Source organism: Acinonyx jubatus, chromosome D2 (assembly GCF_027475565.1).
Source record: "Acinonyx jubatus isolate Ajub_Pintada_27869175 chromosome D2, VMU_Ajub_asm_v1.0, whole genome shotgun sequence".
Classification (NCBI taxonomy): domain Eukaryota; kingdom Metazoa; phylum Chordata; class Mammalia; order Carnivora; family Felidae; genus Acinonyx; species Acinonyx jubatus.
This window is the reverse complement of record NC_069393.1, coordinates 50,653,603-50,775,498: the sequence shown is the minus strand read 5'-3', so window position 1 is coordinate 50,775,498 and position 121,896 is coordinate 50,653,603. Positions and strand designations below refer to the sequence as shown.

Here is a 121,896-nt window from a genome sequence, read left to right as displayed (position 1 = left end):
GGAAAGACTCCATACAGCTTGCCAAGGGCGCTTACAAGGTCGAGGAACACAGAGGGAGGGGAATCTGAAAAGATGTATCAGCTTTGGCTCTGGGCTCTAGTTCCCTTATCTGAAAGATAATCTGTGTGGGATTATCTGGCTCGTGGGGTAAGGATTTAATACATGGTAACTGGGATTACTGCTATTACGTTCCTGGTGGTGAACTTTAAAAATAATTATTGATATTATATTATTGCTACAGTGAATTGGATACATAATTATGACAATTGATATTATCATTATTGCTGGAAGTGGATTTGATAAATAACCATGTTGTTACAATTGTTACTACTGGCAATGCCACTGTTAGCTATATGATGGTAAGTAGACTTTAAAAGAATCGAGTGAAGAACATACGAGACCACTCATTAACCACATGTTTATTGTCTGTGTCAGTCACTGTTCTAGGCATTGGGCTACATCACTGCAATCCATCCTTGTGAAGCTTCTCTTTCAGTGGGGGAGATGGGCAATAAATATAATAAATACACTATGTTGAATTTATAGACTGTTTAATTGGAAAAACAGAGCAGGGTAAGGAGGATTGGAGCGAGTTGGGGAAGAGGGAGGTTGCAATACATTTAAAATAAGGTGGTTGCGGAAGGCTTCCCTGAGAAGGTGACATTTGAACAATAAGGAAGGAAGCAGGGGAGTGAGTCACGGGGAATGCTGGGCATTCTGGGCAGCAGAAATAGCACCTGCAAAGGCCAGGGCTGGGGGAAGCATGTTCAGAGAGAGAAGCATGTCAGCCTGTTCAGAGGCTGACATGGCCAGGGGGTAGAGTGGGACATGGTGACACAGGGGTGGCAGAGGCAGGTCATATATGTCAAGCTGTGCATTTAAAGGACTTCACCCCCCTCCCTTTTTTTTAAGATTTATTTTTAAGTAATCTCTACACCCAATGTGTGGCTTGAACTCACAGCCTCAAGAGTCACATGCTCCACTGACTGAGCCAGACAGGTGCCCCAGGACATCATCTTTTTAAGTGATGTGGGGCGTCACTGCAGAATTTAGAACAAGAGGCATGACATGGTTTGACTTATGCTTCAACAGGATTACTCTGGTTCCTGAGTTGAAAATAGACTAGAGTTTAATAAAAAGAAAGAAAGGAAGAAGGGAAGAAGAAAAAGAGAGAAAAAAAGAAAGAATAAAGAAAAAGAAAGAAAAGAGAAAGAAATAAAGGAAGAAAGAAAGAAAAAGAAAGAAAGAAAGAGAGAAAGAGAGAAAAAGAAAGGAAGAAAACAGACTATGGGATGTGCAACGGGGGTGGTGGACAAGGGTGAAAGCAGGGAATCTAAATGGGATGACTCGGGCTGTGAGGGAAACATGAAGACCCAGGGTTCCTGTTTTGAACAACGGGAAGAATGGAGGCTATGAACCAGGAAGAGGCAGATGGCAGATGAAGCAGGTTTGGGCGACTTCTCAGTTCGTCTTGGTCACACTTTAACATACTTGGAGCTTAAAAGAACCCTTCGATATTACCTAACTTAAGCCTCATCTTTAAACAAATACTACCTATATCTTTATTTTTATGATATTATTTTTAAGTAATCTCTACATCCAACATGGGGCTTGAGCTCAGAACGCCAAGATCAAGAGTCTCATGCTCTACCGACTGAGCCAGTCAGGCGGCCCTAAACAAATTATGTTTAAATGAGCCCCTGTAGTACAAAATTCTAAGTCCAACGAATACAGCATGGAAAATTAGCTTTCATTTCCGTCTGTAGGTACCCTGCCACCCAGATCTCTCAGATTACTGTTACCATGTATTTGCCATTTATTCCCCCCAACTCCTGAGAGAGAGCCTGTGGACAAACAAGTCTGCATGTTGATATTTCTCCTCTATTTTTTTTTTACAATGGTAAGTTACCATGCACACTGCTCTGAATCTTGCTTCCCTCCCCACTCCCTTCCTCAATAATTTGCCTTCATCAGTACACACAGGACTGACCCATTCTTTTCATGACTGCAGACTTTCTGGTGTATGCATGCACTGTAATTTACTTAACCAGTTCCCTACTGATACATGTGTTACTTACGACTCTGTCATTTCAAATAAGGCTGCGATGTATTTCCTTACCATGGGTCCTCTCACGGAAGGGTATGTCCATTTACAATTTGGGCAAACACTGTTTTCTGAGGTTGTTTCTCAACAATGCAAGAGAGGTACTCTCCACCAGGTCTGATAGGTAGCTGTGCTGCACCAGTGGGGTTGTACTGGTTAGGTGCCATCATACTTCCATACCCACTGGCAACAAGCTCTGTCCCAAGCCCCCTAAACGATCCGTTCTCTCGGGTAGCTCGGCAGCTCCCTTCCCCCTGCTCCCTCCCACAAGCCACCATCTAAAGGACTGGCGCCAGGCAGAAGAGGGAGTCTTGAATCTGTCCTGATTGACAAGTGTTCAGGGTGTTTATTAATTTGAGTATCACTCCTTGATCTTTGCTAATAGGGGTGGTGTTGTAGTGTATGAGTAAGCTGAATTTCTCTCCCTTAAATGGCATTATCCTTGCCTTTTCTGTATATTCGTTTTCTGTTGGGTTATTGGTTTGCTTCTTGATTTTCAGGAGCTTTTTATGTAAAAGAGAACCGATTCCTTGTCTACTGTGCACACTGCAAATATTTGTCAGTTTGGCATTTATCTTTTTGTTTGCAGACGTAACATTTTTCTGAAGCTGGATTTATCAATCCTCTCGTTCATAGCTTCTGGGTTTTGTGTTACATCAGAAAGATCTTCCCTACACCTAGATTAGCAATATTGTGTTTCTCTTGTAACTCTGCAGTTTCATTTCTACCATCCCACATTTGACTCACCTGAAATATTCTGACGTAAGTAAGGCTTGGGTCCAACTTTGTTTTTTCCAGATGGCTCCTCAGTTGTTGCAAGACCATTACCTTTCCCACAATTTCATAATACACTACCTTCATCACATACAGTGGATTTGAGCCTTCTGGGCTCTCTTCCATTCCACTGTGATTATCCTATGTGTCAGGATTACTGTTTTAATAATAGTTTAAGAACATTCTTAAGATGTGATACGGCTAGTAGCCCTTCACTCTTTCCTTAAATATTTAGTAAGAATCCTTGTACATTCATTTTTCCATGGGAGCTTTAGAATCAATTTGTATGGGTTTCTACTCCTTCCCTCAATAAGGTTGACCTGTAGACAGAGACAAAAACCAGATGATTTCACTTATATGTGAAATCTACAAAGCAAGTGAATAAACAAACCAGAAGCAGAAACAGACCATTCATTAATAGAGGACAAACTGGTGGTTGCGGGAGGAGGTGGGGGATGGGCGAAATGGGTGAAGGAGGGTGGGAGACACAGGCTTCCAGTTACGGAATGAGTAAGTCAGCAGGATTAAAGGTCCACCATGCAGTTGTACCGTATGGTGACACATGGCGGCCACGCTGGTGGCGCACACGGCGAAGCAGACTTGTGGAATCGCTGTGCCGTACACCTGAAACTGTCAGTTTATTTCATTAAAAAAGAAAAGGTTTGATATGTTATTAGGTCATGGGAAACTTACATGTTAATTAAGGGAGAAACGAAATCTTTGGAATAGTGAATCTTTCCGTCCGAGAACAGCATATGGTACTCTATTTGTGCCAACGTATTTTGTCTCTAAGTAGCATTAAATATGTTTTACATATATATATATATAATAAATGGGATCGTCCTTCCATTTCATCTTAAAACTGCTTTTTGTGTATAAATAGGAAGGCCTCTACTTACTGCTTATTAATTTTGTACCTACTCTTATTGAATTTTCTTATTCTAGCAGTTTTTCAGGTGATCTTGAGTTTTTCAGTGTATCAACTGTAAGTAAAAAGAGCTTGACTGTCCCCTTTATCATTTTCCAGAAGAGTGCTAAATAGCGATGATGGACAGCCCTCATCTGATTCTTGACTTTTGTTTCTCTCATAAGCAGGAGGCTGGCTTTTGGCTTATATAGAAAATTGATTTAAATATATATTGATTTATATATGCAGTTTTTAATACAGTCTGAGTTTCACTGCCCTTTACATGTGCTGCACATATTTTCTCCCACTTTGTGACTTGCCTTTTTACTTTCTTCACAGAGGTTATTAAATGAACAGATGTTCTTAATTTTAATATGATTTTATCAATCTTTTCTTTTAGGGCTAGCATTCATTAAAGCTCAGTTAAAAGTTCTCTTTTGTCTCCAAATCAGAAAGTCTTCCAGAGTTTCTTCTCAACATTTAACATACTTTACTTTTCCTACAGAAGCCCTATAGAAAATACATTTAGAATTTTTGTTTATGCATCCAAATACATGTGTTTTTTCATATGGTTGTCCGTAACAATTTGTTGAAAAGGCCCTTCTTTCTGCATTATAATGCTGTCATGCTATCTCTGGTATGTATAAAAATCCTATATATACTCCATTCAATTGGTCAAATGAGCCTATCCCTGCACCAATATCACACTTAGTTGCTAGAGCATTAATTCTATTTTCCATCTCTGGCCCTCTCCCCCAACCCCCTTCAGGCATGTCTAGCCTATTCTTAGCCCTTTATAGGTATTTCCTACCGATCCTGGATTCTTTTACACCTCTGGGGACAAAAAGGACATGCGTTGCCTGTTATTTCCATTTCTACTGGAGTATTCAATTTTTTCTACCCTTTTTTCACCTTTACAATTCTATTTCCACTCTGATTATCCTTAAAAATGTAATATGCACACTGAAGTTCATCAACATTTTAAGGTTTCTCTTATCTTCCTATATCATTGTCAAGTAGTACTTTAAATTCCACCTTGTTTTTGTTTTTTAGTGTTTATTTATTTTTGAGAGAGACAGAGACAGAGCGTGAGGGGGCGAGGGGCAGAGAGAGGGAGACACTGAATCTGGAACAGGCTCCAGGCTCTGAGCTGGCAGCACAGAGCCCGACGCAGGGCTCAAACTTATGGACCGTGAGATCATGGTGTGAGCTGAAGTTTGACGCCGAACCGACTGAGCCACCCAAATGCCCCTAATTCCTTGTTTTTAAAACCTCGAATCTATTCTTTACTTCTGTAGTATTTTTATAGACAACACTTATTTTAAACAGATATATAGTGAAGTCTTTAACACCTTTGGTGTCCTCCCAAATTTATGTGTATCCTGGAGGCATTTTACGCATAAAGAATCAAATGTATACTGTATTTTTTCCTTTTATAGAAATAGCAGTAAAAAACAGGAAATCATACATACTGGTCAACCTCTTTTGTTTTTCATTTGTTATTTCTTGAAGATTATTTTCTATCAGTTAATAAAACAGTCTGTTTTTACATGAGTATTTCAGTCTGTTTACCAATTTTTTCCCCCAATGTTTATTTTTTAAATGTCTATTTTTGAGAGATAGAGCAGTGGGGGGACACAGAGAGATACGGAATCCAAAGCAGGCTCCAGGCTCTGAGCTGTCAGCACAGAGCTGGACGTGGGGCTCAAACCCAAACTGTGAGATCATGACCTGAGCTGAAGTCAGAGGCTCAACCAACTGAACCACCCAGGCGGCCCTACCAATTTCTTTGTTCACTCTGCTTCTCGCATTTAACTCCTTCCTTCTGGACTCAATTGCCTTTTTCCCTAAAAAACGAACCTATGAGTTCTTTCAGCAAAACCTGAAAATGTGTTTTTATCCTCCCTGCCCCCCCCCCTTTAAATGTCTACTCTTCCTCCTGCAGCTCATTTTAATTTCTTTTTTAATGTTTATTTTTTAGAGGAAGAGAGTGTGTGTGTGTGGGGGGGGGCACAGAGAGAGGGAGACACAGAATCTGAAACAGGCTCCAGGCTCTGAGCTGCCAGCACAGAGCCTGATGCAGGGCTTGAACCCATGAACTGTGAGATCATGACCTGAGCTGAAGTCGGACGCCCAACCAACTTGAGCCACCCAGGCGCCCCTGTTAGTTTTTTAGAAGTTTTTATTTAATTTTGAGAGAAACAGAGATGGCACACATGGGGGAGGGATCGGATCCCAAGCAGGCTCCATGCTGTCAGCACAGAGCCCTATGAGGGGCTTGATCTCACGAAACCATGAGATCATGATCTGAGCCAAAACCAAGAGTCTTAACTGACTGAGCCACCCAGGCGCCCCATATCCTCCCTTTTAAATACTCCTTTATGTGTAGAATTCATAGCTAACACATTTTTTCCCCCTCAGCGCTTATTTTATTGTCCCCTGGCCTATATTGCTGTCACTGAAAAGCCTGCTGTTGATGTCATTATTCCTTTGCAGGTAATGTCTTTTCTCTTTGGTTGCTTTTATATTTCTCTTTTTTTTTAAACATTAAAAAATTTTTTTTTATGTTTATTTTTGAGAGAGAGAAGAGAGAGACAGAATCCAAAGCAGGCTCCAGGCTGAGCTGTCAGCACAGAGCCCGATGTGGGGCTTGAACCCATGAACTGTGAGATCGTGACTTGAGCTGAAGTCGGACACCCAACCCACCGAGCCACCCAGGTGTCCCTGACTTTTCTCGCCTTTCGTGATTCCACTACATGTCTAGAAGTAGATTTGTTTTCATGTGCTCTCCTGGTATGTCATGCTTCAACTTTATGTCTTTAATAAACTGCACAAAAATCTTCAAATCTCTTCCCTCCTATATTCTTTTAAGTTGGATCTTCTCTACTCCATCTCTCTCGGCCCTCTTCTATTTCTCATCTCTTTCTTTTATGTGGGTATTTTCCTGATTTATCTTGTAGTTCTCTCCACTTCTCTGTGGCACTGCTCTACCGGCAGACCATGTGGGGGGCTCTGTGCCTCTGTGTGACGGGGAGGGCAACTGTGGGTGGATGATGAACTAGGAAGACAGTTCTGACAGTGGTGGCTGGTGAGGAGCAAGAACCACCGAAAAGGGGTTAATTAAGTATTTTAGGTCACTGTCTGCCTAAGCTAGTAAGCATGAAAAGGAGGGGCGGGGAGGAGATTGAGCAGACAGTGAAAAGGCCACATTATAGTCTAACTTTATGAGAATATGACAGGTCTCCTGCCCTCCAAAGGAAGAAGGGGAGGCAGAGGATGGGTGGGGAGCTCGAGTACAAGCAACCTGGGTCTCTGAGACACCTCCACTCTGCACCCGAAGCCAGGATGCCTCCAGTGCACGGTTTTAGAAGTTTGATAATCCATAAAGCAAGTCAAATATTAAAAACTAAACCGAACTGGGGAAAGAAAAAAAGAGTCTGACCGTTCTCCTGGTGAAGAATCAGTATTCCTACTTGCTTTCTTCGTCACTTTTGTTCTCTAACAGAGAGAACAAAAGGTAAAGGGCCAGTCAGGAATACTAATTACAAAAGCTTATGGGAATTTATTTACATGTTTTCTTTCCTCACCACCATGAAAAGAACTGGATCGTATCATACAGTAGGATACTTAGGAACTAGCAAGCAAACATATTGTCCTAACTAAAGGTGTAAGACTAAGCTGCTGAAAAATCTTCCAAAGCCAAATGACTCATAGGTTATTTGCACCATTATTCTATTATTATGGAAAGCAAAGAATTGATCACACACACACACGTGAACACTTATACTGTAATCTAAAATACATACATTACTATAATTTTTTTAAATGTTTTAATATTTTTGAGAGAGAGAGAAAGAGAGTGCGTGTGCAGGCAGGGAAAGGGCAGAGAGAGAGGGAGACAGAGGATCCAAAGCAGGCTCTATGCTGGCGGCAGAGAGCCTGATGTGGGGCTCGAACTCATGAACCATGAAATCATGACCTGAGCTGAGGTCAGACGCTTAATGGACTGAACCACCCAGATGTCCCTATACTTTAAGAGTAATAAATACCACTAACTTTAAGATTTTAAAACTTATAAAAATTGTTTTTAGGGGCACCTGGCTGGCTCTGTGAGCACAGCATGCAACTCTTGATCTTAGGGTTGTGAGTACAACCCCCACGTTGGGCCTACAGTAGCTTACTTAAAAAAAAAAAAATGTAGATATATATTCCTCTTTAGAAGAAGATAGATTTCCTGGGAATGACCTTTAAGGTTTGTTGAAAGTTGTATTGGATGGAGTATATGTCTAAAAGCATCACATATCAAAGCATCTGAGAGATTATGGTCACAAAACTCAATATTTCAAATTTTAAACTGCATTCTATCACTGTTAGACTCAGAATTGCATTGTTTTCCTGCAATTGTGGTTTATTGCGATCTTAATCCATTTTCTCAAGACCATTCAAAACATTTATACTATTCCAGTAATTACCATGCTACCCAGAAAAACAAATGAACACTTTATTAAGAATTAAATGAAGGTATGGAATGTGATACAGTACAAATAAGACACCCAAGATGGATATAATAGTACTACCCACACAAAAAGTTAATTCTCACTCCCCCCCAAAAAAATCACAAGACAAAAGAAAAAGCAATTCCATCATTATAAAGTAAGATATTTCATGCAAAAACTCCAAAAAAAAAATCCCCCCAACCACCCCCCAAAATCCCTCAAACTGTCAACAAACCAAAAGCTATTTGAAAATATTGCCATGCTAACATATTAACCACAATATAATCATTCATAGAAAAATAACACACTAATTAAGCAATGGATTAGATGAAACAATACAGGCTGCAATATCATAAACTCATAGATCTCGATGATTTTCCATGAAAAGTAATTCCAGATTCACCTACAGGGTGAGTAACGGGCTCAATGCTGAGAGATAAGGTAGGTAAATATAAATTCCATTAACTCATCTCATTAGCTTCTAATTATAAAATCTGGAAGCTTCCAGAATCTGAAAAATTATATAAAATTTGGCATACTCCATTTGTGTTCCAAGAAATTATTTTAGGATCATAACTGCAATTATTAGAGAGCTGCCAGGAACTGACCTCTTAAATAATGATCACAATTTACATCATAGAAACAACTCCAGATATGCATTTACTCTGATTAACTCTCACTTAGGACAAGAAACATGATTTTCTAGCACTTTATGTACAAGTTAATGCAAAGGGCCAGATAATTTAGAGACGGAATAAAATGTAAAACAAAAGTGAACTGGCACAGAGACTGAAGAGGAACATTCCCACTTACAGAGACGTAAGTCGGTAAAAATCTTGCCTTGCTTTCTGAGGGTGCTAGAGTCAACGACTAGACTGACAAGCTATAATTCATGTCTCTGTACCAAGATGCTTTCGCCTATTTCATGGAAAAGACAGTTTTACATTAGAAAACAGGAATGGCATTTTATGGGATAGCATTCCCCTCCACAGCTGCCAAACAAGCCTGGTCACCATGTGGTGCACACACAAAGTGTATTTCCAACTGACTGTTAGTGTCATGATGAGGCAACCGAGGACCAGGAAGCAATGGCTCACAGCACCTGCCCATTCAGGCGACCTGGAGAGAACTGGGACACCTATATTTCATGGTTCTGGGTTCAGTTTACCTATGGTGTAAAGATCGGCTCTAACAGTAAGGCCAAGGAGAAAAAACAAGAAAAAGTTACTTAGGATAAAAAACGACCCACTCTCATTCGCTTCCCCTTCCATCCCCCCACTTTAGATTTCGGGTAATTAGAATACATTGGAAAATTAGTCAGAATTACCGTTCCTACCTCTGAAATGTAACTTCCTATTTACACTCCATGAAAAGAACACCATAATTTTCACTGGCAGGATTTAGCCTCTAAAACACAGAAGCACTTGCTCTAATTTTTACAAAATGAAATGACAGAATTTTCCAATGTGAAACCTAGGAGTTTGAAGCCAGTAAAGAAGTGTCTTTAATTATCAGGACGTTCATAATTAGAGCTCTTTGGAATGTGTCTTATACATACAAAGGTACCAGAAATTAAATCCCCAGAGTATTTATGAAGTAAGTTTTAAAATGGGAAAGATTTCTAATGAGAGATAAATGCTTCCATCAGCAAATTAAATCTGATATATCAATCTTTCCTAACTGACAAAGTCTTTGCTAATAATAGTTCAACATAGCCTCTGGAATCAAATGTAAAGATCACTCAATCATGATGATGCACGATGAAGTACAGATGGGCAGTACATATGAAAAACAATTTGTAAACCGCTGCAGTTCTAAAACAGATTTATATTACAAAGCAATGTAAATAAATATTGGGCTAGTACAAAAGCTCTTATTTACAGTTTTACAAATGAAATTGTATTCAGTGTAAATGCTGTGTTTTAAAGAACACAGTACTGTATTAGTAAAATGAGTTCTGTTGAGGGGATTACACTTTCTGTTAGAATCAATGCATAACATATAAAAGATTCAAGTTAACTTTGTTTATAATTTAGTACAGACAAACCCAGTTTAACCTGGAATGGCATCTGTTAAAGTGCTGAAAAACAGGAAATACTTAGAAAACACTGTACATTATTAAAGCTTTATCAAGTCAGAATGTTAAACTTCTTTCACATTTTTTTATCCTTTGGCCACAGGCTTGTGGACAAGATGATACTTCTCAGCAAAGGAGTAAAACTTAATAGGCCACCAGCTGCTTAGATGACTTTAGGTTCAGCGGATTTAGTTTCCTAAAACAACTATTTATCCATCAACCATACCTTCGGGCCTCACAATCTGGTAAGTAATTAAATATTCAGGATAAGCCTGGAAGAGAAAGATCAATTTAAACACTGGTAAACAAACTGTTTTAAACATTTTACTATAAGGATTTCCAAACTTTAGAAAAGAGGTTCTAAATTAGTACTGTGGAGCAGAATCATCTAAGGACATTTTCTCAAAACATCCTTACCTTGATTCCAATCACTTAGGTTCTGAATCAGAAGGTCTAGGATGAATACTAAGTATGTGTTTGTTTTTAATAACTGAGGTGATTCTGCTACATTTCCTCAGTTAAGAACACTGCTCTAGAACACAAGCATCTAGAGATGCTTTTGACTGGATCTGTGTCACTAAGAGCAAGAGGGAATTGTTTGCTTCTTTGCCACAGATAGGTTAACTACTAAATACAGGATTCTGATTAACTATATTTTACAGAAGGTAAGAAACAGAAAAAAGATCCACTGTAGTTGGCAAAATCTGAATAAAGTCTGTAAGTTAGATAGAATATTGTAACAATGGTATTTTCCCGATTTTGATAATTTTAAGACAATGTCCTTGTTTTGGGGAAATACACACTAAAGTACGTAAGGGTAAAGCAACAAGCCTACAACTTCCCCTCAAGCAGTTCAGGAAAAACAAAACTGTATTCACACACACGCGGGAGAGAAAGATAAAATGTTGACAATGGGAAAATAAGGGACTTCTTGATTATTTTTGCAACTCTTCTGTAAATGAGAAATTATTTCCAAATAAAAGTTAAAAAAAAAACAACAACAACCCAGTTCTCAGGGCAATATGCCGTGTCAGTTTAAGAGATTAGTAAGAAAAGGTTAAAGTATGGCTCTAAATACTTTCTGAAGATGAGCAAATAAAACTGAATTTACCTGTTCTCCTCTGTAAATAACATATTCAGCTAAAGCTAGTCCATTTACACTGGGTCGACCAGTGACTGAGTGATGTCCTGGAGGAGAATGTGCCATTTTCATTGCACTGAACTGCAGGAAAGACTTTCCCAGGGTTACCCGGCAAAAGAGCAGCTGCCTATAACATGGAAGGGAAAAGATCTCTCTGAAGACAAGGCAGTAGAAGACATTGTCTGTGTAGACTGCATAAGCTTTTTAATGTATTTACACATAAACACAAGTTGTTTTGTCATTTCACCCTTAAAAGAACTTTGTGAGAATGTCTTCTACTCTCATTAATGAATCTGTCACTTTAATTAATCCTTATTTTAACTATAACAACTGAGAATGGAATGACCTTATAGAGACGGAGACTCCACTTGTTTGTATCCTAGCAAAAGCACAAACCACAGCCCAAGTGAGAAGGAGAAGCAAACTTAAGGAACCCCCATGAAGTAGCTTGCAAAGCTGGACATTTATCCAACTAAGTCTAGTTGATTCCACCTTCAAATTATATCTGAAACTCTTTCTCTTAATTCTATGGCTACCATTAAATTCAAATCACCAGAATTTTCAGTTGGATTGGGAACAATGGCCTCTGAACTACTCTATTTCTACTCTAATTCCTAAACTATTTTCCATCCAAGCAACAAGTTATTTAGGGAAAAAAAAAAAATCCAACACATAAAACATTAATCAAATCACATCACTTTTCTGCTTAAAACCTTGTAGAGGTTACTCAGTATCCTTGGAAGAAAATCCAAATTCCTTACAACGGCTCCAAATTCTCTAATCTTACCTTGTGTTGTGTACCAGGAGCATTAATTTTCTTTCTTCACACAAACCAACTCTCTTACCTACTGACCATCATACACAGTTTCCTTTACTATAGAGAATGGTATCTATTCTACCACTCTTCAAACTGGCTAACACTTGTTTTTTTTAGGTTTCGGCTGCAATGTTAGTTCCTCAAATAGGTCTTCGCTTACCAGAAGTTTAAGTGGATTACTCTCCCAATCCCCAGGCATATATATGATTGACTTGCCTTATTTCCAATAAGCCTTTTTTATTACTTCATGGCTTTTCTTCTCTTCCAAGGACAGAAAGAGATTTTGGTGAATGAGTTAATTCTATTCTCCAAAGAGAGGCTATCTATACTTTTTATTCTAAATAAGCCTGTTGGAAACTTTAGCATTGCTAATCAATTTGTATTATAGTCCCAATCAGCCCTGTGATAATCCAAAGACAAAGGTCTTTTTAATGTTTATCTATTTTTGAGAGAGAGTGAGCATGAGCAGGAGAGGGGCAGAGAGAGGGAGACACAGAATCCAAAGCAGGCTCCAGGCTCTGAGCTGTCAGCACAGAGCCCGACACGGGGCTCGAACCCATGAACCATGAGATCATGACCTGAGCCAAAGTCGGACACCCAACCAACTGAGCCACCCAGGCACCCCCCAAATTTTTTCTTTAATGTTTATTTATTTTTGAGAGGGGGGGGGAGGGAGGGAGGGAGACACACAGACTCTGAAGCAGGCTCCAGGCTCTGAGCTGTCAGCAGAGCCTGATGTGGGGCTCAAACCCACGAACTGTGAGATAATGACTTGAGCTGAAGTCGGATGCTTAACTGACTGAGCCACCCAGGTGCCCCTAAAAATTTTAATAAACTTATTTCCAGACAGCCAACCACTCTGTTCTAAAAAGTAATGAGAGGTGGTACTAGAACATTATTATAATCTGAACTATTTTACCTCCAGATAATATGACAGCAGAGTTGAATTTACAGAATCTCAAGAGATTACAAGCTTTCTAAACTGTCCAATTTATGATCTAAAACAGAAGTGGATGGGAGTTCATATCCAAAAGGGCTGACTTCAGGCACCTACACAAGTCTAAACTTAGGGGGAAAACAAGAGTAATACAAAAACAAATCTTGTTTCTCCCCAGGACCAGAGTTCTTTACCTCGGCAACCTTTCAAAATCAGCTGGGAAGCCTTTACAAATCCTAATGCCAGACCAATTATATGAGAACCTCTGAGGGTGGGACACATGCATCAGTTTTTAAAGCTGCCCAGGTGATTCCAATGTGTCACCAAGGCTGAGAGCTACTGCTCTAGGGTTTTCTTCCAAGATCAGTGATCAGAAACATTAGCATCACCTGACAACTTGGTAGAAATTCATATTCTAGGGCCTCCTCTCAGGCCTACTAAGTCAGCAACTCAGCAGGTAGGGCTCAGGAATCTGTGTTTTAGCGAGCTCTTTACGTGATTCTCCTGCTTGCTAGTATCTGATGAAGATTGCTTCAGATCTGTATAAGCAGTACCCTAACTGTTGAGTGAATTTCAGTAATTAACCTTACTCAATTTTTCAAATGACAAAAGATAATTTATATTTACCTATGAGGATTAATTAGGGGCAAGTTATTTGAATGATTTTAACAACTGAGTTAGGCCAGAGTAAAACAGGGGGGAAAAAGTGCAAAGTAGTTATTTGATAATAATGTGCTTTTTAAAAGGAATGTGTTTCATAATAAGTTTTTCAAGTAGTAATATCACAAATTCAGGATTAGGATCATATCACAGTGGAAGAGAGACTCCTACAGGCATTCCTATGAAATACTAGACTTGGCAAAGGAATGCCATTTTAGCATTTGAATACACATTTTTAAAGAATCCACAGTCCTATAATATTTAAGGGCCACAATAATATCTCTCATGCCCAATGATATTTTCTGCTTCATATTGTTTAAAGCACTAGGTGTTCTAATGATTAAATGAGTTAAATAGGTCAAGTGGTTTGAACTGTGCTTGGCTCACACAGATCATTTAATAAACACTGGCTCCTGTTACAACTGGTGAGAGAGCCAAAAGCAACCTGAAAAATCCCTATCTTGGAGTCCTAAAGTTGTCCAAGCTGATGCCTTGCTCCCCTAATTTCTCAAATATGAAACTAGTTCTTATTAAATTCTTATCAAACTAAATGAGAACAAGTGATCTCTTACCTGTGGCAAATGTAACAAGATCTGTCTTTGTGAACTGGACACCCAGTACCTCCTCCAATTCCATATACATACTGATTGCTTTTGGAAGAGTTTTCAGCAAAATAAATCCCAGCTCCAAACATGCCACCTATGTAGGCATGCCTTTCATCAAAGCCTTTATGGATAATCGCATTCACAAAGGGAGATCCTAAAACAGATGTAGATGGATAAGAATTTAAAATTATCTTAGAAGAATAAAATGAAATCTTCATTGAAGTTAAATTCCTAAACATACATACTGACCACCGATATAAAGAATATTAAAAAAACAAGGATAACAAGTTACCTGTCACCTAGTTTATTCCTTTAGAATAACTACATTATTTTATTTTTTAAAATTTTTTAACATTTATTCATTTTTGAGAGAGAGAGAGACAGAGCGTGAGTCGGGGAGGAGCCGAGAGAGAGGGAGACACAGAATCTGAAGCAGGCTGCAGGCTCCGAGCTGTCAGCACAGAGCCCAACATGGGGCTTGAACTCACAAATTGTGAGATCATGTCCTGAGCCGAAGTCGGACACTTAACCCACTGAGCCACCCAGGCGCCCCAATAATTAACTACTTTAAAAGAAATGCTAACGTTGATTGACGTTTCTAACAAGGGGGTGGATCAAATGCCAAAAAATACGACACATAAAGATTCAACTAGAAAAAAAGATCACTTAAAATATAAATGCTAAAGTTACCAAATTCCAGACCTCAAATCCAGAACCAAGAGTCTCATAATTCATCTCCTATAGCAAGGCTGTATGCAATTAAGCCTTACAGTGACATCCCATGTCTGTGTGCTTTTTCTAGATATCAAGTGGCCAAAGTGGTCTTTTCATGTTTATTCTCTTCTTTATACTTCCTTCTCATCTCTCCACTTCGCTGCCTTTCATCCTGTCACACCAGATTCTATCTGCAAATGTGTGTTCCTTCACTCTCTGCATACTGACTATTCTCACCCCCTTCCGTGCATGGGTGCCAAGGAGAGCTTAGCCAAAGGAAAGGAGGTAGTCATGGGAACCAGGCCAGAGAGTAGGGTGAGGGGTGGGCGTTAGGAAAAGCCAATGTAACAGTTAACTGATTCATTAAGATTAGTGTTCCTGTTCATAAAGGAATAGGAAAATACACTGAATTCCAATATAGAACTACAGAAAACCAGAATCACTTATTTCAATTAATTTGGAAAAACCAAAATCATTTATTATAAAACAGAAAAATCATTCATTATAACCATCAAGTCAGTACCTAAATGAATATTACACTCTTTGACAAGAGAGCATCATGATGATTTTTAGGGTTTTAGAATGAGAAATACCATTTAGATATTATCCACCAATTCAGTCTGCTATAGCCATTCTTCCAGGGGACTGTAAAATTTAAATGTTGTGTTTCATAGAACTTTACAGGTCTCTAAAAATTTTCTGCAATCAAGGCCAAATGAAGAAAATACCGGAGTTACTATGTGCTTGAAGACTTGATAAACACTACATTAACATTTACATTCATCTTTGCTATAAATCTCAAAGACCAATCAACACCTGTCAATTTGCAGCATAAAAGAAAACAGGAAATTTCAAGACAAATAGTGCTTTCAATCCAACAGAAGTTCTTAGAAAATTCCCTAAGTTCAATGACAACAGCTCTTTAAAGATTTCATTTAAAAAATTTTTTAAGTAATCTCCACCCTCAAATTGGGGCTTGAATTCATGACGCTGAGATCAAGGGTCACATGCTCTACCTACTGAGCCTGCCAGCGCTGCCCCCTGCCCTGAGGAATCTTACCATGAAATAACATTCTTTCATTTGCATGGTTGTGGTTTTCTTCAGAAACTTCTTTTCTTCTGTGGGTGTATCTTTCCCATAGTTTCTTGTTACAAACTTTCTGAATCTATAAAAAAGAAACCAGAGGAATCAAAATCTTTACGTCATAATTACTTACCTACTTTACTTGTTCATCTTAACCTAAATAGGCCACATAGTCAGAAGAGAGGCAAAACTTCTCTAAAATATAAACTATGTTTTATTTTAGTCAGCTAAAAATACTTGGTCTCAAACATAAAGATAGAAATATAGCTACATTTTGGAAATGAAAAACTTCAAAGGGAAAAAAGCTATATATGGACTTATGGGAAGGTCAAGAATACCATAAACTAAAATACTTCCATTCTCATTAATTTAGAATTATTACTAAAACAGCTCCAAATCAGGTATACTGAATTCTGTATGTAAGTATTAAGAGAACAGTTATCTTTCACCTCATCCTATTTTATTTGGCTCAAAGTATCATCTGTATCTGCTTTTAATGAAAAATATTTGAAATAACCCCCAGCAAAAAACATTCTTAAAACACACACACACACAGACACGCCTCTACTACTCTCTCTACCCTTCCCTATCCCTCCAATTCCTAAAATTTTTGTCTTGAGAGGAGTTAAAGATGGATGGTCTCACTGGGAGTATTTCTAGGATCAAAATTCACAACCCTAGAGCTGTTTCTTGGCTGTGCTTAAAGGTGTTACAGCCCCCTGCTGGTCCTAGAGCACATCTGGGAGCTGGTGGATTTAGTCTTGGCTTAAAAAAACTCAAATATGGCTACAGATGTAATCAAGGAACACAACTGACACAGCGATCTCACTTATATTAAGAAAATAAAAGGCATGATTATTTGCCTTATTAAAAATATTACATATGTTCATGAATGGAAATATCAAGATGTCACTCTTGTCACACTATGATATAAATTAATAAATAGGAGCTCCCAGGATTTCTTTACCTTAAATCATCTAATAGGATGAACAAAGCAATCTCCTATAGTTTTAGTATTCACTAACTCTAAAATACGACATCGAATATAACACTTATAATAGTATATATATGACAATAATATAAAACAGCTGAAATATTTGATACTGTTCACTTTTGAGTTTAAAATTTAGGTATTAAAAAGATACTTGACACATTTTGTCTTATTTCATAATTATTAAGAATATATCAATGTAGTTAATAAAAAGATTTATTCATCTCAAGTAGAGCGTGCATTTTTGTTTGCTGTAGTTCAAGAAAAACACAGCAAAGTTGGAAAAGGCCCTGAGAAGAGTACCTGGTATCAAGAAAAGACAGGACTCTCCTTTGAATGACTTAAAACCTCAGACTATTTTTGGAAAAGATGAAGGTACAGAGGGAGTACTATTAAAATTATAAAAAAGTTGTATAGATGGGGGACTCATGGACACACGGAGTAGTCACAGGACAAATAAGTATAAAGATGGAGTCCTTTCTTGAGCCACAAAGAAAATTCAGCTTTGCTACAAAAGAGTACTTGAATAATTTATATATTTAAGGTCCTAAACCTAATGGATTTATCATGATCTCAAGATAATTCAACAAATGCTGAATTATTTGTTACGAAAACAGCCCAAAAAAAGGAAGAAAGAAAGAAAGAAAGAAAAAATGAAAAACAGTACAGGGATTTTGAGAATCTTAACCTTTAAGGATCTACCCTTTCCCCAAATATCCCTTGATGCTATGTCAAAGACTTACTAGGCTAGACAGATTATATTCTTATGAAAGTTAATTACTGTTTCAGGCTTTGAAAACTACGGTCTCAGAAAACTTTATTTTCACTAACTTATTACCTTGAGAATATTGTATCTGTTGAAGATTCCACCTGCATGACCTCCATCTCTGTGCTCTCGGACTGTACTCTGCATCTGATGGAAAAATATGTCAAATATATGTGTATTAACTTTTGTTTTTCCTTCAAAAATTTGTTTTAATGTTTATTTTTGAGAGAGAGCAAACAGGGGAGTGGCAGAGAAAGACACACAGAATCTGATGCAGGCTCCAGGCTCTGAGCTGTCCGCACAGAGCCCCATATGGGGCTCAAACTCAGGAACTCAGGAACTGTGAGATCATGACCTGAACCGAAGTCGGATGCTCCACTGACTGAGCCACCCAGGCACCCCCTACTTTTGCTTTTTTTGATTTGGGGAAAATGGTTCTTGACGCCTATGATTCTGTTTTTGAGAATACAAAATGAGATTTTAATATTTTTCTTGTTTATATGAGAGTTCTTCTATAACTTCACAAGTACTACTTTCTAGAGATAGCTGTTAGCTAGTCAATCTGGAAACAATACTTTTAGGCGAAAATTATATAATGCAAACTAAAGGAAGAAAAAGGAGCAGATGCATGGGTGAGTTAAACATACAAAGCTAACCACCTCACATGCTAAAAAATAAAACAATCTGGGAGTGCAAGCTGGTGCAGCCATTCTGGAAAACAGTATGGAGGTTCCTCAAAAAACTAAAAATAGAACTATCCTACAACCCAGCAATTGCACTACTAGGTATTTATCCAAGGGATACAGGTGTGCTGTTTCAAAGGGACACATGAACCCCAATGTTTATAGCAGCACTATCAATAATAGCCAAAGTATGGAAGGAGCCCAAATGTCCATTGATTGGATGAAGGGATAAAGATGTGGTATATATACACAATGGAGTATTACTCGGCAATAAAAAAGAATGAATTCTTGCCATTTGCAACTACATGGATGGAACTAGAGGGTATTATGTTAAGTGAAATGAGTCAGTCAGAGAAAGACAAATATCATATGACTTCATTCATATGAGGACTTTAAGAGACAAAACAGATGAACATAAGGGAAGGGAAACAAAAATCATATAAAAACAGGGAGGGGGACAAAACAGAGAAGACTCATAAATATGGAGAACAAACGGAAGGTTACTGGAGGGGTTGTAGGAGGGGGGATGGGCTAAATGGGTAAGGGGCACTAAGGAATCTACTCCTGAAATCATTGTTGCACTACATGCTAACTAATTTGGATGTAAATTAAAAAAAAAAAAAAAAAAATTCAAAGAAAAGAAAAAAATAAAAAAATAAAACAATCATTTATTTGCTCCCATTCATTTTGCCCTAGTAAAGCACAATATGTACTCCATTGAGAGCTGGATTTTCTGGAGTATTAGAACTCAGTTTCATTCAAGTTTCTATCCCTGTGTTCCTCACACATACAGGATACGTGTTCTTCAAACTGTAAAGCACTAGTCAAAGATTTCAGTGGATCCAAGAGTTCCGTGAAAAGAAAGCTGGAAGAAAAACTTCCTGGAAAAGTAGCATCCACATATTCTGGGTCTTGTATGAGATACTGGGGTTTGCAATTGCCTTCATGAAGGGAGGGAATATTTGCATCTCCCCCGCCCCACCCCCCCAAATGACAGTAAACTCTTCTCCAACAGAATTCTGTGTCAGTATTAATTGTAGTATTGAACCAAGTTACTGGATTCAAGGTTTATTGAGGGAGTGTACCTTGAACTCTGATTTTGAACATTCATCCAGGTGGTAAAGAGTTAGGGACAATTAAAATCCTATTACATTTTCAAGATCTGGAAACCTCTAGGAAGTTCAGCTATTGAACCAACATTTATTTAAGGTATATGAACATACCTCTTCCTCCACAGACTGAAACTCTTTATCATCAGGAGATAGATCTATGAGAATTGTTCCACTTCCAGAGGTGTTCAGAGTTAAGTACGGGTTAAGACCTAGTAAATAAAATGTGAAGGTAAAAAAAAAATTACGCCAAGTCCCCATCCCCTCCAATTAACATCAACCCGAAATGGCCACCTGAGTTATCTGATGCTTACTACTTTTTTTTCTTGCTTACTACCTATTTTTAAAAACTTTTAATTTTGGACTAATTTACATTTTCAGAAAGACTGACATCACGTAGAGAGTCCCTGTGTACCTTTTACTCAACTTCCTAATGTCACCATTAGGAATATTCATGCTCCTCCAATGTTCCCATTCTATATAGCCACAGTACAACACTGGTCACACTTGTTAAGTAAATTACAGAATTTATTTGGATTTCATTAGATTTTCCCATTAATGTTCTTTTTCTGTTTTAGGATCCAAACCAGAACACCACACTGCATTTAGGTTGCTAATTTTGACACAACAAGTTGTAAGGGTTTTGTGGGAATAATTCAGAAAAACCTTTCTATTCTTTACCCGTTATCCTTAAGGAGGTTGTCACAAAATTTCTTCTTCAGATTATTTCCTTTACTAACTACTCAGCACTTTCAGCATTTAGTCTCTTTAATTTCTGTAAATATGAGGAAGAATTATGACAGAAATTTATACAGCTTCAGGTAATTTTAAATGATCCTAAAATGAGACTCCATAGTTTACCGACTACTGAATGCTTAGTCTGTTTTTCATTTTTCATTTTTTCAATTTATTTATTTACTTAGAAGTTTGTGTGAGAGAGAATGTGTGCACGCTCAAGAGGGGGGTGGGAGGGAGAGAGAGAGAGAATCCTGAGCAGGCTCTGCACTGTCAGCACAGAACCCAATGCGAGGCCTGAACCCACAAACCAGGAGATCATGACCTGAGCCAAAGCCAAGAGTTGGACGCTTAACCAACTGAACCACCCAGGCGTTCCCTGAATGCTTATTCTAACCCCTCACAGTCTCTAATTCAGCAATGAATGCTGTGTTTTCTGAATGTCAATGGTCAAGACAACTATGTATTTTGTACCTTTACTCTCACAAAAACTTTTCAAGTAGAATTTTAAACAGAATTTTCTAATTTCTTCCATGTATTTGTAACAAACCTTTCCTTCAGTCTCTACAAGATCTCTAAAGCTCTGCTGTTTTTCCAGGTAGGGCTCAAATCCATTACTGCTGGGTCAATGCATGGCAGTGTGAGTGTAGAGACTAAGAGCACTATTCTAGTTCTGGGTCTGGTCTGAATAACAAGACCACCACCAGATGCTAAACTCTGATAAAGACTTATCAGGTATGTAGTGTGAATTACATTGTCTGAAGTACATTATCTACAGGAAGTATGGAGACTTTACAAAGAAGAATATTTCAGAGACTAAAGACTTACCAGAATAAAGACCATGACACACGCCTGACCAAACCATCTCTGGACCACCCCAAGATGTCTTATAAACACTAAAAGATCAGGACAAGTAATGTATTGACTTGATGCACTGAATGAGAGCTAAGGCTAAGCCAGCAAAATGAGAGACTGTCAGAAGACTGCCACGGGTTCCACTTTGCAAATGAGGTAGAATGTAGGTATAGAATCCTCGCTTCAAATGAAGACAAGGAAGGTGATAACTTTATGTAGGCAAGAGACCCTGACGTGCTAGAGCAGACACAGTCATTCTGCGTCGTGACATTTCTCCTCCACGTGGGAGTGAATGATCCTCTGCGATTGCAGCTGTATGTATCAGAATGACCACAGACCAGAAGTGGCATAGAGTTACACACCTCTGCCACTTGGAGGCGGTGTGCCTGTTTCTGTCATTGTTTCCTGAGCCTTTCAATGCAGTCTTAATAACTGTGTCCCAGACACTATATGTTTAATGAACAAACACTGTCCGATTTCCTTTTTAACCTGCCTCTTTCATAAGTGACACTTGTTATTCCAGTACTCCACCGTAATTTCTACCCTACCGGATTGGTATTATTCTAGTAGTCATGATGGCTGTCTACAACTGCAGGTTCTAGTTTCTCTTCATTTTTGATACTTTTTATATTGTATACTAACATTCCAGGGAGTCACGGGTTTTCTGTCTTCTTTATCTCATACAATTTTGTCATCTATACTAGACATATCCCAGACTACCTCATATTTTAAACATTTTGCCCTAGTCCCTACCAGGAAGTAAAGTGCATCCACTTTCAATCGATTCTATTCCAGAATTCCAGTGTAAAGTATTGCTTAGCTTCAGTCACCTACTTTTTAGAGGTAGTTTTTCCTTTTCAAGAGATGGCCCCTACCCTGCCTACCATACATCCTTCCCTGAAAAGCTCTTCATTTTTGCTAGTCTGGGTTTTTCTTCAACTCCAGTTGTACAGCCAGGACTTCAATGACAGGATGTGTCTGACCGCAGACAGGGTAAATCACACCCTTAGTTTAACAATTAAGTTAAAAATGCGGCCTTGATATTTAGAACAATTCACCGTTTCATACCTGGGACTTGGTACATGGGAAATGTTAACATCTGTTGAACAAATGCAATTTGCATTTTCTTTAAGTAATGTTCAGAAGAAATAAAGATATTATTCAATGCTGTTCTGTCAAGTGTTCTCAGTTACAACACTGTTTCCCAGTACTTTCACAGCAAGTGCTAAAGAATTTAGCCATTTACATACAACAAAAAAAGAGATTTACAACATTATTTTATGGGCAGACCTCAATGCCTAGGCATTGCCTATTATATTATCATAAGACAGAAAGATATTCAAGTTTCTGATCTTTTAGACTCATAATTTTAGGGCTAGAATAACTTCAGAAGTAACTGAATACTTAAGAGAAATACTTCAGAGCTAAAGCAATTCCCGAACTTCTGAATAGCCCAGAAAGTTTACTTAAGTTCACCTACTAACAGCAGAAGCTCAGTAAACAGTAGCAGCATTAAGACCTGATACCAGGTTTCACAAATTCTAATCACTGCTCTTCCTATTAAATGGACTCTCTCTCTCTCTCTCTCTCTCTCTCGTAGATTTTAAATTATCATTTAGTAAATTGAGGGCTGCCTTTATACCAACCATTAAATTGTTAGCACTGATTTAAAATGAAATACCTTGTTGTCCAGAGAGAAGTCTTTCAACTCCTTTGATTAGTTTGTGTCTATGTCCATAAGCATTGATTCCAATCTCCTTCAGCTCCTTGTGCCCCATCTCAACTAACACATCCAAGGTGATCTTACAAAAGAGGATGAAACTGTTTAGAAGACTTCTATTTGGTAGACATTCACATACTGGTGTTCTCACAATGTATTAGATTCAAACATTTACTTTAGATTTTTTTGAACAGCTTAGAAATGAAAGCAAACCAGTTGTTAAACAGAAACCGAAAAGTTGCAGCTAACTGAAGTTCAGTCATGCACTACCAAAAAATAGCGTTATTTTCATTTAACATAAGAACCTGAACCGAATTAACCTGCGAAACAAAAATGTACTTTCAAGTTAATCACATTCAGGTATTCTATTTTGTCTTTTCCACTATCACTCCACAACCCACCCATTTATACAAGGCCTTCACTGGTTCCTCCAGACTCCAGACTATGCTAACTGGTACTTGTGCCTCAGGGTTCAAACTATTTCTTTACCCTGTAATATTTTATTTCCACTTTGTGAAACTGAAGACATTCTAAAGATCCTGTTTTATTTATACGTCTCCCATGAAACTTTTCCTGAGTAGTCCAGCTTGCAATAACCTTTTTTTTCCCTTTGAATTTCTAAAATCTATGCCCAAAACTTATTTCTTCATGTTGTTAGAGCTCCATAAGTAGATCAAAAGTTCCTTAGGAGTACAAGTCTATACTAACTATATTTTCTGAACCAAAAAAAAAGAAAAAAAGGAAAAGAAAAAACACCAGTATTCTGATGGCATAAATTGGGACTACTCTGGAAAAGCCCAGATACATACTTAGCATATCTATATACCTTCCCATAGTGGCTAGCGAAGTGTCAGACTCAGAGCAGGCGATGAGTGACACAACTGAACTAAACAAACCAAGCTCAAGGATAACTTATTTTAAGGGCTAAATAAGCTAAGCTTTCCATTTGGGAAAGCTATTTTACTATTACTACACCACAGTCCATTTTTCCATATATTTTTAAATTTCTTCTTTGATTTCCTGGTTGACCCATTCATTGTTTAATACATGTTGTTTAATCTCCATGTATTTATGGTCTTTCCAAAAATTTTCTTATGGTTGACCTGGTTTCAAAGCGCTGTGGTCAGAAAATACGCATGGTATGATTTCAATCTTTTTGCATTTGTTGAGGCCTGATGTTGTGACTTAATATGTGACCTATTCTGGCGCATGTCCCATGTGCACTTAAAAGAATGTGTATTTTCATTTGTTTCCATGTACTTCTTATTTCATGAGAGTCCATTTTTATGTGCTAATAAACTAAGCAGAAATTCCAAGATCAAGCCCAATTAGAAGAGTTAACTGATTTCCAGTCCCTTAAAAAAACATTCTCCTCTCCCCACAAACAGTTGAATGGTTTAAGGCACTTCAAGGATGTCCTAATTTTTTCTTGAGGTCTCACAGAACACCAAACCAAGCAAATCAATTCATTTACTCACCTGTTCTCTCTCAAATATATCCATCAGGTGCTCAAGCCCAAGATTCCTTACAAATTGAGTTATGCTAAAATCTACTGCTGGAACTGGAAAATAAAAAATCCAGAACAAACAAACAGAGTAAGGTATATCAACATTTTAGCAACAAGGTTATGTGGTATTACTATACACATCAAGAATGCAAAGACGAAGCAAAACATTGCATCAAAAATTGCAAAAAGAGAAAGCTACAAAATCTCAACATCATAGAAAAAACAGCCAATGGGGCACTTTCAGGTTAAAAAAAACATTTCATTTAAAAAAATTTATTTTTAACTGTATCTTTAAAATAAGTGCCCATACTGAAACTAGTGTGTCAATTATATTTCCACTCAAAAAGTTTCCTTATCTTTGAGGATATAAGCTACTTCACAAAAAAGTTTATGAAAACAAGTTCCACAATGTTACATAAGGTGAGATGAATTTTGACAGGTAAAAGGTAAAGAGAACAGCTTTATAGAGACCGCAAGTATGCTGTCTTTTTCTTTCCTTTAAAAAAAAAAGATCTTCACAACTGGGTATTCTGATATGGAGTAAAGACATTTCCTAACTCTGTAATAATATACTGGACTAGGTAAAGGCATAATTACTCAAGCACCAGCCATCTAAACCTTTCGAAAGCATAATGTAAGGAAAACAATGAAAGACTAAAATGTTAAGGATATGCTAATTAATCTGATACTAACAGTTGTATTTAAAACATGACTTGTTTGCATTCTAAATGACAACTAGGCGGCTACAATACAAGTTAGAAAGTTATTCTCACCCTCCTTTTTCTCCAAGCTAGAGGCACCCTCTGTTCCACTTGAACTAACTACTGAAGACAGTTCAGAAAAACTCCCAGATAAGTTGTCAAGACTGCTGGCTGCAGAAAGACTTGATGGGCTGGATGGACCTGAAGACAGAGCATCTCCGGTAGCTCCTGGGCTTCTCACACCATTAAGCACTTGAGGTTTATAACATGAAGGCAGAGCAGAAGGGGGCATGGCTGCTGTCAGGAGAGCGCTAACATCATCTGCCTAGTGTGTGTGTCAGAGAGAGATTAAATCTGTGATAAGCAAGTTTTAAAATTCTCCTGTACCCAACAGAATACATTAAAAAAAATGACAAAAACTCAGATTTGCACTAGAACTGCATATAACATAAAAATGATTATTTTAAAAAGCAAATAAGTGACATCCAGCTAAGCTGTTATTAAATATAAAACATAATTCAGAACATCTCTTCCAAGACACAGAGAATAAGAACAAACCTGTTAAATGTGGCTAAGCATAAAAAACCCTAACTTTCATACTATGATTTTCTGCAAAGCACTGAAATGAATTATAGTAACAGCAATTTTAATTTTTTTTAACGTTTATTTATTTTTGAGACAGAGACAGAGTGTGAACAGGGAAGGGGCAGAGAGAGAGGGAGACATAGAATCTGAGCTGTCAGCAGAGCCCGACGTGGGGCTCTTAGAACCCATGAACCATGAGATCGTTACCTGAGCCGAAGTCACACACTTAACCAACTGAACCACCCAGGCGCCCCTATAGTAATAGCAATTTTAAAAGGTAAGAATTTTTTAACACTATCGCAATTACTCTGAAAGAAGCAGTAAAACCCTGGATTGTGAGTAACTTGTTCTGTGAGTGTTCCTCAAGATGAGCAGTACGTGACGCTGAACATCACATGATCAAAACGGAGCCAACGGTTCTTGAAATCCGCCTTAATATACAAGTGCTCTGGATTATAAGCATGTTTCTGGAATGAATTATGCTCCCAAACCAAGGTTTTACTCTTATTTAATCTACATGGAACTTGAATCTACATGGTGTGTTTATATTTCCTGGAAAATATTCAGTGATACATCCTTAAAATTGAGTTATTTTTGGGGGGGAGAAAACAAAGATAACCATTTTAATCAAATCTACTAGTACGGGAAAAAATCCTCAAATTTACTAGTTTTAATTTGCTTAATTAGTGACATATATTATTTTTTTTCACAATGCTCAAGACACTAATAGCAAGAAGTAAATCAGTACTTGTTTTCATGGTTAGTCACATTTATATTGCCTATTTTAATCCTTATCTTTTTTCTTCCCAAGTCTGAGGACTTCCACGGCACCCACATTTTAAAATAATATTAGCATCATCTATGGGGTGCTTTTTATGTGTCTGCTATCATGCCTGGGACTTTAAGTACATTACCTTAATTCTCATATTAACCAGACACAGACACACACACACACACACACACACACACACTCTCTCTCTCTCTCTCTCTCTCTGTCTCTCTTTTTAAAATTTTATTTTTAAGTAATCGCTACACCCAATGTGGGGCTCGAACTCACAACCTTCAGATTAAGAGCTGCATGCTCTTCTGACTGAGCTGGCCAGGCACCCCTTAACCAGACATTTCACCCCCATTATAGATGACATGACTGAGGCTTAGAGATTAGGCAAGGTGAAAGACCGTACAACTACAAGTGGTAGCCAGAATTCTAAGGCAAGTCTGTTAGGCTCTAAAGCCCACACCTGTTCTCTAGAGCACTTTGTTTCATGTCAATTATGTCTGGTGGACTAACAGATGGGTGGAATGAATTAGAAAAGTGCGTTCCCAAGGTAGTTTGGGATTGGAAAGACACTTCCCTGAAGAAATGTTGCAAATATGGTTGGGCTGTCAGCCTGCTGAGAAAAATCTACTTAACCCCCAATGAAGCTGAACTGAATCAGCTTCTCAGTGTAACTTGTGACAGTGAAATCTCTCTCAGTAGAAAGCAATCTAAGGGACTGCTTTTCCTTTGTATCTCAACAAGAATCTCTTCTCTCTTTCCCTCCAGTGCCCTGGCCAATTTCCTCAGTGGTAGAGGTGAGAGAGGAGCCTGTGTCACACTGGCCAAAGAGGAAGTGGAGGCTACAACAGAGACTCCTACATGAGTTCCCCTGGGGGGGGGGGGGGGGGTGGGGGGTGGGGAGAACCACAACCCCAAAAACTTAAGGAACAAGCTTGTTTTATGAACACTTTTGGGGAGGTAAGCACGGAACTGGAACTCTGGGAACAGGCAGTGTGGGAGGAACTGGAATCCTGACAAGAAGCAGGCTTTGTGGCTGCAGCACCCTGAGGGCAATGAGGGGAAATTCATCAAGACCAGTGTCCTATGTGACCTTGCACAGTATGCCCCTTAACAGCCTTCACTGAGGGCCTGTATTTGGAAATTTTATTTCCAAATTAACGTAAGCAGCTATACCTCATACTTCTTTTTCCTATTTCCAAAAGCACTCAGGATACAATAGCTCATTGATAGTCCTATTATTTACATATTACATTTTAACACCAAAGAAATCCTATATTTAAACTGAGCTAAAAAAAGATTTTGCCACATTCACCATAAAGATATTTTATATGTACCAAGCAAACATTAAAAAGTTAAGAAAAGCACTGAGATTATTCAAAGAGTCCATCACTTACTGAAACTAAATCTAAAGGCGTTTGTCCTTCCTGATTTTTAAGAGTAGGGTCGGCTCCGTGGGCCAACAACAAAGCACAAAGCTGTGTTCGTCCCTTTTGGGCTGCTTCATGCAAAGGTGTGAAAGCCCACTTGTCCGTAGCATTGACACACGCATTATACTTTATTAGTAAAGCTGCTACATCTACATGCTGTAAAAGAAAATACTCCTGTTACAGTCTGAAATGTTATCACATTTTAGTTCCTAAGAAGAAACTAGCTACATACTTATTTTTCCATATTTTCAAACCTACTCTGGAAATGAAAAAAAAAAATCGTGTTTCTCCCCAACATCATAATTTATGGGTAGTTGATTAAAAATTACAGTAGACATTTTAATAACTTGAGAAATCAGAAAACATTTAAGAATTCTACACAGGACAGGAACTAAATAAATGAATGCGACTTAAACAACTTCTCATTTATCCAAGTGTTGTAACTGCTGAACATCAGTTTAGAAACCAGCAACCTTCCCCAATTATTCAAACTACACCTACTGAAAATGGTCAATACTAATTGTAATATTTAGGGCTGTTATAAACTCAGAACAATGCACCTGAATCTCTATGGACTCTTAGGAGTCCCAGTGGTTTTCCTGGTACCAACAAATAAACAAAATCATTAACATCTCACTGAAAATAAGAGGTGCTAAGGAAGATAATAAAATGAATGACAAATGTGCTGCATGTCACAGAGCAAGCTTACAACAGATTCAGAATTGAAACCTGGACATTATTTAATCTCTTTAGCCCTCATATTTATTTCTCTATAAAATGAAAAAGTCAAACTAAATGCCCTTTGAGAACTGCAATACTGATATTCCACTTTGAAAATTTTAGAGATTAAAAAAAAATTTTTTTAACATTTATTTTTGAGAGACAGAGTGTGAGTGGGGGAGGGGCAGAGAGAGAGAGAGAGAGAGAGAGAGAGAGAGAGAGAGGGAAAGAGAGAGAGAATCCAAAGCAGGCTCCAGGCTCTGAGCTGTCAGCACAGAGCCCAACTTGGGCTTGAATCCATGAACTGTGAGATCATGATCTGAGCCGAAGTCAGTCGCCTGACTGAGCCATTCACGCGCCCTGAAAATTTTAGAGATTTTTTAAAGGTAATATAAAAGAACTTACCCCATAAGATGCTGCATTATGTAAAGGAATAAGTCCTCCTTTGTCTTGGGCATTCACATCGGCTCCATGTTGCAACAAATACTCTGCAACTTCTAAATTATTATAACCAGCTAATTTAGAAAAGAATTAAAATTACTTCCACTTGTTAATATAAAAAATTAAATCTACGTGTCTGTATATATCTATATAAAAAGCATAGACATGCTTTGAAAAATAAAGCAAGTTTACAGAAATCTAAAATTCTCCACTAGAATATATTAAAACTTTATCTTATGAAAAAAACTGCCCACTGGTCTCAAGTTGGAAACTTTCAGTGATATGCATTCCACAGCCTCTCAAAAGTTATACTGACTGATTTGCTAATATCTTTCCTTTTAAAACCTTCTACCTAAGTCCCTGCCTTTATGGTTGTTATATACAACTTCCTGTACTCAGGTACATGGTCTCAAGGGCTACAAATAAAAGGCATTTAAGCATATAAAAGCCAAGTTAGAAACACAAGTGGCCAGCAGAATAGGAGACAGCACACCAGCATGGGTCTCAAGACTCCATTTTCCCGGAAGGCTGCAAAGACATGCTTTTTGTAGAGTGAGATCTTAGGGATATACACCTGTGCGCGTCTGATAGTAGAACCTAATGTTGCTAAAGCCATGAAGTGAAACTTAGTATTTTATAAATATACCATAACTTCTTAGCTGTCATACTGGGAACTGTTAGTTATCTTAGTACATAGTCTTATGGTAAAGTATATCTTATTTGACACACAATCATAGATTGAAAGCAAATTGGGAACTTTGCCAACATAAAACCAGGTATCACTTGAAACTTTAAAATAGTTCAAAATATCTTATTCACATTTATTTTTTTGTAGCTTTTATTCTTTTGCTAAAGGATTTAAAGCCAAAACATTTAAGATCAAGAAGGGAGAAACAAAAACACAGAACTACCATAAACTAAGTATTACAATGAATCCAAAAGTTCTTTCAGGTCTCAAGTTATAAAACTGCACAAGGAGGCAGAAATGTTTTGCATATACAACTTATTTACCACTTACAAAGACAACACAGATTTAAATAGTTATTGTTAAATGGTCTAGATAAGCTACCATAAAGATACAGAAGAGCTAATATAAATAAATATACACAGCATAATTCAAATCGGATGTCACATCACATTCTGTCTTGTATGGATGAAAAACTCCTGATTACCAGTGGAAGTATAAAAGCTTTCTGTCATCATGTTAGCACTTGTGGTTATCACTACCAAAATTCTCTAAAGACATAGAGTAATTCTTTTCCTTGGACAGTGGGGTCCCAACTTACAGGTGGTGAAAGTTTAAAGGTAAAAATCACGTATCACATGAGGGGAGGGGCACAGAGAGAGGGAATCACAGAATCTGAAGCAAGCTCCAGGTTGTCAGCACAGAGCCCAACGTGGGGCTCAAACTCATGAACCACGAGATCATGACCGGAGCCGTAAGCTGGATGCTTAACCCAGTCGGAGCCACCCAGGCATCCCCCAAATTGTCTTTTAAATACCAAGAGCACACTCAGTTATTCACATTATGAGACTAACATAAACTGAGAGAGAGAGAGGAAAAAAAATAAGAGTAGACATCCATCTCCCATTTTACACAAAGTGGCAGAAACACCTGCATTACTTTTTTCAATGATTTATTTTTCTTTCTAAACTCTGTATATTTAGATAAACTTGTATGAGTCAAATTATGCCTTTAATGTGACACCAATGAAGCAACAGCTGTAAGTTCAGGGATTTTAACGGCCCGTTCCCTAGCATCTTCCACGCAGCTAAAGAAACCAGGCTGTACACCTGCACTAAAAAGCAATTGCACTGTGCCAATTTGATGCGTGAAAACTTGTAAAAATGTTATATGCTCAACTGTCTCCCAAATTCCTAAGTTGGAGCTCTAACCATCAATACCTTAGAATGGGACTGTATTTGGAGATGAGGTCTTGAAAGAGGTAGTTATGTTAAAATGAGGCTGGTAGGGAAGGTCCTAATCCAACCTGGCTGGTCTCCTTATAAGAGGAGATTAGGACATACTGTGAGAGACACCAGGCATGGGCACACAATACAGAAAAGGCCATGTGACGACACAGTAAGAAGGTGGCCATCTGCAGCCCAAGGAGAGACTAATCCTGCCAACACCTTGATCTCCAGACTGTGAGAAAAAGTTTGTTGTTGAAGCCTCCAGGACCTTCCTATGGCAGGACTAACAAATACAACAAATTACTTTGGCAATAGGCTTACGTAACTTTTTAGTCTTAAGACTTTTTTCTGCTTGTGCTTAATAGCTACCCCAAGGGTGGAGAGCTTTAGCACGAGGAGGAAAGCTGGCTCAAGCAGGCTAATTTTTCAAGTTTATATGGCCAAAACTCAATCACCAAAGAGGATTTAAAAATTATAGTGACCGGCAGAGCCTCTTTCAATTGTTCTTACCGAATGAAACACACTAGCACTAAAGTGAACATGAAATACAGTTGCCCTGTACAAATATACTCAGGTATAACAGTGGTAAAAGACGACATCTGAGTTGCATCTTTTAAATTTACTTGCAGGAAATATTTTACTCCGATAAAATGAATCTTAGATGTCACCAGCTTAAAGGTATGCAACTTCATTCACTTACCTGCTAAATGTAAAGGTGTTGAATGTCGGCCTTGGGTATCACGGCAATTTACGTTATCAGGAGAAGACAACTTCTTTACTCTGGCTAAACAACCCTTCTTGGCAGCATCTAACAAAGCTGCGTCTCCCCGAAGCAGATCTTGGATGTCTGTATCTCCATCTTTAACAAGATCCAAAGGAGTATTTCCATCCCTGTTTTTCTTTGTAGGGTCCGCACCATGCTGGGCATGTGAAAAATAGACAAAGGGGTACTAGCTTAAGTTTGCCCTTAGTCAAGAAGAAAATAGTCAATGTAACTATACCAAAAAAAACCTATCCTATTTTATATGGAGAGACTCTACCTTAAAGATGAACATGGTTGTTATATTTGATTTAGTACACAGAAAATTATAATAAAAAGAATACAGAGGCAGTTAAATATTATTGGGCTTTAATAATGCAATTAAATTATTACTATTATTATTTTATTTTTTAAGTAGGCTCCACATCCAACTTGGGGCTTGAACTCACAACCCTGGGATCAAGAGTCGCATGCTCTACCAACTGAGCCACCCAGGGACCCCTATAATGCAATTTAATAAAAATTTTACATTACGTTCAAAATAAGGTAGTATTTCATTAACAACTGACTTTCATGTATGCTATTTTTAATTTTCACGAACAGTGACATAAAGTATAGATTTAATTTAGTCATATGCTCTACTGACTGAGCCAGCCAAGTGCTCTAACTTTTGTTTTTAGTGTAAAATATCTACACTGGTACCTGTATTAAACCAGTACTATCACTTTTATTAGTGCCAAATAAATCTGGCTTATAAATTACACAATCCGTCAAATGTCTTGAGGCTAAAGTACTATATAGGAAAAATTAAGACAATCATCAGAGAACTGTTACATGAAGATAGCTGACTTTATATAATAAACCTGTGTGTGGTAAACATCCTAGCAGATTAAGATATACAAGTGTTCATGACATTTATTCTGAAACTGAGGTAGAGAATTAGCTGTTTCATACTCCTTTACAAGTTTAAGTTTATATTAAAAGTTATTAGAGATATAAACATATTCTACATAATTAAACCCAGTCCATAGTAAGTAAATATACCTGGAGTAGGAGTTTGCAAATTTCATACTTTCCTTTTGCTGCAGCTTCATGTAAAGGTGTAAATTTCCATAAATCAGCTACATTAACTACTGCTCCATGCTTAACAAGAAGTTCTGCAACTTCATAATGTCCATAAGAACATGCATTGTGCAAAGGTACAAGGCCTCTGAAATGAAAAATTACATAAGGAATGCAACACAAAGATATATATATATATATATTTAATTTTTATTAAAAAAATCTTTTAAAAAGCTTATTTATTTTAATATGAAGTTTATTGTCAAGTTGGTTTCCATACAACACCCAGTGCTCATCCCAACAGGTGCCCTCCTCAATGCCCATCGCCCACTTTCCCCTCCCTTCCACCCCCCATCAACCCTCAGTTTATTCTCAGTTTTGAAGAGTCTCTTATGGTTTGCCTTAAATGCTTATTTTTGAGAGAGTGAGCAAGAGGGAAAGCGAGCGCATGCACAAGCAGGGGAGGAGCAGAGAGAGAGGGAGACACAGAATCCAAAGCAGGCTCCGGGCTCCGAGCTGTCAGCACAGAGCCTGACACAGGGTTCGAACTTGTGAACCACGAGATTATGACGTGAGCTAAAAGCAGACGCTCAACTGACTGAGCCACTCAGGCACTCCTATTTATTTATCTTTCGATATTTATTTATTTTGAGAGAGAGAGAGAGCGCAAGCAGGGGAGGGACAGAGAATCTGAAGCAGGCTCCTTGCTGTTGGCACAAAGCCTATGCGGGGCTCAAGCCCACGAATATTGAGATCATGACCTGAGCTGAAGTCGGACACTCAACCAATGGCACCACCCAGGCGCCCCCACAAAGACAGATTTAACTTAGAATTACATATAACTGATATATTTCTTTTTATTATTTTTAAAATTTTTTTAACTTTTTTTTTTTTGAGAGCGTGCGCGCGCGCATGAGTGGGGGAGGAGCAGAGAGAGAGGAGACACAGAATCCAAAGCAGGCTCCAGGCTCTGAGCTGTCAGCACAGAGCCCAACGCGGGGCTCGAACTCACAGACCGTGAGATCATGACCTGAGCCGAAGTCAGACGCTCAACTGATTGAGTCACCCAGGCACCCCTGACATATTTCTTGAACTGCATAAGAGATTACACTGCTTATTATTATTTTATAGAACCTAAATATTTTGAAAACAGAAATGGAATTATTTTTGGAGGGTCTGGGAGGAAATTTAAAAAATTTTTTAAATTGCAGAGAATATAACAAACACCTGTAGACTACCTAGAATTGAGAACTGTATACTTCTGAAGAAAAATACACAGGAAGAATTCAAATATCCTCAATGCATACTGAAAAATTCACTATATTAAAAATCAAACACACTCATCTCCTTAGTCATTGTAAGATTACAAAGCATTATACAGATAAGGCTTTATATAAATGCTAACCATTATAAAATCTATTTACTTACTTATTTTTAGAGAGAGAGAGAAGAGTGTGCGAGCAGGGGAGGGGCAGAGGGAGAGAGAATCTGGACATGGGGCTTGATGCCAGAATCCTAGGACCATGACCCGAGCCCAAATCAAGAGACAGACGCTCAACCGACAGAACCACCCAGGCGCCCCAGATCCCTCGTAAAATCTTAACTGAAATTAAGAAGCTACATTTAAGCCAGTGTTAGGTAACAGACTTCTCTGAAAATAAAAGCGCTACCAACCCAACTATCCGAAAAAGATTTTCAAAAAAAATTTTTTTCACACTTTCCTAGAAAGGTCAGATAAAGGAAAAGAGGCCACAGCAATTCTTGGTACTTGCCCTTTATCTTTAGCATGCACATCAGCTCCGTGTTGCAGCAGATACTCCACCACAGACACCCTATTGTAGCCAGCTGCAAAATGGAGTGGTGTAGACTGACGCCCTTCAATGTCTCTGCAGTTGACACTCTGAACAGTGCACAATTTCTGTAGGATGGAACACAGTACACACATGATGCTGACTATCCTGACTTCTTGTTTTCATTAGTTTAGTAGAAATTTCAAATGTCTGATTTATTTTCTTGTCCCATTAAATCAGTATTCTCAGAAACTACTTATTTTCTTTTTTTAAATTTACTTACTTATTTTGAGAGAGAGCTGGGGAGGGGCAGTTAGAAAGGCAGAGAGAGAATCCCAAGCTCTGCACTGTCAGCGCAGAGCCCCACACAGGGCTCAATCTCACGACCCTGGGATCATAGCCTGAGATATTAAGAGTTGGACACCCAACTGACTGAGCCACCCATACGCCCCATTATTTTACCTTGTCATTTACAGGGAATTATATTCTTATTTTACCTTGTCATTTATAGGGAATCCATCCCTCTGGTCCTCTCATCTATGCCTAAAGATGAGGCTAAAGCTAGTGGGTAAATTTTATCATTATCACTACTACTATTTACACAAAGGTAATCTAAAGTACCAATTATCAGCAATCGTTCATGGCAAATATACGTAGAGGTAGACCGGGTCACAGAAGTATTGGCATCACCTGGGGTTTGTTACAAATGCAGAATCTCAGACCCTCATCTATGGAGCCAGAGCCTGCATTTTAACAAAATCCCGAGATGATCTGTAAGCACACTACAGTCTGAAGTGCTACAAGTTCTAGAAGTACTGCTCTAGACAGGGGTTCTCAAATTTTCATGCGTACTGGATCCTATCTCCAGATTTTCTAATTCAGTGTGTCTGGGGTGAGGCCTGAGAACCTGCATTTCTAACAAGTTCCCAGGTGATGCTTGTAGTCAAGGAACTACACTTATAATCCTCGGGAAAATTAAGAAAAGAGTCAAATAATTTTTTTGCGTTCTTTGCTTTAGATGAGGAAGCCTAAATGAGAAAAGCTGTAAGAGTAACATTTTTATTCATGCTTGTATGAAAAGTACAAATGTTTGGGGGAAAAAAGAAACATAATAAATTGTGGTGCTTAAAAAAAGTCCAAAGAATATCAATATTAGTAAAAACTCTTACTTTTTTACTATCCTACCTTAAAAGCAGGGATAACTTAAGCCTAATAAACCAAAGTAGGTAGCTATCCATGGGTTTAACTTCAGGGGGTTTAATCAGAGGACTGATAAAGCTTTTTTACACTTTCAAGCAGAGGTTGACAGATCTACAGATTCAGTGTTGCATTTGAGACAGTATTTCATGGCTTTGAAAAATGAATATTTTTAATACATGTGCCATGTGCTGCTAGTTTGGGTAGTTATCACCAGCCACTTTACTTCCTACCTCTCGGTTTAGTTTTGTATACTCTGAGACAAGTTTTCTAACACCTAGGAAGAAATATCTAGCCTGATGTATTTAAACAAACACAACTGAACACATAATTGAATGTTCATTGGGTAATATGCACATGTCACTGTCCCAGTGATTCACACCAAGTCCCCTGTCTACGGACAGATAAGGACTAGGAAGGCTGTGGAAATAAATTACCATCAGGTGATTTTAAAAGCAGAGATTAAGTGAAGATGGCCTAATGCTTATTCCCAGAGAAGGAGAAAGGAAGGGCTCTCCTCAATCCAATGGCATTATTTTGTTCTCTAAGTCCAATTCCTGCTCCCATCTCTTCTCTTTATCTCTTTCTTGCTCTGGACTCCTTTTATCTTTACAAAAACAAAGTCTAGTCTCCACTATTATATATACTGGATATAGCTTTATGCTCTTGAATATATGTAAGTGAATGAATGATTAACCATTTTTTTAATGTTTATTTTTGAGAGAGAGAGAGAGAGAGAATGCGTGAACGAGCATGAGTGGGCGAGGGGCAGAGAGAGGGATACACAGAATGCAAAGCAGGCTCCGGGCTCCAAGCTGTCAGCACAGAGCCCAACGTGGGGCTTGAACTCACAAACTGTGAGATCATGACCTGAGCTGAAGATGGACACTTAACTGACTGAATCACCCAGGCGCCCCAAGTGTTTAAAATTAACCCAGCACCCTCACCCCCACTCAAATCAGCTGGTAGCCCTTTAACTAGTTGACTTTAATTTTTTTTAAAGTTTATTTATTTATTCTGAGAGAATGAGTGAGCAAGAGCACATGCACAGGGGAGGGGCAGAGAGAGAGAGAGGAGACAGAGAATCCCGAACAGGCTCCATGCTGTCAGAGCAGAGCCTGACTCAGGGCTTGATCCCACAAACCTGTGAGATCATGACCTGAGCCAAAATCAAGAGTCAATGCTTAACTGACTGAGCCATGCAGGAGCCCCGCCTTTAATTTTTTTTAAGTGTTTATTTATTTTGAGACAGAGAGAGAGAGAGAACACGCGAGAGCCAGTGCGAGCAGAAGGGCAGAGAGGGGGAGAGAGAGAGAATCCCAAGTCGGCTCTGCGCCACCAGTGCAGAGCCTGGTGTGGGGCAGGGCTTATACTCACGAACTGTGAGATTGTGACCTGAGCTGAAACCAAGAGCTGGATGCTTAACTGACTAATCACCCAGGCACCTTGCTTTTACTTTTTTAATCACTTTTCCAGAAAAAAAAAGAACCAGCTCACTACTTTTAACTCAAGTGACTTGTTTTTCTGTAAGTCAGCAGTATTCAGTAATAGAAACCAAATCCTCCTTTCAGTATCTTATTTAACCTCCTACTTAAATGAATGAGAATGTAAATATAAAACATACCAAACAATAAGACTGCATTATAGTGTTTTTTTCTTTGAAAAATGTAATTATTTAAAAAATAAAATCTAAAGTTACTTGGGATGATTATACTACTATCTACCCACATAAAGCAGCAGGAAAAGATTACATGCACATTTAAATCAACTTTCAGAGGTCTCTTTTATATTTAAAAGGACAGTGAATAAGTTTCCTTAGAGCTCAAGTTCAGATGACACCAACATATTTCATTCTCAGGAAATCTTTGTGTGGTGAGTCTGTTCAGGATTGAGGACACAAAAGAAATACAGTGAAATTGTTTTATTTGGCTACTTCTGTCACACATCAACAAATTTAGTTTATAAAACTTATTACCTATCACTGTTCCCTCAAATAGGACCAGCACTGTTTTTGAAAAAGTCTGAGGGCAACAGTGAAAAAATAACACTCATTGCATTACTGAAGAATTATTTAATTCATAAAACATGTTAATTTTAACCTATATTAGGTGAATTGAAAAACAGTCTTGCTCTTTCAGAATGTTAGGCTCTGAGTTATTTACTGGGATATACAATTTCTGTAGGTAACAGAAATATCTGGTACAGGCATTCAACTACTACCTATGACTCTATGGTAAAAAGTAAAGCAAAATGTGAAGAAGGGTAATTCAACAGAGGATAACCACAGGAGATGGGCCGCGTACGAACTGAAGCTGGCTAGATGAACTGAAGATTATTAGGAGACCGTGGATCCGAAAAGTGACAACACAGTGGTAGAAAAGGGCAAAGAAATGAAACCAGAAGAAATACGTAGACACAGTGACACACTGTTTAGTTCTTTTTCCCATTCCTGTTTTATGTGTCATGTAAACAATGGACAATAATTTGGTATCTTATTCTTTTAAAGGGACGAATAGGTGCTTTAAACAAAATGTACTTCCATAAACATGCAGTTTACCTAAGTTTGTGATTGTGAGGTATTTACTGAGATGCATGTGAAACTAAAGTTTTTCATTGCACAATGATCCTTACTTGGAGAGAAGAACTAGATTATCATTATTTACCTTTTTTTTTTTAAAGGGTTTTGTCTTTTTTAATTTGAGAGAGACTGTGAGTGGGGGAGGAGCAGAGAGAGATGGAGAGTGGGAATCTCTGTGCTGTCAGCTCAATTTCGTGAACTGTGAGATCATGACCTGAGCTGGAATCAAGAGCTTAACCGAATGAGCCACCCAGGCGTCCCTCATTATTTACCTTTTAAAACAAGGCACATATACATAACTAGGCTCTTCATTACAACAGTACAGATACATTAAACACCATGAAAATAAAACCCAAAAGTTAACAAAAACACAAGATCATATCTTACTTTTACAGTTTCTACATCGCCAGCCTTTGCAGCTTCCAGCAATTGTCTGTCTGCCTCTGAATTGCCTAATGGGATGCCCTCTAAAAACAGAGAAGGAAAGAGTGATTAGCTCTTATTTAGAAGGTAGGACCAAGCTTTAAGGGAGGCATCTTATCTCAAAGTAAAGTTCTTTTTGCAGTTTGGTAGATTACATAATAAATCTCCAAGGTAGTAGGGGAAAACCATTAAGACACTGTTAAAAACTTTCTCGAGACAAAAAAAGAATTTTGGGAAACATTAAACATATAAACAGGCAAAATGTTTATATACATATAAACAGGCAAAAATGTATGTAAATGTGAATAACAACTATAAACTGTGATTTAAACAATATAACGGAATGTAAAATAGATGAAAGATGGCATATTCTACAACCAAGGCCACTGGATGGTGGAAAAGCTTTACATTAGGAGAGCAATGGCCAGAGATCTAACCACGGTTCTGCCCTTAACTAGCTATATGAACTGGGGTGAAGGGCCTCAGATTTTTTCAGTTCTAAAAAGAGAAAAGATCGACTAGAAGATAACTAAAGTCATCTTCAGGTCTGAAATTTTGTTTTATAGCTCACTTAAAATCTCATAGAAAAGAAAGAAAACATGTACTTTGTATCTTAGAACAAAAATTCCAATGGATTGAAGACTGAAGGATAAAAAATTAAACCTTAAAAATACTCAAAGACAATCTAAGTGAATATTTTTATACCTGGAGTAAAAAAGCATCTTAGAGTAGTACACCAAGGCAGGACCCAAATCAATTAGGAAAAATGTCAGGCAATAACATAACATTAAAATTATGAAGGCAAGGGGCGCCTGGGTGGCTCAGTCGGTTAGGCGGCCGACTTCGGCTCAGGTCACGATCTCGTGGTCTGTGAGTTCGAGCCCCGCGTCAGGCTCTGTGCTGACAGCTCATAGCCTGGAGCCTGTTTCAGATTCTGTGTCTCCCTCTCTCTGACCCTCCCCTGTTCATGCTCTGTCTCAAAAATAAATAAACGTTAAAAAAAAAATAAAAATAAAAATAAAAAAATAAAATTATGAAGGCAAATAAAAAAAAAAAGGAAAAAATACTGCAACCTGTATCTTAGAAATGCAAATTAAAATACTGCGATACTAGATTTTTCTTTTTTATCCATTAGTGGGCAGGGTGGAAATGGGGGAGGCTACCCTGACAATATTTCTATATTTTGCATTAAAAAAAAGCATCTATTACTTCTGAAATTCACACACATTCACCCAACGAAAAGATTAAGAATCATACTAGCGCTGAGAAACAGGTCTTGTCATACACTGTCAGTAGGAGTATAAAATGGTACTTAAAAACCTTTCTAGAAGATGATTCAACAATTACATGTTATCCTTTGACCTGGAAATTCTACTTTGATAATTTAAGAAACTCGCTGGAAAAGTAAGAAATCGCTTAGCACAAAACTAGCAAGATTATAAAGGTCCATCACTATGCAAGTGAATAGGACCAGTGTTATAACCCCAAACCTGACACCAGAACAAACATATCATATACGGGGAACTAAAGAGAATCTTCAAAGAGTCTTGTAGTTAGTTCAGCTTTGGCAGTTTCCAGGTTTTACCAACCTGCCTTCATCTATTCAGTGTTTTTCTCAAAAGCTGGTTTCTAAGACCACAGGCATAAGGATCATCAAAAGTGACTGTTAAAGATATAAGAGGCTTGACCTCTTAGATTTCTTCTCATTTGAGCCCTGAGATGTCAAAGTCACTTTCAAATTTATTGGACCAGATTTCTAGGCTGAAACGTATAACCTAGGCAAAATGTAGATATTTGATCTAAATATTTAAAAATGTAATGAATATGCAAGTATTCAATAAATGTTTAGTAAGTCAAATAGTTGGTTACCTGGTACAAATTCTACATGCCTCATATATGAAGGAGATAATAAAACAGCGAAGAGGTAGGGCCAGTCTTTAGAGTATTATTTATCATTATGGATCAACTAAGAGACACATACCTTTTTATGTTTTCCTTTCTTTAAAGAAATAGCAACTATTATAGCTCACTCTTAAACATTTTCTAGATAAAAACTTAAGAGAAACTGGGCAGAAAACACTACTGGAAAATCATAACTAAGACTTCATGACATCTGGAGCACTGAGTAGAAAAAGTTATGAAATAACAGCCAAATAGTCTACATTTTCTTTTTACTACCAACTCCCATGTAATATATGAAAAAATTTAAAGGATAATTTTATTTTTATTATTATTTTTTAACATGTATTTATTTTTGAGACAGAGAGAGACAGAGCATGAACGGGGGACGGTCAGAGAGAAAGGGAGACACAGAATCCGAAGCAGGCTCCACGCTCTGAGCTGTCAAGCACAGAGCCTGACACAGGGCTCGAACTCACGAACCGTGAGATCATGACCTGAGCCGAAGTCGGACGCTCAACCGACTGAGCCACCCAGGCGCCCCTAAAGGATAATTTTATTTATTTATTTAAAAAAAAAATTTTTTTTTTTCCAACGTTTATTTATTTTTGGGACAGAGAGAGACAGAGCATGAACGGGGGAGGGGCAGAGAGAGAGGGAGACACAGAATCGGAAACAGGCTCCAGGCTCTGAGCCATCAGCCCAGAGCCCGACGCGGGGCTCGAACTCACGGACCGCGAGATCGTGACCTGGCTGAAGTCGGACGCTTAACCGACTGCGCCACCCAGGCGCCCCCCTAAAGGATAATTTTAAAAAGTTGATTTCATGAAAGCATTTAATACCTTGAAGAAGTTGCTGCACGTTTTCATTTCCCATCTGTAAGGCAGTAAAGCCCTGAAGGGATATGATGTTAGGATCACACCCATAGCTCAGGAGTAGGCGGCAGGTTTGCAGATGACCACAATGTGCGGCTCTGTGCAGAGAAGTCTGACCAAGATTATCCAGAGCATTAACCTTAACAATGCAGAAAAAGCCAAAATTAGCCTGCAACACAAAACTTAAAAGCATCCAATTATGAATTTAACACTTGCTACTGATTTAAAAATCCTAATTATTCTCTTATGAAGCCTCTTATCTGGTGCCAAAACAAGTGTTTTTGCTCAAATCTAGAGCATAAATTCACTAATTCATGAAGGCCGATACCAGAAAAGACCTTTTTTTGGGTTAAAAGCAGGAAATGTTGAATAACAGTTGTGTTTGACATTAAAGTATTAGTAAATTTACTGCATTTTGAGGTAGACACTGCCTAAAAAAGTTTAACTCGTGTGTTCTTAAAGATCTCTGAGGTCCAGAAACGCAGAGACTAACCCTCAAGATACACGACAGTAACAAAGCCAGAGACTAAGTTAGCATTGAAAACATTTATTCCTATCGGCTTAATCTTCTACCTTTTTAAATCATCCAAATATAATCTGTATAGATACACAAACACATTACATACATTTACACAACAGAATACTTCTAAGCAATAAAAAGGAACAAGCTATTGGTACATGGATCAATCTCCAAAATATACTGAAAAGAAAGCCTTACACTGAGTATGTATTGTATGATTCCATAGACATGAAGGCCTAGAACAGGCAAATCTAATCTATATAGGAAATCATCAAAATGGTTGTTGCCTTATGGGTGGAGATTGCCTTGGATGGGGCCCTGCTTCTGCCATGAAATAACATTTTATATCTTGGTAAGTTTTGGTTACACAGGTGTATGCGTTAGTCAAAACTCAGCAAACGTACATTTAAGATTTGTGCATTTCAGTGCACGTAAGTTTTAAATCCCACCAAAAACCTGTAAACAAATACTAACCTCTAGATAATGCCTATATGGAAATATTTAGGGAGAAGTGTATAGCAATTTGCAAATTATTCTGAAATATGTAATATGTATATATACACTTATGGACAGAGGGAGAAACTGATGGGTATGTAATAAAACAACATAGTAAAATGTTAATTCCCTCATCTCATCTCTACCTGCAACCCTCCCTACCAGGGAAGTAATTCTTTAAACATAAGTGAGAAATTAAGTTCCTCAGTAATCAATCCTGTGGCCACTAGTGTGATTTGAGACACATCCAATTCATATTCATAGAATTGGAGAATATTTGAACAGGAATATATTAAGACTTTCTCAATGAATCTCAAACTAGATTATAGAGAGCTAGTCTCCATGCTTTTGGAAACTGAAAACTGATTTAAAATGCTCAGGACAATTAATCTATTTATTCCCAAAACAAAACTCACTGAAATGTGAAATACATCCCACTTGACAAATGAAATGTGAAATACATCCCACTTGACAACTTTATTTGGGTACCACTTTGTGTGAAGATCAGGGTGACAAACTTGTCCTGGTTTGCCTGGGATTTCTCTGGTTTTAGCACCGAAAATCCTGTTTCTGGAAATCCCACAGTTCCTGAACAAACCTGGATAGTTTGTCACCCTCATCAAGATTGCTTCGTTGAGTTTCACAACTCAAATTTAGTATATATCCAGATATTCTTCTAGTAATGCACCACATGTATGAAAAAAGCAATCTATGAAAAGTTATAGAACAGACGAGATATGCCAAGCAGTCAAGCAGAAATAAACTTTATTTTATTCAGTAATTTACAATAGGAAAGACTGAGATTATACATTATCAAGAATTCCCCCAAATCAAAGAGAAATTAGAACAGTGAAAGGAAACACAAACAAGAAATTGTAGAAAGAATTCTGAGTGGTTCCTTGAGTGGGATCCCACAGAAGGACAGATCAGAAAACTATTCTGGCAAAGCACATTTAGGGAAGAGCCTTGGGGCCACCCAAGGGCTAAAGGGTCTCTACTCCTTTCTTTTCTTTTCCTTTCATTCAGAGCAGCTCCATTCTTTGTTACATAATGAGTTTCTACTCAAGATTCTGTTTGGAAAAGGAAAGGTTTTGTGGCTAAAAACTGTGAGAGCTGAATTAGATGACTGTCATCTCTTCCAATCTGGGATGTCATGTGTATCTTTTACTGAGTGGTATTTTTTAAAGTTCCTGGGTAACAAGTGATGATCTCTAGCCTGATGAAAACATAAGTATTCTAAGAATAAAATGCTTTGTATACAAATGTCAACTAAAGAATACTGACTTCCCAATATGGGGAGCTATGAATGGGGAGTCGAATTTTTTAAATAATTTACTTCCTTCTGTTCCAAGTCCTTTGGCTTAGTCACAGAAATAACAGAGAGTAAGAAAGACTGTGGCTGGGGATAACAAGAGTATCATGGTAACCAAGGAACAGAAGACATGAGTGAGAGAAGACTGGAGATGATGGGTCAGAATCAGTGTGTCTCCAGCTGAGGATGTTCTCAAGAGTATTGTTAAAAAAAGACCTCAAAGGTAAACTTGACCAGTGGGGTGTGGGTAACGGGAATGGAGAAGGAAGCATGTACTTTTGAATAAATCCTTAGGTTTCCTAGCAAAAAATCAGATAAAGAAAAGTACCTGCTAGTCTATTTTTAAGTATAGATTAAGACGAAAGAAATAGCACTTGTGAGAGAGAATACAGTTTAGGAAGCCAGGTATTTCATCTGCTAAACAGGAAATAACTCACTGGATTACCAAAGATTACCAAAAAGGAAGTATACCTTTGCTTCATGTTTCACGACTACTTCGACAACATCATTATGAGCTTTCTCAGATGCCACGTGTAGAGGAGTCAAGAATCTTAAAAAGAAAAAGTCAGCCAGACAGTGAATATATTATCCCAAAAATAAAAGGTCAATAATTTTTAATTACTAAATGTATACTTACTCTTTAGTCTTTTCATTGATGTTTGCTCCTTTTCTTAGCAAGAGTTCACATATTTGCTTTCTTTTGGGGTACGGAGATGCAGCAGCACAATGCTAGATAATTTAAATTGCAGCATTAATCAAGGACTATACATGACTGATTTTTATTTAAGAACATTTGTGTTTCCAATCAAGAAAAACCAAGAAGTTATTTAATTTCTTTGTTTTATTTTTGACCTAACTTTGCTACTCAAAGACTTTCTATTGGATAAAATGTACAACAGTTACCAAATTCTTGCAGGGCCTGCAAATCCTATTTACCAGAGGGTATCTGTTACTAAATATTCTGGTTGAGTTTTACAGTTGTCCTACATCTTTGAAAAAGTCAATAGTGATGTGATGAAAATTCAAATTACTGTGACCAATGCTCCTTTTAAAACTATTCCCACATAACATGGTATTTATGTTATTTTTAAAGGTTAATTAATGAAGCACCCCAAAGGTTGGAGTTTCTTTACATGAAGAAATAAAAGACACTCATCAGCTCTGGAGGCTGCTTGGTAACAGCACAGATCAAATAGCTGCCAAGATTAGTATTTACTTCTTTCTCAACTAGTTGCTTCAACAGAATAAGGAGCTTGGATTAGCTTGGATTTGTCAAAATCAATGGGAGAAGATGAAATGCTCTACAATGAAGGCTGTAGCATCTATATCTATGATACGTCAAAGAGGAAAGGAGTCAGGAAGTGGGGATTTGCCAGTTATAAACCTAGTATGTATCTCATGGTCATGTCCCAAAATCTTTGCATCTCTAATATCCAGGATAATACTCCTATACAATAGGTTCAACAAATGTCTGAATGTGTGAATGACGAGATCAATGTAAAGATACTAAGTTCAATTGAAGCCTGAGAATTCATGGGATAAAAGTTCTGGATAACTGTTAAGCTAAGTTGTTCTATATATCTAAATTCAAAGTACATATGAAATTTGTTCTCTTACTTTAACCTATTAATTATAAAGCTTATCTGATCTTCATGACTGCTTCAGATTCATTCTGTGTTGCTGCTGTCACCAAAATCATTCCTTTGCCCTCAATAAAAACCATTTCTAACTGGTAAACACAGCTCCTTTGGTATGTCGGGAGTTACCATCCCAGGACATCTATCTATCAGGGTAGCACACAAAACAGAAATAGTTTATTTCCAAGAATTCTTGATCACATCCATCTCAAAACTGCACTCCTACTCCTCAGCCCCATCCTGGGGCAGCACCTGTAATTTCTGGAAGCCTGGAAAATACTGCCCCTCCCTGCACCACAACTATCCACCAATACTTAACTCCTAGTAGGTTTTAACGTTAGTAACAGAAATAAGTTGTTTAATAGCAGACTACTTACAGGGAAAATAATATATAGTATTAGCTTTTCAGACCAGAAAATTTTCCTGTCAGTCTTTTCAGATTTCTCTGCACCATCTTGATAATTTGCACTAGCATTTCTTATTAGTCTGCAGCTTTACTCTTTTTTTTGCTTAGATATTTTTTACAACTAGAGTGGCAAAAAGGCCTAAAATGTGTTATAGATAGGTTCCTACATGACCTTCACATAGTTTACATCATGGCATAAGGAAGGAAATTAACCAATAACCAAGAAAATGAATTATCTACAAGATACTAGGTAAGCAGGACTATGAGTTAAATTTGCCCCTAACCATATTTGTTTATTTAGGGTCGTCTTCCCTCACTCAAAGCACATTCTGCAATTCATACAGCAGCACTGACTTTGTTCCTTTTAAACCGTTAGTTCTAAGACAGTCTGATTACACCATTCTCTTCCTATCTGCCATCACTTTATCCCTACTGGATCCCATTCTTTTCTGCTTTTCCACAGACTGCCCAATTCTCATCTACTTTGTTACAGCTCCACAAAAGTGTTACTACCTTTATCTGAGAAGCAGCCTCTACTCACATAGACACATTATTCACACAGTATAGAGGGGATATATACAGACCTTAGACTGATTCTGAAAAAAATTATAATACTGGAAGGAAAAGCAAGTGGTTTTTATATGGATGGCAGAATTATTTTTTTTTCATTACCCTGACTGGGTTCAAAATTCTCAATCACAAGCATTTACAATTTATATAACAAAAAAGGAAATGATATGTACTATTATGATAGTAAAAAGGCTACCTATAATATATGTCAGTATATGAATAGTTTTTTTTTTCTGGAAGGATACTTAAATGAATAATACTATTGCCTTTAGAGGGGTGAGGTTGTCTATTTTTCTGTACTGTTTGAAATTTTTTCTTTATACATGTTCAGGTACTAATTTAAAAAAAAACAAATCTTTAAAACAATTCTATTAGTAAAAGTAGGACATTATGTTATTCTGTGTCATCAAAAGAAGTATGATGTTATGATTAGTTTAGCATGTTTTTGGTTATTGCATCTTAAAAAGTTTAACCTGAAACATTACCAATGCTGTTTCATGTGTTTGAGGATGCTTGAAATTCACCATTTCCAGAGAGAGATGTTTTTTGATTCGTGTAACATCAGCTTCCCGTGCAGCCTGCAGCAACGAGTGGCCTTTAAATTCATCTAGATGAAGAAAAAGCATGTAAATTATTGAGGTTCTGAAGATATTCTCCAAATATAACCCCCCAAAAGGGAGACAGTGCTATACCAGCTTTTCTCAGTTATGACTCAATTCATCCCCAAATGTATACACAGATTTAGCCCATGGCTGACTCAGGGTCTATTTTGGTCTGTAGGGACCCAGAGTACTGCAATGTATTCCCAGACCTGAGAGTTCTAAGAATTTTCCAAAGCAGAGAATTTTTCTCAGTAAACAAATAAAACAAAAAGTGATCATGGTCCCTACACTAGCATGGCAGCAGCAGGTAATTTTGCTCACACATCAGAGAACTGGTGACCAGAAAATCAAATATTTTTAAGAGCCACCTACTGATGAACAAATGAAAGAATATTTTCTCAACATTCCTTTCATGCATCAGATTTGTGACACCACCCATTAGCCTTTATTGTTCCAGAAGAATACAAATGTTAACACCAGTTTCCTACTTCTATGTAGTAATACTGTATCTGAACCAGGTGGCTGTTTCTCACTACATCTGTATCAGTTATAGACCGAAAACCATAGAACTGCCTACATACTAAAGCATATTAGATGGTAAAATCTGGGGACTATGTTTACAAGACAGCAATCCTACAAATAACACTGTAACTTCATGGCAGATTAATCAGAAACTCACACCAAAGATAGGAACAAAACCCAAATTCTTTCTTTTCAAACCCATACCAACTATCTAGACTAACACATATAAAAAGCATTGAACTTGACTTGAAAAAACAAATACAAATATATTTTCTTTTCACGGCATCTTAAGACTAGAAGTTCTCGAGTAGAAACCTCCAAGTGACTAAATATGCTAGCACGAACAACAGTAGATACCCATGGCTAAGGGTATCATAGCCTATTATTTAAAAATTTCTAAAAACAGTGAGAAAGAACAAATTTTTGGTTTATTGGTATCTTAATGTTCGAGGTTGAACATTCATCATTTTATACTCACATGCTAATCTTTCTTTTAACTGTGGTGTGGGAGCCAAGTCTATAGCACTTTTATTATGACAATTCAGCAGTGTTGGATCTGCACCGTAACTTAGGAGAAGAGAACACACTTCAACCCTGTTCTTTGAAGCTGCCTCATGAAGAGGAGTGAATTGCCACAAGTCCATTGCATTTACACAGGCACCATGCTGAGGGATTGGGAGGCGGGTAGAGCATATATTTAGTGTTCAATTTGTAAGAGAGTTTAGAATTATTAGTACTGTATAATTTAACATCATGCATGCTTAAACAAGTTATGTTCTCAAAGTTCACTTTTCAAACTAATTATTTCAGAAATACATTTCTCCCCCCACGGAAAACCAGCAGCTTGTTGCTAGGCCTATGCACAAGGGCCTTATTTAACTCTTTTATTGTTAAAAACACAGTTAAGAATGAAGCTTTAACTTGCATCTTTTCCAATTTCTAATTTTTTTTCTTTTTTTTGTGGTATAATTTACATATGGTAAAACACAGTTCTTCAGTGAATAATCTGAAAGTTTTGACAAATATATACAGCCATGATAACATCACCCAACTCAAGATATAGGATACTTTCATTACCCCAGAATGTTCCCTCACGCTTTTATAGATAATTCCTGGCCCCATTCTGTTAGCACCATGTTAGATTTACCTGTTCTTGAACTTCATAAAAATAGAATAACACAGTATGTACTTTTGTGTCTAGCTTCTTTCACATACAGTGTTTCTGAGATTCATTCATGTTGTATCAACAGTTCATTTTTATTGCTGAATAGCATTCCATTGTACAGACACACCATAATTTACTTATCCATTACTCTGTTGATGGGCATTTGGACTATTTCTAGTTTTTGACTATTATGAATAAACTGTTATGAACATTCATGTACGAGTCCCTTTATGGACACATGCTATGTCCCTAGGAATGGAATTGCTGGATGATACGGTAAGTATAGGTTTACTTTTATTAGAAACTGCCAAATAGTCTTCTAAAGTGGCTGTATTACTTTTGCATTGCCATCAGCAATGTTTGAGTTCTAGTGCTCCCCCATCCTTGTCAGTCTTTTTAATTTCAGCCATTTCAAGTAATGGAGTTGGACAGAGCACAGAAGTCATTCCAGTTCAATCTCATCTCTCACAATCCCTTCCACAGTATTCCTGCACAAGACAAATGAATTCCTTACCCTTTTTGGTATTCTCAATAATGGGAAACTAATTCTTAACTAACATGATTTTTCATAATTACCAGGTAAATCTTATTACAAGTTATCTTCTATCTTAAGTTAAACATGTATTTTAAACTTTGATCTACTGATATTCGGAGCAAATGAGATCAACATTCTTTGCAGTATTTGAAAGCAACTCTTACGTTTTTCTTTTTGAGTCTAAACACCTTCAGCTCCTTCACTCATCTTTCTTATCAGATGGTTTCTAGGCTTCCTTTCACCCTAGCTGCCCTCAGCTAAATATATTTCAGTTTAAGAACTTCATTAAAAGGAGCTCCTGGCTGGCTCAGTTGGAAGACAATGTGACCCTTCATCTTAGGGTTGTGAGTTTGAGGCCCATGTGGAATGGAGCGATTACTTAAATAGCATACATACATAGATACGTACATACAAATACTTCATTAAAAAAAGTACTGAGAGCCGGGGTGCCTAGGTGGCTCAGTTGGTTAAGCCTCTGGCTCTTGACTTCAGCTTAGGTCATGATCTCACAGTTCGGGAGTTCGAGCCCTGTGTTGGGTTCTGTGCTAACAGCTGGGAGCCTGAAGCCAGCTTTGGATTCTGTGTCTCCCTCTCTCTCTGTCCCTCCCCTCCCTGCACCCCTCCCCTGCTTGCGCTCTGTCTCTCTCTCAAATATAAACAAACATTAAAAAAATTTTTTGGAAAAAATAAAATAAAACCATATGGTACCTCATAAACCTCAAAGTGGTCAAATGCTGACCTATAAATCATCTATGTAAGGATTATACATATTCCTTCTATACCCACCAAGCACTGAAAACACATAGTGAACAGGTATACGATGTATTTCAAATTGGTTTTATAATTCTAAGAAAAACAGAAGAGAACTAACCTTGACCAGAAGTTCAGTTACTTCATAATGACCATAAGAACAGGCATTGTGTAAGGGCACCAGATCACTACAGTATGGGGTGAGGGTGAAAAGAAGTCTGTGTTATTACAGATCTCCTAGGCGTAATTGTAATTAACTTAAATTTACGCTTAGATTTAAATAGCAAATGGCTTTTGTGACCTTCAAACAGAAATGAACAGAATTTAACACCCATTTAAGCACTAAGTTCTAACAATCCTAACTCCCAAGTCGCTTCCAAATCCATCTTTTTTTTCCTGCACGGCTAACACCACGGCCTTTATTATTTCTTCTTATACTACTGAAACAGCCTCCACTTCAATTTACCCTCCAAACTGTAGCCAGATTTTTCTAAAAGGTAAATCTGACGTAGTTACTCCTTGTTTTAATGCCCTTCACTGGTTCTTCCTTGCTTTTGAAAGCTGGTTCCAACTGCTTACCCTGGCATGCAATGGTCTGGCCTTCTGGAACCTTACCCTTCAATGATGGTACACTCAAGCACTTGCAGTTCCCTTGATGCCTCTGCACATACTATCCCCTTGGTGTAGAACAGACTTCCCTCCCTCCTGGCTTCTACAATCTTTTCCAGACTCCGAGCTCAAAAACTGGCTCTTCTTTGAGACTTTTTTTTTCAGATTCTGTAGGGTAAATTACTTAATAAACTAAAACCCAATTCCTTCATGATGGCAACGGAGAAAGAACTTTCTGTATAGGAAGGTACGGCGGAACCTTAAAATCCTGACTTGTACCTTTAAGCTGCTCTTCCTTGGGGATCACTCATTCATTAATTACCACAGACACGATCGTGATGGCTGCTGGTGAGGAAGAGCCACTCACAGTTTAGCCTTTAATTTTACCTGTCCTCTCTTTAAAGGCTCGTGGCTTTCCTCACCATTTTTCATTGTAGGATTTCTTTCCCGAGCACCGATTTCATTCCCAACTATCTACTGGCTCTCTCTACCTGAGCCCTCATCATCATCTCATAAAACCGAGAGTTCTAAAAGTGAACTCAGGGGTGCCTGGGTGGCTCAGTCGGTTAAGTGCCCAGACTCTTGATTTTGGCTCAGGTCATGATCTCACGGTTCTTGAGTTCGAGCCCCGCACTGGCCTCTGCCCTGACTACATGGAGCCTGCTTGGGATTCTCTACCTGTCTCTCTGCACCCCCCTCCATCGCCCATTCGTGCATGCTCACTGTCTCTCTCTCAAAAATAAATAAACATAAAAAAAAAAAAGGGAACTCAACGTTTTCTTCCAAGATTTCCCTCCTGGATTTTAGCATGTGTATCACTGGGTCTCAGTCATTCAGCTTCAGAATTTGAAATGTAGTTATCTTTTTATTCCTTTCTCATTCATCATATTCAGTCAACAAATCTTGGCCGTACTTACCTTGTAATATATCTCCTGCACCTATGTCTTCATTTCCATTCCTCTGCAACATTATTATAGATTCTCATCGTGCTTGAACCCCTACAATGATTACTCTAACTGCTCTTTTCCTTCTGGCTCTGTGTCTCCAAACTACTCTACACATTCCTGCCAGAGTGTGTCCCCTAAAACCCCTCTTTTAGAAAAAATTTTCCCCTTACTTAAGATCCTTCAATGGCTCACAGCTCACAGCTTGAATTCTTTAGGCTAGAATACCAAGTCTTCTAAAACTTGCTTCTTACCTACTTCTGCAACCCTAAACTTCATTTCTCCCTCCTGCATAAATCATCTGCTTCAGCCATACTGGTTTAGTCATTGTTTCTTAAAGATGTTGTAATATATGCTTCAGCACCTCCTCTCACACAGATTGTCTTGCACAAAGATGTTTCCTAAGCTCTCTGCTCTCTTGAACTGAGTCCAGGTCAAGTATCACCTCCTCCTGAAGGATTTTCCAGCCACTACAGCCATCACTGAGAGTTCCCTCCTGGGAACTCCTAAAGTACTATCTCTATTATACCTCACCCTCGGTAGAGATCTTATATTGTTAGCTATCTTTCCATTCTCCCTAAATGCAGTGTAAGCCCTATGACTGGGAGCTTTACGATTTTATAATTCTCAGATTCCTGAGAGCAATCTGCATATTGTAAAAACTCAATAATGTTTATGCTGTTTAGCAAACAGTAAGATTTTTATAAGATTACAGAGATTATTACAAGGACAGAAACATCTGAGAAATCCTCATCTGTTTCAAATGCTTACTTACCCTTTATCTTTAGCATGGACATCGGCTCCATGTTGCAGTAACAGCTGTACAATTTTTACTCTGTTGTATCCTGCTGCCAAATGCAATGGAGTTGACTGAAATATTAATCAAATTAATGAAATTAAAATAATAGCTACAGAAATGTGTGAAAAGGTAAAAATCCAAATACCAAAAATCCAGAAAAAAACTTGATAAAGGTATTAATTTGGTTTTATAGAATCCAACATATGTACTGAAGGCATAAGTTTGTAAGTTCGTTATTAAATAAGAAGCAAACAACTATATATTTATTATCAATAAAGTATTACTAAATTTAAGAATCCAAACTATTACTTAAAAGAAATATTAGCATTTGCATCAAACGTTTTCTTTTTTTTAAGTTTATTTCTTTTGAAAGCGAGAGAGAGAAAGAGAGCGCACGGTGGGGGGTGCAGATAGAGAGGGAGAGAGAATCCCAAGCAAGCTCTGCACTGTCAGAACAGAGCCTGATGCAGGGTTTGATCTCACAAACCATGAGATCATGAGCTGGGCCACAATCAAGAGTCGAAAGCTTAACTGACTGAGCCCCCCAGGTGCCCCTTCATCAAATGTTTTAATTTTTAGTGACACAAATGCATTTTCATGTTACCAGGAGGATGAACACAAGTTTAGTTGCAAAACGAAGTACCTTTCTGCCATCACTTGCATGGCAGTTGACATTTAATGGTGTAAGAAGAGCCATCATTTTTTCTTCATTGCCACTCCTAGCACACAAAAAAATGTATTAGTAATTTGTATTCTTTACCAGAGCCTATATGGAGGCATATATATGACTATTAAAAAAATCATTCTCTTTTAAAGTTTGCTTGTTGTTAAAAAAAAAAAATTAACGATGAAGTTATTCATGGTACGTATTTATTACACCAGTACATACCTGGCACTTTCCAAAAGTTCATCTTTCTTATATTCACCTGTGAATTAGGGGAAAAAAGGAGATTAAAGAAAATTGAGTCACAAAAGTAGTAACAGTTTTATGCATAAAGATCCTCATGAACTATATTTAAAGTAGATAAACGAAATTTCCAAAAAATGGAAAATGGTTAATTAACAGAATATTGTACAGTTTAAAAATAATTATATAAAGAACATGGAATAATTTTTATAAAAGTAAAAAAAAAAAAATCCAATATTACATAATGAAGCTTTATGAAAACAATATTCACCAAAAAAGGAAAGCCAAGAAGAAAATAAACCAAACTTTCAAAAGTTTGTTCTAGGTGGTAGGTTATTGGTGAGCTTTTCCTTTTTTTTTGTAAAGGAAAGAATTTTCCAAATTTCCTAAAACCAATTATGTTATTTGTTCAACAGACAAAATGCACCCACAACTTCACTCAAAGGTAAAACAAAACAAAATTCAATATACCAACACTATAGAGATAACAAAAGATAATCTATGGCATTATCAACTGAACATATTGTTAACATTTTTATGGATCCAGAAGATTTTTCAACACTAAAATTATATTTATTATAATGCTACTTAAATATATGCAAATAAAAATTGGATCAAATATAAACTCTTTATGCCTATAGCTTTCATATTTACAAACGAATACAAACAAAATTTTAAAATGAATATAACTTAAATAAACCTAATGGATAGTGCTTACTGATTTGCTGAAATAAAATCCAAACTGCTGCCCACAGTGCAAATTATATATTGATTACTAGTGCAAGGCTTCTTTCAGCCCCAAGGTGTTTAAAAAGAAAAAAGCAGGGAATAGCATGGAATAGGGAAGGGGGAAGTAAACACTGGATTTATAGTTATAGCAGTTCACTTTTCTAGAACCCCTTTGAGGGACTAGTCTAAATTTTCTCAGTAGTACCAGAAGAAATATCACAAATTCCAAGCACAAGAGCTCATAGCACAAGCCCTCAGGCTCTTGAGTATTGGACTGGACATGATTCTAATGGTGATCACACAGTGAAGAAGAATCCAGAAAATAATATGGCAGAGAGCTGCTTAAAAGGAAACAGTCTGATGAAGGAGAAACATTTGAAGTGGATACTACCACTTGAAAAGGCTTGACAGTCTAAGTAAACCTAGAAACTAAGCCTTACACATCCTAAGAGGTTCCAAAGACATGAATATGTTATGCGAGAACAATAATTGACACTCTTCATGGTAATGAAATTGGTATGGCCAGAATCCTCTGTCTAGAAAAGGGAATGGTTAGAGCTCTTAGAGCTTTCTGAAAGGGTTTCATAAAAAAAGAGAGAAAAAGAAAAAGATTAAAATACATTAAAAAAAAATAGTATACTAGGGGTGCCTAGGTGCCTAGTTGGTTAAGTGTCCGACATTGGCTCAGGTCATGATCTCATGGTTTGTGGGTTTGAGCCTCATGTCAGGCTCAGAGCCTGGAGCCTGCTTGGATTCTATGTCTCTCTCTCTCTCTGCCCCTCCCCCACTCGTGCTCCACCTGTCTCTCTGTCTTTCTCTAAATAAACATTAAAAAAAAAAAGCTTAAAAAATAGTATATTAAAAGGGTAAACATGTTATCTTGAAAAATCAGGACATTTATTTTTTTAACTTCTTATAAACTGACAGCCTATACAGAACCTTGTAAAACCATATATATCACAAAAAAATTTTAGCAGAACAACTGCATGCCTGGAAAAGTAGCATTTTTAGGCAGCTTAGCTTGGAAATAGAAATTCTCTGATCTCAAAATGAGATGTTTCCTTATTCACTGGCTAATAAAAATTTCTGAGATTTCACTTATTTTAAGCTACTCTTTTTTTGTTGTTGTTGAAGCTTTTAATTACCTGATACTCCTCACAACAAGTGCACTCCTTAATCCTCATCACCTATTTAACCTGTCCCCCCGCCAACCTCCCCTCTGGTAACCATCAGCTTGTTCCGTATAGTTAAGCGTCTGTTTCTTGGTTTCTTGCTCTTTTTGTCCCCTTTGCCCCCCACCCCTTTTTGTTTAAGTTCCTCATATGAGTCAAACCATATGATATTTGTTTTTCTCTGACTTATTCTGCTTAGCATTATACTCTCTAGCTCCATCTATGTTGTTGTCAATGGCAAGATTTCATTCTGTTTTATGGCTCAGTAATATTGCATTGTGTGTGTTTATGTATCTATGTATGTATGTTATACGTGTGTGCGCGTGCACGCACACCACATTTTCTTTATCTGTTTATCTATTGATGGACATTTGGCCTGCTTCTGTATCTTGCCTATTGTAAATAATGCTGCTATAAACATCGAGGTGCACCTATCCCTTTGAATTAGTGTTTTTGTATTCTTTGGGTAAATACCCAGTAGTGTGATTACTGTATTGTAGGGTAGTTCTATTTTTAACTTTTTGAGTTAAATCTCCATACTGTTTTCCACAGTGGCAACGCCAGTTTGCATTCCCACAAACGGTGCACGAGGGTTCCTTCTTCTCTACATCCTCACCAATACCTGCTGCTTCTTGTGTTGTTGATTTTAGCCATTCTGTAAGGTGTGAGGTGGTACCTCATTGTAGTTTTGATTTGCATTTCCCTGGCAATCAGTAATGCTGAGCATCATTTCACGTGTCTGTTGGTCATCAGGTATGTCTTCTTTGAAGAAATTGTCTGTTCGTGCCTTCTGCTCATGTTTTAATTGGATTATTTGTTTTTTTGGGTGTTGGATTTTGTGAGTTCTTCATATATTTTGGATACTAACCCTTTATCAGATATGTCATTTGCAAATATCTGCTCTTGTTCCCTAGGGTGCCTTTTAGTTTGATTGTTTCCTTCTCTGTGCAGAAGCTTTTTATTTTGATGTTGTTCCAATTGTTTATTTTTGCTTGGAAAAATCAGGGACATTTAAAAATCCTGAATACGTGATAGTAACACACAACTATCTAACACCCCTGACCCAAAATAAGGCAGAAATCACATATTTAAAGACCAATTTAAAAAGAAAAAAGAAAAGCTTTACTTTTCTTACACAAAAATCAAATATCAACTGTCCAGATGTAGAAAAGAGTTAACAACTGAACTGACAGCATTTTCAAAATCTAGTTGACATCATTAACAGCAGGAAGCAGACTGTCTACCTAGCGAGCTCAATTCTTTATATTCTTCCTGGAATACCCAAAGAGAGGACATCGGCTTACCAGTCAGCACTGCTTTGGCAGACGGGTCTGCTAAATCCAACGCTGTCCTTCCATCTGTATTTCGGATGGTTGGCTCAGCTCCGTGCTGTAAGAGCACTGCAACACAGAAACACTACCTTTCAAAATGGTAACCATGACAATATTCTTTTAGTAAATCATTTTCTCAAAACTCTGGTCCAGAAGTCTTAGAATTATTTAAAGACCTTTCATATCCTGACAGTATGGTAAATGTTATATTTTAAAGATAAGAATATAGAAAATATTGCATTATTTAATGTATAAGACACCTTAAATAAATGTCCCCTAAGATTAATGTCGGGTTTCCTTTGCTCTGTGACTGAACAGATCAGAGTATATAAAGAAATAAAAGACTAGTTTACTTAAAAGCTTGTTTTGTCATTCCAAAGGAACACTGCCTATGTTACAAAGAATGTCCTACCATAACAAAAATAGAAGTTCCAAAGCTATGAAAGCCCGGGAACAGGGATCTGTGGAATTAAAAAAGGAGGGAAAAAAAAAAAAATCACACAGGTAAATTCTTTGAAAAAGAAAAGAAAAATACTCTGTAGGGTTAACAAACCCCAAATCAAAACTGCCATGTTACATCCTAGAGCACATGAAAAGAACAGATTTGAGCTATATTCTCTACTGTTACTTGTTATATAAAGATATTCTAGGGGTGCCTGGGTGGCTCAGTTGGTTCAGCTGATGCTTGATTTCGTGAGATCCAGCCCTGCATTGGGCTCTGTGCTGTCTCTTGAAATAAATACATACATAAACATGGAAGAAAATTTTTAAAAAAAATTCTAGCATACTCTTTAAGTAAGTGCTGGTGAAAGACAGGCAAATACATGCAGAGCAGGAAGCCTACCTCCTGTTCTTTGACAGGGTTATTATACTCATTCCACTCTACCACTACCTGTAATAGTGCTGTCCGACAGAAATAAAATGTGAGCACATATATAATTTAAAATTTACTAGTAGCCACATTAAAAACAGGATAAGTTATTTTCAATATTTTATTTAATCCAATACACCCAAAATACCATCATTTCAACATTTATATTTACATTGTGATCAATATAAAATTGAGATTTTTGCATTCCTTTCTTTCATGGTTTTTGAAATATGGTATGTTAAAAGTATATCTCCATTCAGACTAGCTGCATCACACGTGCTCAGTTACCATACTGGACAGTGCAGATCTATAACCGTATTTGGAAAATGCTACATTATTAAAGCTGATGATTTATAGGTCTATGACTCAGGAACTAGAAAAGGGCTGTGAGCAGAGGGCAGCAGCAATTTCAGATAACACACAGGAAAGCAGAACAGGGCAGAGGCTACTAGGTAAAGTGTTTTGTATCTTGATTATAAATGACCTAACTTGAGCTAGGCTGGGACTGGTATAAATAGTTATAAATAGGGTTATGGGGTTTTGGGGTGAGGAGAGAGTGACTTTTTTTTTTTAATGTTTATTTATTTTTGAGATAGCGCAAGCGGGGGAGGGGCAGCGACAGCAGGAGACAGAATCCAAAGTAAGCTGCAGGCTCGGAGCTGTCTGCACACAGAGCCAGCCCAATGTGGGGCTGGAACTCACAAACAGTGAGATCATGACCTGAGCCGGAGTCGGATGCTTAACCGACTGAGACACCCAGGTGCCCCAAGAGAGCAACTTTTAAATCCAGCATAGAGCACTTGGACTTTTCCTAGTGCACCGAACTGGTTTTCTAGCTGTCTCAAGGATTTTAGCTGTCCTTGTTTTGAATCAGGAAATAGAGCTAAGGTAAGCAGTCTGAAACCCTTGACTGTTAGGCTCAGAAAAGTCAATACCAGGTTAATGAAAACTCTCAAATAATCTTTTCAATTATAATTTTCTGTCAGTGACCAACCAACCTATCAGGCCAATCCTGTATCATTTGTTAACTGATCATATGTCCTTCAAATGCTTCTTATCCTGCCATTTCTATTCTACAACCCTCCTTGATGCCCTCATTTCTCATCGGGATTATTTTACAGCTTCCAAGCTAGTCTCTCTGATGCCATCCATTCAACTCAGCACTGTACCAGATCGTTCTTTCAAAAATATACTACTCTTACCAGACTGTCTCCTCCAAAGTCTTCAATGATTTCACACTACCTACATAACAGTATCAAGCTCCTTAATCTGCAATTCAAAGCTTTTTACAAAGAAGTCTACCTACCTTTTCAATCCTTCTCCCACAACTTCCTGGAAAGACTCCAGGAAGGAGAAACCTGACTCCAACCCAGTCATGGTACTCAGTATCCTTTAACACTCTCTGTTCACTTCTATCATGACTTTACCTGCTTCTTCATGTGTCTTATCTAAATTTCTACAGAATGGGAATTTTGTGCTCTCTTCTTTAAGGAACTTAAGCTCAGTAACATACAAAAACAGACACTCAGTAAATAATGGTTAGATTAAATCACAAAGTATTCTCTAGTATTTAAATAAAGTCTGGCAGAATTTGATCATATTAACAAATGAATTTAACTTAGATTCAGAATAGTTACTTCAAGAATATTCTGGAAAGTAAACAGACTTACCAATGCAAACATCAATCTTTCCTTTAATTGCAGCTTCATGGAGGGGAGTATAATTCCAATTATCACGAGCATTTGGGTCCGCACCATGTCGCAAAAGGAGACCGACTACTTCAGCATGACCAAAAGAACATGCATTATGAAGAGGAATAAGCCCTCCATCATCACGTGCTTGGACATTTGCACCATTCTGAAGCAAATATTCAACCACATCTTTACGCCCAAAACCTAAAAGAAAACAAATTATCCACATTTAAGTTTGCCAAAGAGAATACATCAATTAGTGTCAATAAATACTAGCCACACTAAAATGTCTTTGGATGAAGAATAACAAAAGATACAACAATTAAAAAAATAATTGATGAAAAGAGGGTCTGAAATATATCACTTACTAATCTTAATAAGAAAGCAGAGGGACTCTCCAATGCTTTAGGTAGTATAGCTGACTCTTGAACAACATTGGTTTGAATTGCATGGGTCCACTTATAAGCAGATTTTTTTACAGTACTATAAATGTATTTTATTTTCTCTTTGTTATTACTCTAAGAATACAGTATATAATACAGATGACATATGAAATATTATTACTTGACTGTTTATGTTATCAGTAAGGTTGCTGTGGGCAACAGTAGGCTATTAGTAGTTAAGTTTTTGGGGAGTTAAAAGTTATATGTGGATTTCTGACTGCACAGAGATCAACACCCCAACCCCCACGTTGTTCAAGGGTCAAGTGTACTACTAACTTCAGAGAAAGGTTATGAAGTAAGTGACTGAAAGCCCAGAGTTCAAATGTTTCCCACTCTCTAATGGCATTTCTAATTGCAAATATGGAGTTCTGCATATTTAGTGTGCATACATTTTCAGATATTCAAAGTATATAACTCTTGCTAGAATCTTTTTCCCACATCTATCTCAAAAAATGATTCCACTAAATTAGGGACTATAAGATAGCAACACAAAAAATATCTGCTTACAGTTAGTCTATGCAATGAAATTAGAAGCGATCTTGGGCAACAGTGTGACATCAGGTGTCTTCAAAGGAGCCCCTACGTTGTCACGTGCACAACACAAGCAACCTCTTTCTAGGTAGGAGACCTCCTTCAGAAAACCATGTTCCACAGTTCTGCTGTAACTGGCCCCATATCAAACAAAAGAAAAAAGTCTGACAACTCATTTATACTGGTTTACAGAATCAGTACTAATGAATTTCAATCTCTTACCATTCTCACATAACAACACTTAAAACCTTTTTTACAGCTAAAACAAAATGAAACGGGAAGAATTTCAGGCATATGTTAAAGCAGATGGGGAGGTTATACCTGAGTGCTAGGAGAGACAGAAGCCCCTTCTCACTCATCTAAAGTTTTACCCCAATATTCTTTTTGGCTAAAAAAAATTTTTGAAATTATTTTTGGGGAAGTGCAAGTAGGAGAGGGGCAGAGAGAGGGGGACAGAGGATCCAAAGCAGGCTCAACGCTGAAAGGCTGACAGCAACAAGCCCAACACGGGGCTTGAACTAATGAACCACGAGATCATGACCTGAGCTGAAGTAAGATGCTCAACTGACTGAGCCACCCAGATGACCCTTACCCGAATATTCTCAAAACCACCAATCCTGAATACAGTTTTTCTAAAACCAGAGTGGGAGCTGAATGAGAAAGCAGCAGTAGTGGGGTGCCTGGGTGTCTCAGTTGGTTAAGTGTCCAACTCCTGATTTCAGCTCAGGTCATGGTTTCAGGGTTTGAGGAGTTCGAGCCCTGTATGGGCTGAGGTGACAGTGTGGATCCTGTTTGAGATTCTCCTTATTTCTCTGCCTCTCCCCTGCTTGCACTCTCTTTCAAAATAAATAAACTTAAAAAAAAAAAAAGCAGCAGAATCTTTTTAAGGTGTATGCCTGGGGCTGGCCTAGTTGCAGCTGACGTAAGAATTAGATGGTTGGAAAGATTAACTGGATTCTTTGTTTTAATATTGCTAGGCTCCATGTCACAAAGATAAGTATCTTCCTATCTCTGATTCTCCCTATTCTCAAAGAGCTCACAATTTAAGATGTGGAAAAACAAAAAAAGGCCATCATTTCAATACAACTGCCATAACAGAGGTATACCAAAAATGTTACTAAAGTCCAAAGAAAGGAATACCTAAATTGGGGGAAAAGCAGAGAATAGGAAGGACTACCCAAGGAGATTCCAGTGAAATCTGAATTGAAGACTTACAGAAAAATCAAGGGATCATGAAGAAAATGAGGAGAGGAGAGGTGGGTGGGAAGGATCTGAGCAAGGGTAGAACACTGCAGTCCAAGCAGAAGAGACAAAATGTACACAGACACGGAAGCATGAAAAAGCAAATCATTCACGATAAGACAGAGAATGCCAATTACGCAGATAACCAGATGAGGAAAAATCTTTTATGTCATGCTAAGGTGGCATCTGGACTTTGTCTTATGGAATACTGTTTTTATAACTGTTTTCAGGCAGGTTTTAGTGGAATCTTTTGCCTTTAAAAAAAGAAATTGAGACACAACTCACAAATAATGTACTAGTTTCAAGTGTACAACATAGTAATCCAGCATTTTTATATACTGTCAAATGAACAGCACATTAAGTCTAGTTAGCATCCATCAGCACACATAAATTACAAATTTCCTTTTCTTGTGATGAGAACTTTTAAGATCTACTCTCTTAACAACTTTCAAATATACAGTGATTAAAATAGTCAGCATACTGTACATTACATCCCCAGGACTTATTATGTAACTGGAAGCTTTTATCTTTGGACCACCTTCACTGATTCACCCACCCCTTCACCTCCCACTTCTGACAACTACCAATCTGTTCTAGGAGGGTTTTTTTTTGGGGGGGGGGTAAACTTTCATACATAAGTGAGATCACACAGTATTTCTTTTACTTAGCATAATGCCCTCAAGGTCAATCCATGTTACAAATGGCAAGATTTCATTCTTATGGGTGAATAATATTCCATTAAATATACATACACCACATTTCCTTCATCCATCAATTGACACTTAGGTTGCTTTAGGTCTTGACTATTGTAAATAATGCCGCAATGAACAGGGAGGAGAGAAGGGTGTATGTATCTCTGTGAGCTTACAATTCCTAATGAAATCTTATAAAATTCATGATCACTGCAAAAATACCCAACACCTGGTACATAACTGGCACTCACAGAGTTGCAAATTAACTGAATTCAATTTAATAATACAATTCAGGTTGAATCCTCCTTGAAAAGCCCTCACAAAGACCCAAAGGAAATTATTCCTATATTACTAAGCCTCCTCTTAGAAACAGCATAAAAATACTGCTACAACATAAAAGTGGTTACTGAAGAACAAGCAAATACCTACTAGTATTTAAAAACAGCAAAAAGAGTTTCGCATCCTCCTTTAAAAACTCTAATAATATCCCAGAAATCAACCCCTATCATTACCTAATTTATCTGTTGGAAGTACCATAATTTAACTACAAATCTTCCTCAACTTATAATGGGGTTATATCCTGATAAACCCATTTAGTTGAAAATACTGTATGTCCAAAATGCACTAAATACACCTAACCCACTGAACATCAATCACAACCTAGCCTAGCCCACCTTAAACATGCTTAGAATACTTATGTATTAGCTTAAAGTTGGGCAAAATGTAACAGAAAGCCTATTTTATAATAAAGTGTTGGGTATCTCATATAATTTACTGAACACTATACTGAAAGTGAGTAACAGAATGGTTTTAAGTGCATCGGTTGTTTACCCTTGTCATTACAGGATCACAGGCTGACTGGGAGCTGCAGCTCAATGCCTCTGCCCAGCATCACCAACATGTATTGCACGGTGCCAGCCCAACACGAGGTCAAAATTCAAAATTCGAAGTATGGATTCTACTGAACACATACCGCTTTTGCACCATTGTAAAATAGTACAATCATAAGTCAAACCATCAACAGCTGGAGACCTGTAGGTCCTTTCTCAGGGATAAATTGGTTCCAATTTTTTCTACTGTACACAGGAATAACTAAAGAGACAAGAAAGCACCTGGTAACTTCTTTACTCTGGGGAAAGAGGAGAAGGAAGGGGTGACCGTCAGATCTTTGAGAAACAAACAGGTTTCATGGGATAAGATCATTTGGATTTGGAAATGCTTAGTTTGAGGTGCCTGTGGAACGAATGCCAAGTAGAAAGCTCCACAGATCTTGAACTCAGGAAACTGGTATGAGCTGGAGCTGTGACCGTCAAAATTGCATCTGAAGCTAGTTTTCTGTTGTGTTGAAGTGTACTTTCTATCAAAGATCAATCCCTTTTCATCTTGTACTTTAGTCCCTTCTCAAAGTCTTTGTTCTCTCCCCACTCCCAACAATACCTCCCTCTCTACTAGATCATTCCTGACAGTATGTAAACATGTTCTGTATCTTCCATTTTATACAAAATATTCTCCCTAAATTCAAATTTCCGTTTTTCTGCTCCACTTCATAATCAAATCTCTAGAGGCTGCCACCAATTCTTTCTCTTATTCACTCCTCTTCCAAATCCAATCTGGCTTCTGCTGCTTCTTTACAACTGCTTTCATCAAGGTTACTTAAAATCTCCATGTTACCAAATCCAAGGGATATATGTCTGTTTTCATTTGACTAGACCTCTCAACATTTGGCAACTGACTACTCCCTTCCTTCCTGAAATAGTGTCTCCAAAACTTCCATTTCATCACACACTACTGGTTTTCCTCCTGTCTCATCCATTCATTCAACAAATGATTAGGGAATATCTACTATATGAGAGACACTTTTTTTGGTGCCTGGGACATGCTAGTGAATGAGAGACCATATCCCTGCCTGTGAGGAACTTCTATTCTGTGGAGGTGGGAGAGATGAGCAATAAATGCAAAAAATAATTATGTTAGAAGGTAATTAGAAAAAGAGCAGAATAAGAAGTGATCAGGGTGTGTGTAAGGAGATGGGTTGTAAAGTTGAACAAGGAGGTCATCATAGGTAGTGTTGTTCTTGGTTTATTTCTTTAAAAATTTTTTCTTAACATTTTTGAGAGAGTGCGCGCGCATGAGTAAGCAAGCGGGGGAGGGGCACACAGAGGGGGACAGAGCATCTGAAGCAGACTCTAAGCTTGGATGGAGCTGTCAGCACAGAGCTGAATGCAGGGTTTGAACTCGTGAACTGTGAGATCATAACCTGAACTGAAGTCAGACCCTTAACCAACTGAGCCACCCAGGCGCCCCTTTGCTGTTGTAATTAAAATCCAAGTTAGTTAACATATAGTGCAATGATGATTTCAGGAATAAAATTTAGTGATGCATCACTTACATAGAACACTTAGTGCTCATTCCAACAAGTGCCCTCCTTTTACTTAAAAAATTTTTTAATGTTTATTTTTGAAAGAGAGAGAGAGAGAGGGAGAGAGAGCGCGCGCGCATGAGCACACAGGGGAGGGGGCAGAGAGAGAGGGAGACACAGAATCTGAAGCAAGCTCCAACCTACCAGCATACAGCTGGACACAGGGCTCAAATTCACAAACAGTGAGATCATAACCTGAGCCAAAGTCAGACACTTAACCAAATGAGTGATCCAGGTGCCAACAAATGCCCTCCTTAATGCCCATCACCCATTTAGCCCATCCCTCCACCCAACACCCCTCCACCAACTCTCAGCTTGTTCTATGGTTTGTCTCCCTGTTTTTATCTTGTTTTGCTTTCCTTTCCCTATGTTCATCTGTTTTACTTCTTAAATTCCACGAGTGAAATCATTTATTTGTCTCTGACTTATTTTGCTTAGCATAATACACTCTAGTTTCACCCACATTGTTACAAATGGCAAGATTTCATTCTTTTTGATTGCTGAGTAATATTTCACACACTACATCTTCTTTATCCATTCGTCAGTTGATGGACTTTTAGGCTCTTTTCATAATTGGCCTGTTATCAAAAGCGCTGCTATAACCATAGGTATTGCTGTGATGGTAACATTTGATCAAAGACTTGAAAGAACAGCCAACAGTAAGGCCAGAGTGACTGGAGCTGAGTGAGAAAGCAGTAGCAAAGTAGGAGATGAGGTCAGAATTAATGAGGGCCAGAAAGACAGGCTTGAGGACCACTCTAAGAATCTGGTGGCAATTGTGAGAGTAATTAGGGCATATTCTGGGTACTCTGAAGGTAGAAGCAGTATAGTTTCTTCATGGATTGGATGTGGGGTGAGGGTAGGGGTAAAAAGGTGAGAGAGAGAGGAGTCGTGGATGATGTTAAGGTTTTTGAACTGAGAAACAGAGGGGTGGAGCTGGCATTAACTCAGATGAGGAAGGCTACAGACAAAACAGGTCTCTGGCAGAAGAGGAGTTCAAGTCTTGGACAGTCCTATCTAGCTGAGGCCTTCTTGCTTCCTCCACCCAATTTCTAAATGTCAGCATTCCTCAAGATTCAGTTCTCTATCCTCTTTTCCCTTCCTAGGTGATCTCATCTACTCCTACAGCATTAAGTACCAACTACATACATAACCTCCAAATTTAAATCTCCAGTGTAGCTAGACTTTTCACTTGAATTACAGACAATTTACTGGACATATCTCTACCTGGATATTTCAAAGGCATCTCAAACTTAACATGTTCCAGAACTTCTCTTCATTTCCAATCACCCTGCCCCGACCCAATCACTATTGTCTCCAGCCTGTATTATTACAACAGTCTCCTAATTGGGCCCCTCACTCTACTTCTGTCCCAAGGGAGCTTTTGAAAACAATCATCATCGGAGCACCTGGGTGGTTCAGCTGGTTGACTTCAGCTCAGGTCATGATCTCATGGTTTGTGGCTTCGAGCCCTGCACCGGGCTCTGGGCTGACAGCTCAGAGCCTAGAGCCTAGAGCCTGGAGCCCGGTTCAGGTTCTGTCTGTCTTTCTCCCTCTCCCTCTGTGCCCCTTCCCCACTTGTGCTCTCTCTCTTTCCCAAAAATAAACTTAAAAAACAAAATAAAATCATCATTAGTAAGTTACTTAAATTTACCTAAATTATTTAAATATGTACCAACATTACATTATATCATCAGTGATATGATACTTTAAAATAGTTCACTGGCTAAATGTACTACATTTAAATTCTTGATTACTTCTGTTCCTGAAATGTAATAAAAGTTTGAGTAATTGGGGAAAAAAAAAAAGCTCACTGGCTTCCCACTGATGCTCACAGAATAAAATTTAATCACTGTGCTGTGTCCTGCAAGGCCTGTTGCATGAAAACTGGCTCTTACCTACTTCTCTTAAGTACATTTCATACCACTCTATGCTTTCTGAGCTATGATCCAGCTTTTTTTCTGTTTCAAGTGTGCCAACATTACTTCAGGGACTTGGTACATGCTGCCCTTCTGCTTGGACTGCTCCTCCCTTGTTCTCTGCATTTCTCACTACGCACGGTAGCCGTCACTCACTATTCATTCCTCCTAGTGTCTATTCTGTTCAAATATCACCACGTTAAGGAGGCCATCCCTGACCATCCTATCTAAAGCAGTCCATTCTACCCACCAGTGTTACTTTCTATCTTAACATTCTTTATTTGGTCTCCCCCTTTTCTCTAGTAGAACGCAACCTGCGGAGAAATGGAGATTTTTTTTTTCTTGGTTGTTCATGGCAATAACCTCTGGCACTTACTAAAATCTGGATTTACCATTTACTCATCTTCTGGACTCTTAAGTTCCATAAAAGGCAGGAGCCATGTCTTTTAGTTTATTATTACTTTCCCAGTGTCCTTCACACTGTGTGGCACACAGCAATTTGTTGATATTTGCTGAATTACTATGAGAAAAGGAGCCTAAGAAGTAAAATTAATAGATGGCACTGCAGAACCCAAGAGGGAAAATTTTAAGGAGGAAAAGGCCAAATATCTTGCCACTATGTTCTGACTTTAGTCTTCCTTATCTCTGCCTGAGCGTTGTCGATCTTACTGTCCTCTCCAAGTAAGCCATCCACAGTTGCCCCAATTAATAGTTCTGCTTTCCCAGCCATTCAGCACCCACCTGGAGGAAATGCTTTTATAAAAGAATTCTTAAACTGGAGAGTAAGAGAAAAGGAATCAGAACAAAGACAAATTAGTCAAAGTATCTCTTCTTAGGGAAAGCTACGTGATGTGCCCAAGCACTTTTAGAAGGAGGATCACTATTTCTTCAATGGTAATCAGCACATCTGAAGTAATCAAAATGGTAATTCACAGGCTAACTTCTCAAAAAAGAAACAGCTTTAGTTGAACATGTACTTATTACAAGATATTGTGTCAATTATGAAGGTATCTATCCCAAAGGACTGGTGATCTAGCTGAAGACGGGTCAAGTAGTAGCCTTCTGTTAAAATATCATTTGGGAATTGAAGAAGGTTGCTTAAAACCAGCTAAAGAGACTCAATACTGACATGTATGATTAAATACTAAAACTGAAGTTTTAGCTGGGGAAGAAACAGGGGTGGAATGGGTCAAGTTATTATACCTACACAGTTACCAACAGTCCAAGACACAGATGACTGTTCAGTAACTTTGTATTAACATGATTCTCTAGCCATTAGGATGACTAAAACCTGTCAGGAGGCTGACAGCAGATATAGGCACTTTTTACAAGTCACATTGTAATGACTATACTATGTGGGTAGAGATCATGTTGCTATCCTAAAAGAGTAGATGAGGACTCTCAGCTTTTGAATGCCTGAAGCCACTTCCTTGGCATGGGGGGAGGGAGGGGGGAGTTAGAGGGGGGTCAGTAGATAGCTATTTCAAATTCTAAGTATTTTATTGTTGGGAGTTTGGCAAAATCTTTAGATTTAAGATGCTTCCCGAACTCTGAGGGCTAATCCTTGATGAAATCTTCATTCATATGGTCTCAAGAACAGTTCAAAGTCTTCTTTTAAGTACTCAGTTCTTTAAAAAAAAAAAAAAAAAAAAGCATTTCAGGATATATAGGATACATTCTGATAATGCTCTCACTGGCCAGGTAAAACCTGAGAAGGTATATCCTTAGAGTTAGTGCCAATCTCTAAATCCCAAGGATCTCATTGGCAGTCATGGCTGCTCAGGATACACTGGATACAATGCAGTCTATTTTATAATTATGGGACAGCACTCATCTTCAAACACTGCTCTACATTTGAGAACACTGATGAAATCAGGGGCGCCTGGGTGGCTGAATTGGTTAAGCATCCAATTCTTGATTTTGGCTCAGGTCATGATCTCACGGTTCATGAGTTCCAACCTTGTGTCAGGCTCTGTGCTGGATTGGGATTCTCTCCCTACCCCCTCCCTCTCAAAACAAATAAACATTAAAAAGAAAGAAAGAAAGAAAGAAAGAAAATACTGATGAAATCATACTTGAGCTTGAATTCACTAAAAAGCACTGACAGTGAAACAAAGCAGACTTATTTGTAAAGTGAATTTACTGATCAATAAACTGTGTCACTTAATGGTAGGTATTGTAATCTGTTCATTTCTGTTCACTGGCCAAAGCCAGTATCTAGCATAAAACAGGACTTAATAAACATCTGTTTAGTGCAATGTTTAATACTTTGTTGGAACAGTAAGCAAATGACCCTCACAGAGAGTATGGAGTTGATGATTTGTGGCTATTAAGAAATCTACTCAGGTTCTTTCTTGTCAAATTTCACCACTATCTAGGTGCTATCAGTCTCGGAACTATTGCCAACTCTACTGTCAGAGCAGTATTCTCAATACTACTGTATTGTTAACAGTATCTTATTTTGCTCCCATACTAAAATATGCTTTCAGTGAATGGCTTCCAAAGTTTTTGGAATGGTTTTCCACAGTATTGTGGAAATCACAATAGAAATCAATTTGGATGTTTAGGAATATTAACCAAAAGCCACCACCTCTCCTTCCTTTTACAGTCCAAAGGTGGGATGGGCCATTGATATAACCAGTCCAATACAAAATGATAATGCTGTCCCTGTGTCCTGCTAGTCTAAAGGTAGGCTGGTCTCTTGTAGGACTTTGCCAGAAGGAAAAGCTCAGAAACAGAAAATGTCAACAAGGCCATGAAACTGAGAAGGCTGTTGTGGTCTGAGAGTTGGGAATGTATAATCAAGTGGCCTTCAGCTTTGACTTATATAGCCAGGACTCTTACCAAATTTTTCTGAGGAATATCATTTTAAACCTCTCATTTACTATTAACTTTACTAACATCCGGAAACGTATTTTCCACATATATTTTAGAATGAAGAATACAGGGAAAAAGGCTTTGCCTAGCTCAACTTAGGACAGATATACTACCTCTCTGGTCAGACTAGGAGAAACTTGGAAAAGAATGCCATAGCCTTTGGGTTGATCAAATCCTGATAATCTGAATGAGGAAGTACTGAAACAAGTACTCCAAACTATTGTTATTGAAGTCAATCTCTAAGTCTAGCAAGATCTGAAGAAAGAAGTACAGCTCAAGTCTTCAGAATATACTGGGAGATCTGGTAAGTCAAGAAAGGATTCTAAGGTGGTTTTTTTTTGTTTGTTTTATTTTGTGGGGAGAGAGAGAGAGAGAGAGAGAATATCTTAAGCTGGACTTGATTCCACAACTCTGGGATCATGACCTGAGCCAAAAATCAAAGTTGGATGTTTAACCGACTGAGCCAACCAGGCGCCCCAAAGATTCTAAATTCTTTTTTAAAAATGCTTATTTATTCATTTCAAGAGAGAGAATCCCAAACAGGCTCCACACTGCCATCAAGGAACTTGATGTGGGGCTTAACTGCATGAACTGTGAGATCGTGACTTGAGCCAAAATCAAGAGTTGCACACAACCAACTGAGCCACCCAGGGGTTCCCTGAATTCTTATATAGACTGGTCTTTATTTCAGATTTGGGTTTTTTACTGATATAGGATTTAATCATCTCCCACAGCAAAAACCAATGCTGGAAACAATCTATAATTCTAGTCCTAGAGGCGCCTGGGTGGCTCAGTTGGTTGAGCATCCGACTTTAGCTCAGGTCATGATCTCACAGTTCATGAGTTTGAGCCCCACATTAGGCCCTGCGCTGACAGCTCAGAGCCTGGAGCCTGCTTCAGATTCTGTGTCTCCCTCTCTCTCTGCCCCTCCCATGCTCACACTCAGTCTCTCTCTGTCTCTCAAAAATAAAAAACTTAAAAAAATTCTAGTCCTAGGTAAGGAATATGGGTATATCTTGTGTATCTCCCATAATTATGGCATTGGCCTACAGCCAAGAATAGGAAATGCTATTGAAATGTTTTTGGAGGTCTTCAACAGGTTTTGGGAAAGGATATGAATGGCAATCACAAAAGCTATTATATCTTTGGTAGCTGAGCTGTTAAAACCTTCAATTGGGGGTAAACATTCCACTTTCGTATACCAATCCAGATTCTGACCTGTTGGTCCAGTTGCCCACCTTTATGCAGGAATCCTTTCCACATTTCTGAAAGATGCCAATCCAACCACTGTTTGGACACTTGCAGCCAATTCCACAGTTAAACAGATTGTTAAAGTCAGTCTGACTCCTTGTAACCTTTCACCTACTGACCCCGGTTTTGATTGCCCAAGCCACTTAAGTCATATCCAATATCCATTTCACTCTTCTACTTGTCTTCTACATATGTGAAGACAGTAACATTCTGTCTAACACTGTCTAACCTTAGTCTTCTTTCATCCCTAAAGTAACTCTAGTTTTTGTATCTGTTGATTTTATAATAATTTCCAGATGCTCTAATTCCACTACCCTCCTCTGAATAAAAAACCAAACTGAACCAAAAAAATAAAACAACCCTTTGCAATTCACTCCACTGAATATAAGAACTGAAATTGAGTCTGACTAGTCCAATGTAGATGGCTGAGTAGCACACAACTGCAGAACAAGTGATACCTTGTTTAGCTAGAACTCCACAATGCAAGCTCTTTTCAACTTGTCATTCTCCAACAACATACAACTATGTACCTCATCTCTTCCCATCATTTCTACACCTGAATTATTTAAACCTAATAAATGATTTTACATATTTCTGTACTGAATGATACCTCTCCGCACACCCCAAAGACCGAAGTCATGGAATGCTATCCCCACCCCCAACCCCATCCTAAGATTCTACAGCATGCTATGTACTTCTTTGGCTGTGACAGACAACAACATGACTTTTTCCTAAAGTTTCTGTCCCTCTTCTTCATCTTTCAGAAATAAATTCAGAGAACCAATCTCCTTTACTGAAAACTGCTGTTTTCTAGGGGATTACACTGTCAAGAATTTCAGGTGTTATTGCTTTTAGCAAAATTAGAGCTGCAGTCTCCCTACCGTCAACTTGCCGCTACAAGTTTTGTGATGCATTACAAAAAAATCATTCATATCCTTTGTGTGTGGTGGGGGACTGAAGAGGAAACAATTTTTCTCATAAGAAATGGCTTCTTAAAGAGTATTTATCTAGAGGAAATGCAATCTAGTTTAATAATAAAAAGCACCTAATAGGAAAAAAGTTCCTATTTATGTTATTTTCCATTAACAGAAGAACTTAACTCCTTTGGGGTTAGCAATTTATTCTTCATAGCTAAATATTTTAGACCCTTAACCGACTGAGCCATACCAAATTTTTCTAAACTGTTCTTCTATCATGATTCATTTCCTTGGTCTGCAGAGATCTCTCATTCCTATTCCCTGGACATCAAAACAGAAAGAAAAAAACATGTCCCCTTCCCCCTTTAATTGGCTTAAAAGTATATATATATATATTTTTCTGGGCTCCTGGATAGTTCAGTTGATTAAGCTACACATAATTCCAGCTCATGATCTCAGCTCAGGTCCTGATCTCAGGGTTGTGAGTTCAAGCCCCTCATTGGGCTCTGTGCTGGGCACGAAGCCTACTGAAAACAAAACAAAACATTTTTCCCCTTTGTACCTTACTCTATAATATACAAACACAAGAAACTACTTGGTCAGACAGTTACATAGTCCCCACACCTACAATGAACTTCCAACGGCATGTTTACATGCATATCAACATGACTGACAGCTATCTACAAGAGATTATTAAATGTATTTTCCATATGTAAGAGTAAATGCAGCTAAATGCATTTATTTAAAAATTAAAACAGGTTCTGGGGTGTCTGGGCAGCTCAGTCAGTTAAGTGTCCAACTCTTAATGTTCGGCACAGGTCACAGTCTCACGGTTGATGGGATCTAGCATGAAGCCTGCTTGAGATTCTCTCTGTCCCTACCCTGTTTACGCTCTTTCTCTCTCTCTCTCAAAATAAATATAAACTTAAAAACAAAAAACATATTTTCTCATTAATAACTCAGATTGAATTTACAAAACTAATTTTTAAATAAGTTTCTCATATGCCTGGGTTTAAATGCAGGGCTTTTAATGCTCTGATTTAATGTACACCATTCACAATTTTTATTTTATTATTCTCCCTTTGTACCTTAAATTCTTAGTCATGTGACCTGTACCAGATAATTTGGGCAAATAGTGAGATAGATTGGTTCCTAAAACAAGTTTTTTTACTTCAGTCTGAGTCACATGAAATCTATGTAAAAAAGTACTTCGAAATGTTGGGACAGAACCGAGGGTGGGATTGTGGGGGAGGAACAAGGTCAATAAGAAAAGCTAATCCCATAATCTCTAAATACTACTATTTTCAGACATGAACTCATTAATACACCAGATTCTTGAAAGGTAGCAACTAAGATCTTGCTTGGTTATTTTTATCCCACAGATCAAGTGAACAGAATCTAAGTAACACTACCCTTTGGATTACTTATCAGTTGGTTATGAGTTTGCCAAATCAGTTGCTTAAATGTTGACTACATGGCCAAATGAGACAACCCAAATTAGTTGAGAAAAGACTAAAATTTTAGGCAAAATGGCAAACAGGTGAGATCTGACTTCAGTGGCTTTCCCCCTTTCCCTTCTGCTGCCCACAGGCTGTTTCTAGTTCTCCCACCATACCTTCCTCTTAAAAAGGCTCCCCAATAGGAACCCAACAAAGTTGTACCTGATATAGAAAGCATTACCTCCTAGTAGTATTTAGATTTTAAAACAGGGCAAGTTAAAGCAAACAAATCAAGTAAAAGCAATTATCTGTGAACAAGGAAATTTTTCTTACAGTCTTTCTCGCTCATCACGTCAAAATTATGTAATACAAAATAAAAAAAAAACTAAGATTATCCTAGGTACGAGAACCCACTCCCATTTTCAATCATGCATGGCTCACTTGAGGATATATAATCTTTCCTCGAAGCGAAAAGTTTAAATGCTTTATGGAAATAAACTGAGTGTCTCATTTCTAGTTCTTTTAAATTCTTCAATTAAACCTAGTACACTTTTAAAGCCAACCTAGTAAATAATTAAGAAAAAGTAATTCAAACAATCTAAACTCAGAATGAGGTGAGGTTAGTCCCAACTTCAGTTCTAGATGCAAGCTCAAGTACCTGTACCATCTTTCCCCTCATCCTCCCACTGTCCACCCCAACTTGTGAGTGTTAATGTAGCAGCCACTACCCACCCGCACCCAGCCCAAGTCAGATCTCAGGTTTCCCAAACTTGACTATTTCCAGTTCTAGCCTCTCCAGAAACTTGCTAATGATTGACGACCCTGATAAACCCATTAACACTAACGTGTCAACGGCTAATTAAGCTACTCCTCCTGAATTACATCCTCACATTTTACAAAGGCCTTTAAGAAGACCTTTACCCAAATGATTGGTAAGAGCTGTAGTGGAACTTGCAAGAACGACAGATTTTGGAAGATCACTGGCCTTTCAAATCACAAAGTCTACTAGGTCCCCTACTCTTTCTTGTGTCTGGAAGCCTTTGAGAGTAGCAAGACCGGAAGTTGGTACAGGTATTGTTGATACAAAACAAAGCAAAAAAAAAAAAAAAAATTCCAGGGAGTGGGACACGCTCGCCCCCTAGCCCCAAGTCCTCGCCTCGGTCCCCAATCGGCGAGAGCGAGACGACCAGCACCGGAGTCCTACGAGGAAAAGCAGAGAACCACCGTGTCTGCTTTCAGGCCTGAGAGCCCGGGTGCGCAGGTGGGGCGAGGCGAGGAGGCATTGGTCCCGGTTACCTGCGGCGAAGTGGAGCGGCGTGGACTTCCTGCCCGCCGTGTCGCGGCTGTTCACCTTCTCGGGGGTCACTAGCCTCTTGACTCGCTCCACGTCCCCGTTGCGGCACGCCTCGAACAGCTCGCGGGCAGCCGGCTCCACAGCCTCGGCCGCCGCGCCCGCGCAGGCCGCGCCCCCGCCGGCGCAGCGGCGGCCCGACATGATCCTGGCCGCCGCCGCCGCCGCCAGCAGCAGCGCCAGCAACGGCAGCAGGAGCCCCGGCCCTGCGAGCAAGAGGGCGAGGCCCCCCGGAGGAGACGCGCTCAGGGCCCGGGCCGCTGGGCTCCCTACTGTCACCGGGGTCGGCGCAGTCCCATGGCCGCGCTGCCGCGCGCCCCTCGCTTGGCCCCGCGACCCCCGGGTGCCCCGCGGCGGCGGCAGAGGCAGCACGGACCCGCCGTTCGAGCCCCGAAGCGACGCGGCGGCGGAAGCTGGCAAGGCCCCTCCTGCCAGCTCCGCTGAGCCCTGGGAGGGCACGTGACGTGGTGCCGCGCTTGCGCAGTGGTCCGAGACCGGCCCGGCAGGTTTCTGCGAGCCGGGCGGCGCGGAGGGGTTTGTGGGAAATGCGAGGCGAGGACCTTTGGCGGCGAGAGGAGAAGGGGCTTCGTCCCACCGCCATCTTTGCAGTGGGTTTTGCTGAAGTCGAATGGTTCTGTTTCTTGCCTTTTTTTTTTTTTAAAGGCATGGTTTTCCTGAGCTGAATTTCCTTATCGTTGTACACTGAAAAGAGCGCTTGAAAGGTTTTCCCGATCTTGCATATTTTTTTTTAGAATTCTTAGTCTCCACTTTTCAGTTTCCACAATCCCTTTCTCCTGGGGGTGGGGTGGGGGCGGGGGATTTCTTTTCTGTTTACTGTCTCTTCCCTTCCCCTACAACTGCTGTTTTGTTGCTTCTTGTAAGTCACTTCTCGAAAACGAATGAGTTGCTTTCCACTTCATGGGAAGTTTAGATGAGCTGCCCCAAGTTCATTTAAAGGAAATTAGAAGAGTGATGAATTTAATCACTCTTGCTATCGTTATTAGCTCAGAACTAACGGACCCATACATATATCAATATTGTACTGATTTGAATGAGGTGTGGATACACTGGGTGTACGGATGGCTGACAAAGTTTAATGATTTGCGATGTATATGTAGACCACAGAAGCAAGAAAACCACAGAGATAATTGTCACGGTTGAGGTAGTGATCTAGCCAGGCGCCTGGGTGGCTTAGTCGGTTGAGCCTCTAAGTTTGGGTCATGATCCCAGGGTCGTGGGATAGAGCCCTGCCTGGGGGGGAGGGGTCGGAGGGGGGGCGGGTCTTTGCTCTTTGCTGATAGCACAGAGCCTGCTTGGGATTCTCTCTCCCTCTCTTTTTCAAAACTAAGAGGAAAAAAATGGTGGTGATCTAGCTATTTATCATTCCCTACTCCCTGCCCTGGCCTCTGGGAACTTTTGAAAGTTAAGATATGCTTACATGAAATGATACATGTTGACCTTTGGCATGCTGACAGGCATTTTCCCCCCTGTAGTCTTTAACTTCTTAACCTGTTTTTCAGGAAATTCAGTTTCTACTGGGTTGATTCACTACTGTGCAAGAAGACAGAGAATATGCACTTTTAGGAAGGAACCTTTTTATACATATGTAAGTTATATAATTACATATAAATAATATATTTAGTATAAATTTAAATTATGTTGCATATTAATAAAATGAATATCCATGAATACATCTAAGACCTATGACACCAATACTATTGCATCTTTTTTTCCCCGTTTCATCCACCTGCCAAATGTATTCCTAATTTTATTATTCCCTATTTACTGATTTGTTCTTATTAATCCCTTCCCATGTGTGTATCTCTCAACAACATATTGTTCAGTTTTACTCGTTTGGAAGCTTTATAAAAACGTCAGTCTTGGGGCACCTGGGTGGCATATTCGGCTAGGCAGCCGACTCTTGATCTCGGCTCAGGTCATCATCTCACCGTTTGTGGCCCCACGTCAGGCTCTGCACTGATGGCTCCGAGCCTGCTTGGGATTCGATCTCTCCTTCTCTCTGCCCCTCCCTTGCTTGTGCTCTCTTTCTCAAAATAAATAAACTTAAAAAAATTTAAAAAACAAAAATAAAAAAATGTCAGTCTTTGTGGTGTTTTTTTCACTTAAGGATAAGTCTCATGCATGCATTTTCATTGCTTTATAGAGTTGCCTTGTAGGAACACACCACAAATTTACAATTTTATGGGCCACTAGGTTTGCTTCCGATTTTTGTTACTATGAACATTCTTATACATTCTCTTGGTATGCGTGTGCAAGAATTAATGAGAGGTTTTCAAACTTTTTCACCATTACTCATAGTGTAAGAAATGCAATTAGTGTCTTCCACCAGTAAACATACGTATATAAAACAAAAGTTTCACAAAATAATAAAACAACATTTACTTCTCCAGGGCTAATTGTGACTCTTAGTAAATGGATTACAGAACTCACAAATGAGTGTGGACTCAAGGTTTAAAAAGCACTGCAGGAACCAACTACCTAGGACTGGAATTACTGAATCTTAGGGAAAATGAATTCACTTTACAAGGTAATGCCAAATTGTCCTTCAAAAGAGATTGTTAATAATTTACATGCCCCCCAGCAGCATGTTTTTTAAAAGTCCCTGTCTCATCAATTCTTAGTATTGTCAGATTAACTTTTCCAATAAATATAGTGGATGTAAATGGTATCTCAAAAAGGTCTTAGCATTTTTAAAAACCGAATGATCATTAGGAAAATGCAAATCAAAACCACAGTGGGATACTACTGCACATCCATCAGGATGACTACTATCAAAAAGCCAGAAAATAATAAGGGCTGGTGAGGATGTAAAGAAATTTTATAAGTCTTGTGCGCTGTTGGTGGGACTATAAAATGGTGCACCTACTGGGGAAAACAGTATGGTGTTTCCTCAAAAAATTTAAAATCACACTACCATATGATCCAGTAATGCCTCTTGCGTATATACAGAAGAATTGAAAGCAGGCTCTCTAAGAGATATTTGCACACCCATGTTCACAGCAGCATTATTCACAATAGCCAGGAGGTAGAAACAACGTACGTGTTCACAGCAGATGAATGGATAAACAAAATGTGGTATATATGTACCATAGAATATTATTCCATCTTTTAAAAAAGAAGGAATTCTTGTCATATGCTGTAACATGGATGAAGCTTGCGGACAAGTGAAATAAGCTGGTAACAAAAAGGATAAACACTGTATGATCCCATTTATATAAAGTGGACTAGTTTGTTAGGGTTGCTGTAAGGTATTTTTTCTATACCTTAGAAAAAATAAGTAGAAAATATAATTTTAAAGTCTATTGTGGACAATTTCAAACATGCACAAAAATAAGGAGAATAGTATAATGAACTCCCACGTATCTATTAGCCAGCTTCAACACTTGTCACTATTTTGCCATTCTTCTTTTAGCTCTTCCTCATTTGTAAAATAAACTATTTAAAATGATTTTTATTAACTTTTAAGCAAACGAAACATCATGTCACTTTACCAGTAAATATTCAAATATAAGTTTGTAATACATAAAGGTCTTACTTTCTTTTACCATAATGAATACCATTTAAACATATTAACCTAACCAAATTCACATCAATACCTTAATATCATCTAATATTCAGCCCGTATTAAAATGTCTCCAGGTGCTTTAAAAATTTTTTTTACAGTAGTTTGATAAGCCATATTTTTAAAAAAGTTGCTACTTATGATAGCAATAAAACTAGAATGTGCAAGACCTGTATGAAGGAAACTATAAAACTTTATTGAAATTCACTAAAAAAGACCTAAATAAATGGAGAGATATGCCATGTCCAAGGGTGGGAGGACTCAATATCATTAACATAGCAATCCTTCCCAGATTGATCCATAAATTCAATGCAAGTCTCATCAAAATCCCAATGGGGTTTTCAAGGAACTCGAGATAGATCCTAAAACGTATATGGGAGACCAAACCTAAAAAAAAAAAAAAAAAAAAGCAAAGAAGAGTTAGGTATGAGGTTTGCCCTACCTGATATCAAAATTTATTACCAAGTTGTACTAAGATAGTATTGGAGGATGTGTTACGATGTAGTGGAGGAGGAATACCTAAATCAATCAGTGGAATGAAATATAGTCCAGAAATAGACTCATGAATACATGGAGGCTTGATGTGGCCCTGCAGCTCTCATCTGAAAGGTGGGAGTTTTAATGAATGGTGACAGGACAATGCAAATATACTTAACGCTTCTGTACTGTACACATAAAAATGATTAAGATGATGTAAAAATGCAAATAAAGTGTATCTCTTCATATGTTTACAGTCTATTTGTATTTACTCTTCATTAAATGCTTACTTATATCTTTAGCCCATTTTTCTGTTGGGTTGTTTGCCTTCTACTACTGAGCTCTGGGCATTCTTTATACATTCTGGATACTAATCCTTCATCAGTGTTGAAACTACCTCCTCCCAGTTTGTGGCTTGCTTATTTACTTTCCCAAAGAAAAGACGTCTCAATTTTAATATAGTTGAATTATGAATATTTTCATCTACTTTGTGTCCCTGTGTGTGTTTAAGAAAATTTCCCTTATCCTAGGATGGAAAACACATCCTTTATTTTCTCCTAGAAGTGAAAATTTTTGCCTTTTACATGTAAGTGTCCTTAATCCTTCTGGACTTGATTTTGGAGTACGGTATGAGATAGGTATTCAATATCCTTTATTTTTTTTCATAGAGCAAATTGATTGTTGATATTTAGACTTAGTGCTGCCATGCATTAAGGTTTGGGGGGGATTTGGAGATAGGGTAAAATGTATTTTGCACATGGGATGGGTGTGAGTTTGGGAGAGCCCGAGGGCAGACTATACATACTGAGTTGAATAGTATCTCCTATAAAATCATGTGCAATTTGAATCTCAGTCTGTGACCTTATTTGGAAATAGGGCCTTTGCTGATGTAATGAAGTTGAGGTCATACTGGATTAAGATGGGCCCCAACTACAACCATTAGAGCCCTTACAAGAAAGATAAGGACACATAGACACAGACACATAGGGGAAAATTCATGTGAGGATTGCTGGCAATCGCCAGTAGCTAGAAGGAGCATGGGAAGTTCTTCCATAGAGTGTTTCAGAGAAAGCATGGACCTGCTGAGACCTTGATTTCAAACTTCTAGCTTCCAGGATTATGAGACAATAAATTTCTGTTATTATGAGCCACTTCGTTTTGTGGTACTTCGCTACAACAGTCCTGGGAAATTAATACACAGAGCCACTGATGGTTGTAAGAAATGCTTGTCAGACATAGGTATGTATAGGATTGACAGCTCACAAGATAATGATAGACTGGGCAGGTAGGTTGGTCAAATGAACGAGTGGTGAGGGAACTCTTTAGGCTTACTAAGTGACCTCTGCTCAAGTGTGATGTTGTAGGAGCTTGGGAAGGAGACAGCCACTGCAAAATGATTTAGTGAGGAAGCTTTGGCTTGGTATTTAACTTGCTACCTAATGGGAACTGATTATATGCGCATTTACTTTTCATCTGTGTATTCCTTTGAATTCCTCTGATTAAATAGGGATGGTATTTTGACTTTTCAATGTCTATGTATTTTCAGCTATTTTATGTTCGCCAGAGACAAAAAATCCGGCACATTTTGTTATTGCTAAAGCCGATAGAAATACATCCTCATCATACTTTGTAAAAACAAAACCAAAAACAAAGCACACACAAAAAACTTCCGTATTTTTTCTTTTCCCAAAATGTTTGTTGCCGAAAGTTTGAAAAATGGAGGTCAGCAAAAGAGAAAAATACATCAGCAAAGGTTAACACACACGTACTTATGTTAATGTTTGTGTCACAACTTGAGTTCTTTGGGAAGCTGATTCTGAGACAGAGATTAACGTGCAAGACATTTATTAGTCAGTGGTCTTTATTGGGGAGGTGAATGAAACAGGATTGGGTAGAGGGAGGAAGTTGAACTGAGATGCAGTCCCAATCAACCAACCTGATGACAAAGTCTGCATCTGGAATGGCCCTTCAAAACTATCCCAAGTTCCAAGGGGAACAGATACTTATACCTCCTGCACTGATCAGTTACTGGATATGAGCTACCTTTGGAAGGGGGTATGATCTTGGGCCATTTTTCTCAGGCCAAACAATGCCCAAAGAAAGCTGAGAGCTGAGGGCTGCTTTCCTGCAGCACTTCCAGTGGCTGAGGGAAGTCCTCCATTTCTGGAGAGGGGTCTCAGTGGCAAATGCAGCATTTACCACATACAGCTACAGACCATTGAGTTAATCATAGAACACAGTTCACAGCTGCTATGGACTGAATGGGTCTCCACCAAAAGTCATGTCGAAGCCCTGATCCCCAGTGTAAAGGTTTTTGGATGTGGAGCCTTTGGGAGATAATTAGGCTCATTAGACTAGGGATAATTAGATAATTAGGACTCATTAGATAATAATGAGTCCTCACAATGGGATTAGTGCCCTCAGAAGAAACATAAGAGAGATGATGTCTCCGCCATGTGAAGATCCAGCAAGAAGGCGGCCATCTGCAAACCAAAAGGAGGGCTTTCACTGGATGTGAATTTGCTGGCCCCAGCATCCAGAGCTGTGAGAAATACTTCTTATTTTGCATATTTATTTTTCTCATTCGTTTCTGGACAAAATAGTCCAATGATAAGTTCTATAATTTAAATGTATATTTTGTCATAGGACACACTAATTACAGTTGGGATTTAGAGACCATCATATACCTGATTTAAGAAAAACGATTGGGGTGCCTAGGTGGTTCAGTGGGTTAAGCATCTGACTTTTGATCTTGCCTCAGGTCATGATCTCAGGGTTAGTGAGTTAGAGCTCTATGCTGACAGCTCGGACCCTGCTTGGGATTCTCTTTCCCTCTCTGCCCCTACCCTGCTTCTGCTCATGCATGCTCTCTCTCTCTCTCTCTCTCTCTCTCTCTCTCAGTAATAATTAAAAAAAGATAAACTCTCTTATTCAGCGGTTTAGCTTCCCAAGTGATAATCAATAGCTTTAATGGAGGGGGAGCTCTAAAACTCTGTGGTTAGAACTTCTACTTTTATAAATAAAAGTAGATAGAGTATGATCTACTCTATAAATTTTATAAATTTATAAATTTTATAAATTTTATAAATTTATTATTTTATAAATAAAAGTAGATAGAGTATGATAGAGTAACTTATGGCAGAATAATGCATCCTTTAAGAATAACTAGAGAGGTTGAATTAAAAAAAAATCTTGGGGGCGCCTGCGTGGCTCAGTCGGTTGAGCATCTGACTTCGGCTCAGGTCACGATCTTGCGGGTTGTGAGTTCAAGCCCCACGTCAGGCTCTGTGCTGCTGACAGCTCAGGGCCTGGAGCCCACTCTGGATTCTGTGTCTCCCTCTCTCTCTCTGCCCCTCCCCCGCTCATGCTCTGTCTCTCCCTGTCAAAAATAAATAAACATTTAAAAAAATAAAAAAAAAAATCTTGAGTCTAGGGATGCTGCCAAGGCAACTTAGAACTTGAGAGGTCAAAATTCTGATCAGGGGAAAACCATGGAGAGCTGAGCTAACATCCTGCAGTTGTGTTTTTTCCATGGGGAATTTCACAATTATGGATTCAAGGAATGTGGCTGAAAACCCATAAAATTCTTGGGGAAAGGGCCGCTGCTGGAAGGCAGAGTAACCATCAGAGCTTTTGGTGATCCTGTGGATCTAAAGAGACTGAAGCCTGGCCAGGCAGAAAACTGATCCCCATTGGTTAGTTTTTTTCCAAGCTATTTTGATCAATTCTGAACCTGCAAAGTATAGGAGGCAAGAAGCTGGGCAGAGGCTTTCTGAAAAGCAGAGTGGAGACTGTGGCCATCTCAGGCTACTAAAGTATCAAGGATTAGAGTTCAAGACAGGTCTGTAGAGTTCCAACCTACAGTCTGGGCAGTTCCCTGAGGTTCCGCCTCCATGACCTGTGGGAATGATGAAGGGGTAGAAAAAGCCTTTAGGAAAACTGCAGCCCGACATTGAGTCATTTCATTCCTGAGTAGATTAAGGTGATCAGCCCGAACTCTGCCTGCCTAGCAGAGTAAATGGAGAACATTCCTTGGAGATTCCCTCATCATCCAGAGCTTCTGTAAATTTTCAAACAATATCTGACTGTCAATCAAGAGGTATCAAGCATACCAAGGAACAGTACGAAATGACCAAGAACACAAGAGAAAGCTCAGACAGGTGATTCAGAATTATAGATATCAGCCAAATTTTAAGCATAACTTTGATGAATAGATATAAGAAAATCGAGAAAAAGAAGGAGAAAATAGATTAAGAAAAAGAGAATCTCAGCAGACACAAATGGGACATAGTGAACAGGTCTGACATATAGGTAAATTGAAGATCCAGCAGACTAAGAGAAAAAGGGAAAGCAGGGGCGCCTGGGTGGCTCAGTGGGTTAAGTGGCCGACTTCGGCTCAGGTCATGATTTCACAGCTCGTGAGTTTGAGCCCCACGTCGGGCTCTGTGCTGACAGCTCGGAGCCTGGAGCCTGCTTCAGATTCCGTGTCTCCCTCTCTCTCTGCCCCTCCCTTGCTTGCGCTCTGTCTCTCTCTGTCTCTCAAAAATGAATAAATGTAAAAAAAAATTTTTTTTAAATATGTAGAATTAATATACAATAACAATAACACAAAAGGCAGGAAATGGTAAATGGAGTTAAAGTGTTCTAAAGTCCTGGATGTGAGGGTGATCTGGCTGCGACATCTGTCACCCCATTGATCGCCAGGGTTGATTCGGCTGATCTGGCTGGCTAGGCGGGTGTCCCCTTCCTCCCTTACCGCTCCATGTGCATCCCTCCCGAAGCTGTGCGCTGGGTCCAAGAGGATGACCTTCCCCGATAGAGGAGGACATTCTTCGGTCAAGGGTATAGGAGTAGGTGCACTCTTCTGCTAGAACCTCCAAACAAGCTCTCAAGGTCCATTTGTAGGAGAACGTAGGGTAGTCAAGCTTCCAAGATTCCAGACACATCCAAATGAGGCACTGCACGTGGCAGTCTGCCTTTCTTAAAAAAAAAAAAAAAAAAAAAAAAGTGTTCTAAAGTCCTAACATTGCCAGGGAAGTACTAAAAGCAATAATTAATTTAAGGCTGTGTAGTGGCTTAAATTGTGTTCTTCCAAAAAGATACAGGGAAATTTGTAGCTTTAAGTTATTTTGAAAGAGAGAATGAGAGAGTGCAAGCTGGGGAGAGAGGCAGAAAGAGGGAGGGGAAGAGAGAGAGAGAGAGAAAGAGAGAGAATTCCAAGCAGGCTCCACACCGCCTGCAAGCAGGCGGATGTGGAATATGGGGCTCAAACCCATGAACCATGAGATCATGACCTGAGCAGAGACCAAGAGTCGGACACTGAACCAACTGAGCCACACAGGTGCCCCAGAAATCTGTAGTTGGAAATGAAAGACTGAAAATGAAGTATTTAAATATTCATCTTGAGAATTTAGAAAAACAACAGCAAGATACATCTATAAAAGTAGGAAGCAGTAATTGAAAATGTGAACAGAAATTAATTCAATAGAGAGCAAATGCATAGTAGAGAAAAATGACAGGCACAAAAGTTGGGTCTTTGAAAAGACTAGTAAATTTGAGAGACCTCTAGCAAAGTAAGTCAGGGAAAAAAGATAGAGAAAGCACAAAATTCCGATATCAGTAATAAAAAGAGGCCATTGCTATAGATTATACAGGCATTAAAATATAATAAGATGATACATACAGCACAGAGTGTATAGTCAGTCCCATATCAACTAAATACGTTGATTCTGAAATTAAAAACTTTCTCATGAAGAAGTCTTCAGTCCCACATGGCCTTATGGGTAAATCCTTTCAAATATTTCAGGAACAAATGACATCAATTTTATACAACTCCTCCAGAGAAAAGAAAAAGATGAAACACTTCCAATTCATTTTAAACATAACTTCTGGTACCAAAGCTTGAAAAGGACATTAAGAAATGAAATGAAAATTGGCCTATAAGGCCAATCTCTTCCAAGAAGAGATATGCAGGGGCGTCTGGGTGGCTCGGTCAGTTAAGCGGGTGACTCTTGAATTTAGGTCAGATCACGATATTATGGTGGTGGGACTGAGCTCCGAGTCGAACCCTGTACTGGGTGTGGAACCTGCTTAAGATTCTCTCTCTCCCTCTCCCTCTGCCCTTCCCCTGCTTGTGCACACATTTGCATGCTTTCTTCCTCTCTCTCTCAAAAAAAGAAGAGATATGCAGAAATTCTAAACAAAATATTAGTAAATTTGATCGATCAATGTGTACATAGGATGATGTATAATGACCAAACTGACTTTTGTTGAGGTTGGTTTGACATTTGAAAATTACCAGTGTAACTCACCATATTAACAGAAAAAAGAAGAAACTCATGATCATCTCAGTAGATGCAGAAAAAAAATTTGATCATGCAAAAACCATTCATGATAATTTTTTTAATGTTTATTTTTGAGAGAGAGAGAGAGAGACAGAGTATGAGCAGGGGAGGGGCAGAGAGAGAGAGAGGGAGAGGGAGAGGGAGAGAGAGACAGAATCCTAAGCAATCTCCAGGCTCTGAGCTGTCAGCACAGTTTGAGCTGGGCTCAAACTCACAAGTGTGAGATCATGACCTGAGCTGAAGTTGGACGCTTAACCGACTGAGCCACCCAGGTGCAATAAAACCATTCATGATAAAAACTCTTAGCAAATTTAGAGTAGAAGGAATTTCTTTTATCTGACAAGGAATATCTGCAAAAAGCCTATGGAAAATGTAATATTCAAGAGTGAGTTATTTACAAACCCTCCCTTGAGATGGGCAGTGAGACACGGTTACCTTTTTTTTTTTAAAGGTTTATTTTTGAGAGAGAGAGTGAACACGCAAGCGGGGGAGGGGCAGAGAGAGAAGGAGACACAGAATCCGAAGCAGGCTCCAGGCTCTGAACTGAGCTGTCAGCACAGAGCCCCACACGAGTGGGGTTCGAACCCGCAAATGGTGAGATCATGTCCTGAGCTGAAGTTGGACGCTTAACCAGCTGAGCCACCCAGGCGCCCCGACAAGTTTACCTTTTATTACCACTGCTACTCAGTACCATACTAGAGGTCCCAGGCAGCCCAAAAAAGGAAAAGGAAGAAGGGAACACATTAATCTCAGATGTCATGATTGTGTATGTAGAACATCCAAAAGTGTTCATGAATTATTAAAACTAAATTTAAGCAAGGTTGTAGGATACATGTAGGATACATGATCGAAATGTAAAAATCAACTTGTATTTTTATCTACCAGTCACAAACAGCAGCAAATGAAATTTAAAAAGATGAAATCTCCAATTGCATCAAAAACATCACATACCTGGCAATAGATATAATAAAAGTTGGGCAAGACCATCACACCAAAGAACTACAAATCATTATTGAGAGAAACTAAAGACGATCAAATTAACAGAAGTCAGAGGAGGTGAAAGAGGAGTAGGAGTCACAGGAAGTTGGAACAACTGCAGGCCCCACGCGGTTTCCAGGTCAACAAGGGGGAGCCGTGAGGTAAGAGAGAGAAGGGACAACGTGTACCAGCTAGAACAGTGCCTGCTGCGGAGCTCTAAACATGAAAATCATGGCTGCTGCGTCGCTTCTGCCCTCCAAATCTCAGGTTGGGGGGGCGGGGGGGGGGGAAGAAAAGTAGGGGCACCTGGGTGGTGCAGTCGGTTGAGCGTCCAACTTCAGCTCAGGTCATGATCCCACGGTTCATGAGTTCGAGCCCCTCGTCAGGCTCTGTGCTGACAGCTCAGAGCCTGGAACCTACTTCGGATTCTGTCTCTCTCTCTCTCTCTCTCTCTCTGCCTTCCCCTGCTCGTACTCTCTCTCTCTCTTTCTCAAATAAATAAACATTAAAAAAATTTTTTAAAGAATTATTTCTACTAATCAAATAACAAGTCATTGAATACTAATACATAACAAAGCATTTAAAGGGAAGAAACAATCTCATTGATAACCAGAGAAGAAACTGTGTAGCACATGATAAATTCTACTCAGTAGATTATATTTTAACTTAAAAATACTATCACTTGGAGAAAATATATAAAACAAATGCCAACTATAAATAGCAATAGCCAATTGCTTCTCCCAAATGTCGTGCAAAATTTTTAGAACCAACAAGTACTTTAAAAATTAAAAAAATTATTTAATTTAATTTACTTATTCTTTTAATGTTTTTATTTATTTTTGAGAGAGAGAGACAGAGCATGAGTGGGGGGGGGGGTGGGGGGGTGGGGAGAGGCAGAGAGAGAGGGAGACACAGGATTCGAAGCAGGTTCCAGGCTCTGAGCTGTCAGCACAGAGCCTCATATGGGGCTCAAACTCACAAACCATGAGATCATGACCTGAGCTGAAGTTGTACACCCAACCAACTGAGCCACCCAGGAGCCCCCAAAAAATAATTAATGTTTATTCATTTATTTTGAGAGAGAGAGAGAGAGAGAGAGAGAGAGAGAGAATCCCAAGCTTGCTCCGTGTTGTTAGCACAGAATCAGATGTGGGGCTCAATCCCACAAACTGTGAAATCATGTCCTGATCTGAAATCAAGAGTCAGATGCTTAACCGACTGAGCCACTCAGGTGCCCAACAGGTATTTTTTGTTCTGAGACTATGAACGACAATTACAAGAGATAATTTTTTATATATGTCTTTCAGTCTTTCTTCTGGGAGAAAGTCCTTATTTCTTCAAGAATATTTTCAGGTACTGTTTAAGGCAACAAACCAGAGAATGGTAAAGAAGTCCCAAAGGTCTAATGCACAGTACAGTGACCAGAAACAGCAATATTGTTTTACCATCATCAAACTTGCTATGAGACTAGAACTTAACTATCCCACTTAAATGACAAACACGTAACATGATAGAGGTGCTAATTATCACTACAGTCATATTACAGCATATGAATGTAACAGATTAACGTGTTGACGCCTTAAATTGACACAGTTATAGGTCAAATATGTTTCAACCCAAAAAAGAAAATAACAAAGAAAAATTTCAACTTGAAACACGATTTCTCTTCTGTTTTTAAAAAGCACATTATATTTGCATTTATTGGGTTTTTCCACAGTGGGGGCTAAAAAAATGGAATCACAGACAGAAGGGTTGTATAAGTATACTCACCTCTCTGAAAGTCAGGCTTTATAACTTGTAAATTGCCACAAGCTGGCATAGCTCTTACAGTTCTTGGTAAAGACCGCCATCTAGTGGAAACAGTTCTGCTGAGTTTTAAAGACCCGTTAAATAGGATGAATATGAACCTTCAGCCCAACTGCAATCCATAATGTTGGTTCAAGGTATAGAAAAAAAAAAAGTATTCAGTTTTCAGCCGCTTCCTTGTTTTACGTGCAGGTCTGGAAGTGAAGTGGGAGGCAGGCTGTGGGGTAGGGAGAGAAACTGGTGCTTTGCAGTTAGTTGTGATGTAGGAACTTCAGTTAGCTAGTGGCCATCAACTCAGAGATCTAGGATAATAAGCATTCCTCTAAGTTGAGGGTTTAAACAACCGGAGCAATGTGTCAACTATACTAAAAAAAAACACAGAAAAAAAGAATACTAAATAAGAAAAACAAAAACAAAAACAAAAAACAAAGCCAGGGGTGCCTGGGTGGCTCAGTTGGTTAAGTGTCAGATTTCAGCTCAGGTCCTGATTTCACGGGTTGGTGAGTTTGAGACCCGCATGGGGTTCTGTGCTGACAGCTCAGAGCCTGGAGCTTGCTTTGGATTCTCTGTCTCCCTTTCTCTCTGCCCCTCCTCGGCTCGCGGTCTTTCTCTCTCTCTCAAAAAATGACTTAAAAGGAAAAATTAAAAAATCTTTAAAAATCAAACAAAACAAACCAAAAAGCATTGTACTATGCCAAATGTACCCAAAGTCTCCAATGCTGAGAAAGAATGGGGTAAATCAGACTCTGAATTAGGGGTGAGAAGATCTGTGTTCGGTCTGCTTCTCGTGTGTCTAATCTATATGACTCTGCTCATTTTACTTACCCAAATTACAGTTTTCTTATTTATAAAAATAGTATGGCATAGTAATAATATCCACTTCCATGACTCGTAAGTAGGAAGAGAATGACTCTGCCTCTGGTTCCTGCCTGAAACCTTGGATGCTAGCTGTAGATCAGTGGTATGCAGGAACAGAGTAAAACACTCTCTCGTCATAACTTATTATAAGTCCGTGTTTCTCTTTTTGGGGGGGGGGGGGAAGAGAGAGAATCTTCAGCAGGCTGGGAGCCTGATGTGGGGCTTGATCTCATGACCGTGAGATCCGTGACCTGAGCCATAATTGAGGGTCAAATGCTTAACCGACTGAGCCCCCCGGGCACCTCTCTCTAACTTTTAATGTCCATGGCCAACTTAATGGAGTTTTAGAGCATCTACAATGAGTCAATTTTAAGTTTACAATCTATTAGCATTTTAAAAAGTAAAGCATATTAAAATTAATAATCTCTGACAGGTTTGATCATGGCTGACCTGAACTGCAGTTCGGGTTTTATGTAGCTGTTTTCTTACTCTTTATTTTCTTCTAAGTTAGAACACGCTAATTCACAATTACAAGTCATCGGAAGTGGGAACAAATGTTTGCAGACTTTGTCAGATAGTTTTGGATTTTTGGACTGAATACAGATCCAAAACTGTGGGGAGATCCAAAAGTGTGGGGAGATTTTTCTCTGAACAGCACATTTGGTTCTCAGTCAGATGCTAATGTTTCAGTGTTTCAAACATTTGAATATCTAATAACACTCTTCGGTTGTGTGTGGCTCTAAGAAATATTTCTTGATGGGGCGCCTGGGTGGCTCAGTCGGTTGAGCGTCCGACTTGGGCTCAGGTCATGATCTCCCAGTTTGTGAGTTCGAGCCCCATGTCAGGCTCTGTGCTCACAGCTCAGAGCCTAGAGCCTGCTTCAGATTCTGTGTCTCCCTCTCTCTAGCCCCTGCTCTGCTTGTGCTCTGCCTCCCCACCCCCCCTCAAAAAAAAACATTAAAAAAAGAGAGAAATATTTCTTGATGTTCTCTTGTAGCATCTGGTTGCAGTTTTAAGATCTGCCCATTAATATACCATAGGTTTCTTTCTTTGAAGAATAAAGAGAATCAAGGGCTGGCAGAGTAGAATTCTTGACTATTGAATCATTTTCACTGCAATTCAGTTTTCTTATGAAATCTTAGCATGTTAACTTCAGCATTATGACCATCATGATATTTTTAACCTTAAAATAAGAAGTTCTGGCTATTCAAGATACTAGGTATATTTCTGAGATGTGCAGCTTAAGGAAGCCATTTGAAATCTTAAAAAGGGTCTTTACAAGCATGATGAGAATCTAGAACAATATTTTATTCTCAGCATTTTAAACACTGTGTGACCAAACGGCTACTTTGACATGAAAAAACAATTTTACTCTTAAAATTTCCTCTCATCACAAACATGAAATATTAGCTGCACCTTGGGGTGCCTGGGTGGCTCAGTCGGTTAAGCATCCAACTCTCCATTTTGGCTCAGGTCGTGATTTCACGGTTCGTGGGTTCAAGCCCCATGTTGGGCTCTGTGCTGACAGTGCAGGACCTGCTTAGGATTCTCTTTCCCTCTCTCTCTGTCCCTCCCCTGCTCATGCTCTCTCTCTCTCTCTCTCTCTCTCTCTCAAAATAAATAAACAAAAAAATATTAGCTGCACCTTGATGATTGTCACACTTGTCACCATTTCCTTTACACTGAGTAAAGACTGGGAGGCAGGAGTACATAGCTGGCTGGGCTCTGTGGCTGGCCATGGCAGCCTGTGGATTGGCTCTGGGCTGCCGCGTCTTTGATTTGCACAGAAGCACATCCCCTGCTCTAATGTATAGCTGCTGCTCCGTCACTACCAGATCCGTTATCCATTTTCCGTTTCACACCACAGACTCACAAAATATTTGTTAACCACAGTCTCGTTCCGTGTAGCATGCATTTGCCGTGATAAACACATGAAGCCATCAAGGGCCTCTCCATTATCTAATATATACCTAATATATAATATCTACCTATTATCTGTCTATCATCACAATGTATAGAATCATGTAATATAATGTGTACAATGTTAAAGGTGATTCATAATTTCAGTGATTTTGAGCAACTGTAATTTTTTTTTTTTTGAGAGAGGGCACAAGTGAACGAGGGGCAGAGAGAGAGAGGGAGAGAGAGAGAATCCCACAAGGAGCAGAGAAAGAGAGAGAGAGAGAGAGACAGAGAGAGAGAGAGAGAGAGAGAAGCGGGGCTTGTGCTCACCCGAAGTGGGGCTCAAGCTCACAAACCATGAGATCACAAACTACGCTGAAGTCAGGCATTTAACCGACTGAGCCACCCAGGCGTCCCGGTTATGAGCAACTACAGAGTGAAATATCTTCTGGCATGGATATGTGATAGCAATGGCCTTCTACAACTGTGTTCCAGATATTCAGACTTCAGTAGTTTTATTTGATAAAGAAATTTTGCCAGTAGGTTGTTATGTTTTATTCTAAGAGAAAAACACCACTTTTGCTGATCGTGGTTCTTGTCACAAAGTTCCTATCAACTGTATAATTTACACCTGTTTTTACTACAAGACATGCAACTTGGAGCAAGGCCTCTGTCATGTCAGCCTCTTTTTCGCCTTTAGCAACCAAAATTCCTCATTTTAGGACAATTTAAGCATTATCTTATGCACATTTGGCTTACTGAAAAGACTGGGGTGCTTTAATCAAAAACAACCCTAATGTTTCAAAGGCGTGAACTATTTGACACATTGCTATAACAGACGCTGCTCTGGAAACTAAGCAAATGGATTGCCAGTTTTCAGAAATCTTATATTCAGATACCAACCATACTTAATTGTGATTTTCTTTTGCAGTTCTTGTATGGAATAATCATGCTCAGCGTTGTCTCTGAACCAACTCTAGTTGATTTTTTTTTAAACTTTATTTGTTTAATTTACATACAAGTTAGTTAGCATGTGGTGCAACCATGATTTCAGGAGTAGATTCTTTAATGCCCCTTTCCCAGTCCGACCATTCCTGCTACCTCTCTGGCAACGCTCTGAACCAATTCTAGTTATGCATTCACGCTGTAGACTTGTGGTATAGGTTTTTAAAGTTTTTTTTTTAAGTTTTTATTTAAATTCTAGTTACCTAACAGTGTAATATTAGTTAAGGTGTATAATGCAATGATGCAACACTTCCATATGTCACCTGATGCTCATCACAGCAAGTGCACTCCTTGATCCCCACCACCTACTTAACCCATCTCTGCCCCGCCCCCCCCCAATCCCCTCTGGTAACCATCAGTTTGTTTGCTATAATTACGAGTCTGTTTCTTGGTTTCCCTCTCTTTCTCTCTCTCTCTTCCCCTCTTTTTCCTTTGCTTGTTTGTTTTGTTTCTAAGATTTCACCTATGAGTGAAATCATATGGCATTTGACTTTCTCTGACTTATTTCGCTAAGCATAATACTTGCTAGCTCCATCCATGTCATTGCAAATGGCCAGATTTCATTCTTTTTTATGGCTGAGTAATATTCCGTTGTATATATATACCAATCTTCTTTATCCATTCACCAGTTGATGGATACTTAGTCTGTTTACATAGTTTGACTATTGTAAATAATGCTGCTTATAAACATTGAGGTTCATGTATCCCTTTTTTTAAAAAAAATTATTTATTCTGAGAGGGAGAGAGAGAGAGAGAGAGAGAGAGAGAGAGAGAGAATCCCAAGCAGGCTCTTCACTGTCAGAGCAGAGCCCGACTTGAGGCTCAAACCCATGAACCATGAGATCGTGACCTGAGCTGAAATAACTGACTGAGCCACCCAGGTGCCCCTGCATGTATCCCTTTGAATTGGGATTTTTGGATTCTTTGGGTAAATAGCCAGTAGTGCACTTGCTCCATCATAGGATAGTTCTATTTTTAACTTTTTACTGTTTCCCATGATGGCTGCACCAGTTTGCAAGGAATAGTTATTTATAATAGCACATGATTTCTTTGATTTTATAAGATTATGGATTTTGATAGAACCTTCTTTATTTACTTAGAAATGAGTCTAAAATGTCATTTACTCCATCTTTATTTTCAGAATGAATTGCCTTTTCTAAATTTTTTTTTTAATGTTTATTTATTTTTGAGACAGAGAGAGACAGAGCATGAATGGGGGAGGGTCAGAGAGAGAGGGAGACACAGAATCTGAAACAGGCTCCAGGCTCTGAGCTGTCAGCACAGAGCCCGACGCGGGGCTCCAACTCATGGACCGCGAGATCATGACCTGAGCCGAAGTCGGCTGCTTAACCGACTGAGCCACCCAGGCGCCCCTGAATTGCCTTTTCACTATGGGCAAACTACATATGGCAAAAATATAAAATGTTAGTACGTTTTTGGGGGGGGGTAGCTTTTACTTTTCAAAAATTAATTTTTGAAAGCTTTTATCGTAAATTACTAAATTTTGGTTTGTTAATTTTGCACTAAAGCTGGCTTTTGATGCTGTAGTTTTTGCTTAAAAAACTAAGTAGCTTTGTTAAAATAGATGAGTTGAATTCTTTCTAAACACCACTTTCCTATGATGAAGACAAACGGGGTTTTTTTTTTTTTAAGTTTTAAAATTTATTTTGAGATAGAGGAAGCACGCACGAATGAGGGATAGTCAGAGAGACAGGAAGAGAGAGAATCCCAAGCAGGCTCCATACTGTCAGTGCAGAGCCTGACGCTGATCTTGAACTCATGGAATCGTGAGATCATGACTTCAGCCAAAGTCGGATGCTTAACTGACTGAGCCACCCAGGCGCCCCCAAATATTTTTTTTAAAGTAACATTTAAAATTTTTACCATTTCTGTTCTTTTTTTAAAATTTTTTTTTAACGTTTATTTATTTTTGAGACAGAGAGAGACAGAGCATGAACGGGGGAGACTCAGAGAGAGGGAGACACAGAATCTGAAACAGGCTCCAGGCTCTGAGCTGTCAGCACAGAGCCCGACGCGGGGCTCAAACCCCCAGACCGCGAGATCATGACCTGAGCCGAAGTCGGCCGCTTAACCGACTGAGCCACCCAGGTGCCCCACCATTTCTGTTCTTAAAACAAAGAAACAAAATTATTATGATCCCTAGGTTCATTTCCCTAACTGGTTCAATTACCAGCTACTCTAGAATCCTTAGGTTTGCTCACGGCTGTGTCCGTAGTCTCATGTCATGGCCTTGTGTTTATGTATCTTCCCTCATAATTCTTCGCCTGTAAATTACATAAACAAACAAACAAAAAGCTCTTCTCTTTTGCAACTATAAAGGGACTTTTAATTTTTTAAATCTTTTTTTAAACATTTATTTATTTTTGAGAGACAGAGTGAGACAGAGCATGAGTTGGGGAGGGCCAGAGAGAAGGAGACACATAATCCAAAGCAGGCTCCAAGCTGTCAGCAGAAAGCCTGATGCGGGGCTCGAACCCATGGACCAGGAGATCATGATCTGAGCCAAAGTCAGATGCTTAAACGACTGAGCCACCCAGGCACCCCCATACAGGGACTTTTTAGATTGGTCTCATTCTCAAAGACCAGCTGTTAGCTTCCCTCTTGAGGTAGAAACTAAAAAAGAGCTGATAGTCCTATAAAACATTTCTACAGTGTTTTTTTTTTTTTCTTTTAAAAATCAAGAAATGGTTCTTCAACTGTTAGTGAAAACTTGGATTAAAAAAAAGACTTTACTTCTGTTCATTTTCTTTGACTACTTGCTTTCCATGGACATCTATAATCTTCTTTAGGTAAAGTTGTCCTGGGTATGTTTCCTTGACTGGGTGCTTTAGTATTATAATGATGTCAGTGATCCAAAACTTCATATGTAAATTCAGTGCAATCCCAATAAAAATTCCAGTTGGCTATTTTGAGGAATTTGATCAATGTTTGAAGTTGTATGGGAGAATAAAGATCCACAAGTAGCTAAGATAGGAATAAAAAAAAAAAAAGACTCTTCCTTTGAGATATAAAGACAAATCACAAACTATAATAATAAAAACAGTGCAATATTGGCACAAGAATAAACAGACCAAAAGGACATAACAGAGAGATCATAGACAGACCCATGTATACCGAGTATTTAATATATAATGAAGGTGACACCATAAATCAATGGTGAAAAAATGGATTTAATTAGCAGTGGTATTGGGAAAATTGGCTCAGTACATGACGAAAAATAAAACTGGATCCTTACCTAAGCTCATATACAGATTTGGATTCCAGATGGTTCAAAGACCTAAATGAGAAAGGTAAGTTACAAAGCTAATAGAAGAAAACTTAAGAGGATATTCTTTTGTAACCCAGGGAGAAGGAAAGGCTTAACAAAACTCCAAAAGCACAAATCATAAGACAAAGATATGACATCAAAATTAAGGATTCCCACAAAGGATATTGTGGAGAAAATTAATAGGTGACACAATATATTTTCAAATTTTAGAATTGACAAGGAAAATTATATTTAATATATCCAAAGAACTACAAATCACCAAGACAAAGACAATGATTCCAATAGGAAAATGTGCAAAGGATATGAAGAGAAATGGCCTTATAGTACAGGAAATTCCAATGAGCAAATGAAGAAATGCATCAGGATCTGAGAAGTGCAGGTTAAAACAATGAGATATCAGTTTTCATTTATTAGAAAGCCATGTCATGCCTAGTGTGATGTTACAGGAACTCCCAGGTACTGTTAGACAGTTGTTACCCAGCAGTATTTGATAAAATTAGAGGCTTACAGGCAAGTATATTATACATATATACTAGTACGTGGTATAGAGTCATATTGCTAGTATATGCAGTTCTGCTCTTGGGTATATATGTCAAAGAAATTTCACACAGGTAAATATGGGAACTCATCTAAAAAATTAAAAAAAATTCTTTTAATGTTTTTATGTATTTTTGAGACAGAGACAGAGCATGAGCAGGGAGGGGCAGAGAGGGAGACCCAGAATCGGAAGCAGGCTCCAGGCTCCGAGCTGTCAGCACAGAGCCCGATGCAGGGCTCGAACCCATGGATTGTGAGATCATGGACCTGAGCCGAAGTTGGACGCCCAACCAACTGAGCCACCCAGGCACCCCACACACAAAGACTTTCATTTCAGCATTATTTGTAGTGGTAGGTGGCTGGATGCTCTCTTGAGTGCCCATCGTTGGGAAAGCGGTTAGGTAAAACATGGTGGTTGTACACCATGGGAACAAAGCAAGAATTGGAAATAACTAAGTAGATTTACACCTGGCAATAGAGATGAATTTAAAAAGCATAGTGCAGGGGTGCCTGGGTGGCTCAGTAGGTTAAGCGTCTGACTTCGGCTCAGGTCATCATATCACGGTCCCCGCATAGGGCTCCGTGCTAACAGCTCAGAGCCTGGAGCCTGCTTCAAATTCTGTGTCTCCCTCTCTCTCTGACCCTCCCCCGTTCATGCTCTGTCTCTCTCTGCCTCAAAAATAAATAAACATTAAAAAGAAAAGCATAGTGCAGAGTGACAAAATAAGAAATGAAAACATACAGAGTAATACTATTTAAATAAACTAAAATCATCTCTCACACAAAACAATATATTTCACAAGTACACTTAACAAACAAAAAGATACGCATCCAACTCATTGGTATGGCTGCCTCTCAGAGGAGAGAGGAGAGAGGCATGAAGAATGGGGATTAAAGGGAATCAATAAATAAAATAAGGGCGAGGCCTTGCACAGACATCTGATGATAATGGACCATGAAGTGAAGAATATGATTAACTCAACCCTGGGGCATTTACCATATCCTCCCACCTCCGCAGATTAAAAAAACTCCCGTGCCCTTTCATCATGTATTTGCTTTGCATGTATGTCTAATCTCTTCAGATAAAGTTGTTCCAAGCAAGTTTGGGCACACCTGATTTAGCAAGTCTCGCTTTTGAACAGGAGCTGTGAAGGACTACGTGGTAAGTTTTATATTTTCCCCAAACGACAACAATAAGAAACAAAGCAATCCTCCAACCCCAAACCAAAAAATAAATAGAATAAGAAAGAGTGAGATATACTATACAATGCTATTTACATAAATTAAAATTACATGCCCACAAAACAATATCTTATGCAAGAACACCGATAAACAGATATTCGTTTAACTCATTGCTCTACAGGAGTGGAAAGAATGCTCACATACATCCCTTTTGGCTCATAATAGTAAGAATGGAAATTTGAAGGTGAAGAGGGGGTTTGAAGGAAATTCACGGAATTCTAGGCACTGAACTAGATGTTTCACATATATTCTCTCATTTCATCCTCACAACAGTCTTGTGAAGGGAGTTATTATCTCTATTTTACAAAGGAAGAAAATGGAAACCCAGAAAAGCTAATGTCACAGCAATGGAGTGGTAGAATTGGGACTCAAATCTTGATTAATTCTTAGGGAAAGGTCAATAAAAATTAGGGGCATGCTTGAATCTTTTTGGCCTGGTCTTCATACTAGACAGCTAAGCCATAAATAATAGGATGTTGGTAGAAGTTATTTATTGTTTCTGCAGCTTGATATATCACATTATATCCTTCTAAGACCCTAAGGAAAAATGAAGCCCAGAAGGGGAGTAACTTAACCTGTAATTAGAAGCACTTATTTTTTCAGTTTCCCTAGCTTAGTGGTATTTTTCCATGGCCTTTGTAAAGACATTCGTTACTCTTTAACTGTATTAAAAATAGAAAGAAACAGTGGTCTGGTTTGTACATATCATGCTGCAATCCAAGAGATCTCACTCTCCAGCTAGTTACTCATTAAATGGAGCATATGATAATCGGATATTTGACACCGGAATTGATTAGAGTTGAAGTTGGCGCTCCGGATTGCCTATTAAAACTCATGTCATGAATCCAGTAGAAAAGAGTTTAGGGGTGCCGGGGTGGCTCAGTTGGTTAAGCTTCTGACTTAGGCTCAGGCCATGATCTCACAGTTTGTGAGTTCAAGCCCCACATTGGACTCTCTGCAGTCAGCACAGAGCCCGCTTCAGATCCTGTCTCCCTCTCTCTGCCTCTCTCTCTCTCTCTCAAAAATTAATAAACATTAAAAAAAGAAGAGTTTATAATAGTTCTATTGTATTACCCTATCATAATGTGATATAGGCATAATGTGAATATGCAACTTTCCAGAAGAAAAGTTGCCTGTGAAAATTTCTACATTTCTCTTTATATAATAATAAACATTAAATGCATCTGTATTCAGACTCATAAGGAAATAAATGATCTATTGAGCCGAGTCCTATTCACATCCAGTTTTTAATATACTGATCTTAAAAATCTCAATTTTATATTACTCAAAATTCAGTTTAGTTTTAAAAATTTCTGTTTGTCCAGGTAGAGGAAAGGAAAAAGTGAGGCCAGGGAACAGAAAAGGCCAACTGGAAAACACAGTAGCTACTGGTGACAAAAAATATTTCTTTTCATTGAGAAGGGAAAGAAAATAGGCCAAAAAGAAATGTAAAAATCAGAAACGTAAAAATCTGTCATCGGCACGGGGGGTAGAGGGAACACGAATTTGGCTTTTGTTTTGTTAAAAAATTTGTTTTCAAGTGAAGTGTCTTGGCGAGTGTGTGGGTGCAAGTTGAGAAACAATCGGAAGTTTGGCTTTTTGTTTTGGGTGATGTATTTCCAAGGCTACCGGCCCACCCTGGAAAAGCTTACTCGATATGTTCTCTGCCAAAGACAGCAGCTAATGACTGCAGTAAAGGGAAACAGGCAGTGTCCACATTTGCAGAAGAATATCGTCTTCCTCTTACATCACGGACTGGCACCCTTTTGAAACTAGGGTGCCAAGCTTCCTCCTCCCTTCCCTTTGGCGTGTTGGAGGCAGCTCATGGAGAAGAGTCTTTGGACATGATTTCCAAACAGGGAGGGAGCAAGATGGCCCGCTAACACTGAGGTAGAGGAAGAAGCGTGCCGGTTGCCAAGTTTGGTCAGCGAGGCAGGTAGCGGACGGTCACAGGCAGCAGGGAGGTGGGCACGTGTTGGCGACCAATTCTGATAAGGCATAGATGCTATTGGTTGCCAATCCATGTTCTGATTTAAAACAGACATAGTTTTGATGATGGGGGGAGTAGCAGCGATGGGTTAGCGGGGAGAGGAGTGGGACTGGGTAGGGATGGTTAATGTCCGACCGAATGAGGTCTTGGGTGGCTCTTCCCTTGCCCGTTAGGAGACACTGTGCCAGGAGCGATTCGTTAAGATCGGTGGGCTCCTGCTGAACTTCATAAAGGAACATTTGGTTCTTCATTTATCGATGCTGATGACAGTACCGTACTTTACAACTTAATCCAAGATTTACCTCTAGCCTCACAGTTTGCTGAGAACTCTTGAAACATAAAATAATTTTCTTCATACATTCATTTGCACACTGCTCATGTAAACCGGCAGGTCAGGGGTTCAAAAGTTATTCATTGCATTCTTACTGTTCTAGGTGCAATGTGGGAGATTAAAACAGAAGTACGATGCATTCTCGAAGATTTACTTGTGAGTGGGAAATTTTGAGTCTAACAAGAGAGAGAAGCTGTAACTCACAAAGAGCAGTTTACAATAAATATACATATTTAAATGAAAGTGTGAATCTAAAAACTAAAAACTCAATTAAAAACAGATCCTATTGTGGTTTTGGGTTATTTGGAGGAGATTGGATTTTGACTTGCACTCAAGGTAGGGAGCAGGCTTTAGATAGGAGGAGAAAAGATGTGTTCCATTTGGAAAACAGATGAACCTAAGGGAAGGGAAACAAAAATAATATAAAAACTGGGAGGGGGGCCCCTGGGTGGTTCAGTCGGTTGGGCGTCTGACTTCGGCTCAGGTCATGATCTCACAGTCTGTGAGTTTGAGCCCCGCATCGGGCTCTGTGCTGACAGCTCAGAGCCGGGAGCCTGCTTCGCATTCTGTGTCTCCCTCTCTCTGCCCCTCCCCTGCTCATGCTCTGTCTCTCTCTGTCTCAAAATAAATAAAAAAAAACAGGGAGGGGGACAAAACATAAGAGACTCATAAGTATGGAGAACAAATTGAGGGTTACTGGAAGGGCTGTGGGAGGGGGGGATGGGCTAAATGGGTAAGGGGCACTAAGGAATCTACTCCTGAAATCATTGTTGCATTATATGCTAACTAATTTGGATGTAAATTTAAAAAAATTAAAAATAAAATAAATGGTCAGGGCTTAATTTTAACCTTTAGAAGAAAATATATGATGTACATATACCAGATATAATTCAAAGTAAACAATTTTAGGGGTGTCTGGGTGGCTCAGCCAGTTAAGTGTCTGACTTCAGCTCAGGTCATGATCTCGCGGTCTGTGGGTTCGAGCCCCGTGTCGGGCTCTGTGCTGACAGCTTGGAGCCTGAAGCTTGCTTCGGATTCTGGGTCTCCCTTTCTATCTACCCTCACCTGCTCACACTCTGTCTCTCTCTCAAAAATAAATAAACATTAAAAAAGAAAACAATTCTAAAACTGTAAAACACAAAACCTGCATATATGATGAAATTAAAATGGTTTATTCCAGATATTCTGGTTGCAGAATTCTGGATAAGTCCATTATAGTTGAATCTCTCTCTGTCTCTGCCTCTCTCTCCTTTGTCTTGCTTGTGTTTTTAAATACCTACTTACTTTGTCTATTGGGTCATCCAGCAATTGGGAATGTCAAGATCAATTACTTAGCTATAATAAAGAATAAGAATAAAATAAGGAGAGTTTGTTCTTATTTGAGTGGGAAACCTTAGATTAGGAGATAGTGGGAGGTAAATTCAATGAATTGGTGCGGTTGGGTTTTAGAATCTTTAAATGCTCACTAGATGAAAATTATCTGATAAATTATGAGAAGCCATTAAAGGGTGGTGGTAGATGTATAAAGACAGTGGCTTAGTTTATGATCCTTCAATATAAGTGGGAAGATTGGATAAAGACAGCAGAGGATGGGGTTCCTGGGTGGCTCAGTCAGCTAAGTGTCCCACTTCAGCTCAGGTCATGATCTCATGGTTTGTGGGTTCAAGCCCTGAGTTGGGCTCTATGCTGACAGTTCAGAGCCTGGAGCCTGCTTCAGATTCTGTGTCTTCCTCTCTCTGCCCCTTCCCCTCGCACTCTGTCTCTCTTTCTCTCAAAAATAAATAAACATTAAAACAGAAATTAAAAAAAAAGAGCAGGGGAAGTTGAGACCAGGTGATGAGTGAGTGAGATATTGATACACACACACACACACACACACACACACACACACCCTTCTTGTAATTTACTCCACTTCCAGGATTATGTCATCCACAAGTGTCTCCCTTTCCTCCTTCCCTTCTTACCTTTTCTTATCTAGAATGTTCCATGTAAGAAAAAATACATTTGTCCTCACAAACACATCTGTAAATAAAAAGATTGAATCAGGATTTCATTTGGCAGTTAATCAGGGGAAACCTCATTACAATAGCTTAAGCCATAAGAATATTTATTGTTCATTTAATAAGAACTTTGGACACAGGCAGTTCCAGTTTATTCACTGACTCGATGATGTCATCAAGGACCTAGGGTCTTTCTACTTTTCCATTTTACTGTCCTCACTGAGTGACTTTCAGCCTTCATGCATGTCACCTCATGGCTGCAAGAGAACTGCTACGACTCTTGAATCTTATTTCTTCACACCCATGTCCCAAGGCGGAAGGAAGAGACAAGGCACAAAAGATCGGCTGCTTCTAAGACTGTCTTTTTATTTGAGAAGTGAAATCTTTGAGTTGCCTTTCCTTTGAAAAAATCGGATCACATGTCTACTGCGTAATAATTGGTGGCAGAGTGGAACAGGATGACCATGTCTAGCCCAGGAAAACCAGGATTCATTAGTTGAGATTGGGCTAAGTCGATGGCTCCATGCTTACCCAAACAGATCAGAGCTTTGTTATGCAAGGAGGGTATGAGGCTTAAGTGATGGGTAGACAATGAACACTGTCGGCCATAACTATCAGCTTAGAAAAGTAAAAGAAATGATAAAACATGGTAATATAGTATAACTCAAAGCTGGGCAGAGGTCTGTGGAAAGTTTACTAACTCAACAAATACAATTATTGAGCTTCTACTACATGTCAGGCACTTTTTTTAGATGCTGGGGATAGAGGGGTAAATAAAAGAGCCATGTGTGCCTGTGTGTGTGTGTGTGTGTGTGTGTGTGTGTGTGTGTGTGTTAGATAATAGAGAAATAAATAAAAAAAAATAGTACCGGGGCGCCTGGGTGGCGCAGTCGGTTAAGCGTCCGACTTCAGCCAGGTCACGATCTCGCGGTCCGTGAGTTCGAGCCCCGCGTCAGGCTCTGGGCTGATGGCTCAGAGCCTGGAGCCTGTTTCTGATTCTGTGTTTCCCTCTCTCTCTGCCCCTCCCCCGTTCATGCTCTGTCTCTCTCTGTCCCAAAAATAAATAAACGTTGAAAAAAAAATTAAAAAAAAAATAGTACCTATCAAGCCAAGTAGCAAAGTGTGCAATGAAGTTAGGGAAGGTAAAAGGTAGAGAATGATGGGCAGCAGGCTATGATGACTGAGTAGAGGCCTGAATAAATGTGTCTGGAGGAAGAGTGTTCCAGGTAGAGGGAGCAGCAAACAGAAAGGCTCTGATAAGGCATGTGCTTGGCATGTTTGAGTAACAGCAAGGAGGCTGGCAGTGCTGAACAGAGGGAGCCAGCAGGAGGAGGGTGGCCATAGATGTTGATGAAGTAGCTGGAAGTCAGATCATGCAAGGCCTGGTAGCTTATGCTAAGGAGTTTATATTTTATTGTATTTAAGGACACTGGAAGGTTTTGAGAAAAGGAGTAACATGATGAGGTTTGCATTTTTAAAAAGACATCTTCAGCTATTCTTTGGAAAACGGGTGGTAGGGGACAGGATAGAAGCAGAGAGACCAAACAGGAGACTATTGCCACAGCCCGGGCAATAGATGATGCTGACTTACAGCAAGATAGCAGTGGGGGAGGCGTGAGGAATATTTGGACTTGGAATATATCACACAAGTGGAGCCAACAGTTTGCAAACGGATCAGATGTGGGGTGTGGGAGAAAAGAGAGGAGTCAGGGAGGACTCCAAGGTTTTGATTTAAGTGAATGGGAGAATGGAGATGTCTTATTCAGCTGAAACTTTTTCTCTAGCCATTCTTAGTTTCCAGAAAGGTTGGGGAAGTGATTATTTAGCTTTCCTATCTTCAATAGCAGAGGAAGCCAAGGCACAAAAGGTAAAGATGGATGCCGAGTGAGCTAATCTATGGTGCCTGCAACATATGTTCTTATAAAAATAGCGTATGCCATTATCATCGATGATTGACTTTGTATCAGTACCTGTCAGTATTTTTCCCCTCTCTGTTCTCAGAGCACATCTTTGCTTGGACAGTGCCTAGTAAGGCCTCTGACTTTCATCCTATGTCAACTTTGGGATTGCTGAGCATGCATTACCCAATCAATTGATTTCTGGATACTTTCAAGGCCGTTCTTTCAAAAAAACCAATCAACTATGTAGAAAATTAGACACTCTCCTCTTATGTAACCATTGCTTTTTTTTTTTTTTTTGCCTAAAATTTTGTTAACACAGATAGCACTGACATTGTCCTTGAGGCCAATTTAGAAAAACTGGTTTATTTATTTCCACTCCATTGGTGGCAGATGGAGTTATGTCTGTGATATATTCCGCAGCAAAGTGTGATTCTGGGAACAGCTGCGGATCATTTTCGAATTTCCTATTTCTAATGTGGTTTTCACACTGAAAAGTCTTGGTGGAAGAAGGTAGAAGTAGGCCTACTCTCACCTTCCTATGGAGGGAACTGTTCAAGCAGGCTCACAACTCATTCTTTAACATTAATTGACCCTGACCATGTGAGTTGGATTATTTGGCTAAATGAGGAAAGCAGTGTTGCAGGTAGAGGAAATGGCCTATGTGAAGACTCAGAAACAGCATGGAGTACTGGCTCATCTAAGAGCCCAAAATAAGTTCAGTGAGACTATTTGTCACCTGTGAGTTCTATGTATAGTACCCAGTGGGGAATAAGGAAACAAGTGCTGAAATCTACCGGTGTAGGGGAGCAGGGGGGTGATTGAGAAAGAAACTGTAGAAGAAGTGGGGCTTGAGATGAATCTTCATGTATTCATTAACCCAATTGTTGAAAAAAACCCAAACAAGCCAAGACCACGTGCCAGATGCTGGCAGAGTACTGGCTATAAAAGTGATGAGATAGGGGTGCCTGGGTGGCTCAGTCGTTTCACTGTCTGCTCTTGATTTTGGCTCAGGTTATGATCTCATGGTTGTGGGATTGAGCCCTGCATCTGGCTCCCTACTGGGAATGGAGCCTGCTTAAGACTCTCCTCCACCCCCCCCACCCCCCCCCCCCCCCGCCTCCATCTCTCTCCGCTGCTCATGCTCTTTCTCTTAAAAAAAAAAAAAGTGATGAGCCGAACAAATATTTGCTGGCATCTGTTCTCATGCAGTATATAATCTAGCTCTAGTGGGAAAACACACTAGAAATAATCACATAAATAAGTATATAATACAAGCCAAAGTAAATTCTATGAAGGTGAAGTACAAGACGGTACAACAGAGAGACCTAATTTAGATTGGGGGGTGGGTGGGTGGTGGTGGCTGGGGAAAGCCTCTTGGAGAGAATGACATTTAAGCTGCGGCCAGAAGGATAAATAAGGCTCAGGCAGGCAAAGAGCCATGGGAAGTGGTTTGGTGGAGAGAAAAGCACATGTGAACTCCCTGAAGGGGGAGGAGTTTCAGAAGTTTGAGGACTTGCAAGGGGAGCAGTGTGGCTGCAGGAGAATGAGAAACCAGAAGGGATGTGAGGCAAAGCAGGGAATGTACAGGGAGCCAGATATTGTAGAGTCATGGTGAGGATTCTGGACTTTGGTCCCAATTTTGATAGGAAGCCACTAATGAGTTTGGATCAGATTTAGACTTCAAGATATTTTTCTGGCCATTATGTGATGAATGGATCGGGGAAGGGGAAGAGTGGGAGTGAGATGTATCCTGAGTCGTCTAGAAAGTTAACGAAGGTGGCTTGGATCAGGCCACATCCTCAGTAGGGGAGGGATTTTAATTTATATTTTCTTTTAAGGGTTTAATTTTTTCACATGTAATTTTAAAATCGTCTTTGTATAGTTTTAAAAAAAGATTTTATTTTATTTAAGTAATCGCTACACCCAACGTAGGACCCAAACTCACAACTTCAGGATCAAGAATCGCATGTGCCATCACCTGAGCCAGCCAGGCACCCCTAAATAGTCTGTGTGTTGTTTAAGTGTAAATGGACTTTAAAAAAACATTTATTTATTTATTTTATGAGAGAGAGAGAGAGCAGGGGAGAGGCAGAGAGAGAAGGGGAGAGAGAATCCCAAGTAGGGCCTGCACTGTTAGCACAGAGCCTGATGGGGGGCTGGAACTCATGAACCATGAGATCATGACCTGAGCTGAAATCAAGAGTCTGACACTTAACCGACTCAGCCACCTAAATGAATTTTTTTTGTACAAAAAGCTAAGCAATGACATTTTTTGGACTAATTCTTTCCTACATTCTTTATCATTTATTGAATTTACATATGTTTGTGTGTGCATACAGATATTTCTAAGTTAATCCGTCCTAACGCATTTTAGTGTTTATACATCCTACACACACACACACACACACACACACACAATTAAACAATAAATTCATACTGTAGGGTTATATATCAGTCAGGGGCCTACCGGGAGGCCACACTCAAGGGGGTTGTTAAAGGGAGCATTTACAGAGGGGTGGAGACAAGGTTAGGGAAACCAGCAGGCTGGAACATCTAGGAACCAGGTATTACAAGAAACTTTTTCTACTGAGGCTTTTTCTACTGGGTCTCAAGAGGTATGAGGAAGAAGACGTTCATTGGAACCTGGTGACAGTTGTAGCTTCTTGAGGGGCCATCTAATGGGGACTGTGGAGAGAAGTAGAGGAACAGCATGGCAAACCACAGCCCTAATGGGGGAAACAAAAATTCTGATATTTCTCCCCTCTTCTTATCTCTTTCGGGCGGCTCCCATTGGCCAAATGCAACGAAAGTCACTTTCGCAAATATTTAGTATTATTATGCTTTTGTACCCTTGCCCATTTGACAGGTGAAAATTTTATCCCATTATTTAATATGCATTTCTCAGATTAATAGTAATTATTATGTTCATTCTTTGTCTATTCATCATTATCATTTCTTAAAAATTCACTGTTCAGCATTTTGCATGTTTTTCTAATGAGGCATATTATTTTGTTAGAGATCCTTTTATATGTGAATAACTAACCTGTTTTCTGTCACACATGTTGTATTTTTCTCCTCATGATTTGCCTTTTCCTTCTTGTTTGTGGTATTTTCTGTTAGAGAGAAGCTCAAAGTTTTTATTGTCAGTTTTTATATTTTACATTTTGACTTCTTTTGGTTCACGGTTAAAACACCTGTTGAGTTGATTTGAGATGCTACTGTCATCATATCCTGGTCCTTTTCTGGATGTTAAACTCTGTTCCACTGATCTGTCTACAATTGCCCAAATTCCAGCTTAATGTTTCAGTTAATTGTGCTTTCTCAGTACACTTTATTAGCTTGTGGGACAGGTTTCCCTGCATTGATATTCCTTCTCAATATTGTTCTGTCTTTCGTTTTTGTATGCTTATTCTTGCAGATAAAATTTGAATCATGTCAAACTGAAGAGAAATTCTGTTGGCATTTTTATGGCCATGGTGTTGTTTTGGATTAATTTCTACAGAATTGGCATCTTACCCCTGAAGCTTCCTATTCTAGAATCGTAAAATGTCTCCCTAGTTTTTCTTTTTTTTTATTTAACAAAAATTTTAAAGTTTATTTATTTATTTAGAGTGAGAGAAAGCAAGCAGGGTAGGGGCAGGGAGAGAGGGGAGAGAGAGAATCCCAAGTAGGCTCTGCACCGTCAGCATGAAGTCCAACGTGGGGCTTGAACTCACGAACTGTGAGATCGTGACCTGGGCTGAAATTAAAAGTCAGATGCTTAACCAACTGAGCCACCCAGGTGCCCCGTGTCTCTAGTTTTCTAAGTTCCATCCATGCCCCCCAATAAAGACTTGCATTTTTTTCCATATTGGGTCTGCATATTTATTTTAAAGGTATTCTGGAATATTTTCTATTTTTTATTATTAGCAAATATGAAAATGATGATTTCTACATGGTTTGTAACAAACCACCTCCTTACTGGAATTTCTTCTACTAGCCTTTCATTTATCTTTGTAACTTTTTCTAGAAAACCAGTTCATGTACAAATAATGACATTTCTATCAGCTCTTTTCCAATATTTATACCTCTTATTCAATTTCCTTATTTAATTCTATTAGCTAGAAATGTCAGACTAATTAAAAAATAATAAAAGTAGCAATAGTGGGCATTCTTGGCTTTATGGGAAACCATCTGGTGTTTTACTATTAATACCATTTTGGATCAGCTTGAGGGACTTTTAAAAAATCATTTTATGAAATATTTATAAAATTCTCTTAGAATTAAAAATGCAGAATATTAAAATGTTAATTAAAATTAAAATTTAAATTAATTAATATTAGCAATCAATAATTTCACATTATATAATTTTTGCAGTTGCTGCATAAATCTTACGTTATTAAAATATTCTAAAACATACTGCTGGATTCAAATTTTTAATATTTTCCTTAGGCTTTAGAAAAACAAACAAACAAGCCAAAACCCCCTAGCTTTATTGAGGTACAACTGATAGACCCCAAACTGTACCTACTTAAAGTGTGTAAGTTTTGACGTATGTACATAACTGTGAAGCCATCGCCACAATCAGGCCCAAATACTTCCTCATGCCCATTTGTAATCTCTCCCTCTCCCTCCCTGCCTTTCTCCACACTCCACCCCACACCCTGTCCCCAGGCAATTACTGTTCTGCTTGCTGTCATCACAGATTAGTTTCCATTTTCTAGAATTTCATATAAGTGAAATCATACATGAACTCTTTTGGGGGGAGACTGACTTGGAACATTCGTGTACAAGTCTTTGTGTGGACATAGGCTTTACTTTCTCTTGGGTAGGCGCCTAGTAGTGGAGTGGAGGTAGGTATATGGCTTTTTTTCAGTTTCGGTGTGTTTTTGAACTATTTTAAACACATAGTGAAGATGAAAAGATTTCTACACTGACTGCCTTTATACCCACTATAAAATTTATCATTAACATTTTATGTACTTGCTTTATGAGACATCTATCAATGCAATCATTCCTCTGTCCTCCTCCCTCTGTCCAATCCATTTTGTAAAAAAGTTTATTATTTGAGAGAGATAGAGACAGCACAGGTAGGGAAGGGGTAGAGAGAGAGAAGGAGGGAGGGAGAGAGAGAGAGAATCCCAGACAGGCTTTGCACTGCCAGAGCAGAGCCTGACAGGGGGATTGAACCTGCGAACCATAAGATCATGAACTGAGCAGAAACCAAGAGTTGGATGCTTACCCGACTGAGCCACCCAGGCACCGTTCCTTTTTTTTTTTTTTTTTGTATGCATTACAAAGTAAATTACAAACACCAGTACAGTTCATCCTAATTATTTCAGTAAGCAAATCATTAGCTAGTATTCAATATTTGCTGTTTTTCTTGTGATACAAAGTTTACATAAAAAGAAATGTATACAAAAATGCACCTTTGCTGAGTTTTGACAAATATATGCACGTGTGCAACCCTAAACCCATATAACGATATAGAGCATTTCCAACACCCCAGAAAATTGCTCACGATTGTGCTCAGTCAGTACCCACTCCTGCTCCACTCAAAACCAAAACTTTTATATATTGTTAGTGAAAATCTCAAATAGTACAACCACTCTGGAAAAAGTTCTGGCAAAACCTTATGAAAGGAAACATGCATTTACTTTATGATCCAGATATTTCATTTCTAGGCATTACCCAAGAGAAATGAAAATGTGGTCCACAAAAGGGGCCTGGGTGGCTCTGTGGGTTAAGTGTCAGACTTTGGTTTAGGTCATGATCTTATGGTTTGTGGGTTTGAATCCCACACTGGGCTCTGTGCTGACAGCATGGAGCCTGGAGCCTGCTTCGGATTCTGTGTCTCCCTATCTCTCTGTTCCTCCTTTGCTCATGCTCTCTCTCTCTCTCAAAAATAAATAAAAAAATAAAAAATAATAAAAAAAAAAGAAAATGTGGTCCACAGAAAGACTTGTACAAGAACATTCATAGCTTTATTCATAATAACCCTAAATTGGAAACAGCCCAGTCCATCCATAAGAGACTAGATAAACAAACTATGGTTTATTCACACAACTGAATACTGCTCAGCAATAAAAAAAAAAAAAGAACTACTGATACATGCAAAAATACAGATAAATTTCAAAGGCATTGTGATGAACAAAAGAAGCTTTAAGCAAAATGATATACAAATACTGTGTGATACATGCACACAGATGAAGTTCTAGAACAGGCAAAAGAATCTGTGGTAGGAAAACTGAGAAGAGTGTTTAATTTTTAAAAATAAAGAGCTAACCTAGTTTCCAAAATGGTAGTACCATTTAACACTTCCTTCAGCGTTGTCTGAGAATTCCAGCTTCTTCACATCCTTGTCAACACTTGGTATGGTCAGTCTTTTAAATTTAAGCTATTCTAATAGGTAGTTAGTGGTATTTCCTTATGGTTAATTTGCAATTCCATAATGACTAGTGATGTTGAGCATCTTTTTATTTATTTTATTTATTTTATTTGCCATCCATAGATCTTTGTTGTGAAGTGTAAATATTTTGTCTATTTGAGAAAAGTGGGTTCTTTGTTTTCTTATTGTTGAGTTTTGAGAGTTCTTCACATATTCATCATATAAATCTTTCCTCAGGTACATGCTTTGCAAATATTTTCTTCCTGTCTGTTGCTTATCTTTTTCATTTCTTAACAGTGTCTTTTGCAGAATAACAGTTTTTAATTTTGATGAAGTCAAATTTATCCTTTTTTTCCTTTTATGGATTGTGGTTTATTGTCATATTTAAGATATCTTTGCCCAACCCAAGGTCACAAGTATATCCTATATTTTCTTCTAAAAGTTTTAAACTTTTAAGTTTTACATTTAGATCTATGATTCATTTTGAATTAATCGTATATGACACAAGGTATGGACCAGATGTTGCTTGGTTTTTTTTTGCATAGTTATTCAAGTTTTCTAGTACTCTTTTTTGGAAAGACTATTCTTTGAAGAATTTTCTTCACCCCTTTGCACTTGTCAAAAATTGTTGTAACTATATGTGTTTTTTTCTAAATTCCCTATTCTGTTCCATTGATCGGTTTAATCTGTCTGTAAGCCAATACCACACAATCTTGATTATTGTAGCTCTTTAACAAGTCTTGCAATCAGTTAGGGTTAGTCCTCCAACTCTGTTCTTTCTCAGAGTTGTTTTGGCTTCTAGGTTCTTTGCATTTCCACGCAAATTTTAGAATGAGCTCATTCACTTATTTAAAAACTGCTGAGATTTTTATTGGGATTGTGTTGAATCTACAGACCAATTTGGGAACAATCACCATCTTAACAATATTGAATTTTCAAACTTAGGAACATGGTATGTCGACCTCCGTGTATTTAGTTCTTCCTTAATTTTTTGTCAATGTTTTGTAGTTTTCAGAGTACAGGCACTCTATATCTTTTGTCATATTTATCCCTAAAATATTTAATTTTTATGTTGCTATTGTGAATGGTATTATTTTTCAATTTTCAATTTTCATTGTTCATTGCAATATAGAAATGTAGAAATACAATTGATTTTTGGTATTGATCTTGTATACTGCAATGTTGCTAGACTCACTTATTAGTTTTTGGTACCTTTTTTGTAGATTCCATCGGACTTTTACATAGACAAACACGCCATCTGTGAGTAGTGACACTTTTACTTCTTATGTAATAATCTGGATGCTCTTTCTTTCTTTTTTTCTTTCACCTATTGCACTGGCTAGAATTTCCAGTACAATGGTGACTAGAAGTGCTAAGAGTGTCTTGTCGTTTCTGATCTTGGCAAACATTCAGACTTTCACCACTGAGTTTGATATTAGCTGTACATTTTTCATAGATTTTTTTATTGTGTTGAAAAAGTTCCCTTGTATTCTGAGTTTGCTGAGAAGTGGATGTCAAATGCTTTTTCTATGTCTATTGAGATGATCACATGGCTTTTACATTTTTAGTTTCTTTTTTTAAAAATTATTAATGTTTATTTATTTTTGAGAGAGAGACAAGAGACCAAGCAAGGAAAGGGCAAAGAAAGACACAGAATTTGAAGCAGGCACCAGGCTCTGAGCTGTCAGCACAGAGCCTGACGTGGGGCTCGAACCCACAAACTGCAAGACCATGACCTGAGACAAAGTCGGGTGCTTAACCGACTGAGCCACCCAGGCACATTTTTAGTTTCTTAACATGGTGAATTACATTAGTTGAATTATAAATTAAGATATTCTAAAAATATACTGCTAGATTACAACTTCAATGTTTTATTTAGAATTTTAAATTTATGTGCTAGAGAATTATATTTTTTGCATGATTTTTCTGGTTTCAATATTGAAGTTATATCATATATATCTGGTAAAATGAATTGGGCAACATTCTTTTTCTGTGCTCATCAGCATATAAATTATGTATTCCTCTTTAAGATTTGCAAGAACCAATCTGTAAAACCACATGGGACCCTAACTTGGTATCTTTGGGGGATATTTTTTGACACATTAAAACGTTTCCCCCTGTGGTTACTATCCCACTAGATTTATCATCTTTTCATCAGAAAATTATCTATTTAATAGAAATTAAAAAATTTTGTGTTTGTGTCCCATTTCTCAGTCCTTACGTTGTATGCGTTTTTTTCTTCTGGGAAAAAAAAATTCTTTTTTCCCCCATTGAATTCTATTTTGTATTCTATTAATGTAGTGTGTGGGCGTGGGGAGTTTCTCAGTTTCAGATTGGTTTCAGACAGTTTTAGATGAGTGTGACCAACCAGTGCCGTCTCTTCTGCCACAGTACCTTCTGATACGTGCATGGCACCCTTCCCTGATTTCCAACGGTAATATCAAATGTTTCCTTTTGCATTCGCTTGATTATCCAATGGGAACCGGCAAGTGGGTGGTGGTCTGATTCCCATCTGGGACTAGAAGTCCCTGCTTCCAGGCCTGACTTCTTTTTGTGTAGCCCATCGTCCTCATGGGGCCTTAGGTGCCTTCCTAAAATGCAGACATGATCCTGTCTGTCCCCACAGCTTTTAGTCATTTGATATCCTTCTCTGAGGACAGTGCACTACTCCTGGCCGCTAAGCTCAACGGCACTCTAGTCATCTCGCATACATCATCCTTTCTTGCTGCCACCTAGTTTCACAGGCTCCTTGCTGCTGGAGTGACTTTTGACCTCCCTTCCCCCTTTAATAAAGGAAGTCATAACTCATCTTTGGGCCAACATAAATGTATCTGTGAGACGAAAGCCCCTCACTTCCTTCAGGCCTAGTAAGTCTCTTCCTTCTCTGTGTTCTCATACTATGCAGTTTATGCCTCTGCAGTAGCGGTTAAGAGAGGGCACTCAGGTTTCTTAAACTAGTTATGTGATCTTTGGGGAGTTAACCTAGTCAAAACCCCACTTCCTAGGATTGTTGTAAGGATCAAAGGAGGATGCATGTAAAGGGTTATACAGTGACTGACACGTGGTAAATGTTAGCTTCACTTCTGAATTTTAACCTATCTTCTTAAATTTTTAGGCCCTTGCGAGTCCCTGCATGGCAAGGAGGCTCTGTCTTATTCACCTTTGCATCTTCCAGGGCCTGGCCCTGAGCCCTAATAATCACTGGTGAAATGAATGAGTACTCCCCGACATACTACAGTTCTGTGTTTGGGGAGGCAATCTTTCAGCACATAAAACTCCTACTCTCTCCTAATTACAGCTCAGTGAACGTTCAAGTCTTGAATAAGCAACAGTTGACATTGGTTTTTTAAAAAAATTGCAGTATGCCTTAAGAGATCTGTAGTTTTTCCAGAATTCAGCAGTTTGAATTTAGATTTGCTGTCCTCAAAACAGCTGGAAATGTTTATTTTCCATTTCAAACATGTAATTTATGGTAAAACGCACAATTAAATACTTGGGAAAATGCAACATGGCTTATTTAGTTATTGGCATGAATAAATATGGCACTTCATAATAATATAGCAACAGTATAGAAAAGAGCTTCTTGGTGAAAGGCAGTATTTTGATACAAACTGTAAATAAATATGCAGTTATTCCTATACAGAGATAAACCATTGGGGATTTGGATTGACTGATTTAAAAAAATTTTTTTTTAATGTTTATTTTTATTTTTGACAGAGAGAGAGAGAGAGAGAGAGAGAGAGAGCGAGCATGAGCGGGGGAGGGGCAGAGAGAGAGAGAGAGAGAGAGACATAGAATCCAAAGCAGGCTCCAGGCTCTGGGCTGTCAGCATGGAGCCCAACGTGGGGCTTGAACTCACAGACCGCGAGATAGTGACCTGAGCCGAAGTTGGATGCTCAACTAACTGAGCCACCTAGGTGCCCCTGGTTTGAGTGATTTTTAAAACAGTGGTGATGGGTTTAGGATATGTGGCCTATACTCTTCTATCCATATTAAAAAATAATGAAGATAATTATAATAAGAATAGCTGTTATGTACCAAATGCCTACCATGTGCCAGAGATTGGGCTAGTATTTCACATTTGCTAATTTTATCAAAACAGCCCAGCAAGGCACATATTTTATTTCTGTTTAACAGATGAGGAAACGGACGCTGAACAGGTGTATTAGTTTCTTGCAGCTGCTGTAACAAACTACCACAAAGTTGTGGCTTAAAACAACAGAGATTTATTCTCTCACAGTTCTGGAGGCCAGAACCCTGCCATCAACACGTCAGTAGGTCTGGTTCCTTTGAAGGCTCCAGGGGAGCATCCATTCCTTGTCTCTTCCAGCTTCTGGTGGCTGTCACATTCTTTGGCTCTGGCCCCATCACTCCAATCCCCACCTCCATAGCTTTCTCCTGTGTGTGGTATCTACATGCCTGGTCTCTTTTTTTATAAGGACACTTGTGATGGCATTCAGGACCCACCTGGATAATCAGGATAATCTCATTTCAAGACAAGATCCTTAATTAATCATACCTGCAAAAACTTCGCCATATCAGGTCACATTCACAGTTCCAGGATTAGGATGTGGATGTGTGCCAGGAGTCATTATCAGCCCACCACAGTAGGGTTAAATCACCTGACCCAGACTCATAGCTGGTAAGTGGCAGTTGTGTGAGCCAAACCCTGATCGCTTGGACTTCAGAATTTGTACTCTCTGTACCGTTCCACAAAGACAGTGGTTTTGTCAGGAAATGGTGGTGGGTGGGCAGACAGAAGTGTTCAGAAGTGGGGATTCACCCCAGCAGGAGGGAAGGCAGTGTAGTAATCTAACATCTCTCAGCCTCAGTTTCTGTATTTAAAATGGTGCCTCTCCAGAATGACGTGGGCGACCATGGCTTCAGTGGAGGTGACTGCAGCACAGGAAGAGGGCCAGTTCCTCCGGGGAGATCTTCCATGAAGGGTCTCTTCCAGGAAAGAGCCGAGTAGCAGGAAGGTTTGTGGGGGGTGGTCAGTTTGGGCAGACAGGCAACATGTAGCATCCTAGAAGACTGGGAGCCACACGAGAGGCACCTGTGATCGTGCTGGGAATGATACTACAACATAGATGATTTTTCTCCCTGATCCCATGTTTTGTTCCCTGTGGAGAACAGTTTTGGCCCTAAGGCCAGAAGGACTTCATAGGCCTGAAGAAAAATTCTGTCAGGAACAAAGACACTGTGTCTCCCAAGGTCTGGTTTGATAATGAATCAAGCCAGTGACTATGAAACAGAATTCTTTCTGCTTCAATTCAAGAAGGCTACATATATATCCCAAGTGATATCTTATGTCTTACTTGTCACCTTGCTCTGTCTAGCAGGCCGATATTATAAGCACCCACAAACTGAGGTTCTTTTTAACGTTTTCAAGTAACCAATGTCACAGCTACCAGGTGAACTGTATAAAAAAATCCACATTATGAGGAAAATGAAAATATGTCAAATTATATTAAGCACCATGTAGACAGAAATATCTCAAATAACACAACTTGAAACGTCACTGCTGTCAATTTCAGATGATGTCAACCTTAAAGAATGGAATATTAAAAAGAAAGAGCCTGGAAAAAGGCACATACGCCGCATATAGAATAATAGTGCCACCAAAACATCTACCTGCCCTTCCCTGACAGGAAGTGGGAAGTCACTGTGCAGCACTGAGGGAGAAAACCAGGGAGGAAATGTTTCTGGTTACTGTTGCCATTTGGGTCATTCTTGTTCAGGATGATTTTAATGTCCAAATCTAAAGACATTTCAGAAAATTCAATATAGAACTTTTACCATCTGAAGGCTTTATCAAAGAGCACACACCAAAACAAAAACTTGGGGACAATGATAAGCTTCTGATATTTAAACATTTTCATAATAGTTAAAAACCTTTGGATAATTCATAGACATATTCTCCCCCACCCCAAGAGTTTATTATGAAGGCTTTAAACTACGCTGAAAAGTTGAAAGAACTGTATAGTGAACATGCATATACCCACCATTTTGATCAGGGGTCAGTGAACTACAGTCCACGGGCCAAATGTAGTTGCTTGCTTGTTTCTGTAAAGTTTTATTGGAACACAGCAATGCCCATTGGTCTATGTACTGTTTCTGTATGCTTTTGCACTACACATCAGCATTCAGTAGCTGCAAGGGAGGTTGCAAAGCCTAAAGTACCTTACTACGTGACCCTTTACGGAACAAGTTTGCCAGCCTTTGATTTAAATGATACCGTCACTGGGGCGTTTGGGTGGCTCAGTCGGGGCCCTTGGATGGCTCAGTTGGTTGAGTGTCCTACTCTTGATTTTGGCCCAGGTCACGATTCCAGGGTCATGGGATTGAGCCCTGTTGTTGGGTTTCATGCTGAGCGTGGAGCCAGTTTAAGACACAATGGAATACTACGTGGCAATGAGAAAGAATGAAGTATGGCTCTTTGTAGCAACGTGGATGGAACTGGAGAGAGTGATGCTAAGTGAAATAAGTCATACAGAGAAAGACAGATACCATATGTCTTCACTCTTATGTGGATCCTGAGAAACTTAACAGAAGTCCATGGGGGAGGGGAAAAAAAAAGAGGTTAGAGAGGGAGAGAGCCAAAGCATAAGAGACTCTTAAAAACTGAGAACAAACTGAGGGTTGATGGGGGGTGGGAGGGAGGGGAGGGTGGGTGATGGGTATTGAGGAGGGCACCTGTTGGGATGAGCACTGGGTGTTGTATGGAAACCAATTCGACAATAAGTTCCATATTAAAAAGAAAAAACAAAACAAAACAAAATAAAACAAAACAAAAAAAGATTCTCTCTCTCTGGGAATGCAAGCTGGTGCAGCCACTCTGGAACAGTACCGAGGTTCCTCAAAAAAACTAAAAATAGAACTACCCTAGGACCCAGCAGTTGCACTACTAGGCATTTATCCGTGGGATACAGGTGTGCTGTTTTGAAGGGACACATGCACCCCCATGTTTATAGCAGCACTATTGACAATAGCCAAAGTATGGAAAGAGCCCAAATGTCCATTGATGGATGCATGGATAAAGAAGATGAGGTATAGGTGTGTGTATATATATATATATATATATATATACATACATACACACACACACACACACACACACACACACACACACACACTGGAGTATTACTTGGCAATCAAAAGGAATGAAGTCTTGACATTTGCAACTACGTGGATGGAACTGGAGGGTATTATGCTAAGCGAAATTGTCAGAGAAAGACAAATATATGGCTTCACTCATATGAGGACTTTAAGAAACAAAACAGATGAACATAAGGGAAGGGAAACAAAATAAAATATAAAAACAGGGAGGGGGACAAAACAGAAGAGAATCATAAATATGGAGAACAAACTGAGGGTTACTGGAGGGGTTGTGGGAGGGGGGATGGGCTAAATGGGTAAGGGACACTAAGGAATCTACTCCTGAAATCATTGTTGCACTATATGCTAACTAATTTGGATGTAAATTAAAAAAATAAAATAAAACAAGTTAAAAAAAAAGAGAAAAAAGAAAAAATACACTTGGGCAAAAATTGGTTCAATACCATTACTGTAGGGCTTCTCAGAGCCACTTATGACTTCTACTAATTGTTATATACCTTAAAGGGAATAAAATAGGCAACATTTTCCACACAGACACACACACACAAAGATTCTCTCTCTCTCCCTCTGCCCCTCTCCCCCACTCACGCTCTTCATCGCTCAAAAGAAAAAAAAAGATACTGTTGTTAATTTGCTAGTTTGTTTGCATTGTTATGTATCTATCAATCCATTATAAGCTTACTATTGACAAGAGAAATAGCCACTGGTGGTCAGATTCATTTATCAAGTAGTTAAGGATTATTACCAAAAATTCCAAAGGGATAAAGTAATTCATTTTATTTTTTTATTTTTAAGTTTATTTATCTTGAGAGAGAGTGTGCGTGTGCACGAGCAGGGGAGGGCAAGAAAGAGTGGGAGAGAGAATCCTAGGCTGGCAGCGCAGAGCCTGGCTCAGGGCTCTACCTCACAAACCATGAGATCATGACTTGAGCCGAAATCAACAATCAGATGCCCAACTGACTAAGCCACCCAGGTGCCCCAGGAAAAAAAGTAATTTAAAAAGAAAAAAATCACTTAACTTTGCTATTTGGAATTATAATTAGGTTTATCCTCAGCCATTAGGTAAAGTTAGTTACAATGTTAGATGCAAAAATCAGATTAACTGAATTCCTGAATTATACTTTATTTCTGCTTGAATCATACTGATTTATTTAGGTTTTGATGTGTTCAAATCCAGTACTAGGAAGCTTTTATCAAAGTAGTCTTTATATTCTGAGACACAAACTTCCTCAATATAGTTGAGTAAAAGCCAATTTTTCAATTCTTTAATAGAAATATGTATTTTTAGTTAGTTGTTAATGAAATTGTGTGTAGTTAGGGTTGGTACCATTTGTGCATTAAAGTCTATAAGAATTATTTGTTGAGTCTTTTCTATGCCTTAGACAGAGTCAGAGTTCTACACTTTGTGGGATGTGAAGATGAATCGAAGATTCTGTCCTCAACGAAAATACTAACTCAAAAAGACATCTGCACCCCTATGTTCAAGGCAGTCTTATTTACAATAACCAAGACACGGAAAGAGCCTAAAGGTCCATCAATGGATGAATGGATAAAGGACTTGTAGAATATGTATATATTGTAATATTACTTAGCCATAAAAAATGAGGAAATCCTACCATGTGGGACAACATGGATGGACCCAGAGGGCATTATGCTAAGTGAAATAGGTCAGGCAGAGAAAAGACAAATACTGGAGGCACCTGGGTGGCTCAGTCGGTTGAGTGTCCGACTTTGGCTCAGGTCATGATCTCACGGTTCATGGGTTTGAGCCCCGTGTCAGGCTCTGTGCTGACAGCTCCGAGCCTGGAGCCTGCTACGGATTCTTTACTTCCCTCTCTCTCTGTCCCTCACCCCACTTGCGCCCTGTCTCTCTCAAAAATAAATAAATATTAAAAAAATTTTTTAAAAAGACAAATACTGTATCATCTCACTGATATGTGAAATCTAAACCTCCCCTGCCAAGCCAAAGAAACACCAAGCTCACAGAAAAAGAGCTCAGACTTGTGGTTACTGGAGGCAGAGGGGTGAGTGGAGGGGGAATTGGAGGAACATGATCAAAAGGTACCACCTCCAGGCATAAGACAAATAAGTACTAGGGATGTCACGTACAACATGACGACTGTTGTCAGCATTGCTGGATGATGTATGGGAAAGTAGTTAAGGGAGCAGATCCAAAGAGTTCTTTGGAAAAGAGAATTTTTCTTTTCTTTATACTGTATCTATATGAGATGATGGATGTTAATTAAACCTACTGTGGTAATCATTTCACAAGGTATGTGCATCAAACCATCATGTGGCACACCTGAAACTTACACAGTGATTATGCCAATTATTTCTCAGTAAAGTTGGACAAAGAAGATTGTGTCTTCCAAGCATTTGGTTGAGTGTGGGAGATGGGATATGGGCACAACTACTGTAAGAGTGAAGAGTGTTCGAGGTTGTAAGAGTACCTTAAAGACTGGGGCAAAAACAGAGGAAGGAAAGATTTGGCAGACGTTTCTCTTGTTCAGGTGGGGTCCTGAAGGAAAGAGCATCTGATTTGGACCTTTATGGACTGATGATATTTGTGGAGAAGGAAATGAAGGGCACTCTTTGAAAAGCAAGGCTGAGCGATTGTATGAAAGCACCAAACTGAACGCAGCTTTGTGGGGGAATACACAAAACTTGTGAAATTTAAATATACTTGTGAACCCATACAGGGTTTTCATTATCATTGGCTCCTAATCATTTGCAATCAAGGGCCCACTTTTAGTGAAACAAACAATAATCTTATGAAATTGTGGTTTACTAGAGGGTAGTTGCTAATCATTCTCTTCCTGTTAGCAAATCAGCCAGTTAGGTTCTTGGCAATGATACAATTTAAACAATCATTTCCCATGTAGTACATGGGCTTAAGTGAATTAATGCAATTTCCCAGTAAAGGCATTTTTGTGAATATATAAATATATCTTTTTTTTTCTTTTTTGAGAGAGAGAGAGAGAGAGAGAGAGACTGAGACCATAAGCGGGGAGGGGCAGAGGGAGAGGGAGAGAGAAAATCCCAAGCATGCTCTATGCCCAGTGCAGAGCCAATGGTAATTGTCTAATGTTTTAAGATAAACACCATGTACAAAAACTATATACAAAATAGCTCATAAAATATTACCTACAATATGAACCCAAGTTTGGATCAACTACTTACTTTTAGCAAAAGAATTTAAGCTGAAGAAATGAGGCAAAGTGATTTAAGAAATCCATTTTCTGAATTTTGCCAAGATAATTTTATGCTTTCTATTTAACAGGAAAATGTATAAAAATATGTTCCTGGGTTCTGGTAATGTGGCTTACTGAGATACTTCATATTATCTTTTCTTTACTCTAAGCACATATAAATGCAGGACAAACTCTTACAACAAAAAGTCTGAATGCTAAGGCTGAGCTCAAGAAAGAGAATTCCCTGGGAGCCAACACCAATGAGGGAATGTGAAACCAGATGTGTAACTTCATGGTCTGATGCCATACTGACTCAGGGAAGATATTGGTCTGGAAATAGACCAAAGGGACTAGTAATTGGGTATTTAATATTTATGTTCTTTCCAGCACAGAAATGTGGTCTTGGACTCTTATGCGATAGGAAAATAGATCTGAGACACCTCCATAGAGCTAACACACTTAGAGGGCTGCACCCTTAGTAAAATGGGACTAGAAACAGTTTGCCCATTTGAAGTGATTTGAAACATTTCCCTGTGCCTGAGAAATCAGAGACCCAGGCTTGTGACTTGTGTTGGTGGAATTCAAATTTGTATTTACTCAAGTAGTCCTGGAGTCTTCAATCCAAGAGAGAACATAAAAAAGGTAGCAACTCAGTGAAACTTGTAGAAGCAAATACCAAATCTCTCTGTAGCAATGCTTTGGTAACAGGACACATGGGATTTCCATAGAGATCCCTGTTGAAAATACGCTCACAGTCCAACTCCATTAAGGAAGGCATTCTCCAGGAGGGAGAGTCAAAGACCAAACAAATAGAAGAACTGGTAACCCACATATTTGAGACCAACAAGCTGAAAGATACTATAAAAAGTATATTTAGGGGCGCCTGGGTGGCTCAGTCGGTTAAGCGTCCGACTTCGGCTCAGGTCATGCTCTTGCGGTTCCTGAGTTCAAGCCCCGCGTCGGGCTTTGTGATGACAGCTCAGAGCCTGGAGCCTGTTTCAGATTCTGTGTCTCCCTCTCTCTCTCTGACCCTCCCCCGTTCATGCTCTGTCTCTCTCTGTCTCAAAAATAAATAAACGTTAAAAAAAATTAAAAAAAAAGTATGTTTAAAATGATAAAATACATAATAGAAGTAATAAACAATAATGAAAGAATAGGACAGGATAAAAAAAGAAATTTGGATTTGTAAATGGTTCATGGGAGCAGTTTACATGTTTAAAACTTTATTTAATCTTTAAAGGTAACAACATAGATGATTTCCTTTAATTTAATTTAATTTAATTTTACTTTATTTTACTTTACTTATTTTTTAAAGTATGTGCTGGGATGCCTGGGTGGCTCAGTCAGTTAAGTGTTCAACTCTTGATTTTGGCTCAGGTCATGATCTCACGGTTCGTGAGACTGAGCCCCACATCAGGCTCTGCACTATCAGTGCTTGGGATTCTCTCTTTCTCTCTCTCTCTCTCTCTCCCTCTGCCCCCCTCCCCTTAAAATAAATAAACTTAAAAAAAAAATAAAGTAGGCTCCACACCCAAGGTGGGGATTGAGCTCACAACCCCAAGATCAAAAGTCACATGCTCTACTGACTGAGCCAGCCAGGCGCCCTATTTCCTGGTATCCAAAGATTACATTCTGGGTCAACTTTCCAGGAGTTGGGGTGGATTCATGCTGCACCATCCATCTTCTCTTTCTTTTTCCTTTCTTGTCTTTGTGTAACCAAGTAGATGGAAGGACTGGTCAAGACAGAGTGAAACGTGCCGTTGTAAAAACCGGATGGGTGCTACTTTGTCCTTGATCCCCTCAGCACTACTTTAAAACCAGTTGAGCTAAATAGCCGCAAAAGTGGTGTGATGCCTTCAACTTATTTACAGCGGTACTGTCAATCAAAATTGTTCATGAACTGATCAGCAACTCTACAGACATAAAATTTGAATCTCAAGGTCCAGAGATGTGAACTGTGGGCTGGAGCCACATCCAGCCTGCAGATGTGTTTTATTTGGCCAGAAGATTAATAATTTTTAATTTAGTGTTATAATTAAAAACTGGGGGATTTCACAGGAATGCATGGATTTCTGGCTGCATTTGAAATAAGCTGGATTATTTGGCTGTGCTGAGAATGGGTACTTCTGGGCGGCAACAATGGGCAGAGTGTTGGCCCCTTCTCCAGTTCTATCCAGACCCTTCTATTCCTTATTGAGTCTCCAGCACTGTGGACCAGCATTGGTGCTATTGATGAACGCCCTTGAAGTGCACGGGTTGTGCAATTTGGATCACCTGCCTTTCTTTATTCTGTCCACAGGGATACTTGGGGTCAGGACAAGTTACATGATTAGAAGCTGGGGTCAAGCTCCTGTCGGGCTCAGGGAAGCAGGACTGGTGTTGCAATTTGACAGTCTGACCCACACCGAGTCCTCAAAGATTTAAATGTTTCATTAATTCCTTAACTCTTTCACTTGAGATATAGTCACTGAACAAGTAAGCTGTGCCAGCACA

The 121,896-nt window shown here is 38.9% G+C and overlaps 1 protein-coding gene and 1 long non-coding RNA gene across 4 annotated transcripts; one reads left to right on the top strand and one right to left on the bottom strand.

Annotated features, from left to right (window-relative positions):
* Window positions 1-8,272: 8,272 nt before the first annotated feature.
* Window positions 8,273-74,928, bottom strand: TNKS2 (tankyrase 2). Of its 3 annotated transcripts, XM_015061925.3 has the most exons (27): window positions 74,429-74,928; window positions 59,382-59,606; window positions 56,814-56,909; window positions 53,591-53,627; window positions 53,345-53,420; window positions 52,678-52,772; window positions 50,471-50,537; window positions 48,378-48,564; window positions 47,261-47,382; window positions 44,800-44,891; window positions 44,634-44,712; window positions 41,803-41,974; window positions 39,026-39,105; window positions 34,846-34,991; window positions 33,056-33,221; window positions 31,952-32,171; window positions 29,302-29,411; window positions 28,144-28,332; window positions 25,456-25,708; window positions 24,654-24,736; window positions 23,137-23,257; window positions 19,980-20,077; window positions 18,146-18,220; window positions 16,293-16,398; window positions 14,486-14,672; window positions 11,470-11,626; window positions 8,273-10,630 (listed from the first exon to the last, which is right to left on the bottom strand). In XM_015061925.3, the coding sequence occupies exons 1-27, from the start codon at window positions 74,625-74,627 to the stop codon at window positions 10,568-10,570; spliced, it is 3,501 nt and encodes a 1,166-aa protein (XP_014917411.2). In that variant the 5' UTR covers window positions 74,628-74,928; the 3' UTR covers window positions 8,273-10,567. The 3 variants fall into 3 exon arrangements, with proteins under 3 accessions (XP_014917411.2, XP_026918416.1, XP_053063761.1); XM_053207786.1 differs by lacking the exon at window positions 28,144-28,332 and having other exon boundaries at window positions 9,462-10,630; XM_027062615.2 differs by lacking the exons at window positions 44,634-44,712; window positions 44,800-44,891.
* A 61-nt stretch (window positions 74,929-74,989) lies between these two features.
* LOC113600230 (uncharacterized) lies at window positions 74,990-86,119 on the top strand. The gene is made up of 4 exons (XR_008292383.1): window positions 74,990-75,205; window positions 76,004-76,089; window positions 76,895-77,031; window positions 85,773-86,119. It is a non-coding gene; the product is annotated as an uncharacterized LOC113600230 (long non-coding RNA).
* The last annotated feature ends 35,777 nt before the right edge of the window (window positions 86,120-121,896 follow it).

What these genes read in the sequence shown, in the direction of transcription:
- TNKS2 (XM_015061925.3), bottom strand. Translation starts at nt 74,627, where the DNA reads ATGTCGGGCCGCCGCTGCGCCGGCGGGGGCGCGGCCTGCGCGGGCGCG. An exon ending in GTCCATGCTAAAGATAAAGG is followed by an intron (nt 50,538 to 52,677) that starts GTAAGTAAGCAT and finishes CCCATACTGTAG; the next exon opens with TGATCTGGTGCCCTTACACA. An exon ending in AAACACATGAAACAGCATTG is followed by an intron (nt 44,892 to 47,260) that starts GTAATGTTTCAG and finishes TAAATTATCTAG; the next exon opens with CATTGTGCTGCTGCATCTCC.